The 115,932-nt window shown below is 48.9% G+C and overlaps 2 protein-coding genes across 7 annotated transcripts in view; one reads left to right on the plus strand and one right to left on the minus strand.

Moving 5' to 3' along the window:
* Positions 1–5,386, plus strand: part of LOC106498566 (protein diaphanous homolog 2-like) — an 11,476-nt gene extending 6,090 nt beyond the window's left edge. For 2 of the 6 annotated variants that reach the window (XR_010885541.1, XR_001294994.2), the window contains exons 2-4: positions 678–866; positions 1,842–1,952; positions 5,072–5,386. Coding sequence is in view for 1 of the 6 variants with exons in the window: in XM_067304180.1 (XP_067160281.1) it covers positions 678–752; positions 1,842–1,952; positions 4,074–4,189; positions 5,081–5,246 (468 nt within the window). In the remaining 5 variants the exon portion in view is untranslated. Of the gene's footprint in view, positions 1–519; positions 867–1,841; positions 1,953–4,073; positions 4,190–5,071 lie in introns of those variants that run through there. The other 4 variants (XR_010885543.1, XR_010885544.1, XM_067304180.1 and 1 more) reach the window with 3 other exon arrangements.
* A 68,445-nt stretch (positions 5,387–73,831) lies between these two features.
* Positions 73,832–115,080, minus strand: LOC106498552 (gamma-aminobutyric acid type A receptor subunit epsilon). Its single transcript, XM_067303890.1, has 9 exons — positions 115,001–115,080; positions 109,493–109,641; positions 109,195–109,262; positions 86,725–86,945; positions 86,035–86,117; positions 84,359–84,496; positions 83,047–83,199; positions 80,352–80,554; positions 73,832–77,848 (listed from the first exon to the last, which is right to left on the minus strand). The coding sequence occupies exons 1-9, from the start codon at positions 115,060–115,062 to the stop codon at positions 77,555–77,557; spliced, it is 1,371 nt and encodes a 456-aa protein (XP_067159991.1). The 5' UTR covers positions 115,063–115,080; the 3' UTR covers positions 73,832–77,554.
* Between the last annotated feature and the right edge of the window lie 852 nt (positions 115,081–115,932).

Here is a 115,932-nt window from a genome sequence, read left to right on the forward strand (position 1 = left end):
CACTATCAGGTTTTTTTGGCAGCAGGGCTTGCTTAAACAGTCGTCATGCTGATCTCTGTGCTAAACTCACTAAAGTCTTTGTGTGGCAGTGTGACAAACAAGATCAAAACTGATCCAGTCAAAAAATCCCCTTTATTTTCTTCTCTTTGCGGATTGTTTACTGGAATTAATATGGCCAGAGTTATGGCAAACTGGAACTCTTCCTTTTCTATTGGCTTGTTTGAGTTCATCCCTTAGTACTATTAAAACACCATTGTGTCTGCTTTTCAGCCCTCTTCTGATGGTAGCTGCTTATTTGGACATGGTGTGAAAGCAGCACAGTGCATGCAAACTGGTAGATCTGAGAAAGATTTGTTATGGCAATTGTATTATATTGTAATCTATATGTTAATATAAACCATGAATTCATCTGACTTGTAAAAATTGAGAAAATACCTTAGAAATTCAATTCAGGAACAAGTCCCCACATGGAAAACGTTGTAGGATTTGGTACAGCTACTGAAGGTAAGGTATTGAGTCACCTGGGTATGGTGGTATTTGGTTTTAAAGGTGTAGTGAATATTGTAATATCACCACTGCGCCTTCACTGTTAAATAAAACAAAAATGCCCTTGAGAGTTTGTAGTAGATAAAGGCTCTTCCTATGTAAACAGGAGATTATTTTTGAATTCGTTTCAGAGCCTTTTTGTGGATGGGGGCAGGGGAGGAGAGAAGAGGAAGTTCAAGGTGATGCGAGTGACAGGCGGCTTCCTTGTAAGGTTTCCTTCTTGATCCTTTCAGTGGTCCACAGACTAAACCGCTGGAGACACAAGGTGGTGGTGGTAAAGGTCTTGGGCATACTGAATATGTGATGCACGTTCGCTGCTGGTAAGTGTCCTCATTGTAGCGTTATCAGATATGGAAGACATCACCCCCCACCCTCCTCGGCCACTGACCACTGCCCCGTTCTGACATATCACGCCCCCACTGCTTATTGCCTCCCTGACACTTATCACTCCCTCATTCTGGCATATCACCCCCCCCCCCGCCCCGTTAGGTATCGCCACTCCCACTATGTATCACCCTCTCCCGGGCATCTCCCCCCCCCCCCATCAGCCCCCAGCCACTTATCACACTACCCTTCTGACATATCATGCCCCACCACCACTTATTACACCCCCCTCAATATCATGCGCCACCCCCCCCCCTTATTATTGATTTCGTCTGCCTGTTTCAAATCAGTTAAAATGTACAGCTGTTCAGTTAAAACATTATCCTGTAGCCTGAGACTTCAGGCATTTTGCAAAAATGCTATGTAGGAGTAGAAGGTACACACCTGGTGATTTTATTTTATTTATTTATTTTTTAAATCTCCAATTACTGCAAAAGCAAGTTTCATTCCAAATTTGAGAACACTGAGGAGGAAAAGAAAGAGTAGTAATGTGGAAATGTAGCATGGGAATAACTTTCTGAAATAAGGCTTGGTCCTTTACAGGTGATACTGTACAATTTTGAAATAGCAGAAGCACTTGCAATACAAAAGCAGAACAGTATTTGATATTGCTTATACTAGCTGAAGCCAGATGTTATATATATGTGAAATGTAATAAATTTGGTACCACTGTAATTATTTTTCTGTGTGTCTGTGTTGTAAAACATAGACATACCATATAGAGGTTTATGTGACCACAGTAGATGAAGCTGTTCTACTTGTGTTCTGAAGTTTTGTTATGTTTTTTATAGCAATGTCCATCTCTTGACATCTGTTTTTATAATTTGAGTAAACTGAAATAGTCAAAGACAATAAATATTTATTTTCATTACATTCTTAATAAAAGTTTTTGCCTTTATTTCTGATTATAGGTAGCCTGTATGCAGTTCATCAATGCCCTTGTTACATCTCCAGAAGGTCTTGATTTCAGGATACACTTGAGAAATGAGTTTTTACATTGTGGGCTGAAAAATATATTGCCTGTAAGTAGTTTGTCTGTGTATAGAAACTGATTGCAATTAACTGTCTGTAGTTTTTGAAAATAACCAAACTGTCTTGTTGAAAGCAGCGCCAGTGAAAGGTTGGGGCTTGGGAAGGTCAGACCTAGAAAGGACTATCAGTCCAAATCTACTTTTGTTCTGCATCGCTGCAAATAGTTTTTGTTACTTTCAGCTAGCAGTTAATATGTGGTAATGTTTTGAAATGTAGCAATTTTAGTTTGTGTATGCTGTCAAAGTATAGTGAAGAGGGTGATTTAGTCTTTCATTAGTTGTGTAGACCAGAATGGCAGTTAGGATCAAGTCGGTATATATTAGAAATTGAATTAGAGTAATCATAAAATTAGACAGAATGAGTGCAATGCCTTAGGAGTGTCATTGCAAAGGTAGGTTTTTCTTTTTTATATACCTCTTAACCAAGAAACCATTTTGATGACTACATCAAGAATATGTATAGTTAAGGTACTGAGCATTTTGCCACAAAAGTTGTGAGAAAATAAACAGTACCTGCTTATTTTTGTCTGAAATAGTTTATACTCTAACTTTCAAGGTACTAGGTTTTGCATCATCCATATTTGTCATGAATAAAAACCTTTAGTTTTTAGCACATTGAAGTTTGAAACTGTTACTGATTTGTGTGTGTCAAATTTTCTTAGGATATATTTGTGAAACTTCAAGTTTTATATGATGTAGAAACCTTAATATGATCTGCTGGTTATATTTGCTGCAGAACATCTGAAAGCTTAAAGAGCTCTTAGTCTTTTTTTTTTTTTTCTTAGTGCAAGTTAGTCTTTATACAATCACTAAATATTTCTAAAACTTAAGAACTGGGGGGGGGGGGGTGGATGGAGATGCAAATAAACCATACTGTAATGATTCATGATAGAAAACTTAATAGAATGTACTAACATCCAGATACTTAAAGTTTAAAAGCAGTTAAGATTTAGTGATGATAATCTTATTTCTAAAAAATTTTGAAGAGCTATTGTGTTGAAATTCTCTCTCTAGTCAGTAAGGTTAATTATTTAATATTTCATGAAAGCTGTAATATCAATTAAAAACAGTCAATGCTATCTTGCTGTTTGTTCTTAATATATTGTTAATTTCAACATATATATTGAACTCAGATCATTAATTCTGCAGGGAATGAATGTATAAGGTAGAGGAGTGTTTTTTGCATTACACAGCAACTTTCTTAGTGATAAAACATATTAAGACTTTTTATGCTCTTATCTGTGCTTAGGGGAAATTTTTCAAGCATTTTATAAGTGAGTGAAAGTTTCTGGAATAAGAAAGATTTGGGAAGAGGATCCATAATTCTTGGTCTCTTTCTCTGTCCAAATACAAAGTACACTTCTCTGACTTTCAAACACTAGGATCAGTATGAGTTCCACTTTTTTCTGAATATATACAATTAGCGTCCAGTTGTATATGTCCAGTTCCAGGCCAATTTTCATTTAAAGCATGGAGTGCACTCCCAGTAATGGCTTTTGAACTACTGTTGCTTTTTGTGTGATGTGCCCAGTAGGAAGCTAAACTTGCCTCTTAAATATGTTGGAGAAATTATTCTGTATTTCTTATAAGCCACACTTTTTTTTTTCCCACCTCCAAATACGAGTTTATTTTGTTCTTTACTTCTTGTGTAAGTATTTCTGAGAATGCAGTATAGATGTTTTTATGCCATGATCTAGATTAACTTCTAATAACAAAAGTTGTAAGCATCCCTCATTTGCACTTCTTTAGCCTTCTTTAGTTGGCTTTCCTTGGTGTCTTGAAATATTCTTACAAAATGTTTTTTTAACAAGAACTGACATTGACAAGACTGAATTGTCTACTATGTTCTGTTAAGAGAACTCTATTGGAAGGTTTTATGTTTCTTTTACAGCTTATGCCTGCTGTATTGGCTGACATTTTTGCCTTTTTATCAGCTGTGCAATAAAATTAAAAAAAAATCAGAAAATCAGTTACAACTTATTCTTTTTAAAACATGTATTTTCTGCTCAGAAGGTTAATATAATATATTTTGCAGATGTAATCTTTGAAGGGGGGAAATTGTTGATTTAAGTAAAAGTGGAAAATTAAGATACGCTATGCCTTGAAAAATAGGACTTGAAAGATAACAAGAATGAAGAACTTGATATTCAGTTGAAAGTGTTTGAAAACAAAGAAGACGACTTAATTGAGCTGTCACATTGTCTTAGTGATATCGGAGCTGAAATGGAATATCCTTTATAGAAATGGTGTTCTAATGTGTTGATTAATAGTTTTATTAAACCTAAAGTAGCCTTCTGTACATGCAGCTGATTGTCACAATTACATATCTTTCTAAGGATTTTCACAAGCAGATTTCATTCCACTTGTTTTTGTTAGAAATTTAGTTAGAAGATTAGTGTCTGTATTGATAGGTTTCTCTTAAATGCAAGTTATTAGGAACTGAATTAATTTTTCATAAATATCAATTATTAAACTAAATACTCTGTTGGTTTATAATACATAAAGATGTAAAATTACATTCAAATTTTAAGTCTGAAATAAAATGACAGGTCTGATAACTAAATCAGAACAATTTTTCAGGTGGGTTTTGAAACAATTAAGATGTATGCCTTCTGTAGCTGTGAAAAAGCAGTAAATTTCAAGTTATGTGAGTCCAGAACACTTACATGACATTGTCTGAATTTGAAAAAGTGCTAGTTAGTACTGAAGAAACAGAGAAACGTGGGAATCAATGAAGGGGGTATAAAATCAGTAGCATGTAATATTGTTGTTGCATTACAGGACTTCTGGGAATTGTCGTCTTTAAGAAATTAAAATGATTAACCAGTGTGCTTTTTGCCAATAGACAAGCTTACTTCAAAATAAAAATGAAAACTGTGTGAAATATGCTTATAGGATTTTATGATAATGAGTATACATTGCAATTTTTCTCAGTAGTTATGAAACATGTTTTAATTGTTTAACAGGGAGCAAAGGTTCTGTGGGTAATGGTAATTGGAAAAGGGTATTTACTAATAACATTAGTAGTTCAGAATGTTAAAGGGTTTTATATTAATTATATGAATGCTCATGTAGGTAACTTTTCTAATTCTTGTGCATTTCCTTGACAGTTTTTGCACTGATATTAAGGAAGTATATCATCTGTTGTATAATATGTTGAAAGATACACCTTCTGAAAACTGCTTCCTGTCAATTCTCCTACATTTTCTTCTCATCAGGAACGATTATTATGTCCAGGAGGAATCATCTATCTTGGTTGATTTTGGAGTGAGGAAAAGGGGATGAATAGTATCTTTAACAGTGTAAAAGTACTGCATACAAAATCTTGTTTTGAAAGACAGTGCTTTGTTGTAAAGAGATGATAAAAATGATTAATGTGTGAGATGAAAAAATTAAGAGTTAAATAAAAACTGAGAAATCTTCAATGTTTTTGTTACATGTTTTTGTAATTTGAGTTTGGAACATCACCAGTTTAGCTTTCAGGGTTTTCTGCTCAGAGCTTTATGCTATGTGAAATTGAGATGTAGTACCTTGCACTGGTAAGACCTGATAATTTTGAGCACAGAATCCTGTAGTCTTAGAGATTCTTGATGTTGTAGTATAGAGATGTATATCAAACAATTAAATTAAGTTTTTGATTTACTAATTTGGTAAGTAATTGAATAATGGAATAGAATTCAGTGTATTGAGAATCTGCTAAATAATTGCTTTCTGTTTTATTGTGTATTGTCTGGCACAGTATAAACTAAAAGTAAAATATAAACTAGAAGTATAGTATATTTTGTGGAATTTCTCAATTTTTTCGGATATCCCTTTGAGAAACTGACAATGATGTTTTATTAGCCAACATACAAATAAGGCTTTTGATTGGAACCTTTTACTGGCAATTGTGTAATTCGTATATCGGGAGTTATAGTTGGCCTTTCTTCCTCTCCTGGTTGCATACATTATTATTCATGTTCTCATTATCTTGTAAAATGTCAGACCTCTGTATTACAAGATAATAGAAGAATGCGTTTCACAGATAGTATTGCACTGCATCGGAATGGACCCAGATTTTAAATGTAGAGGAAGACTGGATGTGGATCTTACCCTATTGGTTTGTATGCTACAATCAAATTTACCTTTTTCTTTGCTAAATTGCATGTTTTCCTTTGTGTGCTTCTATATAAATTTACATTGCTGTGTGAATTTTCTGAATTTTCTGGAAATATTCATAGAAGTTATGAATATATTACCAAATCAAGCTCTCTAGCCTTTAAGAAATGACATTGCTGAGGCTTACTTCTCCAGCTTTATCTTGACTTCTATCTGAATCTTATCTTAATAGCTAGAAATCACTTGTTCAAAACTTTATGAATTTATGATCTGTTACAAATCTTAAGATTTAGATTAGCATTAATTGTTAATGGATTTATAGTTCTTACATGTTTAATTCTCAGAATATTTTCCGTACCCAGTTTTTAAGATTGCTTAGTAAGGTAAACTGATTAGTTGAAGCACTGGGGGACTGTGGATTCACATGTTGTTTGGGGAAGTATCAGATGAATAAGTATCATACCATCATGCAAATGACAGTTATCATTTAGAAGTATGGATTTTTTTTGTTTTATTTTGGGTTGTTTTTTTGATTGATGGAATTGACTGCTTTCTTGAAATACAGTGCCATCCCTGGAGCAAATACTTCATATGGGGAAGTATTATTGTTTGAGAATATCTTCATTTAGTAAAATATTTCTGGCAATGTGACAAAGGGAAGAAGGAAGATTGTTGTACAGGTTGACTTTTGAAAAAAATTTGCTTTTTAGAAAGTACCTACCTGCATTCTCTTACTCGGTTATCAAGTGTTTAGGTTCCTAAGTCATCTTACTTCAGTTTCCACTGACCTATTAGTTTTAGGGATAGCTGGTTTGTCTCTCTATGCTAGTTCCTATTTATAATATGCAATTAATCATGTTTACCTCAAATGTTTTGAATTTTGCAATCCATGAAAAGTCAATAGAAATGGTTCATATCACTATTCAGTGAAGAAATCTGCTTTACAATCTGCCCATGTTTTCTTTTAGAAGCCTACAAAATAACTATTGAAATAAGAAAATGCTTTTTAGACTTCTAATGTTAAAGGGGAGGCTTTCTGATTTAAAAACCCTGTAGGAGCTGTCACTTCATATTAATGTTAAACTCTACTTTTTCATCTTTTATTTAGTAGTAAGTTCATGTAAAAGAGAAGGGCAAAAATCATCACATGCAAACTCTAATCTCTTAGTGAACAGAACAACTCTGTAAGGATTTGTCTTCAACTTTCCTGGTCACATGTTCTCACCACTTTTTTTATATTTACTGATTTTTTTTTTTTTTGATGATCAAAACAAAAAGTAGTTCACCAGCTCTTTGGTCAGATCAGCCTATTAGTTCATTGTGGTTGCCTAATTATTAGTCAGGGTGATGACAGGAATGCATAATTTATGGGAGACACTAGTACTGCACTTTTTGGTACTTGCTTACAGTATAGATTACACACATTGTGAAATCGCACATCTGTAGTATACTAGAGACCAGTCTGTTAAATATATAATGATTTTTTTAAAACAGTATTTACATTTCAAACTAACTGAATATTATAGTTAAGCAGAGAAAGTAATGCAAGTGCTTTGTGATTTAATTTTTTTTTTTGTCTGTTGCTTTTGTGTCATGGGATCGTAGCCTAATTGAGGTTGGAAGGGACCTCAGAGGTGTGATGTGTTTTACATGACTTCTGTGTGGTAATTATGTAACTTTAGATGCATGTGTGGACAAAGCTAAAGTAGAAGAAAGTGAAGGGAGGAGGAAAAAAAAAAAGCTGCAGAATTTTCCAGAAGGTATGTCCTATATCATTAATGTTTTAAAGTAGGAGATAGAAACCTGACAAGAACATTATAGATTTGTTTCTCAGTAGAAGCTGAGAGAGAGCTGGGAAATGGTGAATCTCACAGACAGGATGTTCTTCAACAGTTAATAGCTCTGTTTTTAATCTTCTGCAAGGCTCAGGTTTCAGCTTGCTCTGAATTCAAAAGCTGATGAGTAATGTTAGTTGTATATATCCTGAGTCGTGGTATTCCTCTGTTATAGATAATTGATGAGAAAAATTCCACTTGCTGCTATTTTATATTCTCCTGAAATATTTTAGTCTGAGTTAAATGTCTAAAGTATAAAAGGACTGGGGGGAATAAGGTTCATAACTTTTCATCTAGCTCTAGTTTAGAACTCAAAGGAGCTTACTAAAAGCAAAGTTGTTATGTATTTTGAAAAATCATGGAGTCTTTAGGCACAGAGAGATACGCTAACATAAAATAATGATTTATTTCCTTATGATGTGTCCATAATATATTACTCTCCATCATTAATTTTTTTAAATTTCCTATTATTCATATGTTTAGGAATCTTACAGTGCATTCTGGGACATGTTTTGCTAACAATTTTATCCTTCTGCAGCAGCTTTTATATTAGGAACTTGGTAACTGAGTTTGATTTCAGTCATGGGATGTTTTAATTCGTTACTAGAAAGAGGTTAGACCTTTATTTCTTTAGGAAGAATTCCAGCTTAGTTTTTTCTTGCAATAAATTTTTTGGGGAGGTATTTCTGAAGTAATTGATGCTTGTCTTTCTGCTTCATCAGTGTTGGTGTTTGTGCATAAAATATCTGGATGCAACATGCTTCCTCAGGTTACTTAGATAATTTTTAATCTCAGTTCATCATATCCTGTCTAAGAATATGAAATGCCGAATGCACTGTATTAGCTGCAATATTACTGAAGTTCATATAGCAGAGTGTTGTGTACAAAAAGTATTCGAATTTTTGATGTTCACTAATCTGGTCTAGGAAGTCTTTTCTAGGCCAAAAGGCAGTACATATTCTTATACTGATTACAAATTTCAAACAAAGGGATGAGTGAAGGCATTAGCTTTTCTCTCTTTAATATTAAACATGGATGTCATTTTAATAGGAGTTATTAGTGTCCAAACTTTATGGAAAACGAATTGTTGTGATGTTTCCCTGGCACAGTCTTTAACATAATGTGCTTTGTTAGTGGCAGTCAACGCATATTCTTCCCAATGATAATTCCTTAGGCTATAAAAAGTTTGAATCTAGCATAATTTTTTCTCCAAATAATTGTTCATGTCCTAACATTACTTTTGTATGTTTTGTAGAAAGCTTTCTATTTCAGAAGGTTTTGTATGTGAATTGCAAAGGTGGAAATAACTGTTGTATGTATAATATACTGTACACACCTTTCAGACTATGCATGCAAATGAAGGCTGGTAACATCTATTTTTTTTTGAACTCTGGATCTCAGACTGTAACTTTCACTAAAACAAATATTACATTTACCTATGAGACTGTAGAAAATTAGTGTAACAAAACTCAATGAGGATCACCCTTACTCCTGAGTCCTCAGATGACACTGCTGCACTTGGGGACTCTGCTTCCTTTGTAATCTAGACCCTGGTGGCTTCTGCTTGGTGTGTGTGATCAGAGGGATCTTGTAGCCCATGCCTGCAGAGGCCAGAGCAAGCTTTCAGTCCCAGTTTTTGACTCTTTTTCCCTCCCATGAGGATAGCTGTCAGTAGTTGCACAAGACGGAGGGGTGGGGAGATGATGACATGGGTAACACAGAACAAGAGAGTGGCAGTTTCTCACCTCCTGGGTGGTTGCAGGTGCTCCTGAGTCTATTCATAGCTCTGTCACTGGCAGAGAGCTGTCAAGATGCTCTTTACTTGCCTTGTCTTTTAATTAAGACACAAAGTTTTTGCTTCTGTTCAGAAGTGAGGATTCAGCAGCTACTTCCCTCTTCAGGGAAATCCACGCTGGCCAGACACAGGCAGTCTCAGCTGCTGTGTTGTTATAAGCACCTTCTCCATCTGGGGGTTCTGTAACTGGGGGGTTCTGCTCAGTGAACCCTGGCCCCTGCAGAAACCCAAGTCCCTGGTGCTTGCCTCCATCTCTCCAGCCCCCATTCCCATGTGCGGTGCAGGCTGTGGCTTTGGTGCTGAAAGCCATTCTGTTGTAGTAGGGAATATTCATTGGGGTTTAGCGTGGATGAGCTGTGGATCATCTAGATTGAAAGCTGTCTGGATTTGCTGACCCAAGGCACCCTTCTTGTCCTTCCAATAATTTCTTCCCAATAAGTTTACTAGTGCGTGTAACTGCATGTACCTGAATCAAAAAGACAACAGGATTTCATATGTTTGCATAAGGCTTTACAGATGTGAAGGTCAGAGGGGAATGCATGCAGTAACCTTTGAGTGAGCTGTGCCACCGCTGTAGAGACACATCCCAGCTGTGCATTTCCCCCTTTCTGGACTTCTGTCTGCCTATTGACAGCTAATCTTAGAAATACATAGGACATGCCAAGCTGCAGTGAAAATTCATAGAGAGCTGATGTAACGGGAATCTTGGGGTTTCCCGTGGTAAGAAGTCACAAGGAGTGAGGATAAACCAGTATGAAGTATGGCAGCCTTGTTATCCCCTCTTCTTATTCCAAGCTACTCATCCTAGCCTGCTCCAAATAGTCTTGAATGCCACATGAATCAATACTTTTAATTAGCTACCATTCCTCGTTTCTGCTTTTTTGGTTGGGTAAGCAAATTAAAAGTATGTTGTGGAGAAATGATTCTCTGGGTTGGCTGCAAACACGTGTTGGTCCTTCCCCCAGGGGAGGACCAGCCTGTGGCTGCCTGATGCAGTGGAGGTGCCCAGCGCCAAGGACCGTGGCTGGGAGGAGGTGGGGGATGCGAAGGAGCTGGAGAAGAGCTTGGCTTGTCTGGAGGTGGAAGTCAGGCGAAGTGCCCTTTTTGGAGGCGAGGGACCTGGGGCGCCCTGGCAGCCCTGTTCTTGGCTGGGAGACCAACTCCTCCAGACCTCCACTGACCTGGTTTTCATGGTGGGGAAAGCCCTCAGACTGGGACAGAGATGCTGTGAGGAGAGGGTGTACTCGGCGTAGGCACAGAGAGGGGTTTTGCAGCCCCATGTGATACCGTGTGTCAGGATCACACAGTGAGGCAAAATTTGGGGTGCTGGGGGGGCCTGTGCTGACCTTCAGGATGGGTGCTTGGCACATGTCCCTCTCCAAGAGCATCCCGGGAGCCCAGGGGAGGCCTGCAGGCAATGGAGTGGATGGGGTCAGACCCTACTTGGGTTGGTGCAGGGCTGAGCTTCTGCTCACTGGGATACCATGAGCTCAGCCCTCTCCTGGCCCAGCAGCATCCTTTGGAGCCAGGCTGATGCTGTGGTGCCTGTGGGTGGGAAGTCCCAGGAGAGGGATGTCCTCTGACCTGAAAAGGGATCCAGCTGTTCCCTGCTGGCACAGGGGCTCAGTGTGGTGTAATACCCTCTGGAGCCAATACGATCCAGTGAGGCTGCTGTCATCTGTATGGTCTGCATGCTTTCCCTTGTGAGCAGGCTCATCCTTCGCAGAAGTTTAAACCTCCCTCTGCTGCCTCTGATCTGGGCTGCTCCTGGAGCTGTGGCTCAGCTATGTGGAGCACAGATCTGGCTTGATCTGGTCATTGCTATCTTCTTAATCCACCTCTGCAGCAGTGACAGGCTGAGATTAAACCAGGGTTGGCTTTGTGCTTTCCAGCTATCCCATTGTGTGCCATGGTCTTCAATGTGAGGGGGTGGCTGGTTGCAGAAGGGCTTTCAGAAGTCATGGCAGCCTGTGGCTGGTGAGTTAGTCTGTGCCCCAACCCACAAATGTCTCTTTGCAAGGGGGAGAAGTACCAGCCATTTGCCTTGAGTTTGCCTCGACCCGGGGGTGGCTGAGCCATCAGGAGGGCTGCAGCTCCCTGTTTCCCATCCACCCCAGACTCAGGGCAGGATCCGAGGCCCAAGGCCTGCTGAGGCCAAGGGAAATCAGATGCCGGTGGTGAATACAAGCTGATGCATCAACCTCTGCTCATGCCGCTTTGCCTGGCTTTTCAGTCCTTGGGCTGGCTCTGTGTCCTGGGCTTACCCTTGCCTCCGAATGGCCAGAAGGCTTGTATGCGTGGCAATGGCAAGGGAGGGCAGGTTGCTGTGTAATATAAGCATGGCATAAAGATTTTCCTGGCCACTTCCTGGTAGAGACCCTGCTCCACAGAGCCCAGCTCTGTAGCGCTGGGTGTTGGCTCCAGCTAGGGTATTTGAATGGCCACTCCTGCTGAGAGCAAGCGGCTTCTGTTCTGCCTGCAGATGCAGAGAGACAGAGACTGGCTCAGGGAGGACAACTGCTTGTCAAGACCTTTCTTGAAGCCATGGCTGGAGGAGAGGAGCTCCTGGCCGCAGTCTCACTGCTAGGTAGGGTTCTGTTCCCAGCGGAGGGCTGACTGCTGATCTGGAGATGCAGGTCCCTGTCTTGCAGCGTGCGCCTGCCTTGCAGTGCGCCTTGCTGCTTGCTGCCTCAGCCAGGCAAGCCTGTGAGGTGGAAACCCTCTGGGGCACCAGAGGGAGAGGACCAGGGTTTGGCTGGCAGGGGACTTGTTTCCAGCATTGCTTCTGGACGCAATGTGGGGACTCACGCAGTGAGTCTTTTCTGGCCCAAACCAAAACCCACAGGAAGCTGTTGGGAGCATTTTGTCCAGTGGGAACAGACTCTGGGTCAGACTGGAAGTGCAGATGCTGGCTAAGACAGGGCAGAAGAATAATACAGCCTCAGCCATTTTCTGACTTGTGTGCCACCAAGCCCAGCTGAGTATCTTTCTGTGATTTCAGCTGAAGACAGGTTTCTTCGTGTCCTGCCCTAAATTGTTGCCCAGCTGTGTCTTTTTAACAAGCTGGTTGTCTCTAGCCCACAATTCATTTGTTGTTTCCTGCAGTGGTTTTCTGTTACCTGCTTCAAGGGCTCCAGCTAAGTTTAATTAGTTGGTGCCTGGAAAGTCTTTTGTGATCATCACATGAAAGGGAAGTGTAAATGATTATTTTTAATAATGTGTGCTGGTAAAAGCTCCTCTTAGAGCTAATCCACCGCGATGCTTGGATATGCAGCATATTTTGGCCTGGGTTGCTTTAGTTGTGGTCCCTGCTCTGCTGGGGAGCCATGGCAGAAGTGTCATCCTTCAGAGGGAGAAGAGTAAACCCTTCACAAAGTTTCTTTGCAGTGCTTAGGGATGGAAGAAGAGTCCCTGCACAAAGTGGTGTAGACCAGGCTCTCCCCTGTGCTCTGCAGTCTGCAGATGAAACGGAGACCTTCCCTCCTGAAGAAAAGGCTTCAAGAGCCCTGCTGCTTCCTGGTGACTTCTCCCTACCTCTTTTCCTGGGACACAGTGAGTCTTATCCATATACATCCCCACATGATCCCTGTGAATCTCATTGTGGTTGGAATCATCATAAATTTGGGGCTATTCTATCCTGCTACCAGGATAATGTCCAGCTGGTGATTTCCTGTCGTGGTCAGCAATGGTAGCATCTCCTTGGCAGTAAGTTTAATTATAAGACTTCTTATTTGTAATATTTTGACTTCTGCCAGTGTTCTCTGGTTTCCAATAGTGCGGTGGCCTTGAAGGGAAAACTCCATTAGGAAAATAAAAGACATTGAATGCAAAACCTTGAATGTAGCTGGGAGGCGAAATGTGGTCTGACAGTTCCTTTGGCTTGTCAGAGTCTCCGAGTGATGGGTGCCAGTGGGCTACTGTCTTTAAAAATGACCTTTTGTGAAAGACAAATTGAGGGAAAATGTCTTCTGGGGGAACCCCCCCCCCCCAGCATTTTATGGAAATCTTTCTACTGCAAAGCAATGGCAGAAATTCCTTGTAAGTTGGCCTTGGCTTGATTGCTTTCTGTCAAACATGAAGAGCATGGCTTTCTGTGAGAATTCAGTCTTATGGATCTGTTTGCACAAAGTAGTTGGCTTTCATTCCCTTTCCCTTCTTCAATCTTTTTTTATCTTAAGATTTTTGCCGTAAAATCTTAGGTGAATCTGGTGCTCTGAATTTTGGAGAGAGAGTCCTGTGTGGAATTTGGGAATTTGATCATCCCAAATAGTTTTGAACCTGAACTTTAAAACCCAGAGGTAAGCCTTTCCTAGGACTCCAGGTAGCATTGCCAGTCGAAAACCCTTTTCCAAACAAGTGTGGTCTCACCACCCAGCTGGGCTCCTGGCTGCTTCCACCCTTTCTCCTGCCCTGGCGCTCTGTTGTTGGCTGTTTTGGGACCCATTGCTGTTTTGGAGCAGGCTTCCCTTTTCAGACTGGGGTGATGTGGGAGGTGAGGACCTTCTCCTGGGGGGCTACACTTTGTGTCGTTTCTACATGGTGAATCACATCTTGCATAAATGAGAACATGGGTGATCTGATGTGAGAAGAATTGCATAGGATTTTGGACCAGGAGGATGGTGAGGCTCCACTGCTGGTTGTCCTCAGGCTAAAATATTCCCAGCTGTTCATTAGCAGAAGTCATGTTATCTCAGGAGCCAAACAACATCCTAGCAAATTTCTCAGCTGAAACCTGCAAGCCCAGGTCTTGCCAGGACCATACAGAGCTCCCCAAGCTCGCTATCTCACAGCCATGCATTGAACCACTGAACTTTCTCTTCCTCCAACAAGGGTTATTCTGCGTTGGTTTCTGCAACAGAGGCTTGTGCCTCTGTCACGTGGTGTTACGTTAAGTGGCACCACACTCCCTGGCCACAGGGTGGTCCTGCACCCTCCTGGCTCCACAGCCCTGTGCGCCAGATGCAGCAAGGTTGAGAGAGCAAGGCCTGGGATGTGCGGCAAGGAGAACAACGTGAGCTTAAGTGCCCCAGGCTACCTCAGCATGTCTGAAGGTCCTGCTGGAGCAAGTCTTACTGCCTGGTGACCTGGCTTTGTTACCACATGGTGTCCCATCCCCATGGTGTTTGTCTGCTTACTTAAACCCATGGCCTTCCTTTCCCAGTCTGTTCCCTCTTTTTGGAGTGGAATGGACTTTACACTGCAGGATCTTTCAAAGAGTCAATGAATCGTATTGATATTGTTAACGTTCTCCATAAATTCAGGGAAATTACCAGATTAATATTTGATGAGGCTAATTAAGGCTGAATTACTGTCACATTCCTTTGTTCTTTCCTGCTGTTCTTTCTGGAGTGTAGATGAGAGTTTGGTTCCCTGATGTGTCCTGTCCCTAAAGCTCTAGTCTTCTGGTGGTCATGAACCAGCCATGGCCTGTGTTGGAGCACAGCAGCATTTGAACCTAGTAAGTCAGCGCAAGAAGTCCCTGAAAAAACAAATTGCTAGAGGCTGGGAGCATGTTCTGGGGGGGTGTCACTACTTCCTTGCTCTGTTCCTTTTCTCAATCCTCAGCGTCTGCTACTGACCACAGCTGGAGAAAGGATCGTGGCTATGTGAGCCTTTTATCTAACCTGCGACTGCTGCCCTTGTGCTCTGAGGGGGCTGATGGCAGAGCTGCTTCCTTGGTTGTTGTAGAGCAAAGTGGTTTTCTCTTGGGGCCTGTTGTAAAGCCACGAACTTTAGGGTCTTTGTTCTGCACTGTTCAGATTTATGGACATTTTGGCCTTTGACTGCCATGGCAGGTAGTTCAGACAATTGCTGACATGTTTGGGGAATCCTAGAAAGACTTCTCCAGCTGCGCTGGAGCTGTCCTTATGTAATAAAGCTGAGCTGGAGGTTACTTGTGACAACTGCAGTATTTAACATGGTATGAACTTGGGAGGCAGGAGAGGGCTGCTGGGACCATTTCACTGAGGAGGAGATGTGTCTGAGAAAGTGAGAATGATATCCCACGGCTGCAGAGCTGCTCCGCTCCAGCACTCTGCAACATTGGAGGTGCCAATGAGTTTACAGCAGGAGAGGGTGGGATAATGAGCTGCTGGACTCTAGGTAAGGGAGGAAGAGAGCCTGCACTTGTGCATGGCAGGATCTGGCTCCTCTGCCCCTGCTCTGCTACTGGAGATGGGGAAAGGGAGTATGAGATGGGGATCTGGTGAGTGCCTGGCTGCCTGTTGAAGGTTGGAGATAGTGCAATCCCGGTGAGCCAAAGGAAAAGAGGATACACTGAGGTAGGAGAAGGTTGAGTTACAAGCACTTTAATACCATTTTTCATTCACAAAGGTTCATTGATAAAGGGGGAGGTCCCCATCCCTCCAGGTTAGGGATGTCAGCTGAGACTTCTCAGCCTCCAGGGCCATGTTAGGTGCTGTCTTGTGACTCTGCCTGTGCAGACACTGAAGAAGATTGCGAATACCTGGTGCTGTGTATCCTGCTGCAGCCTGGATGGAGCATCCCTCGGGGTAGCAAAGGAGTCCAGTTACCATTACCTGTCCAGGGCTTAGCTTTTCTGCCCAGGAGAATGGCAGAGAGCACCAAGCAGGGCTGTGGTGAGACTCCTGCATGGGAAGAACAAAGCCCATCAGCTTGCAAACAGCATGGGAGGAATTGAACTGTTGGTTTTGAAACCTTGGATGGCAATCTTACAGTAGGGTACCTGAGGCCAAAGCATAAGCCTTCTTTGTGTGCTATCCCTATCTCCTCACCCACCCAGGAACTGAACAGGCTCCTTAAGTAAGAATCTTAATGTATCCTTGAAGCTGTGCCATTATAGTCCTTTTTCTCTATGAAAGTAATTTCTAGCTGAAGGGCTGGGACTACAAAATGGGGACTCTGTTTACTAGAAGCATAAATCTTTGATCTCTGTTCGCTGCTGGTGGTTGTTTCCTTATCTCATTCTTCGCTGTGGCAGACGGGCAAAAAATGATCTTTGTATTAGTATCTCATCAATGCTGACCCAAGTAGGACAGTTTGGTAGTTCAGTGAAGTGGAGATACCAGCATTTCTGTCCCTGAGCTGCTCTGGGCCAAGAACTAAACCCAGGTTTAGCCCCACGATCTCTATCTCACAGGGGCCTTGTGACTCAGGGACATGTCTGTGGTGGTGTCCTGGCATGCTGGTCTTCTGAATACCATTCTGCAGGAAAACTTACAGTGTAACAGTAGTTTTTCCAGAGATCAGCACCATGATGTGTATCTGGCACCACTCCTGAGTGAGCCAGGGTGGGTGTCAGGTTTGGTGGGGTCCTTGGTAATATTCTGTGGAGCCACACATTCCCACTTTTTGTTGGCTTTTTATTGCTGTATTTAGGAGCAGTCATCTTGCATTGCTCATTGGGCTGGGATTTGGGGATTTCTTGTGTACACTGCAGGGCGAGGGCAGGCCTCCCTCTGACTAAGGAAGTGAATTGGCCATTTTGCTGGACTGGCTTTCCAGATGAGCCCACGCTCGTAAGCATATCTACTGGTATAGATATGTCAGGAGAAGCAACAGGGCCCTTTATGGAGTTATGTGCCATCCTTAAGCTGTGATAGAAATTGGTGGTTGACACTTGTTGGGAATCCAGACAGAATGACGTATCTTCTGGCTGGGATCTGGGTTTCCAAACCCCCATTGTCTGTTATATTGAGATTTTTGGGCTATTGATAGTTTTGTGCCTTTGATAGTGCTGCAAGTCCAGTTATTCTGCATGGAATAAGCCTGTCCCTGATTGCTAACAGTCACAATTGATGTACATCTCTGTGGTTTCAGTGTCACTTTAAATATGCTATATGCGCATATCCAGATGTGTGTTTTAGTGGTGAGGTGACCAGAGATGGGGAGCTCAGGGTGCTCAGTCCCACAGAAGAAGGAGTGTGAAAATATGGACCAGGCCTTTGGGAGGTTTGCAGCCTGGCCAGGCAATTTGTGGATTCATCTCAGGCACTCAAAAGTTGCTGCCTGCTGAGTAGGGAGGGACTTTTTCACCTGTTGTGAGACACTGAAAATCCTTCTCTGTGTTCATCTTGCCACAGCATGGCCCACATTAATGATAATGAGTTAACGAGTCTGGGTGAGTGATAGGGCTTTGTTCTTGTCCTTCCTTTTTCCCAGTTCACTCTTAAAGATACGAAAGGCAGAAATAAAATAAAGCACCTCTAAGGGTGCATCTCATCCTCTCCCTTTTCCCAGACTTTTTTTTATTCTTTCATCTGTCTTTCCCTTTCCCTACTTGCTATTTGCCCTGCTAAGCCGTGATCCAGCCAACACTGAGAGAGCTGACACTGCTGCGAAAGAAGCCCTCATCTCCAAGAGTATGGTTTACATTTTGAATTCAAACACGGCATTAGGATCAAGGCTCTGACTAATCTCCTCTGATAAGGTGTGCCGCAGCAGGAGTTGCAGGGCAGAGGGTCCAGCATTGCAGCTCGGGCTGTGGGGTCTGTGCTTTATATTTATCCCCTTCCCAGGTACAGCCAAAGGGGATGCAATGGCATGTCTCCACTCCAGCCCTGCCGAGGGGATTTTCTTCTGGGCAGAAAGCAGCTTAGTCTGCCCAGCTGCTCAGCTCTTATCCTCTCTGCTTAGAAGCCATTCAGGCACTGCAGGCTACCAAATGGTTAACTGGTTTGTGTCCTTCCTCACTGGGGAAGAGGAAAAGTGAAAAAGGAGGCAGACAAGAGATCCAGATTGTAAAACAGGACAGGTGTGCTGCAGTAAATCGAGTGACAGGCAGAAATAAACACAAAAAATTAGATGGATTGATAGGAATGAGGGATCAATAAACTGAGACTAAAGACAGAAAGAGAGATGCACTGAGTGCTGTTGACAGAGAAATAGATGTTGCAGCCGGAGAGCTCCCTGAATCAGAGAAACATTGAGTGAGAGATTGGAGGCTTAGCAAAGGGTCATTTTGAGTGCATTCCAGTGCTAGGCCAGGATTATCCCACACTGTACATCTCTAATGCTTCCTTTTTCCCCCTCATTTAAACCCCCTGAGTGGTAGGACTGGAGCCGCTCCACTGGCCCCACTCTTGTCTGGCCAGCCCAGAAATGCTTCTGCTGATCCTTGAGCTTCGTGGTGGAATTATCTGGCTCATACAGTCCCCGTATTGATTGCAATATGCCCCTCAAGATGCCCCTTGACTTCTCAGTCCCAGATAGCTTCTGCTTTCCACTGTGATTGTATCCCATTGCTAAATAGTACCCAGCCCTGCCTCCAGCTCCCCAGTTTACCCAGTTTACCTAGGCAGCCTTCCAGTTGCCTTGAGACCCTCTCTGGTCTAGCAGAGCAGACAGAGTTCCCCTGGGAAGGTACTTCCCAGATACCTGCTTGAGCTCGTGGCCTGCCTTTCGCTCATGCTTGCCACTGCCAGCTTGAAAGAGCAGCCGTTTTGGAAAAGCCGAGAGAGGTATAGCACAAGCAGCATTAGGGTGCTCAGGTAATGAATGCCCTGGAGGACACAGCACGATGAAATTGGCTAATGGGAGGGGAGCTTGGGGGGGAATGAAGGCTTCCGAGGTGTTGAACCCTGATAGGTTGATTTGTTACACTAAGCTTGGATGTGCCTGGGGAGGAAGAAATTCTTGCTTTTCCCTGTTTTTATCACCAACCTAATGACCAGTGAGCTTGTTAGGGAGTCCCTGAGGCATCCTATCCTACGTGTCCTTGTGGCATGCTGCTTCCCAGGCATGCCCAGCCCGGCTCTCTACTAGTGCTGAGTTTTAGGAAGCCTCATGCACTGAAATTGTTTTTTCTCCCTTACTAAGGACTGGTTTGAGGAAAGGAGTGAAAGAGCTCAGCAGTTTTGGAGTGGCTATTAATTTCCTCTTGGTTTTATTAATTCTGAGAGCTACTCCCCATCTCCCTCTTTCTCTCTGGGCATTTGTTTAAACCCTGTAAAACCCACTGAAGGAAACTAGCCTCAATTCCATCCATCCTCATCTGTATGTCCTGGGAGGCCCAGCCAGAGCAGGAACTCCCCTCTGTGGGCTGTGATGGAGGCATGTTCTCTGGCTGTGCAGGCTCTTTTCTCAATCTTTTCCACAGCAGAAGACCCAACCCTCCAGCTCTGCTGACCTGCAGCCTGCCTGTCCAGACAGAAGAGCTGCAGAAGGGGCCGATGTGTTCTTCCTGTGCTTTGCTTGTCTTTTAATCCGTAGTATTGCATTTGTTGCCCCTGTCCTGTACTAGATGAAGGATGGAAAGGTGACTCTCAGACTAATGTGATGATATCACTAAGTGAGACCTGGATATCTCTGCTAGGAGCTGGTTGCTTCTCAGCCTCTTCTCTCTGCCAGTGTTACAGCCTATATTAGCTACCTTCCTCCACCCTGCTTGTGGCAATGAATGGATCAAAAGAAAAGCTCTGCTCCTGCTTTTCCACTTCTTACTGCTCTTTCCATCTTACTGGGTTTTGCCTGAGTTTCCCCACTGCTTTGCAGGCAGGAAGCAGTTGAGAGCATGCTGGGGCTGTAGGAGCCTGCAGTAGCACTGCAAGGACGAATGCTGCAGGTGGGATTGGAGGGCATCTGCCCTCCAAAGGGGCAACAGGAAGGCCCAGCATGCGCCTTCCTGCGGTGCTGGCCCAGCCTCTGGCATGCACATGTGCTTGTGGCACAGCTGAGTGAGAGTAGCACCTTTTCCAGCTCCTGCTTTTCCTCTTTTTTTTTTTTCTTCTCTGTCACCTGTCAAACTGTTGTGAATGTCCTACTGGCCTCTGGGCCATGCTGCAAATGCAGCTCTGCTCGTCAAAGTGCTTTGTGCAGTGCTTCATACTTGCCTTGTGGTGAGCCAGAACTGGATGGTGGGAAGGGAGAAGAGAAACAGGGAAGCGGGGCAGACAAAGGGAGAAGAGGGAGCTGGGGTGAAGTGGGGCTGCTCTGCAGGAACTGATCAATGTTCTCTCCCCCTCTGGCTCTTGGTAAGGACTGTGCAGCGAGTGTGGCAAAGATGCCCCCAGGAGAGAGGGCAGTGGTTTCAGAGCGTTGTTCATCCCCCTGCAAGCACTGGGCTTATCACTTTGAGCTCTGCCCTTGCTGCACTGTCAGGTTTATGGCAGGAGATGGGTTATGGATGGGGAGAAATGACAGTGCACTGAGCTCTGCTGAGCTGGGGCTTCTCTCCAGCTCTCTACAACCACCCTAGGAGGGCAAGAAGCAGTAGAGAGGCACTGGTGCTGCTCCGGGAGCACATGAGTCCCTGGTGCTGGGACAAGGGAGTAGGGAGCAGGAGACTGAAATCATCTCTAATGCCAGGAAGTGTCTGCAGAGGTGCTTGGGCGAAAAGGTGCGGGGAGGGAGCTGCAAGTCCTGCTCTGTCAAGGCTTAGGAAGTTGAGGGAAGCCTCCACCTCCTTCAGACCATCTGAGGCTTTGGCATCCTCCCAAAGTGTGTTGGTTGTCTCATGGTTGCTTTTTCTGGAGCCCTGCGCCCCTGTTGGCTTCTCTGCAAACCTCCCACGCTGTCACCACATAGCAGGTCTGAAAGGCAAGGAGCACCCACAGAGGCTTTTCTGCTTCTGCTCTGAACATGGCCTGCAGAGAGAGAGGGACAGACATGAAACAAGTGCCTGAGGCAACTGATTTATCTGAGCATGGCTCAGCCTTTCTCCCAAGGGAATGCGTCTCTGTTTGGTAAGAGCTGACAGGCACCCTCATCCTCACTGCCCCGGGGGCCAGGGAGCTCTGACGAGCGAGTGAGCCAGTCCTGCCTGGGAGCTGCTCCCTCCCTCGCTGCCTCTGGTCTACCCCAGCGTGGCTTTCCCAGGGGAGGGAACCGTGCTCAGAGCGCTTTGTTCAACAGGCTCGCGGTGATCAGCGCGCTGGAGCCATTTATCAGTCCTGATGCATATTTAATGCTGAAATGGTGAGCAGAAGTGGAGCAGCGTCTGCAGATGGGCAAGCCGGGGAACTTTGCCATGGCCATTAACAATACTGCATTAATTATGATAGAATAAATAATTCACAGGGCTAATAACAAAGGCTTGTTTTTAATGGTTATGAAAAACCTGGCTTGCTCTTGGAAAGGGGGGTGAGGGAGGAATGCCGAGCTCTGCCGTCTAAACCAAACGGCAGCAGAGTGTACGGGATCTGCCGGGGCTGCTGTGCTGGGCTGGTGACATTTGAGGGGTCTGGACCCCTTGCTGGCCTCTGCACAACCACAGGGCAATGTGGCTCTCCCCAACACTCGCCAGCGGTGAGAAAAGCCCTGGGAGGATGAGGGCAGGTGGGATCAGCTTCTCCTCTGGACCCGGTCGCTTATTTTCCCGCTGGGGAGTGGGATGGCAGTCGGGCCACTCCCCAGTATGTTCCTGGCTCCCAGCAAACCCTGCTTAGGCCCTGCACTGAGCAGCTCCTGCTTGATGTCTCCCTAACCCCCCTCCTTCCCTATGCCTTCCTTCTTCTCCCACTTGGTGCGAAAGATTATCTCATTTTGCCTCTCTGTTCAATTTTGTCAGGTGCCCTCATCTGTCCAAGTGCCGGCGCTGAGGGCCTTGCTGAGCTCCAAGGGGGAATCCTCCCTGAACAAGGAGCAGCACCAGCTTGCCCTGCTGCCCAGAGGCACGACGGTTTCAGCTGCAGGGCAGCGCACAAAGCCTTCATGGAGGATGGAGGCTTGCCTCCGACAGGGTGAGGTGGGCACATCCAGCATCTCCTCTGTCCTCTCTTTAGGGCATTCCTTCCTCCCTTTGTTCTCTCTGTATCCTGCTCTTTTGCTTCTTTAAACATTAACATGGGTGTTTTCTTGTGCCAGTGTTGTCCTTCAGCTTAAATAGTGTCCTGTTCCACCCCACCCCCCCCAGCCCCGGTGTTTACCCTTCAGATGTATTTATAGAGAAAAATCACATCACTGCCTGACTTTGCTTTACCAGACTGAACAAGCTGTTTTTCTATATCACTTTCCTGCCATATGCCCTCCATTCCTGGCTCAACCCAGCAGCCCTTCTCTGCTCCTTTTCTCCTTTCTTTAAGGTGAATAGCTTTCTAGCTTAGCCACCACATGGTGAGTGACCTTGGGCAAATCATTTCACTTCATTTCAAACCTCAGTTTCCCTACCTATAAGGAGAGAACAACCATCCCATCCTGCAGCATGGGTTGGGTTAGATGCTGTCTCCAGGTAGAGGAGCTCTCTCCTTCCCAGCCCTGTTCTATAGGGAGGCTCATTTTTATGCTCTGTGTGCTTACCTCTCAACAGAAACATAAACTGAAGTGATTGGCGCATGAATTCTGTCCTAGGCATTTACAGGCAGCCACAGAATAGCTGCATAGGCCAGTGAGCATCCACAGCAGGCCGAATGCTTGTGGCTCATTCACATGCAACCAAACACTTATGGCCTGTTATAAACCTGAAAGTGGGGCAAAAGTTGCAATCAGAAGGTTTTCCAGGGAAGAGAGCAGCAGCTGGGCATCTGTGTGATGCCAGTTCTCTGCCGTGTTCACGCTGACGGGTACTCCAGTGAGCGTCTGACTGGCATGCTGCCATGACTGCATCCCTCTTTCTACTTGTAAGACCTCACCTAGACTTGCATTTCTCTCTTCTGGAGTCCCATCACGCTCATAGTTTATCATATCTTTCCTGGGCTCGCATACTTAGACCATTTTCTTCTTTGATCCTTTTCAACCGATGAGCCCCTAATGGGTGGTGGAAATTGTTCTAAGCCCCATGCTCGTGAGCTTGAATCTTGCACAACACATGCCTCATTCCTCTTCCTGGAGGCCCACCGGCCATCTTCTGCTGAGTGATGCTTCAATCACCTTCCACCTGCTCCTGCTGTCTCCTAATTTTGTAGCAGTGGCAAATTTCATCAGCATGAGGTCACTAATGGAAATATTGGCATGGGTCACAACCACATCTGTGGGGCACTCTGCTAGTACCTTCCCACCAGCCTTGTTCTTCCCCTTCCAAGACTTCCTTTCAGCACCTTTCCACTTCTATTCCCCATGTGTTCCCCCTTCACTTGCCATTTCTCACAGAGCGCAGAGAGGTGCAACTGCTCTGTTCCATTGGCCTTTCTCTTCCAAGACAGCTATCACATTAGCCTGGCAGAATACACTGTTGGGTAAACCCATTATGTGTTTTAACCCCTTTTCCTTTTATATCTGTCCTGTTCATCATCCTTTTCTTCCAGCTCCTGTTCTGCAGCTTCACGTGCTGAGATGGCACAAGGAACAGCATGCACGTACATGGGGGAAAAAAAACACATACATGGGAAGTATTCACATGGTTAAATAGACACCCTATTGTCCGTATTTAGACAAGAAACATGTCAGAGGAGCCCAGGACAGCCCAAGCCCAGGTGCTATTGACACAGGAGAAGGCAGCAGATTTCACCTAGAAAGTGGATGTTTGAATGGATGAGTGCAGCACAGCTCAGAAGTGCTTGTCTGGAGAGTGGATGTTTACACAGGAGAATACTGCATTCGCCCTGCTATTAGAGCACAAAACAAATGTTTGCCCAGGTAAGTGCAGGACTCGAGCTGGGAAGCTGAAGTTTTGCGCTGGGCATGTGGCTTTTGAGCCTTTACGCAGTGGGGTAGCGCCTCAGCGTGCGCAGCAGGTTGCTTGTGCTGCTCCGGATGTCTGGAGGAAAGGTGAGGGACTGCTCGGGGTTGCTCTCCTGCGCACCTGCGGTGCAGACAGCGCGGGGGGGAGCACTGGGCCTGCTCGGCTGGGGAGGCGGGGACTGACCTTATTTCTCATCCTGCTCAAGAATTAAAAGCCATAAAGTATACACTGGTGAAAAACTGCTTTTGATATATATTTTTTTTCATCAGGCAAATTCTCTTCCCTCTCTTTTTCTCATTTCAAGAAGAATCAGTGAAGAACGCCCCTGATGGATGTCCTCTCCTCTCCATTTTAATCAAATGAATACATTTTCAAACTACCAAATTCCTCTCACGCTTGGCAGCATCTTTGGAGAAACTTTTGGGGCTGGCGTCTTGGATTAATCACAGTGCTCCTCACCCACTCGTGGGAGGTGGGAACTCGTGCCTCTCTGCGCTTGGTGGTGGTAAAACACTGCCACAGATGCTCTGAGAGTTAAAGAAGATATATCCCCCTCCTCCCTGCAGCTCTCACACTTTGAGACGCAAATAGTGCGCTTGCCGTGGCAGTGCGTGCCTCCGATGGCTGAATGCTTCTCCTGCAGCTGAGGCGAGAAAAGGGAAAGATCGGAAAGGGGAGGGCTGGGAGGGCTTGTGGTTTGGGATGGGCTTGCGGGTTAGTTGCGTGGGGTAAGGTCAGCAGGGTCACTGGAGAAAGCACACCAGAGGTACCATCAAACCTGCCGGCGCGAGGCTGGCTCGTTCTCATGTGTGCGTCACGCAGGCGGCGGGAGGAAAGCCTGCGGCTGCTGGGCACTGTCTCTGCCCTCCCTGTGCTCCCTGTGCTGTGCGTCCCAGCTTGGGGTGCTCGGGGAGAGCCCAGCCACCCCTGCCCATGGGCTGTTGGCAGTGGGGGTGCTCCCTGTGGGCCCTCCCGCTGAGGGGAGGGTGTGTGCGTGGGGAGCCAGCCGAGGTGCCAGGGCCAAGTCAGCTCAGGGAGGGCAATTCCAGGGGCGCGTTGCAGCTACTGTTTTAATTTCGGAGCAGATGTTAATTTTTAGGCTCTCAACAGATAAAGGAAATGAACCCAGCTGTTTTCTGTTGCGTAGGATAATAGGAATGAGAAGTGCCAAACAGCTCCATGAGAGCAAGGTACCGCTGCAAGGTAGCCCGCAGATGCTGCAGTCCCCTTGGCCCCAAATTGCTGTGGTCCTTGGGGCAAGCAGCACCTCTCAGGTGCTCCCTGCTGCCCTGCTCTTTGAGGGAGACAGAGGAAAAGAGCCCTCTTCCCTCAACAGCGTGAGGCCTCCCCTTCGCGCTGCAAGAAGCCGCTCTCCCTCGCAGCAGCACTGGTATGTCTGTGGGCCTTCGCAGGCAGTGGTGTCACCTGCAGACGTTGCAGGCTGGGGTTGTCGGCCCCTGGCAGCCGGGTGAGTTTGCATACGCTGGTGTTGGGGCAAGCGCTGGTTCCTGCGGGGCTCAGAGGGAGCGGACTGCCGCAACGTCTGTGGTGAGGGCTGCTGTTGTGGTTTCAGTGCTGACGCTGGTGGGCTGGCGAGGAGGAGGCAAACCAAAATATTTATACCAGAAGATGTGCACTTTTCTGAGCTGAAGCTTGGGCAGCGTCCCAGCCCCTCCATATGGGCTTGTAGACGTCACTTACCTGATTTCTTTCTCTCAGGGAGAGAGCGACTGGGTTACTTGATTGCAGGGGGGAGGCGAACCCAGGCGTGAACAGGGCTCCTGAGCAAGGTGGCGCTGGAGGTGGGTCCCTGCCCAGCCTGCTGGCCTCTGGAGCTGCCTGGCTGCTGGGCGCCCTCCCCCCTTCTGTGGAGGATGAAAACCTGCTTCCCTCTCTCCGTCTGCTCCCTCCTGCTGAGAAGTGCTAGGTTTTGCCAGGCCATTTATGCCCCTTCTCCTTTCTGTCCTGGGGACCTGACCCCCTTTTAGCTCTTCCCTGAGCACTTGCCTCCTCCACGTCCTTGCTGGGGAAGGGGGCCCTGGGCTGGATCCCAAATCCCACGTGTGGGCTCGGTGCCCAGCACGGATTGGGGCGCCAGGACACTGTCCCTGTTTGGTGCTGGCCCTTCTTCCATGCAGCCTCCCGGGGCTGCTCTGCCCCCCGCTCCCTACTGTGTGCCTTGTCCCCCAGCACCCCCATTCCCGCCAGGCCATGCTGAAGACCCAGTTTTCTCCCTTATGATGTCCTAACGGTGCCTCTTGATGACTGTGTTCGGACTGCAGTGACCTGGCAGAGTCCTGCGCCTCCTTGGCCTTTGGGGGAGATGCTCTGCAGCAACTCCTGTTTCTCTCCCTTCCCTGCCCTGGCTTCATGGTGGCTGGGAGCTGGTCCTCCCTGGTGGCTGGTGCTCGGCCCTGACAGGAGCACAAGCGCCTTCCTGCGGAGAGGCAGCCAGTGCAGGGGTCTCGCTTTGAGATCACGCTCTGGAACGGTGGCATTAAATCTCCCACTCTGTAAATTGGAGACGGCCCCTCTCATCCTCCCTCTGACAAGATTTAAGATGGTCACAGATAACTGACTTTCATTACAGCAGCACTCATAAATCCTCCCTTTATCCTCTTCCAGGCAGGCTCTTGCCATCACCCACGTGTTCACTGCTGCCTCCAGCCATGGGTGATCGCTTCCTGCCCCTCTCCTCCCATGATCCCTGCCTTTCCCTCCGGCTCCTGCCTGTCGCCTCCCCTGCTCCCACGCGCAGATTGCTGCTCTCTCTCCAGGTCATTTTACATCTTGGACCTCCCTCTTGTCTCTCCTGCGACAGGGCCAAATCCCCTGCGGGTGCAAACCAATGAGATACCAAAAGGTGTGACTGGTGGCTCTTCATCTTTTGTGGTGGCTGGGATGCCTGGGGCAGATAGGTGCCTTGGTGGTCTCCCTGCTGCCCAGGGAACACAGGGGTAGGGGGTTGCTCAGTGTTTTGGGGGAGGAAGAGCCTGGGTGCTTGACTGCAGCTGGCTGCTGCCTGCCAGTGTGCCGGGGCAGTGGGAGCTGCCGAGCATGGGCACTTGGGGCTGGTGGGCACATAAAGCCTCAGCTGCAGGCTCAGTGGTGTCAACGGCCGGGCTGCCCTGAAAGCCATCCTCCGGCACGGCCAGCGTGTCTGTCCCTGTTGAATTTGGGCTGGCGTGATTCCACTTGATCTGTTGGTACCTCATCCCACTAGACCTAAACACTGGGCAATTTTTCCTGGTGTTCCTCACATGATTTATCCCACTGCTCCTCCAACCTCACATTTAGTGTCTGATGCTAAATGAATCCCCCCTCCTAAGCACTAGTATCCTGACTTTTGTCCCACCAGGACTGCTCAGCTGGGCAGGGTGCAATTTGGCCCCTTGTCACGCCTTCAGGTTTTAAATGGTATCTGTTACTTTCTTCCAATTCCCAACTTGTTTTTGATGTGATTTTGGCTCTGGCTGCCCAGTGCAGGTATTGATTAGTCTTTTTATGTTATGAATGCCATTCCTGCGTTTAGTTATCATGCAAGCCACGTTTCTGTGGCACAAGAGCTAAAAGATTAAAAGAAACTGAAGAAAGAAAAAAAAAAGAAAAAAGCCTCCAAATAAAATCAGACATTATGTTCTACTCCTCTAATTGCCTGTGAGTAGAGACAGCAAATAAAAATCTGTCAAGACATCTTATTTCATTTTAAGAGCGTTGCTTTGTGCAGGCTTCTGGCCCTGAATGTGACGGATAAAGGTTTGATTGGGGTGTGTAGAGAAGACCGTAACGATTTCCTTGTCCCTTGAGAGCACACTATCCCTGCTCCTTTCTTTTCTCCAGGGAGGGGAACAGGATGAACGAGGGATGGGAGTTTTACTGTTGTGGGGGCTGGCCGTGTTTGCAAAGCCCTGGCACAGCGTGTACTTCTGGTTTGTGACTCAAGGAGAGCAGTTGCAGAAAGGGAACGGTGGGATGCTGCCAGGGGAGCAGGGCCAGCCCTGGAGGAGAGAGTGGGGCCACTGACACCCGAAGCGGCAGATGATGGGCCCCTGCAAAGGGAGGAGCTGGTGGGCTGAGACTTGGTGCTTCCAAGCGCAGAAATCCCAGGAGCTGTTGTGGGGCTGATAGATCCCCCTGCCTTAGTGGGGAATCCAGAGAGTCTCATCTACCTGGCTCATGGCCTCGCTCTCCCTCCAGATCTTGCCAAAATATCTGTGTTTGGGGTACGGGGTATGCCAAATGCGGATTGGCTTGAACAGTGCTCTTTAGTGGCCAAACTGTCACAGGAGATGGAGCAGGGCTTGCTCACCATCTGTCTGAGCTAGTGGCAGAGCTGTGATGCCAGGGTCCGACGGGAGCCTGACCTGCCGTGGTTGTTTTGCCTCTGCTGGGGCCGGTGCAGCTGGGGGAGCCCCAGGGTGCTGGCGTGCCCCTCTGGCGCAGCGCCCGGTGGGGCAGCTGGGCAGCCAGGGAGCCGGCAGCCTCCGCCCTGCCGTCGGCAGCATGGCAGAGGCGGCCTGCTTGGTGCTGCTGCGCTCCCAGGCTGTGCCAGCTAAGCAGGATGGCTGGCTGGGATGCCAGGTCGAAAGTGGAGAGAAGTCCTGCCTTCTGTGGGTGCCAGGTTGGGAAGGAAAGTGAAGACCTTGGGCCAGTTTTCCAGTCCATTTGGTCCCTCTGTGGCTTGATGGGGAAGTTAAATTGCAGGCACTATATGCCAAGCCTGGGTATCTTGTCCCTGTGTGAAGAAGCTGATGAAGAGCGGTTCTTGGGCATAGACACAGCTAAAATCGTTAGCAGAGCTGACAGAAGTGATGGAGAGGAGTCTATCTACAGGGAGAAACAGAGCCAATGTTGAACACAGGAGCTCACGACAATCCTCCCCAGACCTGGCTCAGGGGCCTGAGATGGAGGGTTTGATTTGTGGACTGCAGCAGTTGGAGGAAAAAATGCTTCTGCAAATGGAAGTTGCTGAACTCCAGGTGGGCTGTCGTCATCAGCTGCACATCCCAGAAATGATGGTGAATAACCCAGGGATTGCAGAGTAAGGACTACACATCTCTGAATCTGCCTCTCATTCAACCCCAGGCTCTCTCAGTTCCCCGCAAATGTGCTTGAAACGAGGTGTGTTTCCCTTCTACTTGCCTGCTCAATCACTAAATTTTCAAATAAGATCAGTGCACGTCTTAAGCAATGTTTCCTAAATTAATCCCCTGCACATAATCATCAAAGTCTTGTTATTGCAAGGCTGTGCCTTACACTTGTTCGGAGGTTAGCGGCAGCAGCTGTTACTGAATAATCATTCTCATTAACTCGCCTTTGTACCTTTCTTTTGCCTGACGAAACCCTCTCTCCAAAACACAGCCTTGAGCACTGCTCCAAAACAAAGCAAACAAGCAAAGCAAACAAGAAGAGAAGGGACCTGGGAGGCTAGAAATTCTTCCACCTCCTCCTCTTGGGCTTGGGAGCCCAAGTTCCACTGATTCCTCCTGCAATCTAATGAGACGTGTGCTCTGCAGCTACTTAAGATGCTTGGAAATCCCAGCAAGAGAGCAACCACAAGAGAATCACTTTGGATCAAGGGTTTGTAGCTCAGCTCTCACAGTTAGCTCCTGAATCCACCCTTTAGCCTGCTCAGGGTGGCACCTGAAGCTGTCAGGTGTTGGGAGCTCTCAGAGTTGCTGGGAACCTCCCCCTGCCTCAGTGTCCCCATTTCCTAGGGCTAGGAGCCCTGTAAAGGAAAACACAGAAAAAAAGAGTGCAGGTAACAGACTGCCTGATTCAGCTTATGTGGTCAATGTGCTCCTTAACTTTTTCCATTCTCTCCCATTCCTGGGTCTTGCTGATGGTTTCAACAGGATATTGATGAAGAAACAGACCACTTGGCACCCTCACCACAGCCCAAACCATGGATTACAGGTGGGTGAAGCATATTCTGACCTGGCTTTTTGCTCTTGCAGGGGTGAGGTGTCTGAGAGGTTGCTTGAATCATCCAGAAGGAGGGGATAGTCTTCTGGCATTGATGAGGGCTGCTGTAGCCTCCTGGAAACTGTGCAGCCACAGCAGCTCCTCTAGGTAGGGCTTCCTGCAAAGCAGGCTGGCCTAAGGAGTCAAGCTTATGGCTACCATATTCCCAACAGCAAAAAAGAGACTGTAATGCAGGAGAATTGGGACAACCTGGTACTGGGGCAGTGAGCAGCATTAGTGCTGCTGAGAAGTGTGAGGGAGTCCCACACAAGGGTCCCCAGCCAGGCTGGTTTCTGATTAGAGGTAGCCAGGCATCTCCTGCGCCAGTCACTCACATCCCGTATCTCCAACCCTCCCCTCATCCTTCTGCTACCCCCAAGACCCAGCTTCCTCCCAGCCTACCCTGAGCTCCTCCAGCTCCAGCAGTTGGGAGGAGGGAATTGCACCTGACCTACTGCCACCTCTGCCTGCAGAAGGTGAAATCCCCCTGAAAAGGAAGGTTAGTCTCCCTGGATCAGATTTCAGGACAGAAAGCCCAGACATAGACCTCAATCAGGAGCATGCAGGTTGTCTCAGAAGAGAGGGACACAAGGTCTTCCTGGAGCCCCGAAGTGAAGATGTCACTCAGATGTGCTTGGGATTAGTGGGCTGTCCCTGCTTATGCCTGTGCTCAGCTTGGTGTATACTGAGACAGAACATCCTTCTGGGCTACCAAACTCTCTCTGATGCTAATGCTGGACTTCTCTCCTGTTTGGCTGTTGCCTCACTGATTTATTTTCTGAGCAGGTTGGAAAAATGCGAATACATTAGATTTTACCCATAGGCATACAGAGGGAGATTCAGGGTAGGGAGGGATGAGTCCTTCCTCCGTGGAAGACCCCAGGGGCTGTAAGCAGAGAAGGTAGCCATGACTGGGGAGCAGTCAGGACTCCAGGCAGGACAGGGAGGGTGGGGATGGTGCACTGTATTTCTGGTTGTGACATAGTGTTCTAGGTTGAAGGAGATGTGGAGATCTGCATAATGGAGAGAGCAAAGAGGGAGTGAAGGGACTTAGGTGCAGGAGGGATCCCTGTGAGATCTGTGGAAATGGAGCTATGACAGAAGTTGTGGAGTGTAGGGGCTGTTTTGTGATGAAGCCAGAAGGAGCCTGTTTTGTCCCCACATTGCAGAATATTCCCAGGCATTTGTATAATCTCTGGGGACCTACCCCCTTCTGCCAGTCCTCAGTGTTTTAGAGAAGCAGGATCCCCAGGGAGCACACAGCAAGTTGAACAGCTACTTGCCTTCTTCTGCTCTTCTTGCTGAGTCTCTCCAGGACACTGAGCAATTCTGACTTTTCTCTGACCAACAGTCTCTTGCTGACAAAGAGCATACGGCCAGGGAAGATGCAGAGGGAGAAGTGATAGATTATCCTTAATTGACTAGAACAGACGGAGCTGACCTTCAGAGAACAAAGCGATGAATCTTCAGACAATGGAGGGAGTGCCTTGTGGATTTACCGCTGTCTGGTCTTAAAGGCCTGACCTCCACCACCACTCTCCTGCTCCTGTAGGAGTAGCAGGAACAGGAGAATCTGCTGGGGAAAGCCCTGATTTACAAGCATCTACCAGCCACAAGTCATTAGCACACATGAGCTTTCACGCATCTTCCCTGCCAGCTCAGGGCTGGTTGTTCATAGCTAACGGCCAAGACAAAGAGCAGACAGACAGACGGACAGACATGGAAATGGCACAGCGATGGATAGAGGGACACATTCTTCACCAAATCTCTCTCTAGGCTCCTCTAGAGAAAGGAAATCCTCTCTCCAGCACCAGGAGCCTCATTAAAGAGCTCTGGAGGTACCTGTTATTTTTCTGTTGGTGATGGTGCCTTGATAGTTCAGCTGGGAGATGACACTACACCTTCCAAAAAGGAGTGAGAAGTTGAACAGACAGATTCGTTAAACCTTGACTTGTCAGGGGGAAAACTACCTTATAAACATTGCAGTGCTCCATCACTGAGGTAGCAGGGACCAGTCAAACCTGGGGTATGTGCCAACTCCAGAGTGACCTGGAGGATCCCAAATCTCTTGCTCTCTTTGAGACAGGGTAGTGTGCTAAGACAGAGGGAGCATACAGCATCTGCCTTTCCCTCCACTTGATCAAACCTTGTTCTCGAGGCATCTGGGAGTGGTGGTGAAAGCTCCCTGTTGCTGGTGCTGCAGGGCTTGAGCCGTAGTGAGAGGGAAGAAGGGACTGAATGTGATGCTGGGGTCTGCCTGTGGGGTTTCTACTTCTACAATGCCAGTAGTCACCAAGAACTAGCTGGCAATGCAGGAGGATTGGTACCAGATGCTTGGTCACTCTATAACAGCAAGGCTGTGTTGATTTTTGCCAGCTGTAGCATGGCCCCTCCTGCAGACTCTTGGTTGTGTTCATTCAGTACTGGTTAAAAATGAAGAGAAGGAGGAGATACAAGTGGGAAGGAGGAAAAAAAGGTATTGTTCCTGAGAGCAGTTCTGTGAATACTGGACAGTTTCTTGTGGGCCAGGCCAGAGGCACTGTTGGGACTTGCTTGATTAACTCAGCTTTTCAGCTGAAACAGCTAGGCAGTGGCCAGGGTGTTTGTATCTCATAGAGCCTGGGAATGGCATGTCCAGGCCTCGAGCACCTCTTAGGGTCTGCCAGGGCTAGGAAAGGAAGCGGCATGAGGGGACAGTGTGTTGAGAAGGGACAAGGCAGTCTCTTAGCTGCAGTCTGAATGTGATAGTTTCTGGGAGCTGTGTGTGTGTGAAATCCTCCTCATTACTGAATTGCTGTGTCTTGGCATTCATCTCTCCTCTCTTCTCCTCCTTGGGCAAGAATGGATCCCATCTAATAAGGGAGAGAAATTATTGCCGTGCTGCTTGGAGACAGTGCACTGACAAAATGCATCTCCTACAGGAAGAAGGCATGGTTTCCAGAGGGCAGCACTGCTGGCTTTGCTAGTAGGCAAGACAAGCTTCTGCCTGGCAGCTCCGTGGTTTGCCATCTGCAGTGTTAAGGAGGGAGAGGAGATGGAGAGTGACAGGCTGACCCTCTGGGTGGTGAGTATCTCTGCACAGAGAAGGCACTAGGGGTGAACAGAGAGAGCTGAGGAAACCTTGGGGTGATCTGCTGCACAGGAGGGTCTTCCTAAGGCAAGAGCTCCCCTCCCAGTCCTCTCCTGCTCTGGGATGCTCCACCAGATGCCTCAAGACATGTGTGGAAGTGTTGTGGGGCGATTTTAATTGCCACTCATGCTGTGTTTCAACTGATGTGCCCAGATGTCTCCTGAAGACCTGGACTGCCTGCTTACTCCCACATTTCCAGTGAACCTGTGACACCTGCAGCTCAGCGATACCCAAAGCTACCGTGGTTTGCAGTCTGCAATGGCCACTTTTCCATCATCTTTGTGATAGTACCTTGTTGTTGGGGTGCCCTCGCACCCCTCCTGAGCAGATCATCCTCCCTCCCTTGGGATCTGTCAGGGCCTTGTCCTTTCCCTCCTGAACCATGATGCCATCTCTTGCCCTGGGTCGGTGATCTCATCTCAGCTTGTCTGTGTGGAGAATAGCTCTTCCCACACCTTTGTAGAGCTCAGACTTTGTCTCCCAGTGGTCACAGAGGTGGTGGGAAGAGAAAATGAGAGGCTGTCAAGGAAGGAGGAGAGAAAGAGAGCAAGAAAAAAGAGGAAACGTGATTCTGAACTGGATGCAGGACTGCCTCTGGCTGTTGGCACACAGACCGGTTCTGTGCTCAGACTGTGAGAGCAGCACCTCTCCCTTACAAAGCAGAGTGGATCATTTGAATGATGGATGTCTCTGAAGCATTTGATCATGTGAATGCAGGGATGCCTCTAAGTGTCATTTCACTCTGTGGGGCAAGATGGGCTTTGATCATAACTAATTTGGCTATGCGATCATACTGCTTGTGTGCAGACTCTGGTTGTGCATCAAAGTGACTAATTAGAAGCCAGTGCCTTTGATGAGGGGGTGTCCTGCTAGCTGAACATGGTGGGTTAGGGCACTAACTCCCGCTGGCACTGGGGAATTGGTGTGCTCAGAGGATGTTCTCCATGCAAAGCTGCCTGTGCTCACTGGTGGGTAGTAAATGTGCTTTAGGGATGCTTAGGAGAAGCAGCACTGGCAAGGGCTTGGCCAGGAGGAACAAGGTGATGCAGTTTCTTGTGGTAGCACAGAACTTGTGCACTTCCTGAGGTGATGGGGCTTGAAGGTGCTTTTGGGTGCCATCATGTTGATTCCTTTTTGCTGTGTGTCCTCTCTAGAAAAGAATGAAACTACCATGGACCTAGAGCAGCCAGACTGAGTGGGGTCCATCTGATTGAACAGCAGTGTCTGTGTTGTGGCTGCTCCCTAGAGACTGAGTCAGTGCGATCAAGAGTTGAGGGCAGAATTCATCTCCTAACCTAGCCCTTCACAGCTGCAGCCTTAGGTGGGTCACAAGGGCAATGGGCTCAGCCCAGGGTCTCTGGGGAAGCTACCCTAGGACAGGACTCTCCTCCTGTAGCCATGTTTCTGGCGTAAGTAACTCCAGCTGCTGGGAATGCCAAGAAATTGCATGTTTTCTCCCCAGAAATGGAGCTAAGGACTTTTCCCCTGATCCTGGATAGAATTAGAGGCAAAACCCACAGGGTTCAATCTCTTTCACTCCATGAGGGCTAATATAACAGGGAAGGAGAGAAGTGTAGCTGTTACAGAGTGACACAGCCTTTCCTTGGCTAGATGCCTACATTCCTCGTGTTATCAAACATGCACATCTGGTATTGCAGCTGTGCTCTGGCAGTGCAGAGATCGGAGAAAGCAGTTTTGCAGGGAGGTGAGGGAGAGAATGAGCCCTGTCTAGGGATGAGCCCTGGATCCTGAGGCTCCATGTGGATATCTGTACTGGAGCTGCTGGAACTGGCTGTGCGGGTCTTTCTCTCGCACTTTTGTGATCTTTATACTCTGATCTTTGACCAGCAACATGCTGTGCCCAAAAGGACTGCTGTCCCCAGGCAGGCAGAGCTGCAGTGAAGTCAGCAGGGTGCTACAGTGGCTGCGGGTGTCCGGACACAGGGTGTTACAGGCTCAGGCACTAACTGGCTTTTTCCTCCTGTTGTCACATCTCTCAGGTCCTTTCTATACTGCCAGGCACATTCTGCCTTTGCAAATGTTGATTTAATGCTGCAACTCCTGGGGGAAATACAAAGCACAGCCCTGGGGGAAAAAAAGCATCAGTAAATCACCTTGGTGCTGTTGGTTTCCAGGGATGGGCAGCTCCAGGGACTGCAAGAGGGGCAGGCTTGGACCCAGCTGATAGAGCAGCTCTGTGGCAGACAGGTAGGCAGCAGCAGTATGATGTTTGCTCTTTGTGCACATCTTGGGGATCTGACACAGACACCTCTACCTGCTAAACTACAGCCAGCAAAGGGACTAACAAAGGTTCTCTTCTCCAAAGGCTTTGGCAGCATCCCTAGGATGGTTGGGACATCACTAGGATAGCTGAGAGCATTGCTATTATGGCCAAAGCATCCCTAGGGTAGTCGAGACCATCGCCAGGATGGTTGGGACCATCACCAGGACAGTTGGGAGCATCCTTAGAATGGTTGTGGGCTGGAGCAGCAGCTGTGGGGAAGGAGCATGGGGGATAGGTGCTGAGAGCTCTCCCAGGGGGTGAAGTGACTGGACCCATCTGAGGAGCTGGAACACTGTGGTTTTGCTTTGGATTTCTTTTGCCTTACTCCAGATCTTGCTATTCCTCAGGCTCCAGATTGCATCTTCCTTGGCAGTGTGCTTTTGAAATCCAGCTCTGTGCCACTGGGACCCATTTCCGGCCATCTCCACCATGTGACACATTGAATTGTGCATGAAGGGTGATCACAAGGGGAAGTCTTGTTGGGAGAAGGAAGAGTGTCAGCTTCAAAGGGGGTGCCCAAAAGAACATCCTTGGATCCTTCTGCAAAATACTCCTCTTCCAGTAATTTGGTTGCTGCTTATGTATTTTTCCCAGGCTTTCTGTAGGTTTATACAAACTTCACATTATAAATATGCATTAAATTGGGACCTTCTGGGTTAAATCCTCCAAGTGGTTGTTATTTTCCCTCTGCCACTTGGGATCTCTGGAAAAATGCAGTCCCTAGCATAAGCTTAAATTATATGAAAATGTGGGAAACATTAAAATCTTTTCTGCCTCCATTTCATTAATGACTTTGCTTTCTGAAGGACTGGCAGCCTCATAACGGAGCAGATTTCCACAGTGCATGGTACTGTTGTCATCCCCATCAGGAAGTCCCACCAGAATTCACAGACTATCTACTTCTACTTTTCACATCCTAAATCTTTTTTTTTATTATTACTGAGCCTATTCAGGTTTTCACTCATTTCTTGCATTTTCAATCCATGCTTTCCTTTGAAAAAAATCCAGAGAAGACCTCTCCCTCCTGATTTGTGATCCCCACACCAGACTGCACAGCACGTCCACTAACTCCTGAAGAATCCCTCAGACTTTTTGCTCTGCGATTTCTTTTGCCCAGTCAGTGGTGGGCATATTTCCCCCTTATCTGTAGTCCTTTCTTCCTTCTGACACCCTCTGCACAGCCCTGTCAGACTTGTCACACTGGAGGTTTATCCTCATTATTGGTGCTATTATTTTTATGGTTATATTTGTTCATATAACAATGGTTGGGTTTTTTTTCCCCCCAGATCTTGCCAAAGCAGTGGATGTGACCACATTAGCGTAGCCTTCATGTAAGCAAGTATGGTATTGTAGATCTCACTACTATTATGCTTTTTGCACGTTAGCTTGGTGCTGTACAAACTTGTAAGTCAGACTTCTTTAAAGAGTTTCCCTACTGAGCAAGCATGGTGAAGGAAGGCTAGGCAAGGAGGATGCGGCATGCCTAAGTGAGAATTTTTGTATCTGGGGGGAGAGGTAGTTCATCATAAAGATGATGAACAATTAGCAATAATGCTGCATTCTCAATTATCTGCCATCTCTCTCAAAACACACATATAAAATAATAAACTCACAGCAGTCTTGGCTGAAATGATTGGTCTTAGAAGCACTTATTAATTCTTAAATGTCTGCACCGTGTAATAAGCCTCATGACTGCTTGCATTATTCGAGGCAGATGAGCCAGCAGGCAGTGAGACAACATGAGATACATGCCCCAACGGGATACTAGGAGCTGCTGTGCCCAGCTGAATTTGGGAAGAGAAAACTTCACAGCAGATTAAAAAAAGACATAGGGAAACACTGATAAACCAAGACAATTTGGGAGCAGCAGAGATCGTGCAGGCTGGTCACTTGGGGCTCCTCATCCCATGGGGAGTCTCCAGGACCTGCAATGTGGTTAAGCTCTGGCTCGGAGATTGTTCTGGGTGTGAAAGTGCAAAGTGGGGTCTCTCCTCCCTGTGCCCAGCTGCCCGTGTTCATTATGCATGCGGGAAGTTAATGTCCTTCACACCTCCCTCTCCAGCCAAATTTGACTGATTTGGGCAAAGAGTTTAGAAGTTCTGAGGAGTGGAAGGGAAAGCAAGAGACACCAAAGGTATCTGAGCCTGGGTACCTCAGGAAGCCAGGGGCTTTCTGACCATGAGTCTGCTGTTAAAGATCTGTAGCTGAAATGGGTGAGAGCTGCAGACTCCAGTCGGGGGAAGGAGCTAGCATTAATGGGACACCCCTCACCTATTATGAGCCTGCCTAGCTCTGTTCAGTGGATGGTGCCATGCTGGCTGTGCATGTCCCGTGTTTGTCTTCCTTGCTCCAGGCTCTGGGGACAGAGCCATAAAGGATTCAGATAAGAGATGGTAACTTAAACAGCATCAGAGCAGAGCTCATATGTAGTCCTGGGTGCTTGAGCTACAAAGTGGAGATCAAATTCTGCAGACTGCTGCCGGGGTGCCTGGGTGAGCCTGGCCCACCTTGCTCCTGGCTTGCTGGCAGCTGAGGCTGGTGGGCTAACAACCCACTTCTCTGAGGCAGCTCTCCTGAGACAGGTGTCCAGGTGGGGCGAGCAGGTCACAGGATCTTCAGGATCTCAGGCTTCAAGCTCGCACCTGCACTCCCCCTTCCTGGAGGCATTTGAGTCTCCACGAACTGCTTCACTGTCAGTCCTTCCTCTGCCAGGCTTGAGGTGGCTTGCAGAAATCATGGAGGTGAGCACAAGCAGGGAGCAGCAGAGATGAAGCCTGTGTCTGTCAGTGTCCGAGGAGGGCACTGGCACTGGCATGGGGAACCGCCAGCCTCATGGGGTTGTGTGAATGAAGGCAGCTGTGCGCCAGGGGCTGGCATGACGAGGCACCTCTGCAGCCCGTGGGGAGCAGAGCAGAGCTCACAGAGCTTTCATTTGTGGCGTTCACAGAAACAAAATCACCAAGAGAAATTGCCTGGGAGGACATGCACAGATATTTGTGCATATTCCCCGAGACAGAGGAGAGGATGGAGGAGCTGAGAGAGGTAAGATGAAGGGAGTTGGAGAAGTTCTCCATTTTTGAAAATTGTTTCTAAGTTAAAAACTGGAAAACTAAAATTCCCTATTGCGAAACCCCTTGGAGGATATCAGAAAACAAAGCTGAGTAGAGTTTCTTTGGATCCTGTGGAATTTAACATAGATTTGTCATCTAGCTGTCAAACTCACTGGAAATGTCTCACTCTCTATTAATAGTTTCATAGATTGTAGAGATTTTCCAGCTCAAAGGACCATTCTGTTCATCTCCTCTGACTTCTCTCATGAGGTGGGCTATTCCTGTATCAAGTCTATCAATCCTGGCTGAACACAAGCATATCTTGTGCAAGGATCTCCACTGAGATTTAAACACTTGGAGGCACAGAGAATCCATTACGTATTTGGTGAATTCTTGCAGTGGCTAATTGCTCTCACAATTAACCGTATCTTTCTGAGCATAGCAAAGCCTTCCAGCTGCAGTCTCTGATCCTGCAAGCAGGGATTCAGTGAGGTTAAAGAGCTCTTAATCATGAGGAATTGGTTTCCCATCTAGAGACTTGATCAATTCAGTGGCTTTTAGTCTGTGATCTAGTGACCTGTGGGGCTTTTCTGAGTCCTTGGGAAGGGTCTCTGCAAGCTACCTGGGGAAAGCTGGCATGTCAAGGAGCTTCGATTAATATACATGGGTCACCACTAGAAAAATATCAGAGGTCTGCTAAAAGGGAAGAGCTGAAGCTGCTGGTTTGTGGCTATTTCTCTGGGGAAATAGAAATGTCTCACAGTCACTGTGGTGGCTGCAGCCATGTATTACTGGGAGGTCGAGGAGTGAGCAGGGTTTCTGGAGGGAGAAAGGCAGAAGCAGAGCAGGGTGGCTGTGTGCTGGGGAAGGTCCTGTACTGCCATTTGGGGGCACCTTGGGTCCTCGTCCTTGGCAGCATGCAGCCACGCACGCCCATGTAACAGCATCTATACAAGCAGCTAGGTGCCAAATGTGTGTGCTTGTGTGCCTGGAGCCTGCTCCCCTACCTCGCCTGGGTGACAGGGCCGGAGATCAGTGAGGAAGATGATGACCTTATCCAAACTGGGGCAGGGTGGCTGTTTGCAAGGTTATGTAGGTGTGATGGGGCACCTGCTCTCCCGGGGAGGCCCCAGGCGTGTGTGCCTCAGCTCCCTGAAGAAAGCCTAAGAAACATGCACTGTGGCATGGAGGAGGCCCAGCTGCTCGGGGGAGGAGGGGGCACAAGTAATTCCCCCCGGCTTCTGGCGACCTGGGGCCTCTGCCCGCCTTCCCCTTTGGCAGCGAGGGAGCAGCAGCGAGCTGCCGGGGCGGTGGCTGGGGGACACCGTGCTGGAGCGCTGCGCCTTGCTTTTGCAGGGAGCCAGCCACGGAGAGCTGTGCCAGACCCCATAATTAAAAGCTAGTAAAACCTTCCCCTTGCTGCCATGGCTTCTCCACGTGGCTTGTTACTGCTGCATCCCGAGAAGCTGATTTAGAAGTGTTATTGGGGCTGGGACGTTTTTATGAGGTGCTGCTTTCACACCCCACCGCTTGGAAAGCCCATGCTGCCTTAATTACAGACTCGGAGGGACACAGCGACCAGGCGAGTTAGAAACGCCTCTGGCAACGCTCTGCAGGATCTCTGGGGGATACGGAGTCCTGAAGAGGCCATCTGGTGAGCACCTTTGGGTGGGGACAGCAGCTCCTGAGTTCGCCAGGGTGCTGGCAGCCCCAGCCGGAAGGAGCGGCTGCGGGCTGACAGCCGCCGTGCCTCGCTGCCTGCATCCCGGCCTCCCGCAGCCTCCAGGGGCCGGTCGGTCCCACGGAGGTGGTGGGACCCCTATTCTGGCTCCTTTCCCATCTCTGTCTGCTTTTGAGGGGGGTTGAAACCCCTTGCTCCAGCCCGAATGGCCAGAGCTCGGATCCTGGGGCTGACCTGGCCCTTGGTCGCATCTGTACTTGTGACCTGGCCCCCAAACTGGGGGCGCGTCTCTGCCCCACGACCCCCGTGGTCTGAGGGCAGGGCTGCAAGGGGGGAAGAACCCATTTGTAGGGCAGGATTAGTTTTCACAGCTCGTCTTTTCAAAGCACCTGGGCTCCTTGGAGTGTCGCGCTAGTTCTGCCTGGGGATAATCCATCATAAGACAAGTGTGCAAGTCTCTTTTTCCACTGGGCTGTATTTTAAAGTGATTGTCCTTGGAGCCAAAGTAGTTTGGATGTATGACTCCAGCAAAAGTGAGACCCTACAGTAAATGAATGCAGCTATGGGCTGGAGTGGAACTGCTCAGCCTTTTGCTTTCATCTAGCACCTACCTATGTTTTCTCCAAATTAAAACATATTCCAGTATCTGCCATACCTCTCTCTCTTTTCTGTCAGCTGAATGCTCTGATACATAAAAATCTGCACATGGCCTATACTTAGTAAATAATAACAAAATCATATATTAATTTAGTTAAATTCCTTGTGACAAGCAGCCAAGATAGACATGTTCAATGCACAGATGATGACAGAAATTTATATTTTTTGAAAAGAGCAGCAAATCTAATCTGTCCTTTCTGATGGAGAACTTTATGAATTGCACAATCTCCAAATGTTCTTTAATCACTAAACCTAATTACTGGAGTTAGTTACATCCAGATTTACATTTGCAACTGGGAGAGCAAGAAATCAAGAATTTTAAATAAGCATGTAGATCTGTCAGACAACTTTGTTAACTCTTCTTTTCCCAGCAGAGCTGTGTAATCTGAAAGGAAGAAAGCGCAAGAGGCCCTGCATGCGTGATGTAACCTGGTTTCTAATTGCTGAGCAGGTATGAGCTGCAAAGCTTCGTTGCAGTAATGAAGTATCTTCTTTTAGTTTATTCAGAGCAGGTCAGGAGGTGATGTGATAATAGTCTGGAAGTACCTACATCCAGGGAGAAGCTTCTGGGCGGCTCTTTAATCTCTCAGACAAGAGCGTGATGAGATTGGGGAGTTAGCCACAGAAAAGGTTAAAGGTGCAGCGTGCAGTGTGAGGTTAATTAACCAAAGGAACAGCTCCCTAGGGGGGATGTCTGCTGCTTTCCAGGAGACTTGTTTTGGAGAAGTGACGCAGCTCCCACATGAGCGGAATGGGAGCCCCAGCAGCTGCTGGAGCCGCCGGCCGGGACCCCGCGGGCATCTCTGGCGAGCAGCTTGCGCCCGTCTGCCCCAGTCCCCCTTCCTGGCAGAGCGAGCATGTTTATCTGGGAGCTAATCTCGATCCCAAGCTTCCAGGTGGGCCTGGCATGTTGTGTGTTTATCCCAGGGCTTTGCGCACTGCTTTCTTTTCAGCTTACTGGCTGATGCTCAGTTCAGAACAGTTCCTGGGAATTTATGATAGCCTGGGAAGAGCTGGTGAGTCAGGAGGCAGCCAGTCATTAATTCCCAGTAATGCTTTGGACTGAGTTCATTACTGTTAGCAGAAGATAAAATGATGTGGAAAGTAGATTTATTTATTCTTCTGAGGGTGGTGCAGTTTGCTTTTGGAAGACACTCTGCTCTGGGGAGCTCCAGTGCCAGTATCTGGCAAGTGAGGAGTCCGAACCTCTTGCAGCGGGTTGTTCAGTGCAGTACTGTGCTGCGTGTTTGAAACAAGAGGTTGTCTCAAGGTCACGCTGCTGAGATTCAGCTTTGCGGTCGCTAGGAAAGGAGAGCTCTCATTGCCCGGTAGATCTTTTTTACTCTGCTCCGCATGTAAAGGGTAAGTCTCGCAAGCTCTTGCAGAAGGAAGAAAAGGTTCACAGAAATCCTCCTGTAAAGGACTGTTCTGAACTGGAAACTGCATCTGCTCTAGAAACTGCCTCTGTCTTTCTCGCACCTCCCTCTGGGCTCAATCTTTGCTCCTGCTGCATTGCCAGGAGAGCAGTTGGGTGGGTGCAGACGATTTAGTGCAATTCCTCCCATACCAGAACCCGCAGGGTGCCTGGGAGGAAGTGGAGAGATATCTGTTTAAAAACCATTTAGCAGATTACAATAAAGTTAATCTAGCAGTTGCCATAAAACCTTCAGGAGTTGTCCAGACAGAGCCTTTTGCTTCTCTTTTCTAATGTCCCTTAGTGCATGCAGCACCTGTGAGACCAGCAGCATTTCCTAACACGGGCCCAATGCACGCAGGTGCTGCAAAGCCATTTAATTCCTCTAGTCCATATGCTGTTACACTGTGCTTGGGAAGTCAATTTGGGTTTTAATTTCCTTTCCTTTCCAGGAACCTAATGCAGACAGTGTGTTGTGGTCACCCTCCCTTTCCTGGTTAGCGCTTCGGCAAATCCGTGATGGCACAGGGTGGAAGCAGCCAGGATGAGCTGAGCCCTGGGACTGCACGCCCCTCCTCATGCCAGGGAGGACAGCGGGGGGTTTACACAGCTGGAGGGACGCTGATTAATTCAAACACTGCCAGCACTGAAGGAGGGACAAAAGCACTGATCCAAGTTGGAGGCTAGGCAAATAGAGACACTGATCGCTGGAGAGTTTTACAAGGATAATAAAAAACATCATAATAAATGGCCATGAATATTTCATGGCTGGTGTAGCACTGACGTGATATATCATTGAGGAGTGATGGGGTTTTTAAACATTTGGATGCAAATGGAGAGTGCGTTCTATGTTTACAGGTTTCTCCCCAGACATGCTATGTTTTCTAAAAATCAGATTGACTGGGAGCTTTTGATATGAGAAACAACTTCAGGGCTGTGGTTAGAGTAAAAAGAAAGGCACAGGCAGCATCAGAAGATTGTTGGTGTTGGAGATGAAAAACCCCACGTAGATCAAGTAGCCTGTCTCCCTGAACGGCAGGGAAGCCAGGCAGGGTTCCTGGAGGGAAATCACATGCCGTGCTTCCTCAGAGCGGTGTGTCAGGAGCCAATTTCTGTCTCCCCCAGGGACTCGGGAATGTGGGGTGACTGTGGCACGGTCACCAACTCCTCTCTGGGCTGGGCGCTGGCAGCGCCCGGCCCGAGGGAAGGAAGGGGGCAAAGGGGCGACTCCAGTGGTGGTGGGGATGCAGCAGGGAGGACCACAGCCGCCCTGCAGCAGGGTCACCGTGTGCATTCAGCTTTAGGTCCCACCAGGGACTCCTCCCAGGTAGCAGGCGAGGAGATGGCTGCAGGTCCCCAGGTTGAAGGTTGCACTCCATTTGTTCCTGTCGAGCAAGGTGATGATTTTAGACTGAGCATCTCATGCTCAGTGCCTTATACTGAGCCAGCCGTGGCACGCAGGCTGGAGAAAGGAAATTCTTTGCCTTATGCATGGGGTGACGTGGGGCACATCAAGGATAGGGCTTGATCAGCTGAATCTTTTCCCCCAGAGGAATGAGGAACTCCTCAGTGCAAGCAGTGCTGCTGTGAAGGGGACTGGGGTGAAGTTGCGGTGGGAGAAGTTTTCAGCTTGGACCATCTGGGCAGCTGGGGACCTGGATGTCAGTGGCAGAGCTTGCCTGCCCTGTAGTCCTCCTGCCACCCCTTTTGCTGTGGTGGTGGTACCTGGGAGAGGAGGCTAGAGCTAGGGGCAGGCCCACCTTCCTCCCTTGGGGCTGCATGATAGATGTTTGAGCTTGTCCATGGGCAGCCTGGAGCAAGCAGCAGCAGGAAAGTCTTTTCCAGAGTGAACCAGGTGATTTTTTGAGTTTCACCCAAACTCGCATATTGGGTTTGTTTTCGCAGAGCGCTTTGGTGGAGCACTTTGTTCAGAGGTATCAGCTGGGCTCAGGGACAGCAGAGCTGGGTATGTGCCTGGCCTGATGCCTCCATTTGAACAGGTTTGCCTGCGGGGTGCTTGGTGCCTCTCCCCTTTGCTATGCCAAGGGCACGATGGGTTGTGCCTTGCAGACGATGGGCAGGCGCAGGGGCAGGAGGTGTTGCTGTGACTGATGGCCTGCTGGGCCCAGCCAGCCCGTGGTGGGTCTGACACAACCGTTGTCCCTGGCCTATCAGGTCTCTGGACATTTAACAAAATATGATGCATGTTGCATCTTTGCAAGTTTGCATGTTGCAAAACAGTTTCTGACAAGCAACCTATCTGCTATCCTCCCCTCCACAATGTCTTGTTGGCATAGGGAGCAAAGTCGTGGCTTGATATGGGATACAGAGGGCCAGAGAAAAGAAGCTTTTACAGGTGCCTGGCTGTGGAAAGGAGCAGGTAAGAAGGCGGAGAGTGAGCTGAAAGGGATGGCCTGCAGAGGTGTGCTCTGCTTTATCTGCCTTGGGATAAACTAGGCTCTTTTCACAAATTGGTTCTTCTCTCCGGGCTTCTGTTTTCCTGTTTCTAAAGCAAGGTGAGGAGCACTCAGAGCCGCCTGAGTGAGCAGTGGTGAGAAGGACCCTCCGAGTGCTCCTTGTATCAGTAAGAACCAGTGGGTTACTAGCTACTGTTGTTTCCAAATACTGCCCTGCTGTAAAGCACAAGCAGGGAGCACTTGTCTCCTCCTGCCCCCTCTGCCTGTGGGGAGTCCCTCTGTCCTGCTGGGGTGTGAGTACAGCACCCCACTGGGGATTATTTCTCCTCTTGACTTGGCAAATTGCCATTGAACGCGCTGGGGTTTCTTTGGCTTTTCACTTGGTCAGTTCCTCCCTGCAGCGCTGCTGAACTGGTGGCACTGTGTGTTTGTCCCCCAGAAGGTTGCTCTGTGGCCTTGGGAGTCCCAGGGCCTTGGTAGTTCCTTTTTAGGTGATGACTTCAGGTTTCCCAGCAGCGCTACCAAGGTTTCTCTTCCCTGTTCTCACCTCACTCCCGCCTACCCTGGCAGGTTTCTCCTTGCACACAGGTGCAGACACTGCCCATGAGAGCACTTCTGTGCAGTGCCATTTTCACCAACATGCTGACGAATAAACAGGTCACATCCATCAACAAAGTGCATTGGCAGGGTGAACCTTCGCTGATGCATTTGGCCAGGTGGCATCTCAGTGGAGCAGGGCCCATCAAACCGCAAGTACCTTTCCAGAAATAAAAAGGAAAAACAATGAAAAATTTTAGAAAAAATACACTTGCTTTTAAAGTCTGAACCTCAATAATGCTGTGAGCTAATTCTTCCCAAAATGGGTGCTGTCAGTTGATGGAAACATTTCCATAAAGGTGTTACGCTCGCTTACCGGATCAGAAGTATTTCTTATTGGAGAGTGCTGGTGAGATCGTGCCTTGATCAGCCAAATTGGGGCTGATTTTAATGTGCTTTTCTACAAAGCAGACATTACATTTCTCTTTAGAATTCAAACGAACATTTCTTCTGTATTTCAGCTGTGCTGAACTGGCTTTGCAAAGACCCCTCCAGGCATTTGCTTAGGAACTGGTGAAATTACCCTGCCTAATGGCCTCCAGAAATTAAGTTACCCAAGCGGAAACTGTGCCACACAGGTCCCAGGAGCTGTGTGAAACAAACAGCGTGTTGGTTTCTGTGTCAGTCTCAAGGCAGCAGCTGAAGCATAAATTGGGGAAGCAAAAGGACTTAATATGCTCACTCTCTTCATTGTTTTATTTTGGAGGGTTTTTTTGTTTGTTTGTTCATCTATTTGTCAGTGCTCCTCCTGGAAAATACCCAGATGGGAGAAGCAGTGTTCATCTGTTTGTCCCTCTGTTCTGCTGACACCTTGGGTCGGGAAGGCTGGAGCAGCATCAGCAATTGCCACGCTCAGAGACTGAGGCCGTGGCCATGGCCAGGACTGCCTTAGCTGTGCAAGTGTGGGGACACACTCCTGCACCCTCTCTGACCACAGGACCCTAGAGCAGAAATGCCCCAGGCTTCTTGCCTATAGACAGGAGAGATTTAGCAGTGCAGCCAGGTAGGATGAATCACGCTTAGCTGTTCTACGAGGATTTTCCTTTGCTTGGAAACTGGTTGGATTAAATCCACAGGCATCAACTGCACAAATACCTGTCAGCTGGACTGGCAGCTTCTGACTGTGGCCAGATTAGCGGCTGTCTCCCTCCCAGCCCGCTGCAGGCGGAGGAGCTCTCTCTCGGGCTAGCATGGGCTCAGATTGCCTTCCTCCAGGTTGAGTTTAGCTGCCATAAAGTGTAACAATAAAAACAGCCTATATCAACCTCAAAATAACTAGCAGAGCTTCAGATATTGTTTTCTACCACATCTGAATCTGATCAACCAGAAGATTTCTGAATTAAAATTTCCCAAATAGACAGGGAGTTCTAGCTAGTAACTCACAAGAGTGCTTACACTCTGGTTTGTTACTTAGAAAAAAATTGGGGAAGAGGAAGAGAAATTTTAGTAACCTACATCTTGTGACCAGCCAAAGCAGCTAGAGAGAAACCACCACTCCAAACACACGAGCTCCGCTGCTCTCTACTGGCAGCCACTGTCCCCCCATTCATTTCCATGGGGCTTCTCCCACTTCCACCAGTGCAGGAGCAATGCTCTGTACCTGAGCAGGGTCTCTTGGCTCTGCAGAGGTTTTTTGGACCTGCTGAGAGCTCCAGGATGTTAATAATGAATTAAGGATGTTAATTATGAATATCCATAGCTTCAGACATTTGGGCTTCTTGGATATAAAGTATCTGCTCTGGAAGGTCTGGGGTCCTGTGCTGTTGGACCTAGTGCTCCTATCAGGGTGAAGTGGGATGCCCCTGTGAGCTTGCAGTGATTTTTCTCCCTCCCAGTGGTAATGTAGCTGTAGGCTGAGAGGGTGAAATCAGCCCTGTGTAAGCCCGCAAAGCATGCTGCTCCCTTCTCCCCCTTGGCCACAGCTCCTGCGGGGCAGCTCCCTGCTTTGGCGGTAGCGACTGGCCCAGGGTCTCTGCCATTTGGTCAGGGAGTGGAGGAGGTGCTGCAGAAGCAGCTGGCTATGGGTGGAGGAAGGAGGGCAGCTTGCAGGGGGACTTTGCCCCTCACCCTGGGGAGGTGGGTGCCCAGCCTTCCTCCGTGGGGGGCTGAGTGGCCCCTGCTGGTCCTTGGCCGGCAGTAGAGAGGTTAACAGTGGGCAGTGTCAGAGCTCTGGGGAAGGAGGTGGTTGGTCTCGCTGCTGAGGACTTTTTTTCTTAAAGCATCAGTTGCTTGGGTAGATTTGGCAAGTACTATTGTGAATATAAAAGAAGAAAGCACGATAAATCATCATTAGCACAAAGTTTGGCTTATTGGGAACTCTATCACCAAATGTATAGATATGCTCCCCACATGGGTTTATACAAGTAGCTCTGAGTTATTGCAGGCCTCTGAGATTTGCTTTTCTTATGTTTACAATGACTAGCTGTAAAATAAGACATAATTTTACTTGTCCTGTGCAAAGCATAAATGAAGCGCTTCCCTTTTAAAAGCATTTTAAGATGAAATAATTAACAAGCAGGAAAACAACCACCAGTTTGGAGCCATGCTATTCTGTTTACACTTCCCCCAGGACCCTTTCTCTTTCGGATCCAATTTCTCCAGCTTCTCTTGCAGTTTATGGACCTGAGCTGGTAAATCACATTCAGGCCTTTGCCTCACTCTGCATATAAGTAGTGGTGTGATCCCGGGGAATAAATGTGGACCATGAGAGCTCACTGCAGCCAAGCGTCCACCCCAGCCCCCCAGTGCTTGCCCTCAGGCTTGTGAGAACTCTGCTTTTGGGTTTATTCTTCTGCCTTCTGGTGAGCTGTGTTCAGACCTGAGAAATCAACTCCATGGCCCTGAATTTCTGCACCAAATTCATGAGTAAAGACCTGAGTTTCAGCATTGACTGATATGAATAGGTCTGCCTGCAGTTAAAAATAGAAAGCATAGAGCATCCTCCCTGCCAGAGCTGTAGTCACTTCCAACAGCAGGTCCCCCTGCAGCAGTTCCCATGGTGAAGCTGCCTTTGGGGTGGTGGAGAAGGCTGTGGTGGACTCTCAAGCCATTATTAGACAAGAGAGATTCCTGGTGGAAAACAGCTCATGAGGCACAAAGCCCAGAGGAAGCCAAGCTCCTCCTGATTTTTGAGTTTTGCACTTTCATTCTGCCTAGTATGCAGGTGTCCTGCACAGGAGAATTGAATCCTTGGCATTGTTTATACCTCCGTTTCCCCTCTGTAAGGCAGGAGCAGTGCCTTTGGGCATCTTGGGGACATTAGAAAGTACCTCAAACCCAGGCAGAGGAAGCCCTGTGACTTAGTCATGGGCCCACCTACTACCAACCCATATTAGGGGAATCAGGTGGGGAGAAACTGAGGCAGGGAGTGCCTAAAGGGCCTGTGGAAGTTCACAAAGCTTGTGCTGCTAACTGCAGCTCCAAAATTCCGATGCCTTACAGACCAGGCAGTGTTGGGGGTTGTGCAAGGTCTTTAACAGTCCTGGGGATTAACTTCCTTGCTGCTTGGCTTCTGAGACAAAAAAGGAGCACTTGAGACATATTTCAAAGCTCTTCCCTGTACTCAGGAGGGGACAAACCTTCCTTTCTTCTCTCTCGGTCAATGAAAATTGAGTCTTAGGCACTGGAAGGTTGGCAGGCTTACGTGATCCCAGAAGCAGTGTCAGTGGAAGAGCATCCATGGGTTTGACCTGCTGTGTTGCTGCTGTGGCAGAGCAGGGGTGACAAAGGCCCAGTATTCTGCTCCTTGGCAATGCTCTTCCCACTGGGCTATGATGCTTGGAGTTCGAGCACTTCAGGGGCTCTTGAAATAACTCTTTGGGTGCTGCAGCGGATGCATTTTAACTATGTGGTTTTATTGCTTTCCCTGCAGCCAGGGGTGGCTGGAGCACCTGGCTAGACCGGAGACCTCAGCCTGCTCTGTAATGAGAGCCCATTCTGCTCTTCTGTCCTCCACTCCTGCCCTACTTGGCAGTTCCCCCCTTCTGGTTTTAATCCATCTCCTCTACATTGTTTGCTCCCTCCCCCCTTCCAAGTCTAGGAGAAGGACACATTTTCTTGGCACTGCTTGCTATTCTGCCCCAGCTCCCCAGCTCTTGCCCCTTGGCTTTGCTTGCAAGGAAGCGTTTCCTTCTGCCACTTCCCTTGGAGACCTGCAAGGACAGACATTGTCTGAGCTCTGTAACTCTCCCTTCTGCATCCTGCTGAAGTTATTTCTGTGTTCATTAGGGTTTATCCGCTGTGCAAATCTGCTCCCCTTCCCAAACTCCCCTGGCATATCTGTGCTATCAGTCATGACAATGGCTCATCACAGTGCTGCTAATCGGAGTGAGTGGCTCATTGTCCCCTGTGCTGGAGCATATGGTCTCCCGCCTTAATGCTGCCCCATGCAAAGGTTTCTGCACTAGGAGCAGCTGTGAAAAGGCTTAGCGGATCTCCCCAGAGAAAGGCAAGTGTAATATCCACAAGGAAGTGCACTAGACAGCTGCGTGACACAGAGGCAGCAGGAGGGCAGGGATGGCTCTTGGGAGCTTCGCTGTGATTCCAGAGCATCTCTTGTCCTCAGCCAGGTCTCAGGTGCCACAGTGCCAAAGTACAGCTGCCTCTGGGGTGGAAGATGACAGCAAAATGGCATGAATACAAAGCTGAAGGAGGTAGGGGGAGGAGGAAATCTCAGCCCCTACTGTTGGGCTCACCTTCACATTTGTACAAAATGAAAGTGCTGTGCTTCTTTGATCCTCATCAGAATACCCTCCTCCTGCATCAGCCTCTGCAGTCCCTTGGAGTAGGACTTGGTTTCTCTGGAGCCAAAGGGAGCTGTCAGGTGGCAGACTGCTTGGGGCTATTGCTCAGACTGCAGAGCAACCTGTGGCCACAGGGACCTTCACCGGCAAGGGTTCTTTGACCCTATATCACCATGACAGTAAGTGTAAACCATGAGTGTGAGGAGAGAGGAGCAGTCCCTGCTCCCCAGGTGCATGACTTTGGAGAGGAGGGCAGCCCATGCCCAGGGCTGGGTCATCCCAACTCTCCCCTGCTGTGGTGTGGGCTGCTGGAGCAGCCTGCACGTCCAGGCCTCCCCTGGCTGCCCTGTTGGCAGGCTGCTGGATCCCCTCAGCTTGCTGATGCTGCAAAAGGGTAGTGCAAGTCTGAGGCTGCCCAGTCCCTCTGAACCTCATCCCACCAACTCACTGGCAAGCAGGCAGGAAAACAGGTTTTATTTCAATTTCAATGCAGTGCTCAACAGAAACAATCCAGGTTTGGGGCAAAGGGGCTGCACAGGACAGTCTGCCATGGCCTTTCTTGGCATAAAACATCATCCTCCCTCCCCAACAGTTCTTGACTGGGGCTTTTTAGGTGGTGAAGTTGCTGGATCACCATGCAGGGGATTAGCAGGTGCTTAACAGGTGGAATTGATTCGACTCCAGATGGAAAATCCCCCCTCCCTTATTTAATTTCTTTAAATGAGTGAATTTCCCCTCCCCCAACACCAGGCTTGGCCACCCAGGGTGGTGCCGAGCTGGTTCTGGCTCATGCACCAGCACCCTGTGTGGGGTAGGAGTTAGCAGCCACAGAGCATGGTGGGTGTCAGGGCTACACTGGGAAGGGGTGATTAGGGGCATGCTGTGGGTGAAGCGAGCCCTTTAACTGGGATGGGGGCCCTCCGGATCTTCACTTGTCTGCTCCCTGTGTTTCTCGCCTGTTGCCTGTGTCCAGAAAGCTTTTGGGGAGCCCCAGTGCTGTCACTTTGCCAATGCAAGCAGAGGCCTTGCTGCGTAAGCACAAAATCCTCCTGTAGGAAGGCTGTCACTTGGTGTTGTGTTCATGGTCCATTATTTGATGCTGTCTCCTCTGCATGCAGATGAAAGGCAGGATGAAGATGTGCCTGTGACTGCTTGCATGAGCCCTGGTTGCTTGCAGAGCCATCCCCAGGGCAGCTGCGTTCCCCAGAGCCACTGCTGTGGGGCTGGATGCTGAGCAATAGCAGGGCCCAGCTCTGGCAGGGTGGACCTCCCCCTGATCAGTACCTAGAAGGTTTAGCAGCATCCATAGGGCATGTTTTGATGCCACTAGAGATCAGGCATGCTACAGAACGAGCCTCTTTCGATTAGCCATGACGATAGCTTTAGGACTACGGCTGTCATTCTTTCAGTGAAAGGTGCACTGGGTGATTTTGTGTTGCCTTTTCTCATGTTTCACTCTGTTTTCCCTTGCTGAGAGCCTGCATCCTCTCTCATTTCAGATCATAGGGATCAGGCTCTCCAGCCTGCTATGAGTGGGGATGGGGTGGATCTGTGTTCTGGGATCAGCAAATACTAAGCTGTTAACTCCCTGGTGCCACTCCAGCTGAGCAGGTGCACTGATTTCCAGTGCTAAGGCAGCGTAAGAGCTAGTATAACACTGTGATGCTGCTTGGTGTCTGCCAGGTGCAGGACCAGGGCTGGAATAACAGGGAGGGATGGGCTGCGAGATGGAGAGCCACTTACAGGCCTAAGGTGGTGGAGCTGCAGGCGCAGTGGGTGCTGTGGCTCGTGGCTAGGTTAGGGTACGTGCCTGGGATGTAGAGCATACTGGTTTACTGTGGGACCTAGGCAAATCACTCGATTCTCCGAGTTTTACATCTATATGGGTAGCTCTAGCAATGGGATGGGCAAGGGGTGCCCAGAGCAGCTGACAGCCAGTGTGGCTGCACTGTCCTGCTCATGACAGAGCCAAGAGACCTAGGCTGGCTGATGCTTATGGGAAAGGGGCTAGTAAATGCCAGAGGGGAGGAAAAGCTCCTCCCTCCTCTCCTGGGAGAAAATCCCTGAGGAAAAAGGGTAGTCTGGGAACAGAGCAAGCTTTCTGTGTGTCTGACACTGGCTGGTGAGTTCTGGGCTCTGATCAAGCAGTGGGGTCTCAGTGGGAGAGCAGAGAGGTGTCTTCAGCCCAGCCCCTGCTGGGGCACTTGCTGCCATTCTTTGCCCTTGTACCTGGTACGGTTGTCCTTCTGGAAGAGGGGCTTTAGCCTGTGTGAACTCATGAGCTCTGTGTAGGAATCACTGGATGAAATTCCCTGGAGGAGCAGGGGTGGGAACCAGCTCTCTTGAGTTTCCATCTAGCCTGTCTTAAGGCATAGGGCCAAAGTAGATGGTCTTTCCATGATTTTTCCATCCTATTTTCTCCAGTTCTTTGCTCTCCTGCTGCTCAGCTGCTCCAGCTTTCAACTGCCAGTCACAGCAAAGAGCCCAAACCCCCTTGGGTTTCCTACTGCTACCCAGAGGCGGCCAGGCAGGTCGGGGCTGGTGTGTGAAGCTTGCAGTGCTTTAGCATTACTGCATGTATAATATGACTATATTCAGACTCTTAGGAACTCTCTTTAAAGAAGAACAAACCTGCTACCATTAAAATTGATAGACTGTGAGTCCCTTGATCCCTTTGGTGGCTTTGAAGACTTCTGCTTTTATGGTCAGTTCAAAGAAGTGTTGCTACGCTGCAACTTAAAAGCAGCAATAGAGGGATGGTCATGAGGTGTCTGGAGAGGAACCCAACCTTTAAACAGCTGCCAAGGTAGCAAAGTGCTGTGAACTGAGCTCTGCTGCCTGTATATGTAGATCAGCATTGAACTAGACAGAGGCCTGGTTGTTTGCAGGGGTGTAAATTAGAGAGCTAATCATACTAGCTGAGCTCTTGGCCCACTGCATTCCTCTTCCACAGCTGAGAAAAATACCTAAACAAAAGGAGGCATGCAGGTGATCTGCAGTCTTCCTGTCTTGTGGGTGGGAGGTGGATTTTTTTGTTTTGTTTTTGTTTTGTTTTTTTGCTGGTGCATGCTGAAGGGATTTGGATGGCTGACTCCTCCCAGCCTGGTGGCCTAACCAAGAAGAGTTTAACTTCTCAGTGCTGAATAAGATGGCTGTGCAAACTTGAGTGTTTCAGCCAGCTTGGCTGTGAAGCTGATTTATTGCTCAATAGAGCCATTGAGGAGCTGGAAATTGAATGTGATTTGTACTCAGGGCCAGTACTGCCTTGCTGGGATGTTCAGGGAGTCACCTCTGACTGCAGCCTTCTCTCCGCTTCATGTCCAGAGCCGTAATACCGAAGCCTTTCCAGTGACTCCTCCCCCATAGTGGGCTCAGGCAACAGTGGGATCCCTGCTGCTGCCTCCCTGTTTTCTTCTCCCTGCCTACACAGTATTAGCCAGCCTGGATATAATCTCTTCAACCCCATGGAACTTCTGAGAGATCCTGCACTGGCTGCTTTTGGTCAAAGAAAGCTCTTTGCAAATTCACAAAACTGAAAAAAAATAAAGCTAGAGAGAATTGGCCAATTCCTGGCATCCTCGATGGCTGCTCTTTAGCAATTATGGGGACTCTGCAACACCCTTATCACAGCACGTTCTCAGAGATTAACCGTCTGCTCAGCTGGCAATTAGAGTTGGTTAAATGGGAATCTGACACTTAGATTTGACTTCGTAGTGGCTGTTTTCACTTCTCCAAGTCAAGCTCCAGGCTCTGAAGGGAGGAGTGTGAATATGTGTGGGGAGGATTAAGTGAGCACAGTCCTTCCTATACTGGGAGAGAGAGGCCTGTGGATGGCGGGGGGTGATGACTGGAAGAGAATTAAAGCAATATGTTTTCTTCCTTGTTACCCCTCTTCTCAGTCAGCCTGGAAAGCACAGTCTGCTCCCCGTTCCCATGTTCCCTCTGGCTTTATCTTTCCCTTCATATTTGCCGGCAACCTTGGAAAACAACTTAGCTTGCTGATGCCATCTGTGGAAAATACCAGTGCTAAGTGTCTGTGTGGAGCCCTCATCTGCGGAGAAAAAACACTGAGCTGAGATGCGTGTTCAGCTTTCTGGCCTTGCCACAGACCTCCTGGGTGACCCTGCTCAGGTCATCAGCATGGATTGGTGTGACTTCTCTGGTACTGAAATGCCTTACAACAGTTCCTGTGATGTGATGCATGAGAGGATCTGAATAATAAAAAAATCCTTTAGCCTAAATCGCTTGGGTGATGGCTGGGCTATTTCTTTAGTGTTTGGTGTGGCCCTGCTGGCAAAGCCTCAGCTCTGGCCTCCCCAGAGCTGTTGGGATAACTGCATTAAGACAGTACTAAGACTCTTGCCCAGATCCTTTGGTGGGGTTTAGCGTCTTGGATAATGACAACATTAAAAAACACCTGGTGTACAGAGGCCAAGACAAGGCTCTTCAGTCCACTTCAGCCCTGTTTGCCTGCTGCCAGGGGTGCAGAGGCTCTGTAGGGCTCAGGTCTGCGGGTTTGCGCTGCTAGCATGGTGCATTGCAAGTTGGCCAGCTTCCCCATCACGCAGAGCCGGTGCATGGGGAAAGCCATGCTCCTGCAGCCGCCTGCTTTTCCTTGACTCTAAACCACGCTGAAATGAAGGGCTTTGGCAGCTACCAACTGTGGCCAGGTGTTGGCCACCACTCCTGCTCACCAGCAAGGCATCATGCGGGAGCTGCTGGATCAGGTGGGAGCTGGCGCAGTGGAATGCGGTGCCACTCCTGTGGGCTCAGCAGGAACTGCGTGTTTTGGAATTAGCTTCATTTTTTTCTTGCCGATGAATCTTTGAGATTTCTAGGCCAACTGTCCTCCTTTACTATCCTCACGCTACCTATTCATCTCATCTGCCCGTTCTTCTTCCCGCTTTCCTCCCTCTGGTTGCCTCTCCATAGCTGAGCTCCTGCCCTCCAGCAAAAGCAAGCCACAGCGGTGGAACGTGACAGACCCTCTTGAAGACACATTGGGCCAGACAGCTGGGGCCAAGTCAGCAAAGCTGTCCCCCCGTGTGCCCTCCCCCTGCAAGACACCCTGCCTGCGAGTGGGAGAAAATTCCTGAGGTGCCCAGCCATGCTGAGCGCCTTGACCACTTCAGCCTCCCACCCGCACTGCTCCTGTCCTGAGTGCTCTGCAAGGACAACTGAGGTGCCCAAAGGTCACAGGTAAGAAGACAGTTGCCATGTCCTCTCCCTCTGTGGCATGCTTTAGGCCAGCTTCTTTCCTACTCCTTCCTCTTGCCTACACTGCCCAGACCTCCCAGCTGGATGAAGGAATGAGGGGCTGATTCCAGGCAGACACCACTATGTTGCAGATCATCCTTCCTGGAAGTCTTCAATTATGGCCTGTGGGCCTCTAGACGTGGCCTCATTGCTGACAATAAAACCTCCTTTGCATGTTCTGCATGCAAAATGTCCTGCATTTTTATCTCAGGTTCTGGTAGTCAGGGCTAGTGTCAGAGACTGGCTGGAGGGGTGACCTGGAAGAGTTTTGGGACCCGTGCAAATGAAATAGTCATGGTTGTCTGCCCTGGAGTGGCCATGGATGCAAGGCAGCAACCAGGGGCCTATCACTTGGCCAGTCAAACCCTATAGAAGGAGCTGTTGTAAATACAGCCTTTGCAGCACTCTGCTTTAGCCTGCCCCTTGCTTCCATTTCTGCTGAATTCCAGCTGCCTTGCACAGCTGTGAGGAAAACTGCAGGAATCTTTAAATCAAAAGAGGCCCATGGAAGTAGATGTACTAAACCCTGTCCCAAAATCTGCTGCATATATTTTTGCTCCCTCTTATCCCAAATGCCAGCTCTAGCCCACAACAGAGCTCTTGTCTTAAAATCAAAGATGCTGATCAGAGGAGTCTGGTTCTTTAAAGATATCCTTTCTTTGAGCCTGGAGAGGAAACCAACTCTTCATTGCCCGTAGCTGCAGGACACAGATGGACTGAAGCCTGACCCTTTCCAAATACATATTGTGCCTGTGTTAGAGCTGTGTTTTGGGAAGCTTGGAGCTTGCACGTGTATTGACTGCCAAGAAAAGCCTCAGCACCTACAGTATCCCGGGGAGGGGCCAGAGGGCTGACTCAGGTGACACCTTGTATTACCACTGATTTACAAGATCCAACCCTCTGGGGCAAGGGCTGTGCAAGCCAGTAACCACGACTATGCCTCTGGATGTGCAGCACATCATCAACTCCTCTGGTGAGGAGAACAAGAATGAAATCGAGATTGAAATGAACTTTCCCAGTCTTGCTCTCTCCTTCTTCATCTCTCTGGCACTGTCAAACTTTGTCAGGAATCTCCTGACAAAGTATTGGGGTGAAGGGAAGAGAAAGCAAGTAGTCACATTCCTTTTAACTCCTGCAAGCAAGAGGAAGGCAGCAAAGCCTTAAATGTCTTGTTTGGTTCAGCAGCCAGAGCTGTTCCACATGCCTCTGACTCAGCACAGCTGGAGCAGAGTACGAGCAACTTCCACAGCACTCAGTGCGCCCCGATGGAAATACAGCAAGCATGGAGGACTGCATGCAGTGTCCGATCGGCCTGGAGTTTTAGAGGAGTTGCTGAGGCTAAATCACGATGAATTCCATGAAAATCAAGAAACGCTGTGCAGTGACAGCCCCTGCCTGATGCTTTGAAATGTAGGGCCCTGCCTCAGACGGGCAGGGAGGGCTGAGGAGAACATGTGAAGCGTTTGGAGATGAGTTGTCCATCAGGAAATGGATAGACCAAGCCAAAAAGATCTGAAGGAGAAGCAGACTTCATTCTACTGTACTTGTGTTTGCAGGGCAGCCAAAGGTAGGAGACAGGGTAATCGTATTCCTAATCTCTAAACTAGCATTAAGTTTGGAATCCGGAGGAGGTTCCCCTGGGGAAGGCTAGGGTTTGCACAAGAGGATTTCTTGGCCCATGTAGTCTGAAGTCCACAACCCAAATCCAGGAGCCCTCACCATTCCAGCACTAACTTCTCATCAAGGATTTAGACTTCTTACCACTAGGTTGGGAATTGTTTTGGACTCCAATCACCAAGGCCTTGCCTTGGCCTGGAACGGAACATGGAAGTCCAGCCAGGGGGGGTCTGGTTGCAGGTTGCCTGCTGCTGTGTGGCTGTTCCCGCCAGGCTGCCTGAACTCACTAGGGCCTGCCCAGGGATGCTCTGTGAAGGAGCTACTCTCCTCATCTTCTTCATGGGCACAGGCACAAACTCAACACAACCAAAATGCAGGTGAGGCTAGGGATATAGCAGGGAGCTTCTTCGCAGTGATAGTGGTCAAGCTTAGCTTTGTGGAAGCTGATTACCAACAAGTCCTTAGCTAAAACTGTGCAAATAAACTGCACTGGGGAAATCATCTGGTGCTCTTCCGACATCTGCTCTTACCTGGGGTACGACACAGCAAGAAGTGCAAAAGGTCAGGGGAAGAAAGTCAATAAAATGTCTGATTCCATATAAACAACCAGAGCTGGATCTTTTTGCTGATAAATATGGTGGTGTCCATCCTCAGTGCATAGTCCTGGCACCAGAACGTGGTCCGAGCACACCAATGCATTTATCTTTTTGCAGACTACTTAAATGTGATGGGCTGGGGCACCTGAGTATTAGCTTTTAAGACAGCCAAACTTCTGTAAAAGGGGAGGGCAGATCCTATTTTAGCAAGGAACTGTGGAGGCTGTGGGTACCTGGACTCCTCGATGCTATTGCCCTGGGTTCGGGCTTGTGTAGTAAGCACTAGCAGGATTAGAAAGAACATGGAAAGGAAAACCCTGACTTTGGATTAAAGAAGTTTGAAAGTCCCTTGTATCAGCAAGCTCTTTTCTCTGGGGGAGATTAGGAGCGCAGTTTCTCTTGGCCACACTGTTAATCTGGTCTCCATGGAAACAGGATGATGTTTGTGGTGACGCACACCCCTATATTGCTGCTCAGCAGCTGGGTTAGAGCAGGAGTCTGGCTTTAGTTTTTCATCCAAACCTGGTTAGCTTGTCCCTCATTGGTCCCTGATGGCCGGTGGTGCTAGCACCAGTGTCCCTGTGCTGCAGGGGTGTTTTGCTGGAGAGCTTTGCAGATTTGTGCCTTCACATCTCACTCAGCCCAGAAACAGATGCAGATTTTAAGGCAATCCCAATTTTACTGCTGCTCCTGGATGGGAATGACTCTGGCTCCCTTGCAAATAGGGCAGAGCTGCGTGTCTCCCACCTTCCTACATTTCCCTGGTGACCGAGGTACCTCCTTATCCTGGGCCATATTCAGGACATCTCTTAGGTCTGCTGCAGTGACCACTCAGGACTGGGTAGTGCACTGCAGCCTATGGACAAGGCATCGGGCAGAAGTCAGGAAACTTGCCTTGTCCATAGACAAATCCAGCCTTGCAATATCCAGCCAACAGTAGCCACTGTAGCAGAGCTAGTGTGGCTTTGCTTTGTGCCTTGTCACCTGCCTGCACTGGCAGGCATGAATCTCTTAGCGATTCATCCCAAATCCTGGCCAGCCTCTAAATGCAAACTGGAGGTGCTAATGTGGCCATTGAGGCTGATGGTGAAATGGTGTGCAGCTTGTAAATGTTCCTTGTGTCTCTCTGAATCCTGATTCCCTTTTCATCCTGAGCCATTCGTGGAAGGAGCGTGGGTGAGTATGAGTAGGCAGAGAGGGAGGGATGGGAGGGCTGCATGAATTTGGATAATAAGCATAAGCTATTGAACATAGAGCAAAATTGCTGTTGAAGCAAGGAAAAAATTACTTTCCACCTGAGAGTATTAGTCTTGGTACCAAGTCTCACACCACAGTGTTCAGACAATGAACCATTGCTGTTACTGCTTTCTGTGTTAGTGGAATTAAACTGGGGCTTGGTAATTGAGGTGAGCAAAGGGTCTTCAGCACCTCACATCTCCTTGTCCTAACCCTTCGCTCTTTCTTCTCTTTTCTGCTGCTTGCTTATTTCTTTTTCTGTGATGCCCAGTTGTGTTTCCTAGTGGGTCACAGCCAGGCAGCTGGGATTGCTGCTGCCTCTGGTCCTTTCAGATCAGTCACAGGTTTGAGTATTAAAAGTTGAAGCAAACCAAAAGAGACATAGACTATTTTTCTGTCTACCTGTCTCCATATCCCTCTTCAATAACATTTTACCCTGTCAGCTAATGTCACCTAAATATGACAGGGGACTGAATGAAATTCTCATAAATATCATGAAAATAACCAATCAGGACAGAGATTTTATCAGTAGCCTTGCTGGGGGCAGGCCTCCCTGTAAGCTCAAGTCTGTATTAGACCTCAGAGATTCTCATCTTTGAGACAGCTCCATGGAGAACTGAGCTTTCCTTGCTCAGTGGAATTGCACTGGAACAAGCCCATGGGCTTTTCATTTGAAAACCATTGCTTTTTCAGCCCATGTGAAAGTTCTCACAGAAAACATATCTAGTCCAAACAGTCACTTCTGGTTTGTTTTATGAGAGAAGACTTATGTAAAAAATGAGCTGCAGCAGCAGCACAGTGTGAGCTAGCCCCAGGAAGCTGTTTAGAAAGCCAGCCCATTTGACTGTGACTGAGAGACCCAGCTCTGCACACCCTGTCTGGGTGGCCCTTTCCCGGCTAGCGGCGCCATGTGGCCTCCCTGCAGAGAAGCCCTGTGGAGGAGTCCTGCAGCCCTGCATGGCGTATGAAGAGTCATTATGCTCTGAAAAGCAGGCAGCAGCTCCCATGTGTGCTATATCTCAGCAATCTTAATTCATCCCACTTCATAAATAGGATGTTTTTCCTTAAATGCCAGGTCCCAGTGACATCTACAAGTCAAGCTGTGATCTCTGTGGCCTGTGAATCATCACAGATAATGGCGATCCTGCCAACTGATTCCTACTTTTGCTAGCTGTACAGCTCCAGAGTCTGTGGATGCACCCTGGGCCACACTCAGCTCTCATCTGGCTGGAATCAAGGTAACAATCCTGGGACTGCAGAAGGACTCCGGATAGACTTTGCCTCCCTCTTCATATATGGAGGTCAAACAAACAGTGGGAATATGTTCTGTTACTAGTGTCAGGAGCTGAGGGTTCATGTATGTGCTGAAGGCACAGCTTCTAAAGAAAATCATGCTGTTTTTATATGGACACAGGCTCCCTGTCCCTTGGAAGGACAAATTAGCAAAAGGGGGAGATGCAGCACAGCCCTGTTAGATGCTCCCTGCTGGATGAGGTAGAATGCACGTGGCAGCAGTTTGTAACAGCCCCCAGAAGGCAGTCCAGCTCCCATCCATTACCACTCAGCTGAGCAGTCTGCAGTCCTGCCCAGCCTGTGGACAGGAGCAGAGCAGCTGTTGTTAGTGTGATTAGCCAGAGAAGTTGTTTGGTGGAAGTTACCTTCTTTCTATGTGCAGGAGCTTTCTTAGTCTGAAAGGTTCAAGGGGATCCTTGCTGGCTATGAAACTCGCTTGGTCGAAGAGCAGGAGCGTGACTGGGGAGGCTTGGGAAATCACAAGGGAGAGATGAACAAAGGTGTGAGGCTCATCAGTCTTTCAGCTAGCCAGCCCAGCTTGTTGCACCTCCTCTTGGCCAAAGAGAGCCAGGCAGTGCTTTCAGGAGGAATGAAGGGCTCCCTCTCCATGCCCCAAACCACATTTAGGCAGAAGGTTCCTAGCACTATTTCAGTGTGGGGAACATGAATCAAGTTGTCCCTGCATACTCAGGGCAGTGGACACAGCCTGAGGAGCAGTGAGGCAGGGAGAGCTCCCTGGCACCACAACGAGGGAAATAATTGCCCCGGGAGGCTGCCGCTTCCTTCAGGAGCCCAACCCAGACTGAAATGGCCTGGGAGGGATTCTCTTGGGAACAGAAGAGTGGTGGAGCTCACCTGCATGGCATTCCTGCCTCCCTGACCCAGCCTGGGGGAAGTTTAGCTCAGCCTCTCCCCTTCCCCTCCCTTAACATTCATGCCTTCTCCTAGCATCAGGGACAGCTTAAGTCTGCATTTTCTTCCCTTTCACCACCAAACCTGTTCTAGCTGGCTATGGGCAATTGCCTCCAGCAAAAAATGAAAAACTTGGGCTGTTCTTTGGCTTGCAATATCTCCTCATGTTCCTCTCTCTGGAGCATCAGTGTCTTGGCCTCCATCCCTGGGACATTTCTCTGCTCTGTTCAGAACTCAGGCAAGTCCTCCATTGCCTCTGCGCCTGTTTTCCCCTTTCCATGGTCATAAGAGCATTGCCCTTCTTCACAGTGAAGGTAGTTTTAAAGGCCATGTGCAGCTCAGCTGTAGTAATGAACACCAGCTAAATCTTGTAGGGCAAGAGACTAGAACCTGTGTGTTTGCTGGGGACAACACTCAGATGGTGCTGGAGGCAATGGCTGGTTGGTGAGGTGTCTTGCGTCTTCCGCCTGCCTCTGATACATTAGTCTGGTGCAGCTGATGGTATGTCATTTAGTTGCTCTGTGTCTCCCTTACAGCCAGGATAACACCACCTTGTGGCGGTAAGAGTAGATGGTCACTGGCATTTGTTATCTGCTCAGCTGCCAGTGCCCTGGGGAGGCCTATGAATAAGTGAGGGGCTGTGATTCAGCAGCCATCAGAGCAACAGCTGTCACTCTGTCCATTTCATGGTGGCTTCAAAGCCTAAACTCTCTTTTGTTTTGTTTTTTTGCATTAAATTTGCAAGAAACCCCTCCATGAGCGTGGCAGCACTTTTGCATCTGCAAAGACAGCAGTGGGTCTAATATGAGACTGAGTGATCTGAGCAAAAAGCACAACTGAGTACACCTTGAGGCTCTGAGCAACAAAACTGCAACTTTGTTTTTGGTTCAGATCACCCAGTTCAGCTTTGCTCATCTAAACACACAGTGCTTTGGGACATTATTGCCTGTCATGCTCTTGTAAGGCTGCATGGGCCTGCCTCTGCTGGGATGTGCTAAAGTTAAGGTTGCTTTCTGTGTTCTCCTTGGGAAAAAAGAGTTTCTGGTGTGTAGGAAGTTCTGTCAGCTACAGCATGGAGCTCTGCTCTCAGTGGCATTTTACAGACTGTCCTCTGCTGAAATAATCCTTGGCTTTGTCTTCATTTGGGAAGGAGGAGATATGTCCCTTCCTTGTATCAGGGTGTAAATGCCTGCAGAGTGTGATGGGGTGAAGCTTGTTGAGCAGAGTTGTCCATTTCCCTGCTGATGAGATTGGGAAGGTGTTCGGTGGGGCAGCGGAGAGGAGAATTGCTTGGCCAAGATGGATATGAACAGTAACTGTGAGAGCAAGCATGAGACCTATGATGCTGTGGAAGATGCTGGTGACTCCACATGGACTCAACCACAGCAGTACTAAACTCCACCACCTGCTCAAAACATCCTGACCAGTCAGTTCCATGACGTGTCGAAGTGAATTTGCACCTTGGTGAATGAAGACATGCTCCCTCCCCTGGAAGAGAATGTGGGGAAGCAGCCACAGAGGCAACACGCAGACTTCTTGTCGAAGCACAGCCTGTGTGGAGGGAAAAGCTCTCAGCCAGGTCACTCTGTGGCTCTCACCCTTTCTGACAAAGCCATATTCCCAGGGGGCAGTCCTCACCATTCATCTCTTCTGCTTTTAATTCAACAAATTAAAAAAAAAAGGTAAAAAGTAAAGAGGAGGAGAGAAAGACAGTATAGTATATTTTTGTGCATGCTCTCTGTCTCCCTGTTCATTCCTTTGAGCCATTTTTAACCCAAGCTAATTCAGCTGGAAATATTAATAACCCTATAAGGATGCCACCTCCTTGTAATGAAGTGTAAAGGTCACTTCTGCTCAAATCACACAATTCTTTCATTTTGTTCTCTGCGAGGAACAGCTCCTCTCTTTAATTATTCAGTTTGCTTTTATACTGTAGTCACTGCTCTCTTGTCTCTAATCTGTGACACTTCCCCATTATGCAAACCCCTGGGAGGCTGGGCAACACAGCCTGCTGGTCACTCCAAGTGCTGGGCTGATGAGCCAGGCAGCAGTCAGGATTTGCCTGGGTGAGGAAGGAGAGGCTGGACGCAGAGGGGGAGAGCTGATTTCAGAGTGGGTTCCCTGATGCTGTGAGTCCACCAGTTTTTCTTCAGGGTGCGGGCATTGTAAAAACTGTTAACTCTTGGCTGAGTTAAATCTTCAGTCATGAGGTGCCACTTGATATGACGGAAAGGAGGGAAGCTGTGCATTCCTGTCCTCTGGCATGAACCTCATGTGCCGGAGAGAGCAGGAAGAGAAATCACAGCAGCATGCTACAAGTATGAGTGCCGCTGGGATGGGCCATGGGCAACTCCAGCACAAAAATGGGTGATGGATTTGGGGAAAGCAGTGCTCTGGGGATGATTTTGGGATCACACTCAAGTTCTTCTCGGACAGGTGCTCAAGAAAGGGCTAGAGGACAGGGCCAGTGCAACAAGGCCATAGCTCCCTGTTGTCCCCAGAGAAGCTTTGGCTCAGCAGGTCCTCGTGGTCTTTCACTGCTTGATGCTGGCTGGCACCCAGTGAGCACCCCCAGGAAAGCTGCTGGCATCTGAGCCACCTGCTCCCTTCTTCCCTCCCATGTGGAAATAGCTCCCACGACCCTCCACCCCAGGCCCCAGTTCAGACATCTGATGGGTGGCTGGACCTTGGCTGGCATGGTCCCTTCTGCTGTGTCACCAGCCTTTGCTTTTGCAAGGGTGCATTAGGGAGTCTAAGACCACAGGTAATGAGGGAAGAGACTGCCTGGGAATCTGTGAGGCCCTGTGAGATCCTCGGGGGCTGGATGGGGCTATTTCAGTGGCTGAGATGATTATTTAGAACTAATTATTACTGTAGCATCCTAAATAATTAATAATCATAATTAATCTGATGGACTCAAGAGAGGCAGAAACAACTTCTGCAGTGGCCGTAACCCCTCCCTCCCGTGAGTACTGCTCCCTCCAGAACTTCTCTGCTGTGTTTTACCTTCCTGAATGTTTAAATGACTTGAGTGATGTGGGGTTTCCCCTGTTTCCCTGTGGGACTCTTCATTCTCTGGTCTAATTAGAACACCACAGCAGCTATTAATGCCCACAAACAAACACAGGCCCTCAGTAGCTTGGATGAGTTAAGGTTTATATAATCATGTGAAGATTTGAGAATAGAAAAGCCTTCCACTGTGCACTGCATTAGTCATTTAAAAGGAGCCTGACTGATGGTTTTTGCATGCATGTATGGTTGTTTTCTTTTTTTCCCGCTCCCCATGGAGCCCAGCTGTTGTTGGCTGAGTGTGGTGCACTCAGCACCAGCCAAGCCATTGCTAAAGCCAAAATGATTTCTGCAAACCTGTGTTCACATTAACCTGGTGAGTGCTGGCTAGTGTGCCAAGTCATGGACTGCGCTGATAGTAAAGCAGCACACCAGGGCCTCTGATGAGAACATACAAGGGTTTTGCTTGTTCATCTAAGATGTGTTTGAAGCCCTTAGAAGTCTGCCATAGAAATGATGGAACTGTCATTGGCATCTCCAATTTATAGCAGTCAGTCTAGTCATAGAGAGATGAAGCACTACTGTCACAGCCACATGGGAAGTCTAATGAGGAACATAGCACTGACCAGCTCTTTGGCAGAGAATGGAGATGTCCTCTTCCAAACTATGCTAGTGGCAGGGGTTTATTCTCTTGTTGCCCCTCTTGGACATGCTGTGGGAGCCATAGCATCCTGGTTTACCCAAGCTACCAATTTAAATTTTGAAGTTATATCCTCTGATATTGCCTGAACATGGGGATTCAACAGCACCAACCTTGGCACAACTAGTTGCAGAGATAATTGTAGTCCATAGCCTAGCTTGTGAACCAACACTCTCCCTCCCTTTCTTTCTAAGATTGCTTCAGCAGACTGCTAGCAGCAGGGCAATGTGCAGGGGTGCAGACTGGAGCAGGGCAGAGTTTGCTTTGTGTGAATTCCTACCGATGCAGCTTGGTTCCAGCTACAGGCTTACATGACCTGATAGTGCCTCTGTAAAACCTGATGTTAAACACACACCATTCGTAAGCATTCTCTAAACCTAAGCACAGCCAGAGCCTGAAGTTATGGTGGAGAACAATCCCTTTCACTTCCCTCCTCAGATGAACTGATGCCACTCACATTTGAAACCCAACAAGGACATAAAATCCACAGTTCAAAAGCTGTAACTGTCCAGAGGTAGGAGAGGGAAAAATAGCTGTGAATTTTCAGTTGAAAATCCAGAACTATTTGACTGTGATTTGGCAAGTCTGATTCCCATGCTGCATCCCAGGAGGAGCTTTGGAGGGTACAATGTGAGATCTGACAACTCTGCTCCTGCCATTCCCAGTCCAAGTCCATAAGCATGGCTCATGGTAATGTGATTCAGGGACAGCACAAATTCCAGAAGAGCTAAGGGAATATAATCAGGAAGAATGTGCTGACAATGGGGGATGAGGCTGAAAGTGGAGGTGGGGAGGCTGGGGTGACAGAAATGCCAGTTTCCAGAGTCATCATGAAGGCAAATACAGTCTTCTGGTTGAAGAGGTGGACTGTTTTAATAATGCAAACACTGGGATTAGAAACAGAAGCTAAGAAAACAAGGGGGCTGCCTTAGGACTATAGGTAGTAATGCTCTGGGTAATTCATGTACTAAACCTGTTTGTTTGAAAGCATTTCTGCTGAAACTGATACGGCAGGTATCCCTACAGTAACCATATGTTAGATGCCTTCTGGCCCCAACCAGAAGCACTGCAATTAAGGAAACAAATGCCAGCGCTTACTTCTGGTCTTGTTTAATAGCCCAGATGTCTAGTGCGGTAGTATCTTGCTCTTTGGTGGGTGGTTCAGGCTACAGAGCGACAGCCCTCACCTCTGTGGTAAGACTAAGCTCCAGCATGTAAGGGCTGTAGCTGGAGGGAACAGATGGCACTGCCTGACAAATACAAACTGCATCCCCCCCTTCCCTGCTCCTTTCTGTTGCAAATGGAGGCCTTAAAAAGGATTGATGGGGCTAACAACTGCCTCATCTAAGATGACTCTTTAGGGGATTAATGACCAGTCGTGGGGGGAAAGGTTTAATGGTCCAAAGAAATCAGCAGTCTCAAGCCACTTTATTAATCAGCTGGGGCTAAAACCATTAGAGTTTGGCTGCTCAGCTTGGTGGGAGTGGAGGAGATGAGAGGTGGCAGTGATCCATCACTGCACAGAAACAAACCAAACCAAGCAAGGGGAACCCTGGAACCCAGTACAGAAACTCACTGATTGTAAGGGATGAAGATCTAGCAGAGAAATGCAAAGAGAAAGGGAGTGATGTACTTGTTTCATTTTTTTGCCTGCAATCCACTGCATTTCCCTCTCTACTCCAGCAGCTCCAGAACAAGCCCATGGGTTATCCGGTGAGCTTTGCCTCCCACAATGACCACTAGCAGTGGCTAGTGGCCACTAAACCCCATGTTATGGACTGCTGGTGACTGTTACTAGGAGAGGAAATTTCTTTCTAGCACCTTGCTCAGAGATCAGGTTTCTGCCCTGGCACATGAGAACTAAGGTCCTTTTTATTTTTATCACAGCACGTTGAAGTGCAGAAGCTATTCTTATTCATACGAATGTCTAATCCTACTCTCATTCCTCCTGAGCTATTGCATTTGCTTTGATTACATTTCCCAGCTGTAGCAAAAATAAATTCTGCAATACAAAAACCTCCCTTTACAATGCAGCAGTCCCTGGGATGAGGAGAGAAGTCACTGAGCAGCTCCTGTTAGGGACTATGTCCCACCTTGGGCTCAAGGAAGGCTTGGCTGTGTCCTGACTGCCCCAGAGAAGTTAGGTACTTCCTATGCTGTTTGTATGGAAGAGGGGGTAACCAGTGTTTGGACTACCTGTGCCCCCACAGCTGTGTCACCTACGCAACATATTCTGGACGCACATTGCTTTCCTACAGTTTACCTGCTTTCCTACACCATTGTGCACATCAGAGTTCCTCAGAGCTGGCTTTGGCTGGCCCAGCAGTGTGCTTTCTCCTGAGCAAACTGGTAACATTAACTAGATAAAAAGTTAACGCAGGATCTCAATGCTTGAATCAAGTCATTTGTTCTTCAGTTTAGACCCTTTGGAGGTGTCAGCCATATACCTGTCTCCTCCCTTAAGACCTCGCTGAGCCACTCTTGTTTCCCCCAGGAGGTCTTCTGGGGAATCTGGAGCTCTGGCCGGTCCATGAAGGTGAAATACAGAGTGCTCTATACACCCCAGTGCCCTAACCTGAACAACCATCATGTGCAGCACCACAGCTCTCTCCTGACCTGGCAATTTGGAGAGTCACAGGGACAAACCCTCTGCTGGAGAAGAGCCCAGGTAATCAGCAGGTGAAAACTGTTTCTGCAAGAGCCAGTTGGTGGCAAAATGTTATGGCACTAGTTCAGGTTCAAAGGTGGCAGTTCTTCTTGGGGTCATCATATGGATGTAGAGCAGGGTAAGGTCTGATGGAGGCTTGTAATAACTGGGAAAGCTGTAGGAGCCAACAAGTAGCTCCTTAACACCAGGCTGAAGTCTTTGTGAACTCTGCTGCAGTAAGTGGGAGAGCACAGCTTCCTCAAAGGAGATATGCTGGCCCTGCCTGGACCTTCCCTTTGGCCAAATTTTGAGCTTCCATGAGACATGAAAAATCCAATTAGCAAACCATATTAGAAACATGATGAGCTGAATTTCAATGATGTGGCCCCTATTCTACATACTACATTTTCTCCTAATACAAACACATGCTTTGGCACTGAATTTAAATTCAAGTCCTAAACACTGTAGAAATGTTGGCTACCTGTAGTCCCCATAGAATGGTGACTTTATGATCCCTAAAACCAGCAACGTGTATTAATGGCTTATCTGAAGTCTCTGCGACAAACATTTCAGTCTCTTCAGCAGGGAGAAGTGGATTACTTTGTGAATATCAATGCAGATCAAATAAAACTTATTTTTAAGGATAAATGCATTTGTTCTGCAAACTTGGGCAAAGAAATCATGAAAGTTTTTTTAAAATATCAGACTGAAAAAAGTTTTTAATCTTCCTTTTTGATCAGTGAAAGTTGATGATCAAGCCAAAAATTGGAATAAATGGTAGGATACAACAAAGTTGATGCCATAGAAAATGCCTTGTGTTTTGGGCACAAAGATCTGAACATTCGACAAAAACATTCTCTGCTCCACAGGCGTTGGGCTGTTCTCCTTTCGTTTGAATTCATAAATATGTAGCCACCCTGGCTTCTTTTGCACTGATCAGAACTGCTCTTGTCTTCTCTTTGCTGTATCCACCTTTTTTTTTTTTTTTTTTTTTTTTGTATGTGGCATGATGGTGAGTGTTTTGGGGCAGGGACAGTTGTTTTATTTCATGTACATGGTGTAATAGGGCCATCAAACTCTATTGAGCATGTACAAAGTGCATTACTAGAGAGAAACTGAAGATGCAACTGCTGTTTCCTTCCATTACCTATATAAATGAAAATAAAGTCTAGCCTTGTTTAAAAATCCTCTTCTTTCCTCTAGAGTAAAGCAGTTTATGCCTGTAGCAGGAATAGGTACCTTCTGGTTCCAGGCTGCATGGAACAATCCCAGGGCTATCAAAAATGTTGAAAGGGGAGAGGGAAAGCAGAGATGATGATGACTCACAAGAAGTTTCCCTGTCTGTTATGATTTTGCTTTGTTGCATTGTGTTCTCTGGATGGCTTAGTGAGAGATGCTTTTCCCTCATCTGTAATTTGAATATATCCATAATATGAATATATTGAGAAGCAGAATATTAAGAAATCTTGGGAAGTTAATGAGAAATGCCTCAATACACCCAGCATATTTCTCCACTGAGCTTTTAGGATTTGGTGGTCCTGTGGTACTGGGCAGCTGGGGCATGCAGGGCCTTTCTGATCATTCCACAAGAGTCATGATGTTCCTTCTGCTTTTTGGTTTAGTCTTTCTGCTTGGCCAAGGCACCAACATCTGAACTCACTTGCAGACCTAGTCACCTAGCATTGTGCATATTCCTTTTTTAAGGTGTGATATTTCTAGCTCACTAAATTCTTCCTACAGCTTTTCATTCCTGCACTTTGCCTTGACTTTTTCCCCTGACCTGCTGGTCTGTGTTGGACACTGCTCGGAGCTGGCTGAAGCTCTGTGAAAGAAGGGTTGCTTGGTGAAGGATACTTATGTGAGAGGAGCAATATAAGACCTCCATTAAGGCAAGGAGCACAGCTTGTACCTACCATGTCTGAGATGTAAACTGAACTTCTGTGTAGGGTTTTCTTTTTTTCTGGCCTGGCAAGTCACTGCTGTCATATATCCTCTTTCAGGCCATGGGATTTCAGTGGCTAAAATGGGAGAAGGGTGAGGGCTCAGATTCTGCCTTAGAATTGACTTGGTCCAGTTTTCAATATGATAAAAGACTTTTCACTTTATGCTGGGCACAGCTGAAAGCATGATTGCCAGCAGCCCTGAACTGCATGGTCTTGAAACATAGATTCAAGTCTGGATGCCTGAAGTGCTGCCATGGGTATTTCTTTGACCAGACCTAATGTATTTCTCCAGGAAGTGACATGCATGCAAGGGAGTTAGTACTCCATTCCCAGTTGTGAAGGTTTGTCTCAAACTCAGCTCTGACTCAGGCAGTGTTTTACCCTGAGGGGATAAAAACACCAAGAAAACCAGAATAATGTGAAGGAAAGGGCTGTGTTTCACCTTGCATTTGGAAGGAGGAGGTGTCCGAAAAGATTGCCTTGGAAGGTTTGCCAGGGTCAGTAACGAGAGGCACAAATCAGCCCAATAACAGTCCTGAAATGGCTCAGCCTCTCCCCACAGTCTGTTGTTCCTGAGTGTGACAAAAGCTATTGTTAAGCTGGCTTTCTGTGTTACTGTCACACACCAGGGACATGTTACACTCTGTGAGCCTCTTTTGCTGGATACTGATGAGGGGCAGGAAGCTTATGGCATTAGAATAAAAGTCATATTCCAGCAATCACAAAACACAAGTGACTATCTGTCTTGTTTGTCCCTGTGGTTTGTGACTGGCCTTGAGAGAGCATCCTGACGTCTACGGTGTCCATCTCTTGTCTACAGCAGTAACTTTCTCTTGGAGCCCTACAGACCACTTACGGCATAGGCATCATCTACAAAGATCACTCAGGGGTACCCATCATATGCCCAATGGCCTTCACATCACTTGCAACTTGTATTGGTAAGATGGGCCTGTGCCTTCTCCCACACCCCAGGCAGCTGGTTGGTACATCTTTGATCTGCCAAACATCCAAGTCCAGCAAAGGGTGATCTGATCATGGGAAAGACGCTGCAGGTTTGTGCAGCTGGCACAGCAGGAGCCTTCCCTCAGAGGTAACCAGATGGTTCTGCCATCCAACTCTAGAACTGTCTGCCTTGAAGTGTGGTGTCCTGCACTTTGGGTAGTCAAGAGGTCTGCGTTGTCTCAGAGAAATAGCTCAGCTTGGAGCAGTGTGGCTTGATGTTCCTGGAGCTACTAATCCTAATTAACAGCTTTTCTGAGTCCATTTTAAAGCACTCTAGCAGCCCAAGTGGATTCTAAAGTAAATGGAAATGACCCCATGGAGAGCTCTCTGGAGATGTTGCTATGCCGACCTTCTTAGAGCAACTATTAAGGTTTCGGTTGCTCTCTTCCATCCTGCAGTGTTGTTATTAGCATACTGGCTGAGATGGTGCTGGAAGTGTGGCTAGGATGGATGAGGCCTGCCTCTATTTTTTTTGCTTGTTTGGAAGATGTGGGGAGAGGGTGAAGAAACAGGGAAAGAGAGGTAAAATCATGCCACGCAGAAATTCAAAGAATCAGCAAAAGCAACAGGAATAACTGCATAGACCTGAGATTCCTCTGGCAAAAATTTGGGTCCATTTTCTCTTGCACAATCCTTAGGAAACATGCTTTCTTTTCCCAAGCACACCTCTTTGCTCAAGGTCTGCAGGCAATATGGCATTTACTCTGGTTTCCTTACCCAGTCTAATGGGAATGGTGTAATTGCAGCTATGTTGTGCTCCTGACGCTTCCCAGCGTGTACAGCTGCCTACTTTCTGACCCTAATGGGCTGACAGAGGTTGTGCTGTGCTGTCAGGTAACTGTTGCCGTTTCTCCATGAGCAGGTTCTGCTGCTGGGATGAAAACCTTGGGTCAACTGTCTCCAATAACACAGAGCTGGAGCAACAGAGACAACGAAGGTAATGGTGTGATGTAGCGGTCACACTGACACAGGTCTGGGATGGCAGCACCCAACCTGAATGATGCTGTGATTGCAGCAGCAAAAGCCTTTTTTATGCCACCCCTCTTGTCTTGTGGAGAAAAGAGCTTAAAATTGCTAGCCAAGCCTGTTCTCTTTAAATTCAATCTTCCCAAAGCTCATAAATCCAAGGCATTAAGAGCGAGACAAATCACAATGAATATATTTTAGGAATGTAGAAAGTAACATCTTAATATAGTTTTCTTTTCCTTCTCCCCCCACTCTTTCCAATCACGGTTGCATGTTTTTAACATTTTGGAAACTGTCAAAGCTTGAAGCGATACAGTTTGTGCCAGAGAGAGACGAGAGGTTTCTCCCTCTTGAGGGCTGAGTACTCAGCTGGTGTGAAATAAGCTGGCACAGAGTTTCTCCTCTTCTTGTCCGTCCTGATGGAGCAGGGGTGCCTGGATCTAGACCTGCTAGAGAGCGATGACCACGCATTGTGCCTGCTCTGCTCGTCAAGGTTTGGACAGAGAAACAGCATGTTTCAGCAGAAAGAGGAACACATTTCTCAGGATTCATTTTATAAACGGCCTCTGAAGACTCTCAGGTAGGGAGTTTCAATGGTGGGAAAAAGGCCCTTGGAGACCAAATGCAAAGGCTGTGTCCTTCCGTGCCCGGGTGCAACCACTGGAGCTGTAGCACCCGTGCTAGCCCCACGGTCTAGCTACAGATAGCTCTTGGTACAAGCCTCCCTGGGGCTGAAGCCGAAAAGCAGTCATCCCAGCAGCATTTACAGACCAGCCTCACAGTAAGAGAAAAAAAAGCAAAAAAACCCACACTACTATTGTAGGGCCTTTGGTGCTTGGCTCATTCTTTGGGATATGCTGTGGTGTCTGCCCAGGGAAGGGATGCGAAACGCAGGGAAGATGATACAGCCAGAGGGATCTCCCCAGACGCACCCAGGCGATGCGAGGCTGAAAGGCCGGGCCCGTGCCCCAGCCTCGATCACAGTCCTTGCCGCTGCCCCATTGCCCGGCACCCTGGAGCCTCGCGGCCGGCTCTGCCGGAGAGGCCGCATGGCCGGGGCCGGGCAAGGGCTGCCAGCGCCTGGCACGCTGCGCTCACGGATGGCATTACTCAGCAGCCGGCCCTGCGTGCCCCTGGTGAACCTGCTCGCTCGCCGTGCTGCAAATAAATGCAGCTACGCCTCCTGTTAGCACTCGAGGCAGGGGGGATGATCCCACTAAAAACACCACGATTTGATAGTTGGAGCACTGGCAGCCTAGCGGTTTCCATGGCGACGGGGCAGCCACGGCGCTGCCATGGCACCCTTTGGCCGGGCCGGGGGCGCCGGCCGGGGCTCGCCTTGCACAAACACCCCAGGCAGCCCGGGGGAGCGGGGCAGGAAGAAACCCGGACAAGGAGCCCCCACGAGGGATTAAGGAGAGGAGGCCGCAGCACATAGCGTGGTGTGGTGGCGGCTGGCTGGCGAGGCCCCAGCCCTCCCTGGCCGGCGGGCGAGGTGGGCCCGTGGCGGCGGCGGCACGGCATCGTCATCGGCGTGTCCCCCCGCTTCGTAATGTGCGGACGGGATGGAGAGCAGACATGCAGGGTGTTTCGGGACCAGGCCTTTCCAAGGCAGGCCTTGTGTGCTGCTTTGTGCATTAAGATGATCTTTTGTAGGGTTTTTAATGTGTTGGGGGGGGAAATAATAACTTTTTAATTAGCCTCAGCGCACCCTTTCCTGCTTCCTCATAACTCGGCTGCTTCGATGGGCATTGGGGAGCTTCGGGGAGCAGCCGGCGGCGTGGCGGGGGGCAGGCGGTGCGGGGAGGGCAGGGGCTGCTGGGCGATGGGGGTGCAAAATGTGGGCAGCCAATTAATTTCCCCAGTGCGTCCGGCACGACTAACGAGCGCGGTCTCTAAGCGAGCATGGGCCTGGGGCTGGGTTTGCAGCAGCGTGGATGCTGTTTGCAGCAGCTCCTCATCCCGGTCTGGGAGCAGGAGGCTTGCAAACCACTGATGAAGCTCTTTTCAAGAGCTGGGATTTTCCTTTTGGACAGCCTGATTGTCCCAAAACTCACTGTCATTCTAAGGGAGAGCAAAAAGGCCCAAATTACCACCCCCCCCCCCATTTGTAACTGCTGCATCTTCATTGCAAAGGAAATGAGCAAACAGAGAGAGAGGGGACCAGGCGCAGGTTTCGCTTGCTTTTGAAACACTGATTTGAAATGGCAGAGACTGCTTTGAGGGCTTTCAATTTGAGACAACTTTTGTCTTTCTTTTTTACAGAAAAAAAAAAGAAAAATCTCCCCCCCTCCAAAAATATCAAACCAACATTTTTCCCTTTGGGAAATATTAATATGCTGAGAAAATTATATTTTCTGATCATAACTTTTTCTCTGGGGAAATAAAAATACCGCCCATCTTCAATAATCACAATGGGAGGAAAGTGGGGGACAATTTTTAGCCTGCTCACGTGGAGTGGATAGACAGTATTCTTGGAGCCAGGCAGTCCATACTGTTGTTTATTATCTATAGTAAGTAGCATCCAGAAGTCTCAGCTAAGGATCAAGCCTTAGTGTGCTAGGCCCAGTACAAACACACAGTAAGAGTGTCCCTGCCCTGATGAGCTTACAGTCTAAAAATGGTCGTTTATATGGCATCATTTGGAGGGGAAGGTTAGGAATAGGATGAGAAGAGAAATCAACCTTTTTGTGACTTCCTTTTGTCTTCTAAACAAAAGCCATAAAACATAAACACTGATATTGTTTCCCAGTCCAGTCATTAGACAGATGTTTTAGGGCTGTGTTCCCCGGAGCAAGCTAGTCAGGCACCGGTGAAAAGGCAGCAGCTGTCCCGGTCTGAAGCCGCTGCAATGCCATAACCCATGCTGAGGGTGACGGCAGAAACCACAGCATGCAGGGAAAGGTGGGTGGTTTACGCCACCCTGAGCAGGAGCCGTGGGGGTTGGGCTCCCACTGCCTTGCTTGGAAGAACAGCACACGTCTGCTGAATGTCTCTGTGCCCTGGGATCCCTGCCCGTAGCAGGGAAATTTCTTTTCAGGAAAATTGAGCTTTGCAAAGTAATTCCAAAAAATGGTGGATTTTTCTTTTATGCTTTTCTTTTCTGAGATACTGTAGAAAGTTAAAAACATGACTGAATTTGTGCATGCCTTTATTTATTGAGCTGTTTATGATGGGCACAGATTTCCCAAGCCAAAAAGATCCCTCCCCCTCCCCTCCCCCAGCTTTAGTAATCAGCTCCCGTGTGCTCCAACCCACGCTAGACTATTTTCTTCTGTCAAGTCAATCTCAAATCTTCCATCATCGGTTAAATTACCCAGGTGTATGTTAGTTTTATCTTTTTTGGTGAAATCTTATAATCTTCCAAGTCTACTTTGCCCGAGTCCCTGTCATTCTTTTAGGTCTCCTGTATACCTTGCTCCTGCCCTGGATCACTCTTTAAAAGGTCTAAATTCAACATACTGCTGCTCACAGTGCTTATGTCTTTACTTTGACGTCCATGATAATCAGCTGTGTCCATCAAAGCTCCCAAGCTCTCTGAGGTCTCAGTGAATTGGAGAGGTTTAGACTCTTTTTTGCACACATACATTAATTTTTTCCATCTATCAGCCCTTTCTCAAAAGCTCCCCTCCAGATTTTGCTGCTTGTGTTCACCACAGCCTACATAGAGTGCACACCTTTTATACCACCGTACTGTTTATGAACATGCTTGGCATGGGCCCTGGTTTGCCACCAGGGTGCCCCCTCCTACGCACACAGTAGCAGCTGCCTTCTGACATGTGAAGACACGCTTCACTCAGAGTCTGTCATGTGAGCCAGTTTTAATCTAGGATGCTCTTTCCTTTTGGGTCCCTACAGAGATCACAGATCCCTGTCTAATCCAGCTCCCTGTCAGCATACAGTTGAGTCATAGGAGGTTTTTCTATTGCTACATCTAATAGTGCTTTGCTATCAGAAGCAGAACATCAGCCCGCTTGGCTGGGTGTCAGCACCGTCACCCAGCAGCTCTCCTTGTCTGGAAGTTGTTTTGATTCTTTTCTTAGACTTCTCCCTCTCTGTCTCTCTGTCTCTCTCTAAAACATTAATTTCCTCTAATTAGAGCCTCCTTAACAATTCTTTTCCCCCCCCTCTCCTCAATTAATTTCCTCTAATTAGAACCTCCTTAATAATTCTTTTACTAAATCAATTTCCTCAGTTAGAACCACCCGCCATAATTTCTTTCCATCCTTTCAAAAGCTGTCGGAGTAGCTAAGCAAATTATGCTTCTGAGTAACCTTTATCTCTTACTTGGTATTTTAAAAGAAGAACTGTAACAGGTTAGACAGGCACAATTTTCCCTTCCAGAGCTATGCTGGTCTGACCCCATTAGGTTGTACTTAGCTGAGTGTTGTACTATTGTGTACTTAATTAGGTGCTCTAGCTCTTCCTCTGGAACCAAGGTAAGGCTGTATTTATGAATGAATTAAACATGACACTTCATTACTCAGATCAGATTTAAGTGTCAAAATCCATCTTTAAACCAGATCAAATTGCTGTCTAAGAATATATAAAACAGCCTGGCCCTGTCAGCTGTCCTGTGAGCCAGCCATTCCTAACTTTTTCTCTGCAGCCATGCCAGCTTTCTTCTCGTGACAAGCCTTTTAAGTAACAATTGTTTCTAAAACACTCTGTTTAGAAAAAGATTTTTTGTTTTTAATTTAGGCAGTAAGTAAATATTCATAGTACACTGCTTTTCATGATTACTTATGCTGTGGGCCAAATCAGCAGTTAGTGTAATTGGGGAAGCAGCTGATTTACACCTTAAGAACCTTGGGCCTGAGCTTCCCCTTCTACATTATGCAGTTTCTTCCCAGTTCAGACTGTATTTCACTTTTCTCCAGTCCTTTTCTTTAGGTGTTGATGGTTCCTGTCACAGCTGACAGAGACCTGGCAGGAGAGCAAGAACACTAGGAACCGTCTCTGTCTGAGCTTCCTGAGAGCTACCAAGGAGGGCAGATGGGGAATGCCATGCATGGCTTGTTCCCCTTCCTGATTCTGGGAAGAAAAGGGGCATAGATTGGTGGCAAGTGGGAGGAGGCATACAGTTTTAGTGAAGTCTGTTTTTTTAATTTAAATATTAAAAAGAAGAAAGTAAGGAAAAACATCTGAACTGCAGCAACTCTTCCCCACCACTGGTAGGTGCAGGGGTAGCTGCTAGTATTCCTTTCCCTAGTACCCATTTCTCAGGTTAGCACCTACTATTGTCCACAGATCTGAGGATTTCAACACTTATCCATGTGAAGGAGAGCACTGGATCACCTGAGACAGGCTGAAGACATCTACCTCACAACAGGCATACGAGACACCTTCTGGTCTTTGTAGCATAAGGGCTTTCTCCCCATTTTGGCTACGCCCAAAGTTAAGCTGCATACTCTGGTCAAAGTCCTGACCACATGGCAGGATGCCACCACGGGCCCTTAGAGATCCTGTCCTGGTAAGACAGCAGGCCATTTAGACTCATGAAATGCTTTTCATCATCTGATGAGGATCAGCAAAGCCTCACTGGGTGGATGCCTTGGGTGCCATGTCATGCAACAAGCAGTGCAATCCATGAGGAATGCTCCCCAGATATCCTACAGGATACTCCTGTCTGTGCCACAACCAGCTTTCTGGGCAGGTTCAAAGCATTTTGGCCAATCCCAGCTCCCGGCAGAAGGAAGGCTGTACTGCCATCCTCTTTGGCCCCTCTCTCCTTCTAACCTTTCCGTGTCTCTAGCACTCCCACAAAGTCTATATTGGTGGAGGTGGTGCAGAAGTTGTAAAATCTACTTTATTTCCTCTGCAGACTTAAAAATTATGCAGAAAACTCAATTTGCCATCACTTCCCATGGAATTTTGGAGCGGGACTGGATGGAAAATTGAAGCACATTCAGGTGTTTGTTCTTGACAAAATCCCTAACTGACTTTTCTGGGCCATCTTACAAGGAGTCAAATGCTGGTGGTGTTGGAGAAAGGGTTGTTTGGGAAGGGAAGATTCTCTAAAAAGACAGGTTTGGGAGCTAAAAAAAAAAGTTGTCTGTTTTTTCTCAGAAGAGATGAGAGCAGGAAAAAGGAATCACCAAATTGGATTGCTCAGACTAATGATCGACTACAACAGGAAGAGACGCTGTTTGCTATGCTCCTTGAAGAGCCCATTTTGCTGGCCTCCAGTCCATTCCAGTTGAGGACAAAGAACAGCTAGAGATACAGATAGGCTATCCAGTAGACAATGTTGAAGAGTAGGAAGGCGGTGGGAAAGAACACGCGGGAGTAAGAGTCCAGGCGGGAGATGTGAATGCGGACCCTCCCCTCCCGCCACATCCCTGTCTGACAGTCCTCAATGCAGCAGAAGAATCTCTCACATTCCTTCCCTTCCAGGCATGGGGAGCCAGGGTCTTCATCCTCATCCTCCTCTACCTCTGGGGGCCAGTGCATGATATTGTTGATGTTGATGGTGGTGAAGGATGGCATCACCTGGACACCAGCAGATGGCTGTAACAAGGAGGGAGAAATGACTTATCACAGAATCACAGAATGGTTGGGGTTGGAAGGGACCTCTGGAGATCATCTAGTCCAACCCCCCTGCTCAAGCAGGGTCACCTAGAGCATGTTGCACAGGATCGCGTCCGGGCGGGTTTTGAATATCTCCAGAGAAGGAGACTCCACAACCTCTCTGGGCAACCTGTTCCAGTGCTCTGTCACCCTCACAGTGAAGAAGTTTTTCCTCATGTTCAGATGGAATTGTCTGTGTTTCAGTTTGTGCCCGTTGCCTCACGTCCTGTCACTGGGCACCACTGAAAAGAGTCTGGTCCCATCCTCTCGACACCCTCCCTTCAGATACTTGTACACATTGATAGGATCTCCTCTCAGCCTTCTCTTCTCTAGGCTAAACAGGCCCAGCTCTCTCAGTCTTTCCTCATAAGAGAGATGCTCCAGTCCCCTAATCATCTTTGTAGCCCTTTGCTGGACTTGCTCCAGCAGTGCCACATCCCTCTTGTACTGGGGAGCCCAGAACTGGACGCAGTACTCCAGATGTGGCCTCAGCAGGGCTGAGTAGAGGGGGAGAATCACCTCCCTTGACCTGCTGGCAACACTCTTCCTGATGCACCCCAGGATACCATTGGCCTTCTTGGCCACAAGGGCACATCGCTGGCTCATGCTTAACTTCATGTCCACCAGCGCTCCCAGGTCCTTCTCAGCAGAGCTGCTTTCCAGCAGGTCAACCCCCAACCTGTACTGGTGCTGGGGGTTATTTCTCCCTAGGTGCAGGACCCTGCACTTCCCTTTGTTGAACTTCATGAGGTTCCTCTCCGCCCAGCTCTCCAGCCTGTCCAGGTCTCTCTGAATGGCAGCACAGCCCTCTGGTGTATCGGCCGCTCCTCCCAGTTTTGTATCGCTGGCAAACTTGCTGAGGGTGCACTCTGTCCCTTCATCCAGGTCATTGATGAAGAAGTTGAACAAGACTGGACCCAGTACTGACCCCTGGGGGACACCGCTATCTACAGGCCTCCAACTAGACTCTGCGCCGCTGATCACAACCCTCTGAACTCTGCCATTCAGCCAGTTCTCAATCCACCTCACTGTCCACTCATCTAACCCACACTTGCTGAGCTTGCCTATGTGGATATTATGGGAGACAGTGTCAAAAGCCTTGCTGAAGTCAAGGTAGACAACATCCACTGCTCTCCCCCTCATCTACCCAGCCAGTCATTCCATCATAGAAGGCTATCAGATTGGTTAAGCATGATTTCCCCTTGGTGAAGCCATGCTGACTACTCCTGATCACCTTCTTGTCCTCCACATGCTTGGAGATGGCCTCCAGGATGAGCTGCTCCATCACCTTTCCAGGGATGGAGGTGAGGCTGACTGGCCTGTAGTTTCCTGGGTCCTCCTTCTTGCCCCTTTTTGCCCTTATAGGGAAAAAAAAGGCAAGAAAAAGTGTTCTAGACACAAAAACTCATGCAACTAGCAATTAGGCAGTTCATAGCATGGGCACAACTCAATGGAGAGGGATGACTGATCATTCCCCATCTCTGCATCTTGTTTTAAATCACCACCTTGGCATATTGCAGGGACTGGCAGCTCCCTGCATGACAAGTTACCTCCCTGGCATCCTATAGCACAGCTTTAGACAGGAAGATCTAAATGGTCTGATTCCCCATCTCTGCTACTAATATTCAGTGCAGCAAACTGGGACTGTTTGGTTTCAGCTATGCTAGCCTCTTCCCTCATTCCTTTGAGCTCAGCTGTCCCTGGAGACACAGCATGCAGCCCAGACATGTACTCTGGTTGCTGTCAGTTGCAGGAGGAAAGCTGGGACAAGGCTGTGACTCATAACCTCTTGCTCCAGGAGATGAGGCATATCATCAGTTTTATGGAAGAGCTCTCTCCACCCATGCTGGGAAATGAGGCTGACCAGGAAGAGATCTGGCTTTTTAGTTTTCAGTCTGGACCCAATTCAGAGCCCTGTTTCAGCTGATGTGTCAGGAGTACCTGCCATGAGCTTGAACAGATCTCAATGGCATAAATGCCACTTTGGGTTTACTAACCCCACACTCAGCAGGTCTTCTTATGGACGGACCACAAAAGACACTAGGTTTCTGGATCTCTGCTATCTAAGATGCCTCCATAGTCCATGTAGATCAAATCAGTACGGGTTGGAGAGCCTAATGTGGATTGACTCATCTTAAAGCAGATGTTTGCATCCCTAAACTGTACTGACCAGCTCTCCAGTGACTGTGAAAAGAGGCAGAGTGCCTGGCTCTGACAGGGACGCCCTTGTTGTAGGGCAGCCTCAGTGGCTTTTTCCGGTTGTGTCTCACCTTTCAGGTGCTCTGACCCAGCACAAAGCAGGGTGTGATGGCCTCAGGTACACAGGATTGGTGTGTTAAACAACTAAACAACTTCAGCAGTTTCCAGTGTAGGTGCAGGAGGGGTATTCCTAAATGGCTTGGGATTCTAACAGCATCCACCTTTTCTGGCCCCTTAGACCTACCAGCCTGGTTTTCCTGCTGTTGTGCTCCAGTGGTTTCTTGTTTCCCACCAGGTAGTTGAGCGTGGCATACTCCATGAGAGCTGCGAAGACGAAGATGAAGCACACAGAGACAAAGAGGTCCATGGCTGTGATATAGGAAACACGGGGAAGGTGCTTGCGGGAGATGGTGCTCAGGGTGGTCATTGTTAGCACAGTGGTGATACCTAAGAGGGAAAAGAGCTGGTTCAGGTAATGAAGAGTAGCACTTCTATCTTCTCCATGCTCTGGGTTGCCAAAACATCCACATTTTTCCTCTCCAAAGGGCCTGCCTGGACAGTCCGGGGGTGGGGGGGAGTGTCCCCCTCCACTGAAAGGAAGGTATGAGGGAGCAGAATGTAGGAAAAGGATCTGTGCAGTACTCTGGGGAGCAGGTGAACTCCACAAAGGGCAGCACAGCTGCCCCACAGCTTCTCGCTGGTACAGCAAAATGAAACATGTGGGCTCCCAGATGGGTCCATGAGCTGCAGCCTTAGAGCTAAAATGGTCTGTTCCTGAATCCTGTTGCCTTTCTGTATCTGGGTGCATGGCTGTCTGTGAGCGATTTGAAGCAAAAAAAATTATTTCCTGGTGCAACACATCAGGGAATTACTTTGTTGTTCCCAGGGCTGATGTTGAGATGTTTTTAATGGCTCAAAAAGTACCTATGGGAGAGAAATGGCTTTTGTCTGCTCCCTTTTTTTGCTCTACTCAGCCAGACTCTGGTCCTGCAGTGCCCTTTGACATGCTTCATGGAATAAGATCTGTTTGAAATCAGGTCATACAGGCCATCAATGTGGGCTGGTGAAGGAATGGGGAACTCAGCCCCTGTTTAAGGCTGCACACGAGGGACAGCTGCTTGGATGACAAGAGGAGAATCCAGTGGAAGGACATGCTAACATGGGCTATAACAGTGGACAGATGACTTTGGACAGTCAATGGATGAGTTAGAATTCAGTGAGTGATGTCCAGCTGAGCCAGCAACAAGTGTGACAATATTGCAGACATCATAGCACTGCTATTTCTGGCTGATGTGAACCATGGCCCAGAATGCAAAGGGCCCAGTTTGTGTCCTCCCTTTGTCTCTGAGCATTTGCTCCCAGGATGAATTTGGCCCAATGCAAAGCTCATTGAATGCGCAGAAATTGTAAGGAATTTCTTTTGACTTGAATGGGACTTGGAATAGCTTTTGAAACAGCAATAATGCTCATAGACCTGTTTCCAGAGATTAAGTATCAGGAGCCAACAAAGGTCAGCTCCAAGGGTTGGTATCATGATCTCATCCACTGCTTTTAGGATGTGGAGAATGAGCAGGAACTCTTCCTGCTCCTCTTTCTCTAGCACTAATCTAAATATGCCTGCATGTCACCCTCTCTTGTGCTTATCCCAATGGCCCTGGGTGGGAGCACAGAGAGAGATTTTCATGTTTTCCTACTGTATTTGCATTAGCAGCTGTGATGTGACTTCCTATATATTTGAAATGCTGATGGAATTGGCGGGGTTTATATCTCCCTAATGTAGCCTGATGGGCTTCAAATGTACTGGGGATCATTTGTATGAAGTACAATAGAGGCTGTCAAGAGAATACACTATTCTTGATATGCTGGGGTCCCTTCCCACAGAGACAGCCCCTCTCCTGGGGGAACCTGCATGTGTTTTTTGAGGCAGCCACCACAGTGGTGTCAGCTGTGTAGAACATTTTGCCCTTTGCTGTTTATTCCTTTTCCAGTCATGAACTATGGCATACCCTTACCTCCATCGGAAATGACACTCAATTCCTCCTCCTGCTTTCTCTGGGGGCACCAAAGAAACTGATTTTGAGAGCAAGATGAGGAGAGATGGTTAGAACAGAGGAGCTTGGATTAGCCCTGCCTGATGCTGACAGCCCCTCGCCTCTCCCCTCCCTCCTGGCAGAGGCCTGCAGGCAGGGCTGGCAACACTACCTCCAATTAAGGAGGGCTGAGGCAGTGCTGGGAAGCAGAGCTTGCTGAAGAATAGATACAGCCAAAGTGTGTTAAAATTGGTGAAGAACTCTCTAGCTCCTATAAGAGCAAGATCTGATCAACATGAGCTTTATCCTGCTTTGAAGAGCCACTCCAAATTACTCAGCAGTAAGCAGGGCTGTTGCCACATCCTGGATTCCTGCTGTGGTGTGAGTGACAAAGAAAACCTGTACCTACCAGCCTTCCGTCTTCTGCCAGTGCTTGGGACTCTGTGTTACAGCTGAGCAACTTTGATCATTGACCCAACAACCTTCATGTTGCTGGACCTACCCTGAGCCCTTGAGAAGTCATGAGGAAATGCAGAATACATACCTGTGGCAGGAGACCTTTGGACAGTATTGCAAAGCCATGGCATGCCCCTTCCCTCTCCCCTTCAGAGTGTGAGAATACCACATGGTCAGCCTGGAAGAGGCTGTCACAGGGGTCTCAGATCAAGATACATGAATCTTGTGCCAGCCTGAAATAGTCCAGTGATCCAGGTAAGCCCAGCCAGGGATTCAGCTGAGCTTGAGGAGAGTGTCACAAACAGGAAGATGGAGGAGTGCAATATCTTCCAGAAAGCCGAGTAACATCAAAAAATGGTAAACTGCTTTAGGAGCTTTCATTCTTTAACATTGACAGCCTGCTACTCTTGCAGAGTTCAACAAGCACCAGACATGCAACAACCTGTCTCTTACCCAGAGATGTCCGGGCTGGTGTAGAATCTCTCTTGATCCAGAAGGAAACCCAGGAGAGAACAACGGTCAGGATGCAGGGAATATAGGTTTGAATGGCAAAATAACCCATACGTCTACTCAGGTCAAAAGAAACTGTCATCACCATGTACTCCCCTAGGAAAGAGCAACAGAGACATTGGAATAATAATATGTGGCTTCCTAGAAAACACAGGAATCAGTGAAGTTTGAGAACTGGAGTGTTTCTGTTGAGGTTTTCTTGTTTGAAGTGCCTGGCTGACTGGTTTTGTGGCTGGCTTTGTGATTGCCCAGCTGGTTAGCTTTGTGGACAGCTGTGTGGCTAACTGAATAGCCTTTGTGACTGGCTGGCACTGTGGCTGGCTTGCTGTTTTTGTAGCTGGCTGGCTTTGTGACTACCCTGCTGGATCGTTGACTTTGTGGTTGCTTGACTTGCTGGATTTGTGGCTAGTTTGTGGGCTGGCTTTGTGGTCGTCTAACTGGCTAGCTGGCTGGCTGCTTGGCTGGCTGTGTAACCTTCAGTCTGTGTTTATGTCAGCCTGGCTGTGTGCCTGGGCACATTGAAAAGCACGCGTCTGGAAAAGTTTCAGGGAAGAAGAACTCAAGATATCTCAAGAGAATATTTATCTTCAGATGATTGCTGTAGGGGTTCTTGTTCTATAGAAAGCTATTTAGCTGTAACAGGCTACATGGCCCACTGACTGGCTTGCCAACTAACTACCTGAGCTGCGACAAAGGTGTCCTTCAATAACTTTTCCTGTCTCTGGTTCTATCCCTGAAAAAGGCCATGTGGTGCTGCACATCCTCATTGCTCATTTGACAACTTACAGCTGAGGTTCTTCTTTTCAGAGGCTCATAGTGAGTGCTGAACAAAAGCAACCCAACAGCTCTAGGGTTAAGATGGAACTTGTAAGCAATTACTGAAATAAGAATGACAAACATCAGCCAGCCACTGTTGCAGCAAGAGGGGAGCTCCTTCTCCTCTCCCTCCTGAACCCTTTGATTAGGGACAGCTTAATTCGCAACAGCACTGTCCCTCCACAGTCCACAGATGTCAGCAGTTCTGACCTGCCCCGTACTCTGCTTTCCCTCATCCTTCATCTCCGACACCTCTGCTCCCTCTAGCATAGGCCCTTTTTCTCAGTCTTAGGTTCTTCACATCAGGTCTGACTCCCCTTGGCTCTGTAATGTTGCGGCCTCCCTTCCCCACCATCATGGAGCTGCCTGATAACTCCTTTGTCTCCGATAAGGTATCCGACATGCTGGCATTTTCATGAGCTGGCTACTTTTGCCTCACCTGCCCCAGTCCTGAGGACTTCTGAGGTGTTCCTCAGCCCTGTGAAGTCAAATTGGTAAAGCCTCCAGGTGCGCTGGTCAGAGACCTCAATGGAATAGCGCCTCCAGCGATAGACAATCTCCTCACGCGGGTAGCCATCTGGGAAAAGAGGCAGGAACATCAGGGGAGAGAGTACATGATGTGCCTGTATCCCATCCCCTGCCCTGATTGCAACAGCTTTGGCATCTTACTGTAGATGCTTTATAAACACATCTGAAGCCTTCAGGTAGGTATTTTTGATGCCCTTTGGTTAGATTCCCTTAGGCATCCTCCCCATGCAATAGGAGTAGGGACCTAATCTCCCTTTGCGGGCAGCTTTTGAGCCCAAGGGATGGGAAAAGCAATGCCAGAAATAGAGCCTTTCTAACCACAGGGATAGTAGGAAGGAGACTTGGGTTTGTATAACAGGATTCCCCCAGCCTGAAGTCCTTATGGGTTTCAGCTCTCCTCTGCCCTTCTTTTCAGGATACTTCTTTTCTAGGCATTTTTTGCTGGGTATAGGACCAACCCGCTGTGAGGAGTGGAGTGCTGACAGCGGGGCAGTGAGGGGCCTTTGCCTCTCCTCATGGCTACCTTCCCTTCCTAGGAGTGGGTACTCCAGGAATGCAAAGCCACTGGTGTGGAGGTTAGCATGGTCATGGCTGCCCTGCAGATCTCTGTCCCCCTCACCCTGGGAGCTGATCAATGGAGAAGAAGGGGTGCATTCCCCATGGAGGAGACCTGGTTCCTGCAGAAGGGAGTGTGGCTTCTCTTGGCTCTGCTTTCTTGGCAAAGATACAAGCCTAGTGTGAAGCAGGGACCTCGACACCTACCAGAGAGCTCCTCAGGGGAGGGAAGGAGTGAGAGTTTGACAGCTAACTAAAACTGTGCTTCTAATTATTGAGCATGTATGGCATGTACTGTTAATTAGCAAAGAATGAGGGATGGCTGGAGACTAGCGGACATTATCTCCTCAGCATGCTACCTTCCTCCAAAGCACCTCCGAGCCACGTGAGCTGCATCTCTTCAGTGGCAGGGAAAGCAGGAGAGGCTGAACCAGCATGAAGATGACTAAATCAGTTTTCCAGCCAACGCATGGGGCTGGGAATCTCTTGGTGCAGACAGGATCCCTGCTAAGTTACCAGTGGAGATGTGCCAGCATCAGCAGCCCTCTGTGCTGATGAGAACAGATAAACGGGGATGAAGATTGGAGATGTGAGTATCTCCCCTTCATGATGGCCTTGGGTACAGAAAGTAGGCCTGCCTCTGAGGCTGAGACCTTTCCCGGTCTGGAAAGCCAAACCAGCCCCTCAGAGAGCAGGAGACGGGGGAAGATGCTAAGCAGGACTGGTGCCAGCTGAAAGGATGCATTTGGGTTAGTAAGTCAGGGTGACAGAAAGTCAGTGAAATAATCACCTGCAACTGGCCATCCAAATTAAGGAGGAACTCAGATGCTGTGAATCTTGCCTTGAATTCCTTCCGAGTCCAGGAGTAGGAGGATGCTCCAGGGCATGGTGGATATTGGCCCAAGAAGAGGGTCACAGAGATTAGGTGAAAATGCAGCTAAAAGGGAGGATGGTGTCCCTAGGGGAGCATTTTACTGCGCTGAGGTTTCACTACTTGCCTTCTAAAACTATTTTTAAGATATGGATACTCACAACTGGAAAAAACCAGAGGGCAGGAGTGAGTGTCCATTGGGAAATTCTGCAGCTGGAGCAGACATTCAGCCTCAATAGTCAGTCTGGGAAAGAGAGAAAGAGAGAGTGGGAGCCTCAGATTTTCTGCTGGTGAAAGTAGTTTGATTCCAACACCACAGTGTAACTAACAGAGGGATTTTCCCTTCCTTGAAAGAGAGAGACTAATTTGCTGAAGCTCAGTCTGTTTGCAAAAACATTTCAAAACAGCAGCAAAACAAAACGTACACTTGGATATTTTCAAAGTGAGGAAAAAGATCTAATTTTCGCATTCAAAAGAACTTTTTGTTTAGTGAGCTTGTCATATTCATTTATGGGAATGGGAATTTATGGGGACAAAAGCCAAATGTTTATCAAAATGAAATAGCTGGACTGGCCAACACAAATATTTAAAGGATTTTGGTCTGGGAAACCATTTATACTTCTGACTTTTTTCTGGGTACAATTTGGAAAAATGCTTTGATTTTTCAGGAGCCTTCATCTCAGGAAGGGGAAGCCTGTTTTGCAACAAGTGGCAGATGTGTGGCAACATCAGCACTGTGAGACACCTACATCTCCACTACTCTGTCTCAGGGCATCTGGAAACCTCCTCTGCCTTGATCTGCTCCTCGTTCCCTCTTTTTAGCAGCCAGCTACAGTGCCTGCTGAACATACCTGAGCGTATAGAGAACTTTGCCATCATTCCAGATGCGGAGGAGTTGATTAGGAGTGGTTATCCAGTGGGAGTCAGCCCGCTTGGAGTTCCTGAAAAAGGTATCTGGGATCCAGATGCGGCTCACCATGTTGGTGTTCAGTGTGAGGGCCTTGAGGGTGCTGTTGAAACGAAGACGCCGGTCATACCATGTCTGAGCAAAGAAGATATCGATGGTGTATTCCTGTCAAAGATAAGAAAGAACATGTCTTTCTGAGAGGGATTCAGGCAAGGCAGAACCCTGTCTCCTGGCTTTGAGGCTACTGGTTTGAAGTTACAGCCAGAACATTTGCTTCTTAAGATTGGGAGCAGCTGTTGGTGACCACAGTCACCTTTCCTAGACTGTGGATCATCTCTAGCTCAGGGTCAGAACATCCACAGCGCATATAAGAAGAGCCGAGCACTGTGTGTTGGCTGGTGGACTGAGCTGTAGCCTGTTTGGCCTGACCCTTACCCAGAAAGCCAAGATGGTACGAACAAGGACTTGGGCTTCCTCTTGCCAGACAGATCAAGCTGAGCACACCTCTGGGCACAGGCATGAACGTTCAGCATGGCCACTGGCTGAATCCAATCCTAAATTCCTCCCTCACTTTCCTAATAGTTCAGCTACACCTTTCAAATACAGGCAAGGAAGGCTGCTTGCCAGCTTACCAGGGAAAGCAAGCAGACAACTCTTTCTATTACATGTTAGGATACAATCCAGCAGTGATCCATACATCTAATTTTTACAAATAGCAGTAGTAGTGTTGTGCATAAACCTGGTGAGAATCTGTCCTTTTCATGCAAGGCTTAGACCATAAATGGACTGAATAGCCCAGGGCACAGTGTTATTCCTAGTATTTATATGGAAAACTGGGGCATTAAAGATTTCTGAGCAGATAACCCTTGCTGAAGATTAGAAAAGGAAACAAACCAGGGCAAGGCCTGCTATGGGCTCAACTCTTCTTGGTGCAGCCAGTTCAAACTTTGCTTGAGCCTTTTATAGTCAGAAAACAGAGTCTGCACCATAACAAAGACCTTTGATTTTGGTGAGAGACGGGGTGTCTTAGCTCACCCATAACTAGCACTTCTGGGAGGCTGCTCCCAGCTGGACTGGGCTGGCATTGGTCCACATCATTAGCCCACTGTTCTGCTTCTTGCTGCTACAGTGAGCCAATTTGTTCCTTACCCTTTTTCTCAGCCTGCCTGCAGACGTGCTAATTAATGCCATGCAGGAGCACGCCCAGCACTCAGTGGCTGTCTGAACCCAGACCCCCAAATTCAATTCCACCAGCTCATACCAAAGGCTGTCACCTGCTCCTGACAGCTCTTCCATGACTTCTGCTCCCTTTCACTCCTGTTAAACCCCCAAGACAATGGAGGCACTGCTTCCCTTTCTCTCCTATGGATAGAGATGAACAGTGTCCAACTTTGCCATCTCTCCCTCCTGCTCCCTCCTCCGTCTATTGAATTATGTCGGTGGAATTTTTATGACTGCAGCGTGTCCTCCCTCTGCTGCCCTCGCTGCTGGTTCAGAGCTGACTTCCTCAAACCATGCCGTTAAAATAGATGTGGCACTCTTAGAGCACTCCCTTGGACAGTGTGTCCTGCCTGGGGGAGGCAGAGTGGGGCAGTGCGCGACTCCCTTCTTCATTTTCCTTGCCCTCATTCCACTGTCAGCCAACTGGTGATGAAAGAGATTGGTACTGAAAACATCCCTTGCATAGGAATGAGATCATGAGAAAAGGGCGTTTGCTGACAGGCAGTCGATTCACTCTCTGAGCTGACTCCCTCCACCCTGGTCACACACAGGAATGAGCCAAAGTGACAGGGATGAGGTCCTAACATAGCACCAACTGGGGACAGATGCTACACTTCAGGCTAAAGCATGTTCAAAGTGAGGGCATCACCTCCACAGTTCATTTAAAACAGCCATGAGGAGGCACTAATCTCCCTTTTGAAGGCAGAGAGCTAGGATAACAGCAGCCGTCAAAGCCAGGTGCACAGCGTGTCTGCTGCCCAGAAAGAGGAAGCTGGGAAAGCTCACTCCAGCATCCAAACGCTCTGGATTGCACTGGGTGCTGCTTGGAGATGGGGTGTGCGGGCAGTGGATGCATGACTCAGGTTGTGAAGCAGCAAGACAGAGCCCACAGGCAGGCAAAGAAGTGCTGGCACAGCAGGAACAAGACAGGGTAGTGGGAACCCAAGAAAAGAATGGTGGTGGAAGGGTGACTTCCTTCTGCTTGAGGCCATTTTCTTTTCCTTGCAGGTGTCAAAGCCAGAATAACACAGACTTTGACCCCTCCTTCCCTCCCCCCCCCCCAAAAAAAACCCTTTGCAAAACCCAATTTGAGCTGCTGTGAGCCTACATTGCTCCTCCCCAGCAGCACCTCTGGCATAGAAGGAAGCAAGCGAAAATGCAGTGATAAATCCATGTTAGATGTCATCATCAGTTTCACCTCTTAATTGGGATAACCTGTGAGATCTCACTTCTGGCCTGGCAGCCCAGGTCAGATGCCCTGCTGTAAATTTCAGCATTCAGGTCTTGGATAACCAGTGCTAAAGTTTCTAGAGGGTTCAGGGTCAGATATCCCAGGTTAGCACTAGCTGTCAAGGCCAAAGTTTCAGAAGGGACCAGCATTAAAGAGCTCCTCTTGTGCCATTCATAGCCAACCTTTGGAAAGACTGCAGCACACAAGCCACTGAGCTTTTCTGAAAGTCTGAGTGGCTATTGTCCCTGTCCTGTGGTTTGATCTAATTTCAGTGGCTATTATAAGCACAGCTATTCATGGAGAAGAACTTATTAGCTGAGCTGAGTCCTTTCCCTCTAGATGGGAAACCCATTGGGAAATGTTGGTATTTACAAATGTATTTTCATTCAGAATTATCTGAAGCAAGATTTATACAGAAATGCTCTGGCCTTCAATCATTTCTCCAATAATTCTCTCTGGCTATTACTATTCACAATTCACTGCCTTCTCTGGATGGCCAGTCCTCTGACCCATTTGATACTGCACTTTTAAAATTCCTCCTTCTCCCAAGGGCAACAAAAGTAGTCTAGAGCAATGTTTTTTTCTTTCCACAGATCCTTCCTCAGAAATCTCACACTGCAAATCTTATTCCCTCAGCATTTCGGTGAGATCCATTCCTCCAGGCTGGACTGCTAGGCAACAACCTGCTCCTATCCCAGGGACCTCAGGCACAGCCACATCCACACTAGCACCAAGGAGAAAACCCTTTTTGCTGTGGACTTTTCACCTGAACCCAGGCTTTGGGTCCAAACTTGGACACATCCCAGTTTTTCATTGTTCCTGGAGACTTGAGCACCTGTTCCCATCTGGAGCTGAAATACCATTTGCATTGAAGTACCTTGCACGACTGCAACTCTGCATCAAACAGCTGCTGGCCAGTGCTCAGACCTTTCTCTGAACATTGATCAGAATATCACAGATTCATCCAACTTAGCTGTAGGCATCTGACTGAGCTGATTAAACTAGGAGGCACCTGACCGTGGGCAGGATGAGGAGGGGTAGGCATGCCAACATGAAGTAGTGCAAGTCATCTTCTGGAGATGCCTTACACTCTTACTGGCCTTAAAAAGAGTCTAGGCTGACCTAGGCGGAATATCTAAAGTTTTGCAGGAAGACTTCAGGCTGTAAGACTTATGGAAGCACTTTTTCTTGAATTCCTGCACCCCTAGTTTCTCTCTGCCACTGATTCATTCTCTAGCAACAGGAAGAGGCTTCTCTATACCTCAATATCCCCATGTGGAAAAAGGTTATTACAAAATACACCTCCAACATTACTGCACCATCTGCTGCGCAGCACATGGAGGCTGTTAACTTGTCTCTAAAAGCATGGGCTTTTTAGCTTTCTCAACAGAAGGAGCTAAAGAAATAAGAGGTGTCGCTCCAAGAGTTAGCTGTGCCATTTGGATCACATTTGGAGTAGCATGCACATGTTGACATGCAAACAATATTACACCAAACTTCAGTCATAAAATAACAAAGCAAACTACCAGTAAGGCAAATGCTGAAGACTGCCTACCCTACATACTCCTATGTGTATTTATCCGAAGCTAAGGCATGCCCTGCAGCATCTCTGTTGCTAACTGTTTGGGCTCAGATCCAACTCAGCCTTTCAGCGTGTCCCCAATGGTCCTTGGTCACCCTGATCATCTGGCACTGCTCCACGTCACTGATCAGTCCTCGTTTTTCTCATATCAACAGCATAGACACTGGTGGAAACTTGTTTCCAGAAAATGGTAGAATTTCAAAACAATTAATGAAACACAATCTGTCTCGTAAAAGAGCGTTTGGGGAAATACAGGGATGTGGAGTTGACAGGAATATTTCATCTTGGAAGAAAAAATAAGAAAACCCAGCAAAAAACATTTTAATCCACTTCCAAACCCTTCCATTTTTTAAAAAAAAATTGTTTAAATGAAAAGCTCTGGAATTTTGTTGGGAAAATTTGTTTCAAAGGAAAACCCCCAAATTTTCATTACAAAAGAAAAATAAAAAAGGATTCAGAAATCAGCCTGCCCCCAGCACAGGACAAGTGGGAGCTGGCCACTGTTGTCATTGTGGGACACCAAGCAGTGCCACCCCAACCCCTGCTCCTGGCATCATCCCAGCCCCAACTGCTCTACCCTAACCTTCACGGCCCTGGAGCACCCGACTGCTTCCCATCCCAAACACGGACCTTAAGTCTAGACTCCAGATCCTACGCTGATGCCCTGAGACAGCAAGGACTTCCAGCCTAGCCTTGTTTAGCTCCTTCCTGTGCCTTCTCTCTCACTGCTGTGCGTGTGTGCGGTCATGCACGCACATGTGGGGAATCAGCCAGTATTTCCAGTTGTGTTTGGCCCCAGGAACTCTACTCCGGGTTAAGCTCCAGCCTGCGTTCAGAGTTGATATGGGTTAGGGCCACCCAATTGCAGACTAATGGCTTAAACTTGCTGGGTCAGCATGACACAACCTGAAACCAATAGCGTGTGTTTTCAGGTTACCTTGTACACCAAATGCATGCAGCTCCGCAGTGCTAGATCCTTGTGATGTGTAATTTGTAAATGGCTCCAAGCAAGTTCATGTGTGCAATTCAGCTGACTCTCCTCAAGAGCGAGTTTAATGGGGCGCTGAGGAATCAGCACTCCATGGTCCCTCTCTATTCATCAACAATATCTTTTCTCAATTTTCTTTAAGAGCTCAGCTTTCTGACAAATGCCGCAGAGAGAGAAGCAAGGCTGCAAGATCAAGAGGTCTTCCTAAATTAGGTTAAAAATTAAGGATCTCAGGATGTGTTTTTCAACTTCTCATGGAAAAAATCCTAAATAACAGCTGGGACGAGAGATTAATACCTCTGCCAGGCTCATTCTAGGTTTTATTGTTTCGATATTTTTCTTTATTCATGGAGCCCCCTTCCCTTTGCACCTCCAAGCGAGGTCCCTCACAGTGGTACAATTAAACAGGCTGCTTTCCTGGGAAGGGTGGCTAGCATTTTAGGTGGGATGATGTGAATCTGATGGGTCCATGCTATTGCTTAACCACAGAGCTGAATAAAACAAGTATTATGGGCAAACCCTTCAGGGTGGTGCAATTCACGAAAATCAGTGGTGGTGGGGTCATCAGAGAAGCCTCAGGAGCAGTGTATTTCTTTCAAGGCCTGGCTGGGTGTCCCTGTGCAGCTCACGACAAGTCAGGAAGCCTCTCCTCCAGTCTCCCCCTTTTTCTGCAAAACAGGGTTCAGCCCAAGCATTCCCCCTTCCGGCAGCACCGCGCTAAGCAATTTACTGCCCCTGCACCCTGCGCAGGAGAGGGCTTCCCCTCAGCAGACATCACACACTTTCTTCCAAGCCTGCAAACAGATCTGACAAATCCTGGGCCCGGGCAGCTCCAAGGAGCTGGCTCCGTGGCCCAAGGCAGATGCTCAGTAACAGCAAAATGTCTAGAGACACTCTCTGCACTCTGATAAGTAAATAAAATAACCTTGTTTTAAAATAATCTTCAAACCTGATTTACAACTTACTGTCCCCACAGTTTGTGGGCAGGAACATGCTTCTGGTATGACATGTGCAAGCTCTCTTAAAAGGCAGCAAGCAGGGAGGATGTCTACTAACTGTGTAAGCTATTGCCCGACACCAACTACTTTAATGAGTGGTGGGCAGTGTTAGGCTTCTCTCTGTTCTGCCACTGACCCACTGGTAATGTGAGACGCCTTGCTCATGGATGCCTGCCCCCATTCCCTGTTCTGGGCCAGGTGCTATTTCTTACTGCACGGTTGGACAGTGCCGAGCCCCGATCTCAGCTGGGGTGCGCTGGGACGGAAGGAATGAGCCTTCTGGTTAACAAAACTGTACAAAACGCAGAGTGAATGGAGAGTGAGTTTTATCTCCCCAACACAAAGAGCAAAAGAAAGAGAATATAAGTTTCCATTATGCTCCTGAGGTCCTCTTCTCCCCAAATTGGACCCCAGGGAGCTTTCTGCTTGTGATGCTGGAGTGACGAGGGGAGCTTGGGAGGACAAAAGGAGCAGAGCTGTGATGATCTGTGTTTTCAAGGTGACACACTGAACTTCCCATCTGTTTCACTTCTGCAGCAACACTGACAGCACTGTCCTTGTCTGAATGCCTTTCGCCTCTGCTCAGGGAATCTCAGTAGAAACAGCGTTCTTTTTATAATACAAAATTCCCTGTTAAAAATCATCGCTCTTGCCAGGAGCCTTCAAACAGGACATGCTGTACATGCTACTCTGTCAACTGCAAACCCCCAGTCATGGCTTGCTCACCCTCAAAGTCTCTGTAAGTGGGAACTGGACAGGGGGCTTTAAAAACTAAGTGGTGGCTTCTGAGATCTCTACCTGCATGTTCCCCCACACCTCTGCTCATGCCTGCTCTCATACATGTGCAACCAGGGACATCTTCCCCAGTCACAGCTGGATACAGAGAGACATACACTTCCAGGGACAGCCATTCCCCAGTGCAAGTCCCTGTCCCATTGAAGCTTCCTTCACACAGAACTGGCAGCGAAGGTAAGAATGAACCGCAGAGGTACAAACTCAGAAATGGGTAGCTGGAGTTCTGGCATCCTCCAGGACCCCAGCTACAGACCATCCAGGTACTGGGAAGATTAACTGCTTTGAAGTTACAGAGTGCTTTGAGCATGTTCGAATGTCAGCTGCTTTTTCTCCAACACTGGCTCCCTGCTAACCAGGAAAAGCTGACTTTTATGCCCATGCCATCCAACAACCCCAGACTATTTCTCTCCTCCAAATCCTTCCTTTTGAGCTGTTCCTTTGTAGCACCACTTCCTATTCTTCAGTGATGTTATTGCCTCATGTGAAACCCCAAGACAGCTCACAATTTCCGTGGTGTCTGTTCCTCTTTTCATGGGAATGTAGCCTGGCACACGGAGTCTGTCACTGTGAGCCCCAGGGGCATGTGACCTAGACGTGTGTGTTTTAGCATCTGATTAACAGTTATTACCCAAAGGATCAAGGAAAGTCCTTGAATCGAGACATGACATCAGCCAGACTCTGGTTTATAGAAATACAGTCTGTCTGCACTCTCCCTGACGAGGTTATTATTGAAAAGGCAGAAGAATGGACACAGGGCGCTATATGCAGATGGGGCAGCATAATTAAGGGGGAAGACACTAAATACTTCAGCAAAGTATTATGCAGAGCAGCACAGGGAAGGAGCTGCTGTCTTTTAGTCTGTTTTTTCACCACCCCTAGGACAGGACATGCAATGGGTGGAAAGTCATGTGTAAGCACCTTCCAATGCAAGCAAGGATGCAGCTCAGTTACCGTGATCTCTAGGAACTGCCTGGGCTGCTTGCAAAGCCAAGCCACATGTGTCAGAAGTCTTGTTTGCATGTCAAGCCTTACTGCTGAATGCTTAAAAGCTCCCCAAGGTGCTGGGCTTGAAGCAACTCTGTGAAGGAAGGCAAAGGGGGTAGGGGGAGAGAAGAGGTGAGGACCGAGGCACATCAGATAACTGGAAGAGAATACTTAGCACTTCGGGCAAGTGTTCTTGTTTCTTTGCCCTTTAAGCTGAGGGGTGTTTGACAAGACAAAAAGAAATCTCCTTTGAAAGGGCTGGAAGAGGTACCGAACAGCCTCACTGCATGCGGTTACCTCCCCAGGGTAAGATGAGAAGCTGATATTCTTTTAATTACACCTCACATTCCTATGCACCCACTGGGATTAAAATGAAACACCAGGGTGGGCAGTCTGAGACCACACAGGACTGAGGGAGCAACTGCTGCAGCTCACCTGTAGAAGGCGAGGGTAGATGGGAGGGCCCCATGGGTCCCTCGAGGTGTCCAGTCCTAAATGCTCTCGGAGAAGGGCGGATCAGGGATAGTCAGTTTGTCCCCAAGGAGACATCTCCGAGGATAGCACTGCCTGGGAACATGATCTGTTCCTCCAGCTCTGACCTGCTGCTTGCTCCAAATCTCTGCCTCCCCTCTGAGCTCTGTAAGAATTTGCTGTCTGGGGGCTGCTGGGTTCCCCTAATGCTGATTGCAGGCTCCTGCTCAGACTCACCACCTTCTTCTAGGAAGCAGAGACAGGAAGGAAAGCAGTATCCCACTTTGGTGGCACTGAGATTACAGGGAAATGGCCCTCAGGTGAAGGGAAGGATGGCAGGATATTCCTCCAAATGCCCATAAATGCCCTGAGTGTCTGGGTCCTTCAGCATGTGGCTATATGGTTTCAAAGCAGTAGAGCAAGCACCCTACTGGGCTTAGGGCTCACTAGCTGGGCATTTCTCCCCCTCTCCAATCTGGCACCTGATACAGAAGGGACCTTCAGTTTGGCAGCACCGCTGGGTTTGTCAGACCCCAGCAGAGCCTACCTCTGCTCCAGATGGAGGCAAAGTCAGCTGCCCCTCTGAGATTTAGGGTCTGATTCTCACTTACACCCAGTCCCTTTGCACTATTTGGGGGTGCTTGCAGAGGTAAAGTATCCCGCTGTACACCTTGTGGAGGTCTTAGTGCCTTCCCTTCCTGCTCAGGGACTGAACAGTCTGACTCTGCTGCCCAATTCTCTTTGCTGTTATTTCATCCTCCCAGGCCTTCTTAGTTTTCTCCTCTTTTCCCTTTCTCCCCGCTCTACTTTCCCTTCCTCCTGCTCTCCATAACCCTCTCCACACTCCCTTGGGTCTGTTAAGTCACCACTCTGCTTCTCTGCCTCAGCCAGAAATGCATTACTACCTTTCACATACCCCCACACAAACAAATGGTTTCAACCCTAACGGCCCTATTCAAGCACCTCATCATTTCCCACCCACCTTCCTACCCTCTCATGGGACTTCACTTTGTTTAGTTAGGCTGTAGGCTCTTCAGGGCAGGGACTGCCTGTCTGTAGGGACCTGTGACCTTGTCTACTGATCTCAGCTGGATGCCAGGTGTCATGCAAAGAGAACAAAGTCCCTCCCAATCCAGTCTTACTGAGAGAAAAATTGCTATAGAAGCTGTGTTTTGAGGTCAAGTCAGGAAGGAAAGAGTGGCAGACAACTGGAGCCATAAGAGCTTTTCTTCCTGCACAGATTAGGCACCGAAGCACCCTTCCAGAGCAGGAACTACATGGCATGGCACAGCAGTGTGCAAAACCAGAGGGGGCCAAAACCACGTCAGGCCATGTCTCTCTGTCTCGGCAGACTCTGACAGTGACCAGTCACAGAAACTTAGGGATAGAGCACAAGGAGCAGGAAATGCACTATGGCCTTCTCCTAATTATGCCCTCCTCTGTGAGAACCTCTCCCCTCTAATGAGCATCGAGCGCCGCGCTGCGCCAAGGAGGTTAACCGCAGGCTGCGGGGGGCTGATGGACCTCCTATGGCTGCCGCACAGAGGGAGCCGTGACACAATACAATGTCACGAGGAAACCAGCCTCAGGTGGGCTGTGTGATTCAGCTCTCCAAGAACCAGTGAGACAGGATGATACCTAAGATACAGGCCCACCTCCTGAGCCCTTATGTTACACTGTCCTCCTCTCACAAAAACAGGTCTGAGAAGGCACAGCGCACCTGTACTACCCATGTCCCTGGGATGCTGGGATTGCACAAAAACCCCTGCACTGCCCAGAAAGAAAGCCAGTGTTTCCCTGTATAAATCCCTTTCTAACCCTCACTCTCAAGGAAAAAAGCAAATTAAAAAAATGTGAGAAGGTTCTGCTTTTGCAAAGGGGGAGGGTTTTTTGCCCTCTGCAGAAATCCTCACTCCTGACACTGTTCTCTCCTGGCCCAAGATGAAGAGGAAAGTGGCCGGGAGCATACTGTGCTCCACTGACTCTTTCAAGGAAATCTGTTTCATGTTGTTTCTCATGATCCCTTGCTGTGCTTGCCAGCTTTCTCTTCCTGCCCTGCCAGTTTCTCAGTTTAGCTCCTTCTCACTACTTTACTTTGTTTTTTCTTTCTCAGTCCTTCTTTTCATGCCACCATAAAACCACAGTCCAGCCCTAATGAGATTTCAAGGGAGCACCAGGCTGAGGAAAGCATCAGGGAGAAAAGAATCAGGCCACAGAAAAGGGACAGCATCTAAGCAGACCTCACTGCTGCGAACTGGACTGAAGTTTGCAGCCAGCTCTGCAGGAAGCTGAATGCAAAGCTCATGGGCAAACAGCCGTGAGTGGTGGAAAGGGAGATTGGGGTCATGCAATGGTTCACTCCTTGCAGTGCAAACTGAGGGCCTGACATTCCCATTCCCAGTACTCCTTCCAGCTCCCACCCTATCTGCAGAGATCCTTCCTCCCCAAGCCTCTTTGCAAGATTTATCTTGCAAATCCCTCTGGCAAGCTCTGTAGAGCAGTTGCACTGCAGTTCAGGGCTCTCAGATCACCCTGGGCTTATTGGCTCCTTCCCAAAAAGGGGTTCACATATGCCCTGCCACATGCTAGAGCAAAGCTTCAGTCTGTGCGAGGAATAACAAAAAGTAACTGGATCCTCATCTAAGTTTCTGAATCACCACTATGTGGCTCAGTCTGGCAGTGAGTAGTGCCCCAGTAAACATGCTGCTGCCAGCCCCATCACCATCGTGGGTCTTTGCTACAGCACATGGAGCCGGGGGCTATCCTGCCTTCACATGAGGTGCAGATTCAAGACACAAACTAAGGCTGCTGCCTCTAGACAGGTCTGTCAACCCACCACTGCCAGACCATGGAAAGAAATTATCATCTTAAACATTATGGTTGCCTTTGCCTTCAACTCCTCTTTCTAAGGAGCAAATGAAGAGAAGACCACACAGTTACAGTCTTAGCCCTCCTACCTCCCTGTGGTGGCAAGAACAACAAACCTAACTCCCATGAATATTTTCCATTTCTCTGCCCAATGTCTCCATGGAACATCTTGTCTCCTTGTCCTTGCTACACTACTAAGAAAACTTCGGTGTCTCCATGGAGGAGTGTGAAAGACCATTCAGAGGACACAGGTCTAGCATGGGAAGTATACACGGATACATGGGCAAAGATAGGAGAGAAGAGAGGTGAATTAGGGGAGGAAGCATCAGAAACAAGGCTTACACCATTTGCAAAGTCCCTGCTCTGACCTTCCCTGCTCCCCATCCACATGGAGATGGGGTGTTCCCCCACCCACACTCCTAAGTGTTTTGATTCACACATCCCATGTGCTTCTGCCTGGGGGTGAATCATTATCACAGCATCTTCAATTCCCCCGCTGAGCAAAGCCGATCAGACAAACAGTTAAAGCCGTTTCCAGCTACGTGCAGGCTAGAGAACCACCAAGGAAACCGTCACAGCAAAGCCCTCTGGTCACAAAGTTGGGCGAGTGAGGCTTATACCAGGCTCCATGTCTATCAGCTCCAAGTCCCCAGGTGCTGTCAGTGCATGCAGAGCCCAACACTTGCCCCCCACCCATACCCCACCCCCATTGGACTAGCCGCCCGCCTGCAGTGCCCCATGCAGCCAGCACTGTTGCTCTGGGGTCTCGGGGAGCTGTCTCCTGGGGCATCGGTGGGGCTGGTCTAAGTGGTGTTGGTGGGAAATGGCTGCAGCGGCAGAAAATCTGCAGCAGGAAAGGCTGGGCTGCTGCAGACCAGTGGGAGACACCATGCCAGGCCTCTGTGAAGACCTGCTTGCCCACCCCACCTGCTGACCCTAAAACATGTCTCCGACAAGCACAGAGGACACCAAGAAGAAGATGCAGGAGCACCAAGGAGAGGGAAAGCTGAGCATCCTCGGCCCTGCCCTTTGGGCTGCGCAGAGGCGCAGACAGGCAGTTTCACTGCACTACTGCTGCTTGTGTTGCAGGTGATTAAATACCAGTTTAGAGCCTTGTCCACTCCAGTGGGTGGCCCTGCGGCACAGGAGTGCTGCAGCGCCCAGTGAGGCGAGCAGCCCCACTCTGACGGGGAGCAAATCCCACTTCCCGCCCAGCAGCCGGCTACCAAGTGGCTCATCACCTTCACCACTCCACGCGGCCAGAAGAGGACTTGGCCAGAGACCTGTGCCTGTTTCCATTCACTCCTTTCAACTGGGACTGAAAATAACCCTTCCTTTGCACAGAGATGCGCTAAAATACTCTGAATATTCGGCCTATAAGATCAAGGCATAAAGAGGTCCTTGATGTGAATTGCCTCTGGTCATCCACGACTGCTGAATGCTGAAAAATGGTCTCTGTTTCATCAGACATTTAGAGCAGCTTTTCAGAGGAGATGACAGGACTGCTTCATTTGGGAGTGTGAGAAATGGAACCCATTTCCACTTAAAAAAAATGAGCTTTTGTTGAAAATAAACTAAAAATGTTACAACCTAAAATTAATTACCTCAACTTCATTGTTTCATTCAGAAAATTTTTTCCTCAATAACAAAATAGTGTTTTACCATTATCTAGTTGACTCATTTCATTTTGATTTTTATATACAAATGCTCATTTTGACGCTATAGTTATAGGACAGCATTTACCACCATATGAAAATCAAATAAAAACAATTTGATGCTACTAAAATTAAATGTTTTGATTGCCCATAAAGCCCTTTTCTCCCAGAAATGCTTTATAGCTGATCTCAGAACTTTGGCTGTTTGTCCCAAGTGGGAAGAGAGAGTGAGAACCTCCCTCCCCAAGGATCCTGGCCATCTGCCCTCCCTGGACTGGAAACCCTCATCTCTGACCAGTTCTTTGACTTTTCCCTCATACACCTTAAATATCCTGAACTCTCCTGTGCAGAGATCTAAAGCCTTCAGTTCAGATAAATCAGCTCTGCCTTAAAAATAATTCAGCCCTTCAAGTGACAACTATTGGTGCAGCTCAGAGCCTATATCTTTCAAATTTGACACAATAGTGCTTTCCCTTTGACTTGGAAGAATCAATTTAACAAGGTTGAGAGCACAGATTAGTACCAGAATCAAACACACGCTTCCTGACCTGTCCACAAATACACGTCTCTGCGCTACAAAGCAAGAGGCATTCAGGTAACCTAAGAGCAGCTCCATTAGCTAATGCGTTTGCGAGAAAAACGGCTGCATCGGCGCTTTGCTTGGCAACACGCAGTGGTGCACGGCTGCCCTGAGCCTGAGCCCCCGCGCACGTCCGCAACAAGCGCTATGGGCAAAGGTGCCTTCCCACCTCCACCTCTGTGCCTGGGCATCACGACAAAGCTTCTCTTAATGCCCTAAAAGAGGTTGCCAGGACAGGGGATATCACTCCAGCCTGCTTCCCCAGGTCTGAGTGTGGGTGCACAGGAAAGCTGTCCCTATGGTCCAGTAAGATGCAGAAACCCAGGGGTTGGCAGAGGCACCTGGGAAGGGAGACCCAGATGCAGCTGCTGTGGTAATGAGCTAGGTTAGGAAGATTTTCCCTGGGTAACAGCGGGGAATTATGAGTTACAGCGCCTGCAGAAAGCATCTGTCCGCAACTGCCTGCAAGGGTTCAGAGTAATCGCAAATCCACAGAAAGACCGGCTGAGGAAATGGGAGTTTTGTCTGAAGACTGGCATGAAATGAATGCAGATTTGAGACGTTCCTGCCAGCAGAAGGCTGGAAATAGTGTCCGTGAAGGAATTTACAAGAGCCACCTCCTTAATTATGAATGTTGACTTTTCCCGTATTGCCTGTGGTCCAGAGGCCCTGCTGGAGCTGTGGGTTAGGTGAAGGCACCTGTTTGCCAGCACTGATATTGCAGCAGCAAGTTTAAGAAACCTGAGTGAATCCAGCCACATGCCCCATTCACTGTCTGGCAGGGGAGCACAGATATTAATTAACTTTGGGGCTTTGCCCTCCAGAAGTACCTCTGAAGAAAAGCACTTTTCCCCCCCAGGAGGCAGCTGTCCAGATTTTCATATTTTATTTAGCGCCAGTTTTAGAGGTAAAACCCCAGCTTTCTGTTCATCTTTGCTGACAACAGACTCCTGTTTTCTGCACAGTAAACAGCCTACAAATAAAATACCAACACGGATGTCACACAAAAAATATCTGGAGGGGATTAGTATATGTTCTGGATAATAAATGGAGCTGGTTGAATTATTCACAGTGAATAAATCAGCCCTCTTCTGGTTTGGGAGCAGACCCTGAATCTTGTGAAAGCTCTTGGGATACGTTCAGGATGGGAATAACTCATTATTTCATTAGGGCTGCTTCTGTGTGGTTCGTGATTTGTCCCACAAGTCATATGTGATTGGTGCTATTCCTCAGTGGCCTCATGATTTTTTTTTTTCCTTAAGGCAGTGACAAATGATGGCCACAGGTGGGCCGGTGCCTTCTCTGCACACCCAACCTCCCTCCAACGTGGACACAAGCAGCTACACAAGGAACAGTCACTCCTCCAGCACTCGGGCGCACAGGAGTTGGCTCAGGTGAGTGCTCCTGGACATCCAGGAATCAAGAGATATGAGCACTCTCCAAGCAAATGAGTATATGTGAAGCTGCTATAAATGCACTGGCAGCCCCAGCAAGGAGTGGGGCTGAGCCATCGCTCAGGCATGGAAACCAGCAGCCAGAAAAAGCACTGGGACCCTTAGAGAGGAACACTCATTTCCTACCACTTCAAATGTATATGATACTCATCTTTATCAGGGACCAAAAACTGACCTAGTACATTACATTAGTGTGTCCCCTGTGCACTTTCAGGAGATTTATGCTGAAGCCTCACCCAATGCATGGGGGGCAGGCCAAGCTGAACACTGCTGTGTGCTTTAGGTATTGCAATGCACCCAAGAGGTGGGTGCACCAGGGCTATGTGCTTCCTAGATAGATTATTTGTGAAGCATTTTAAAGTCCTTTCAGTTGAGAAATGCTGTGCAGCTGCTGGAGTCTATTATTATTGGGAAGGTGGGGAGGGGGCTGCGTGCAACAAATTTCCTTTACCTATAGGCTTATCTTGTGCTCCAGAGCAACATATTCTAGCATCTTAAGAAGTGTGCCATTTTCATTTCCTTCCTACTTATTCCAAAGAAGCCAAAGCTAAGTATAATCAAGACTTAAGTGTTCCTCAGAGCCAGACAATTATTACTGGCCTTGCTTCCCTCCCATCTATTAAAAAGAAACGAAGATATTAACCCAAGCCTCGCAGCAGGACAGCCCAGGCTGTAAGCTAGGCTTCCTGCGGCAGCTCACACATTTACTGCTTCCAGCAAAGCACAGACACCGTTCCTCGGCGTGTGGCTCCGCTTCAATGCGGAAACAGCACGGACTGCCCAAGGGCTCTGAGCAAGGGCGGCTTAGCCCCGTACAGCTTTTGCAGAGCCCAGCGCCTCTCACTGATCCTTGCCCCTGCTGCTGGGACAGTGCAGCTGTTCACGCGGCAGCTGTGGACTCAGCTCATACTGATAACGCAGCATCGATTGTTTGGGGATTTTTCCCAAAGAGCCGCAATTCAGCAGCTATTCCCCCAGCAGCCGAAGAGCCTGGTAGAGAGGGCAGCAATTCCTGGAAGGGGGTTGAGCTGCCACCTCTCTCGCCCAAAGCCATCCCTGCGCAGGCAGACATCATGGCTGAGCACCCCCATGCAAAGACAGAGAGCCCCTGGCTTGCCCCAGATGGCTTGGCCATAGCAGCCCCTTCCTTGCAGCTCTCCCTCTGCCAGCTTTAACTTCGAAACCCACAACCTCTTCCTGTGGTTACTTGGGATTTACATGAAAGCAGTCAGTGGGGAGTTCTCTTCATTCATGCTGCGCTTATACTTCTAAATTATGAAGTGTGTCAAATGAGGATTTAATTTATATTTAACAAGACAAGGTTGTAAATCAATTATTCATCAACTGATAACGAATAAACATTTCTCCTATTCTCTCCCCCCCTTTTTTTCCCAGGGTTTTCACAAATGCACCATACACACAAATCTATTAAATCTATTCTGCAACACTCCAGACATGGGAAAACATGTTCTTCATCCTCAATTTTGTTAGTGTGTTGCATGGTAACTACTGCAGCCAGGCAGAGCATTATGAATTTAATGGTGTGCAGCATCTCTTAAAGAGGGAAGAGGGGAATAATGAACATGTGTATTTGGACATACCACCCTCTTAGGGATCCAGTCCCCCACTCAGAGACAGAGCTGAGAAAACCATTTGCTGCAATAATGGAGGCAGGAGCTTATTCCTACCTAGGAGGATTCACAGGCACTTTGGAGGCAGCAGAATTTGGCCCTTGGTGAATGACAGAGGCCCATTTTGCACTTTCCGTCTTCTGTATCATGAAGCAATGGGACCAAGGTGGTGCACAGTCCCAGCAGAAGAGCCTGTTTGGCTGCAGAGCCTGGCACACAAGGGCATCTCCTCTGCTTGTAACACCCTCCTACATACCAAAGAGGAATCACCAGCCTCCAAACCAGCCCTGGCTGTGCTGCCTCTGCTCCACGGCAGGCTCCTGGATAGAGTGGCAAGTCCCCATTCACTTTGGCCAGGAGGCTACCGCAGCATTCATGCTATGCTCCGAGTGCTCAAATACGAGCCTTGCATTTTGTTTTACACAACAAAGGAAGCAAAGAACATAGCAGCTCAGGTCTCTGGGAGGAAGCTTGGAGCAGGACTTGCTCTGTCCCCAAGTTAGGGGCAGAAGTACTTTTTCACTCCCACCCATGCAGACTCTCATGGACATTTCATGGACATCCTCAGGTCTGAAACACATTCAGCCCCAATATTTGGCAACTGCTTTACTCTACAGCATCATTTCCTGAGAGTTAAACATCCCTAAAGGAAGGTGATCCAGAACTCGAGGTGCCCTTGACATCAGTTAAAGCTATAATCTATAGCAATAAAGCCATTAAAAAACAAAACCAGGAGCAAATCCCTCCAGCAAACAACCAGTCAGCAGAAAATTTGAACCCAAAGTCTCCTCCCTTGGCCCCCACTGCTGCAGCCCTCCCCAGTCACCTCTTCCCGCAAACACACAGGGACAACCAAGGTTGTTTTTTGTCACCATATCAAAGCACCAGGCTCAGATTTGTGACGTGCCAAAGAGACTGGGATGCCTGAACACTGCCTGTGTTAATGGGAATTCAACCCCCCTGCACAGCTCAGAGAGCTGGGTGCTGTGCGTGGTAACTCATTTGGCCTGAGGTGCTGCTGGCCAGCCCCAATGGCAGCCAGCAGCTTGGGGAAGCTTGTGGCCCAGCACACCCCTTCCCTGATGGTGGAAATGCTCCGCCAGCTGCTGGTTGGAGCCAGCTTGCCTCAGCTGCCTGGGACAGGCCAAGTGCCCCAATCCCACCCAAAGATGACAGGTCCCTGGGAACGGGGAGGCTGCTTATGTCAGCAGCCCTTTGAGACCCTGGCCCATGCAGCAATGGGAGCAAACAGCACTTGGGCCCAATGGAAACATCACCTTTTCCATAGTCCTTTCCCTCTCAGCCCATCCTCTCCTCTCAACCAAGCCCAGGCCCTCTGTGGCCCATGGGACAGGCTCTGACACCCACTTCATTTAACCCTCACATAACCACCTCCTGGCAGTACACAGCTGTCCCTCCTGCTGTGCCCTGCCAGAGCACAGGGAATCAATTGCCCTCCTGCCCCATTGCGCATAAGTGCAGGCAGCCCTGCAGACAGCATTGCCCTGCTCCATGGATGGGTTTGCTGCCAGCTTAAGCCTGGCCCGCCGGCTGCTGCAGGCAGCCTGGTGCGAGCACCCAGCCATCCCACCACCCTCGTTCCTGCCCTGTACACGGCAGGGAAGCAAAGCAAAGCAGAGGGATGTGGCAGGAGGAAACAAGAGCTTGGGTCTTCACTCAGGTTGCCACCATGTTTTTGTTCTCCCTTGGGATGGCAGAGCCAGGTCCTTTTCACAGGGAGGAGAGAATTTCCTGAGTTTTACCTGAAAACCTAAATGGGAAACAAGACAACCATTCTGTCTACAAAAGATACCAGGAAATCACTTTGCATTTCTTCCCTCTCCAAACCTGCCTGCTGTCTGCTGACTCCTGAATATTAATGTTATTTACGACAAGTGATCGATGAGGGGGATGCAGAATTCACACCCAACACAGGGCATTTTCAAATCACCTTTTCATTTCTAAGGACCTGAATCAGTTTTGTATCCTGACATGATTTATCACTTTGAGGTTGAGCAACAGCTACACAGGACCAGCCTCCAGGCACTGACAGAGTATTGCCAGGCTGAAGGCAGCAGTGAGTAGTTAACTCTTTGAGGGGAGGGTGAGAGATCATAGGACACCCAATATTCAGACTATATTGCTTAAATTGGAGTCTTCTATTCCACCAACCTGTCAGAGAGTCCTGCAGTCTTTGGCTTCAGATGCACAGACAACACTGGGCTGTGCTAAAAGCCACAGTAATGGCGGTATATCCTCTAAAAGTAGAGCTAGGTTTTTATCTTCTACATGGCCTGGCCATGCGAGGGACAAATGCTTACCTAAGATGCTGTCATTGCAACACACCTAAAAGATCAATAGGGCATCTCCCCTCCAGTGGGCCTTCCAGCTTATACAAGGCTCTGCATCTGCAGAAGGGACTACAGCTGCTCAGACAGAGCATCTCAGAAATCTCACGGGGGCTCAGGAGAGACCTAGCTCCAAGTCAAATCCTGGTTCTCTTCCCTCAGAAATATGCATTGCCTCAGGGTGTATATGGGAAAAGGGAAAGATCTGGCATTCAAGACAGGCCTGAGATCTGAAAGGAGGCAGAGCTTCCCAGGTTAAAAGAAGCTCTGTAAAAGGGGGTAAAGTGCTGGCAGTGGGAACCATTCTTCCCCAGCAATGGGAATCTGGATGGTACCTTTGATGCCAGCACTGCTGGCAGCAGGACCTACAGAATGGCTTTATTTGTTGCACAAGTGGGAAGGGGGGGGGGAACAAAACAAAAAAAAGGGGGCAAAGCAGCTGAGACCAGCAGTGATACCGTGGCCGGCCACAACAGCTTTATTGCAGCCCTTCTTTCTTTCTTTAGGAGAAGCAGAATGCAACCTCTCATGAGCAGGGAGAAGCATTCAGCCACATGGATGGCAGAAAGCTGCCATCCAAAACTATAAGACCTGGGCCTAGCCTTCTTTAGTATCTACCCAGCATCTCAAGGAGAAAGACTATCAAGCTCAAGGGCATCACAGATTCAGAAGTTAGTAAAGGGATGGTGAAGGAACAAGGTTCATAGAGAGTCTGCTTAGGGATGCCAGTGCAGAGGTGTCCTTAAATCATTGGTCACTGTTGGAAGATCTGCCTTTCTAGCTGGCAGAAGGCACTGCCTCCTTCAAGGGGCTGGGACCCAGCAGGGACCCTTGGACTGGCAGCATCCAGGCACCTTGGGGAGACTGTGCAGCCAGTTGTGATTGACACAGCAAAATACCACAAGTCTAAGAATCCTCAGCTATCTGGGCTGAGTGGTTTCCTCCCTGGCTGAGCAGCTCCTCACTACGGCATTCCCATTAACAGCAATTACCCAGTGCACCAGTATCTTCCTCAGATGGGGAAGCTCCAGCCGGGTAAATGAGCTCTGAGGCAGCAGCTTCCCCAGCTGAGCCCTGCAGATGCGGACAGCTCCTGAGAGCCAGGCACGCCTTCATGCTCTTTGACTCACATTAAGTGCACTGGGACCCCCTGGGGATCCTGTGCAGTCATGGAGCCCCATTTCACACTGAGTAAAAGCTTCTGCTGACTCTTAGAAAGAGCCAAAGCACATTGGTTCAGCTGCTCTAGGAACAGTCAAGCCCGTCTTCAGCAGCATTCTTCCATATGGATTCTCTGGTGTCTAGTAAGGGCTGAATTCACACAATAGCCTTTCCCTCAGTGGAGATGGCTATTGTCTCTGCCTGGCATCCTGTTTTCACTAAAACTGGAGGAACTGAATATGTATGATGCTCATATCCTTGCTGCCAAATATAGTTGGTATTAGGCCAGTGGATCAAGAGTCATTGAAGTGCTGGGATGGACGTACATACGTTTGTTCTCACATACACATCACCATTGCATAAGCTTTGTTTCTTAGGAAACCAGTCTAGCAGCAGTGCCTGGTATCTCTGTTTGGGAGAAGAGATGAACTCTGAATGCAATACCGGATTTTGTAAGCCATTCTCTACTCCTTCAACCTGTATGGTCATGCAGTGCTCCTATAACAGGGAGGAGAGCAAAGAATCCGAGGGAGATGGAAAGGGGTATACAAAACAGACGAAGAAAGAAGCAGGAATGAAGTACACAGTGGTTTTGCTTTGTATTCCTGGCACATCCTAGGGCAGTGCAAACCAGACTGGACAGCCACCTATAACATGACTCCCATGTCCACCTCCAGGCACTACACTTGCTGCTCCTAAGCCAGCCGTGGCTTCAGGTACACACAATGATGCTGCATGGAGGAGCTTGTAATATCTGCTGGCAGACTGGGGATGACCTGATCCACATGGCCTGTGCTAAGGTATCATATGGCTATGGCTCTCCTCCCACCCTGCTAGAGAGTTCAAGCACGAGCTTACATGAAAGGAGAGATGAGGGCCTGAGGGCAGGTCCTATCCTGCAGTTACTGAATGACCTACTTCAATCTCACAGGGGAGGCATTGGCTGCAGTATCACTCAATAAGATTATGTGTCACTCAAATCGCATCTCTGATCACCCAGCCCCTTTCAAGAGGGCCTGCTCCCCACTCCCTCCGGGGTAGCTAGTCCAGTTCAGATGGCCACAGCAGAATGCAGCTCAGCAACACAATGGTGGCTTCCCCCATCCCATTGCTCCTCTCCTCCATCACAGGGCTCAGTCAGGTAACTTCAACCCACACAAAGCCACATCTCCAGGAAGCACCAAGCCCACAAAAAACAACCAAAGGAAAATTTTTTGACTTGATACCTTCCCTGCTGGGCCTCCTGCTGGTGCTTTCGTTGCAGAGGTGAGTGCCCAGCCTGGTCCCTGTCTGGCTAGTCCACAAGCAGGCATGGTGTGGAGGGTTGCACTGAAATACTTTTTGGAGGGAAAGTGGTACTACCACTACAATGCCATTCCTCCATCCACCAAACAGGTTTGTTCAGCAGAAGTTTTCTACTTTATGAAAGTAAAAACACATCCCTGTCCTGAAAACTCTCTCTTTTCAGGTTTGAGGGAGACTGTTTTTGTTTCTGCTCAGTTTTGCATTAAGACAGACAAGAACCACCAAATTGTCCTGGCTACCTCTCCCCTGTCTTCCCCTGCCACACTGCCCAGTGGCCAAAAATGCTTTTCAAAACCTGACAGCATTGTCAGGTTTATTTCTCGATGAAAAGGGCAGGGGTGGGGAGTAGGGGGAAGACTTTACAGAGGAATAGAAGTTCCCCATGAAAAGTAATTGACAGTTGTTCTCCAGTGCTGCAAGGCCTGGAGACTCTTCACAGCAAAGAGCATCTCTGTTGAGCATTTCTACAACTCCTGGTGCAGTGGGGCCTGAGTCATGAGTGGAAACTGCTGAAGTTGCAGTGACATCAATCTAAGATGGTAAAGTATAGAAATACAGCCTTTTGATCCAAGCCACCCTGCCTGCCTCTCCCCAGCACAACAGGCACAGGCCTAGGCACCCAAGTTTCACACCATCAGACCATTACCATGGCAACCATCTCCAGATACCTATTTCAATCCTCCTGAGAACTGCACTGCTCCCCCTTCCAGCCAGCATGGCATTGCCTCAGCAGGAGCAGTGCAGTTCACCCTGACCATCCCAGCACCCTCGTGCTTGTGCTCCCCCAGGAATGGGGAGAGCAAAGCCTCCACGCAAAAATACCTGTTTGCACATTGCAGGCAGAGAATGGAGAGCATCATCATCACTGCCCCAAGCATGGCTGGTCACTGAGCCCACCTACGACATATGGGGCCTTGCTCCTAACCAGGGATGGCAGTCAAGCTTCCCTAGCTCCAGCAATCAGCAGTTGAGAGCACGTCTTCCCAAAGAAGGGACACAAATCCACCTCTTTTTGCGAGAGCACCTCCTTCATGCCAGGTTTAGCCAGTGGGATGCAACCCACTGGGCAGCAGAGGGTCAGTTACATCCCACATTCTCAGGCTTTTTATACCCATGACGCTGTAGCAATGATGTCCACTCACCATCTGGATGACAGATACTGGCCCAATGCTGTTCACATAGATATCCACATCGATAAACGTGGGCTTGACTGTAAAGGAAATAAAATGGGTATGGGTGAGCAGGAGGCTGGGGTCATCAGCAAAGGACAGAGGGCTGGGGGTTGAAGAAGTTGGGGAGCATTCAGGAGCAGTGTGGCTCCATCTGACCAGAAATCCCAACTACAGCAGCCACAAAGCCACATAGAGAACATGGGACACCGCTAGGCAGGTCACCACCCACTGCCCTGCTTCCCAAAGGGTGACTCTAAGGGACACTTACTGCCAATGTCAGGCCTCAGCTTGTTGTCATAGTTCTTCAGCAGCAAGTTGAGGATTTGCGTGGCATCAGTCTCCTGCGCCTTGGGGGTGAGGACCCAGGTTTTATTGATGCTGAGGTAATCGTAATCATATTCCTCTGTGCTTTCACACCTGGAGCAGAGAGACAAAAAGAGGGACACTGCCATGACATCTCTCTGGTGTGCTGTGGGAGACTGAGCGCAGCTGGGTTTCACAGAGACAGAGGCAGGAGGGCCCAGCATATCTCAAAGGAGCTCAGGGATCTCTCAGCAATGCTCCTAAGGTGACACAACTTACCTGGTACCCTTACTCACTTCAGGGTCCCCAGGAGTGCAGGGTCCCTCCCACCAGCAGTCAGGATTAGCCAGCAACAGACACAGGACACATCACATCCTCCTCAGATTCCCTTTGGGGACATGTTGCTCATCCCCAGAGCAGAGGAGCCAGCCCTGCCCTCCTTGGCAGCCTCCCTACCCCTCTCTGCCAGTGCCACCGGCTCCTGGAGTTGCCCTGTTAACCCCAATTACCTCAGCTGTTCTGATTTACATGCACACCTGAAGCTTGCTTCCTTCAAAGGAAGAGGACAGTGACCAAACAGCATTTTTGGGCAGTTCTAATAAAAGCATTTCAGAAAAAAAGAGGTCCTAAAACTACCAAACACACAGCATGCAGGTCTTTCTTACCAGGAACCCAGACATCTGCCCTGCACAGACCCTGGGAAATGAAAGCCTTATACAAACTCCTCTGCCCTGCAGCCAAGAGCTGACATAACCCATTCCCTGAACTCACCAACCCTTCCACCTCAACCTTGGGCTCGAGCTCCCATTGAAAGCCACACTTTTTTTTGATCTTCCAGTTCCAAACCAGGCAGGAAAAGCTCGCATTCTCCTCAGGACACGATCCATTGAGCTAACAGCTTCTCTCACCATCTTTCAAATATGCCCTTCTCTAAATCTTCTGCTCCTCCCCCTTTTCCTGAAGGAGCTTTCCTAAACCCTCTAATTAAATTAGGTCCACATGGTCATGCAGGAAATTCTAACCACCTGCCACTGCTCTGGGCGGGTCATTCACAATATTGTCACCAGAATGACATAGCCATATGCATGAGAGGATGCCGAGCCATCCTACACCCGGCACATCCCCCTCAGCATTTGCCCTGTCAATGTGTCACCTGCTCCAGCACCAGAAAGGGTCTCGCAGCAGGGGCTGCCACTGTGTTGACGCATCCCAGCTGGAGATTTGCAGCTCCAAGGTGTAATCAGGCACCACTGATACACATCTCCCTTCAGTACCAGGGGAGGCAGAGCCTGGCAAAGGTACTTGGAGAGGAAAAAAAGCATTAAATTGACATGTTGCAGTTAATTTATCAGAAGCTCCTCTTTTAAAACCCCAGATAAAACTTGCTTTCACAATCGCTTTAGAGCTCTTTGCATCTCCCTAGCTTCCGGACGTGGAGATGTGTCCCCCGACAAGGGATCAGTTCTGTGCAGCTGGCTGCTTGCCGCCACATGTTAGGTGTTGGTACATCAGCTTGTTGTTGCCTGTCTGATTGTGCGCTGCACTTTCTAACGATGTTTAAGGAGTCTTAAGCAACACTGTCAGGATGTGCTTCCCTATCTGAGTAGGCGTGGCACGGGGCTCGCTTGGCCGGCTTGCTGCTGAGTGCCTTTGAAACACAGGCGAGCAGACAACTCCTCAGGATCCTCAGGCAGTGGCTGCATGTCCTGCTGCCTGGCCAAGTCCACTTTCTGCAGCTGTAAGCCTGGACTAGAGTCCTAAACACTCTTTCTGGGCATAGCAAGACCAGGCTGGTTACTCTGATCTCAGCCTTAGACCAAGCTTAACTGGCTTTGCTCTGTTTGGTGTTAACACCCTAAGGTTTGGGATAGCATTTCTGGAGAGTCACATCCCTGTTACAGATGCAGAGGCACTACCAAAAAAATGCTTTTTGCTAATGCAGCCAATCCTGGGCCACTAAACCAGACTAAGCCATTTTAGCATAAGCAATCAGTCTTGTCTTGGTGAAAATGCACTATTCCTGCATGTATGTGCAATCCCCTGCCACAGCTGTTGCTGGTTGGGAGGGAAGGCGACTCTCAGAGGCTCCTGCCTCTTCCGCAATCTCTCTTCCCAGTGGCCCCACTTCAAATCAAGAAGAGAGGAGCCCCAAAGTCCCCACACCTGCTGATGGAAGTGTCACACAGCAACCTGTCATGATCACGAACGTGCCGTGAACGCATGCTGGCCCACAGCTCCAGTTCCTCGCATGAGGCCACTCTGGCTCGGTGGCAGGTGTTAACCCAGTTCCCAAATGTCTCCATGCAACCCAGATGAAAAGCAGAGTCATGTTCCCTCACCTCTGCTTGTTGAAATGTCAAAACATCCACCTCACACAGTTAGGGACTGTGCGAAGAAACCCCTGTGCTGACGAACACAGTCGGGGATGCAGCAGCCCCTGCCTGGTGCCTGCACAGCAGCCAAGTATCCTTTCAGCTGCGCTTGGGTATACAGATGGGGGGTTGGACAAGCCCCCCTGGGCAGCCCTTGGCCTTACTGCAGGAGGACAGAATTATTTACCTTGCCTTGTCTCCCTGAGTTGGTTTTACTCAAGCACACACCTGTTTTACTCAGGTGTCTGAGCGTATGGGTGGCCACACTAAAAGCAGGGCCAGGCAGGCAGCTCCCAGGGGTTAGTCTCCTCTTTACTCAGCCGGCAGCAGGCTCTCCAGGTCTCAGCACCTGGCGTGCCAAGGCCCTTCTTCCCCTGTGCTGGGGAAGCTCAGCCCCGTTCTGCCCCAGTAGCGTGGGCCAGGGAGACCGGCAGCCCTGGGTGCTCCTTTCAGCCCTGTGTTACCCTGCACAGGCGCCTCGGCCTCTTACCTAACCCTTCGTCCCCCTCCTCCTGTGCCTCAGTTTGTTGCAAGACAAGGACAGTGTTACTGCTGTGCCTGGGTAAGACGCTCTGCATCACAGCAAGTGTTCATCGCTGCACACAGCGATGTGCCCTAGCCCCGGCCAGCAGCACCAGCCACCCAACATGCCAGCAGGCTGATGTTCTCCCCCAGTTTCCAAGCTGTCCTGAGAAGTTTTCCCTTGGCATCAGGATGGGGAGAGCGACTGTGCCATGGGATCCCAAATATGCCAGTGCTCTGTCCCTGGTATGCTGGTGAAGGGTGCTTGAGCGGGATGTGTATCCACTCCTATGTGCAACCTGGTGCATTAGCAAATAACGAGACCGGTAAAATTTTATACTAAAATCTGCACCAGCTGGGGAGGTGACATGTCCTCTCAGCCATCCCTAGTGCAGAAGCAGGGACATCCAGGAAGAGTGTCACATCCCCTGGGGATCTGCCCTGCTATCTAACCCTCTGCAAACACAGATCTAAGCCCCCAGGCCCTACACAACTCTCACTTGCTCACCAGCTCCAGAGGAACAGACAGCAATGCAAGGCAAGGACAACATTTCACTTAGTTGAAAAGCACTCTCGTCAACCCTAATTACTGCATGCTAATGTATCTTTCTTGCCACCCTTACCAATACCTCCAAGGGCTTGTAGACACAGGAACATTCAGGCAAATTAATCTAAATTAAAAGCAGGCAAAGGATTTAAGGACAGGGGGCTCATTAAACTGCACCCTACCCATTTCACAAGTCTTCGTACCTCTCCTGTCACAGCATGCTCGGTGTAGCCCTGTTGGTCAAGTCTGCGTAGTTTTAACCATCCATCAAGCCGGCTTTCTGGGTGGTACAATGCTGTGTAGGGATCCTGCCTCCAGGGGCTGAGAGCAGGGCCCCTTGGTTGAGTTGCCGCAGTGCCCTGGCGATGCCGGTACGTTTGCCTCCGCGGCGGGCACCGTCTGGGGAGTGCTGAGTCACCTTGGCACAGAGCACCCAGCCAGCTCCAGCACTGGCTTCGGCAGCTTGCGCCGAGACACGAGCTTGCGCGTGCCGCTTCAGCTCGAACCAGACTCTGCACCCTTGCGCCCACCACGAAGCGCGAGGCAGGGGAAACTCGCCTGTGCAAGCTGCAGTTGGGGCAATGCAGGGAATGCAGAAAGAGACCCTGCGATAACTTGCTCCTTTTTTTTTTTTCCTTCCTTTTTGACCCACAGGCTTCCACTCCTGCTCCATCAGCCCCCAGACACTGCTTCTGGCAAAGCAGGGCTCAGTGAAGAGGCAGAGATGAAGGACGAGGGAGAAGGGAAGTCAGGTTAGCTATGGGGTGAAGCTTCTCACTTAAAGGCAGGTGAATAAAGGACTTAACTGCTCCTCTGTGTGATATTGCAGTTTATGACTCCCAATCTCAAAACGCAGTGCTCACAGCAGTGCACTGCGGAGATGGCAGGGCACAGGAACTGGGATCTACCAAGGATTCCCCTCTCAGCCCTCCAACACCCCAGGCACCAGCACGCTGGCAAGGCCAGGTGCTGGGCACCAGCCTGGGGCAGGTTTCGCTGCCTCGACTCAGGGAAGGCCATGCCCCAGAGGAGGATGGCAGGGACGGTCCTTCTGCCAGCACCAGAGTTCAGGAAGCCTTGGCAGACCAGACCTTTAGTAGCAGGATTCACGCTCCCTATCCCTGACTGCATTTGTAATGGGATTTGATCAGCTTTAAGGCAGCTTATTCTGCCAATTAGCTTCAGCCAGTAAAATCCCTCTTCCTCCGAGCCCTAGGGGCAACAATCTGCTGACAACGTGTTCTTTCCCCGATCCAGCCATTAAACTCAGTAGCAAGGCTAGACATTGTTTAAAAAAAAAAAAAAGGAAAGGAAAAAAAAAAGGAAAAAGAAACTTGGAAAAACCCTTGTGCGCGGCGCCTTTCATCCCTGTCTGCAGCAGCGCTCTAGGAACTGCCGGCCCCGGCAGAGCCTCCCGACCTGCCCGGCCCGGCGCACCGGCGGCACCGCGCTCCAGCGCGGGCAGGAGCCGCCAACCTGTAGAGCGCGGCGGGAGCCGCCGCCGCCCTCGCCCCTCTCGGCGGCCAGCCCGGGGGTTTCGGGGTGCCGGGGGGACACCAGTCCCGTCCCACCGAGCGCCCCCCAGGCGGGCCTGAGCTCCCCCTGCCCTGCCGAGGGCGCCCCGCGGGGGCTCAGCCCCCGGCGGGACCCGGCCGGCGCGGAGGCGGCGGGGCGGCGGGCGGGGGCAGCGGGAGGCTCCGCGCCCGGCACGGAGCGGGCGACCGGGCTCCGGGCGGGGGCAGCGGGAGGCTCCGCGCCCGGCACGGAGCGGGCGACCGGGCTCCGGGGAAGCGCACGGGCGCGGCGCGGCGGCGGCGCGGGGTCCGGCGCGGGGCGGCGCGGAGGTGCCCGAGCCCCGCTGACGGCGGCCGCCGCCGCTCCAGCCCCCCTGCCCTGCCCTGCCCTCCCCTGCCGCCGCCCCGACGGGTAAACTGAGGCAGCGGCGGGCGCGGGGGCTGAGCGCCAGGCAGAGGCGGGGGCCGCAGGCAGCGGGGCAGCCCCAGCGGCGGGGGGGCGGACGCCTGGTGCTCACCTGGCGGCGCGCAGCGCGGGGCCGAGGGCCAGGCAGAGCAGCAGCAGCAGCGTCCCGGGCATGTCGGCGAGGCGAGGGCCGGCCCGGGGGGGCGGCGGCGGCGGCGCGCCCGCCGCGGCGGGGCTCGGCCGGGGCCGGGGCCGGGGCGGCGGCGGGACTCCCCGCTGCCCGCTGCGCTCCAGCCCCGCCGCCGCCGCCCGCCCGGCTCCGCGCTCCGCTCCGTGCCGCGCCGCGCCGCCGCGAGGAAGGGGGAAAGTTGGGCATTTCTTCTCCTGCTCCGCGGCGGGGAGGGGGAAGGAGCGGCTCCGCGCAGGGTCCTAGCTCCCTCCGGCTGGGGGGGGCAGTTAACCCCTTTCTCTCCCTCCCCACACGGGCTCAAGCACCAGCGGCCGCAGCCCCCCGAAGCCCCCCAGCTGTGCAGACAGCGGGGGCATCCCAAAGTCAAAGGGAGACGCGCATCTGCCTGCCACCGCGTTCCCGGTGCGGAGAGAAGGGAAGCTGGGATTCATTAACTTGCATAACGATCTCCTTCTCCCTCTCTGTGTAAAGAGACAGGCAAGGTCTTCACTTGTTAATCACATTTTTTGTTTACAAATGCACGATATTCTTAATAAAGACAAAGGAGCAGGCGCTCCTTTTGAACAATATTTTAACAATATACAAGGCATCAGTCCGTGTTGAGCAGGGCTGCAAGAGAGACACAGCCAGAAGAGGGTCAGGCCCTTTTCCACCTGTTAGGGCCGCTATCCCATGAAAAAGGCCGGGAGGATGCGCAGGGCAGGAACTGCAAGGCAGCCAGGGATGCAGGGGGACCACAGTGCTGAGGGTGGGCTGTGCATCTTTAGCCTCTTAGCTTACTCCCTGCTCCCTGCTCATCCTGGTTTGCACTGTGGCTTTGAGCATTTCTTTTCACTGCTGGCACTCAGCTTGTA

The sequence above is a fragment of the Apteryx mantelli genome, chromosome 13 (genome assembly GCF_036417845.1).
Source record: "Apteryx mantelli isolate bAptMan1 chromosome 13, bAptMan1.hap1, whole genome shotgun sequence".
NCBI classification, from domain to species: Eukaryota; Metazoa; Chordata; class Aves; order Apterygiformes; family Apterygidae; genus Apteryx; species Apteryx mantelli.

Coding starts and splice junctions, on each gene's coding strand:
- LOC106498552 (XM_067303890.1), bottom strand. CDS start 115,062: ATGCCCGGGACGCTGCTGCTGCTGCTCTGCCTGGCCCTCGGCCCCGCG. Junction 86,946..109,194: donor CAGTATCTGTCATCCAGATG/GTGAGTGGACAT, acceptor TATCTTTGACAG/GAATACACCATCGATATCTT. Junction 80,555..83,046: donor ACCAGCCCGGACATCTCTGG/GTAAGAGACAGG, acceptor TTTCCCTCTTAG/GTATCACCACTGTGCTAACA.